Consider the following 138,638-nt stretch of genomic DNA (forward strand, 5'->3'; position numbering starts at 1 on the left):
ATGGGGAGAGGCGAGATCAGATCAGACAGCGTCGGATTAGATCAGATCACATCCGAAAAGGAGAGGAGATAATGTCGCTGTCAACTGCAGCGCCGCGCAAGCTGCGTAAACACAGCGCGGTTTGAGGAGAATCCCACAGTGGCCTGAATGCACGAGCTTCCATGTCTCAGTCACACTGAAGAAAAAACACACACATATGAGTCATCAGAGCGACACACAGCCAGTGTGATGCATGAAAAGGTATTACCTGACACGGGTGTGATACAGATATTACAGTGAAAGAGGACACAGAGATTCACTTCCCCCATTCAGGGACAGGGTGCACACACACACACACACACACACGCAGCAACAGGCAGGCGCTGAGAGAGCAAACTGAGTGCTGCATGTGAATGAAGCACTGCAGTGTTGTAGCTCGTCATCAGCCGCATGTGTCTGCGTGGTGAAGCCGCTGAGACTGAACTGAAAGCACATCACGGTCACACATTTTCCCTGAATGACAGCTTTTCACTGATTCTTTGGCTGGAAACAGGTTTATTCCTGAAGCAGCGCAGACGCCGTGGTTCTATTCACCGCTGGGATGGCTTGGCGTTCTCAGCATCGGCTTGTTCCACATTAACGCGGCTGCATACATTCGTTCTAGCATGCAGAACCAGTCTTTACAAGGCTGAGGAGAGACTGCTGACGAGCATGGATGTCTTTCCCGGGGAACTCCTCTCCTGCACAAGAGGCGACGCATTTTAACATTTAAAGAAACAGTGTTTGGGATAGAAATTAAAAGCAGGGGAAAGCGCAAGAAGCTGCAGCCTTCACTGAGCCTTATTTATTACTTTTTTGGGCCCGGTGCACTGTGCGCAAAAACATCAAAGTGATGACTAACAGCAAAATCAACAGAAGCAGGAGCCGTGCAGATGATTTAATGGTGCTGCTGAAAGGTGACTTGGAAATTTATGCTTTCATTACTCCGCTCAGGCGCCCCCAGTCTCCCAGTCATTATCTCTCTTCTCAGAGGTTTAAGCTGCTGCTTCATGTAGTCGGTGGGTCAACGTCACACGAGGCTCTCCGGCATTTAATTGCTTTGATAGGTGATTAATTCGTGCTTTGCAAAACAAGACTTTAGAGTCTGCAGCAGCCACAGTTGTAGCTCTGTGAGGCTGCAGTGCACAGCAGTGCCTTGAGCTAAATGCTAACACCAGAATGATAACCACCACTAATGCTGCAATCCACTGCACTCGTAGCTCGGGAAAACACAGACCTACAACCTGGAAAAGTGTGCCAGAACACCGACTTGCAATGGATTTCAGCATAAATTTAAGGTACAAATGAGGCCGATGGTGATGTCATTAGCCTAGCTTTGAGGGTATTTGGTCATAAAAAGTACTGGACAAAGTGATATTTGGACCTAGATGAAACGTTTGAGGAATAGTTTGACACCTATAGGCTTTCTTGCTGAGATTTCTACATGCAAGATTGATACCACTCTCATATCTGTACGATAATTGGGAAGCTACAGCCAGCAACTGGTAAGCTTATCTCCTCGCAAGGACTGAAAACATCTGGAAAAAGCCGGACTGACTTCGTCCAAAAGGTAGCAAACGCAAAATGTGGTTCATTTTATTACTTCTGATTAACTAGCCGTGTCGTTTTTACTAAGCTAAGCTAACTGGCTACTGGCTGTTTATGTTCGCTCAGATACAACATGAACTCCTTTTAACCTGCACTGGCAAATTATTGTGTCTAAATTACACATGATGCTCGGTGCATTAAGCAACATCCATTTTCAGGATTAAGATGTTTTCCAGCAACTGAAGATGCTAAAAAAAATGTGCAACTTGGGTGCATGCGCAAGGTCTGACTGAACTGAATTCATGTATTTGTTAAATTCATGATAGACTCCTGACTCAGCATGAGTGAGCAAATTAATAAGTGCACTGATTTTCATTTGGCATGAGCTAATGAGTGCCTCATGGTCGGATTAGTTTGGTGCTGCTGTGACGAATCAGCTGTGCCACAACACTCGTTTGGAACAATCAATCAATCACCAGCGCGCTTACATAACTGCAGCTGCAGCAGGGTTAGTTAAGGGCTCAGAAACAGCTTTAAAGTTGCAGGCATGGGCACCTGCTCTGCTTTAGCGCTCTTAAGCAAGAGACTCAGTATGGCTTCCTGAGCTACTGATCTCACCTATCCAAAAAAAAAAGTCCAAAGAGAACACCACACAACTACGATTAATATATCGTCTCAGGGTGTTATTAGAGGTGCTAATGCAACACGATTACCCCAATGAGAAATGCCACATGATCAGATCCAGGAGGAGTCATTTCAGCCGTGGGTTTTGTCCTCCGGTTGCCGGGGCACTGCGAGGTTATCAGTAACATAGAGAGTGTGACACTATCCGCACCGACTGTCAAAAATGCTCACCAGCGCCACCGTATCCCCCGAAGGAGGTGATACCCTCTCTAAGAAACCAGAGAGCATCAGGAGGAGGATGGCACAGAAGAGGCGAGCCGGAGAGGAAGCAACATGCCGAGATGTGAGAAAACTATAAGGAGAGCGAGCTTGCTGGTTTGCGCAGGAGAGCGAGAAGTGAGTGGGAAACCTGCAGCCACGTTTTCTTGAGAAAGACCTGCGTTTAGTTGCAGGGTTCTGTCAGAGTTCCTCGCATTGTAGCGTGAAAGAGAGAGATGATGGGGGGGTGCAACACGAGGGAGTTTAGAGTGAGAGGTGTGTGGAAGAGAACGGAGGGCTCAAGACAGGAAAAACAGTGCAGTGTGGCTTCCAGCCGAGACTCGGGTTGCAGACGAGGAGAGAAAAAACAGGAAGCAATGGAGAGAGTAAGAGACAGAGAGACAGCAAAGGAGAAGGGTATAGCTTCTATTTATAAACCTGAAAGAGAAGCTTTGGATTGGGTTGTGGAAAATAAACCAGAGAGAGAAGGAACAAAAGGGGGAGTCAAAAAGACACAGAGATGAATGCAAAAAAATGAAAAGATGGATGGATACAAAGAACAGCTGGAGAGCTAGAGCTGCCAGTGGACAGAGAAAAGAGAGGAAGGGAAAGGGGGAGGAAAAGGGGGAAGGAGGAATACATTTACCTTGACTGACACTGCGACAGGGAGAGAAAGCAGAATCCCCCACTCCAAGAAACTGTAGCTCCATAACATCATGCGACACAATCTCTGCAGTGGGTTCGCTGGAGGGGCTACACTGAATATTATAGCATGCACAGATGCATGCTCACGTGCACACACAAACGTACAGCGATATTCCAGCGCACAAAAGCACACAGTTTTACAGCAATAATAAAAACAGTAATAATAAGTTATAAGTAATAAGTAATTTTGAAGCTACTTTTAACTGTAAGTTTCCAACTAAATCTGGTGAAATGAGACCGTACAGCAACACAAGCGCTGACGGTTTCTCAATAGAAACTGAGGTAACTGAGGACATGTAAGACAATCAATAATATGCAACAGATAAAAAGAGATGCAGTGACATTTGCAGGAAGTGAGGAGGATCAATAGCATCTCGGAGACCTGGACATGTGGTCATTTTTAGAACAGAGCCCCCTCTTTAATGTCTCATTGACATCTGTGCTGTCAATATGCTGCAGAGCCAAGAAATCAATCTTTGTGAGAGTTCCGGCGGGTGGTGGATTCGAGGGTCATAATTCAAAGTTGTGGACCAGAAATAGAGGAATCATCTGTAAAATGACCCTTAAGCGCATCGTCATGTTTTCTGATTTTTCTGAAGTGTCTGATATATAATATCGACCCTGCAGTGTTTGAAGGCGCAGCAGCTTTCGCCAGAACATTGATTTCTTTAGGATGTTTAGGAGAATTTAAGCCTCTTTTATTGTTGTGCTGATATGTTGCCATGGGCGACAGCATCCGCTATAGGGTAAAAAATGCAACATGAATGTGAAAGCGTCTGCTGGCAGAAGCTGGTGTTCCCTCAGTGCTGGCCCAAGGCCGCCCACTAGTGGTGGAGATAAAGGACTGCAGCTTCTAACACATTCAGTGCTGCTGTCTGCATTAAACTGAAAACTTCTAAAAAGAATATTTAAAGGGGAATACAAATAAAGATTTCATATAATTATTATATGCAACAACTTTTATAATGGCTAAGGCCATTTCCTGTGTGTTTCCTGATATTTCAACCTTCCCTGTGTCTTCCTCGCTTCTGTCTGTCTATTTTAAAAAAGAGTTCAGGGCACTGAACCATATGAAAATACAAAAACACAACTGAAGCGCTGAAGAGGCAACAGGCTGTCGCCGTAGCAAACAAAGGACATAACAGCAAACACTTCCTCTGCCTGTGTGTCAACACTGCAAATACAGTTTGTAATTATACCTTCACCCTGCGAATGCTCTGTTTTCAGTGGCCTAAAACTGTGTTCGAGTGGACAAAAGGCCAAAACGCACAGAAAAAGCCACATTTAGAAAAATACCTGTGTAAATTTGGACTATCTCTCTGTGTGTGTGTGAATCCCTCTCTCACCCCCGCCTCCTGATCCCCGCTGATGACGCACACCTGCTGAACCTGCCCGCCTGCTGTCCAACAGCTCATCAGACCGGCAGTATTTCAACCCTGGATCAGCCCCCGTTCATCGGCTGAATCACTGTTTTTTACCAGAGTGGTAGTTATACTTCACATCAGCTCTGTTTATATTTCTAGTGGTTAACTGTCTCATTATCGATCTAATCTGTTTCTTCTGTGTGCCCCTCCCCCGCGCTTTCATTTCCCCAGTAAACCTTCTTAAACTGCATCTGGTCTCTGTAGTCTGTGTTCTGCATTTGGGTTCACTTTGCAAGACCAAGACTTTTCTTCAACATGAACATCAGGCCAAAATTTAGATGTGCCCGGAATCGTTAAATCTAACGACATCCCCGTTACCATCAGCTGTACTTAATGTTTAGTGGTGACAAATGTTATGATGCTAACAAACGCTAACAGCGCGCTAACATGCTGAATGACAACGTTAGAATTAAAAGTACCACACATCCCAATTCTAATTCTACACAGTACATAATGCACACGTCAGAAGTCCATTAAATTTAGTTTGCTTCATGTGGTTTGAGTATGTTTGTGTCACTTTTATCACAGCTGGAGCGTCACAGTGTGACACAATAAACTGCCTAAAATCAGTATGTAATATGGTTTTCTGGTCCCGCTGTCTTATTTCCCATTAAAAGTTGTTTTATGTTGAGTTTTGGGGGTTTAGGAAAGGTCTCATAGCCCACCTTGTCCAATCTGCAACACAAAATTTTCAATAAATAAACAATTGTTAGCAACATTAGCATCACTGAATAATTCACAGTGCTGTTGAGGTTGTCTTTTGAGATTCCAAAACGAAAGTGAAAGTGTTGTCGAAAGCTGGCAACCTCAGCACCTGGGAAAGTACAAGCCTCCCCCACGGCTGCGTTTCTCACATCATATCACAAGGAGGAGAACGCGCAGCTGCTTCACATGCTAATCAAAATGATGGAATACTCCAATCACAGATTTCAGCCATAAGAAACAGGAAGAGAGATCCTACCGAACACCTGTCACACCTGAGCGAGCAGCCAAGAGACACACAGGTATGTCTTGATAGCTTCTAATGTGTGTGTGGTGGGAATGATTACTTCCATACATATATTAATAGATATGGGTATTTAACTTTCTTGCTACTGTGGTTGACGATGTTCGGCTGTGACGACGCACCGCAGATTCATCCTGAATTAAACACAAAACTCAAACTGACATAAAAAGTGGGCTCACGACAATTTTAAATTCAATCGTTCACACAAGGACCAGCTAAACCCCCGGATAATCTGTTTCTGATGAGTTTAATAATTCAAAATGTGTTAATGAAGTGAGTTAATGCTTTTTATCTAACAATCTTGTGTAGACTCGCCCTTGTTATTTCCTTGTACTGCATGAGTCGTTAATGATTTGTTTCACATGTTAATTAATCTTTTACATTCCATCAAACCTGTTTGACGAAGGTTGGTTTTTTACCCATTGAAGTCAATGCGTAAGAACTAATGGACAGATTTCACATGTTTGGATTTAATTAGTTTCATGTTTTTGCTGTCGTCAGACATGGCAGGGACGCTGGACGAGCGTGGCCTTCGCTGCTCCGTGTGCCTGGAGTTTTACACTGATCCGGTCTCCACTCCATGCGGACACAACTTCTGCAAGTTCTGCATTGAAAAGCACTGGGACAGCACGGAGGCGTTTTGCTGCCCCATGTGCAAGGAGGTGTTCAACAAGAGACCTGCCCTCCGGATCAACATCTCCTTCCGAGATGTTGTCAATCACTTCAAAAACACAAATACCGGCAATGAAGGCTGCCGGGCCAAAGCCGGCGAAGTGGCGTGCGATGTCTGCACGGGCGTGAAGCTAAAAGCCGCGAAGTCCTGCCTGGCGTGTATGGCATCTTACTGCGAGAGTCACCTGCAGCATCACAAGACAGCGGCGGCCCTGAGTAGACATAAGCTGATCGAACCGGTCGGGAACCTGGAGGACAGGATGTGTGTGAAGCACGAGAAGATCCTGGAGCTGTTCTGCGAGACGGAGGGAAAGTTCGTGTGTCAGATTTGTGCTGAGGCCGACCACGACCAGCACCACGTCGTGACGGCAGAGGCCGCGGCGCAGCAAAAGATGGTGAAATTCATTTTTTTGTTTGTTATTCTGCATTTCACTTGTTCCTTTTGTCTTTTATGCAGAATAGGTCTCTTCAGTTCTACACTTTATATAGTGTTTTAACACTTACATGACCTCAGTGGAGACCTTTGTATGATTACAATAAACAAGCAAGACCATAGTCAGGAAGGCTGGTAGCCTCTGATGTTTTCATTTCCCTCCCAGATTCAGGTCAAGTGGCGAGAGAGGCAAGTGGATCTGATGATTCAGGATCGGCAAAAGAGGATCAAAGAAATCAGTGACTACCGGAAGCAAACCGAGGTGAGTTCGCGCTCAACACAAGAAATCTGGACCCCTCACTGATCAACACGGTCCAACAAACAGCACAGAACAGCTCCTGTTCATCAGCTCTTCACACCAGCCTTAACTCGTGCACAGCGCACACCTGCAGTGCATTAACGTGCCTTGATTAGTCCCCCACTCTCTAAACCTGCACAAACAAACGGTGCAACTGCTTTCGCTGATTACATTTCAACTAACGATTCGAACCCTTTCTCATCTCAGATCTTCACCTTTGAATAATACTACAAATAATAAACTTCCCTCTGCTCTTGCAACCCCTGCAAAATTTACTCCGAACCACTTTCACTGCTTACACATGATGAGCTGACACTTCACCACATCTTCTTTCAGTTTCTCCACTTCAACTGGTGCAACTTTCTCAGTTCCGACTTATGCTTTGATGACTTTAACTAAATGTCTTGAACTTCACCTAGCGCTTGCACTTAAATTCCTTGAAGCACTTCTATTTTAACTTCCGTTTCAATTGCTTTCAGGATGTTGTGTTCCGACTGCAACTTCTTCCAGTCTTTTCTAAATATATTGATGTGAGCACACAAATAGTTGCATTCTCTTAATTTTCTTTCTTCTTTTGGCTGTTTTTGTTTTTTTTGTTTGCCTCTGCTTTTTTGAAAGAAAAATTTACAAAGCGCTTAGAATGGCAAAGCGAAAAATATCTTTTCAGTCATTTTTATAAATATTATAACTTGTGTTCACTTTAGCAAGAAAATTTGCAATGGTAGATGTTTTTTGTCCACTATGGTGCATGAACAATGTGAGAGCTGGTCTAGTTTCTTATATGATATCAAGAATAAATGAACAAATCCCTCACTTTGCTTAGTTTGCACTGTATGACCATCTGTGTCACATGTCCTGATATACAGGGTACATGTTTTTCATGATCCCTTGATGATTTGCTTGGCTTTTAGGAGAACGCACAGAGCGAAATAGAGGCGAGTGTTGGGGTGTTGGTGTCCGTTCTCGAGTCGATCAAGAAGACCCAGGAAGAGTTTGTAGAGGAGATTGGGGCGAGACGTGACGCCGAACAGAAGAGGTTCGAAGAGCTCACCGTGGAGCTGAGGCAGGAAGTAGATGAACTCAAGAAGAAGAGTGTTGAGCTGAAGCAGCTCTCGCACATCGAAGACCACATCACCTTTGTGCAGGTCGGAGGGGGAATAATCTTATCTTGTCTTTTATGTGAATGAATGCACAATATGCTAACAGCAATATCTGCCTGATCTCTGCTGGACTCGTTGCTATGTTGCTACAATAGATGGTTGGTTTTATGGCATCTTTAGCATCTTGCAGCTCATTGTTTTGGTTTCATGGCTAAAACCTGTGCTGGCACACAGCTAAATGCGTCCAAAGGATAACTTTCGTTTTTTACAACCTGGACTTTATTTGTAGCATTAAATACGAGCTCCTCTGTTGTCATCGATGAACAGTTTCCACAAGAACACCACCAGTTACCGTCTACTCGTGGACGCGCAGCCGTTTGTTGTTGTTTGGCTAGCTGTTCCTCTCTCTGCCTCCGCGTCCTCCTTTCAACGAGCTCCTCGTCCATGTACTCTGGCTCAAAACGGTAAGGACGTCCATCGTAAACAAAGTCATCGTCTTCCACCTCAGAGTCGGAAAAATATTCATCCATTTTGTGAAAAATAACAGTCGCAAACTACAGCTAAACTAGCCGACCCCGATTAGTCGCATTATACGGATATACGCGCCGCTCTTCTGGGGCTAATTTCTTCAAAACGACTCCAAATGCCACCAAAGTTGTCTGGGTGTCTTAATGGTCGTATTTAATGCTACAAATAAAGTCCAGGTTGTAAAAAACGAAAGTTATCCTTTAACAACCGTTGGATGTTAAATGTACGACAATTTCAGCGGCAGCGAGCTAACGGCCAGTAACAACGCCGTTTCTGTTCCGCGCCCAACAGGCGTTCAAGCAAGCCGTCAATCTACCATCAACTAAGGACTGGCCCAGCATCCCTGTTAATGAAGTGGACTTCCTGGGTTACATGCAGACATTTCTGACCAACGCAAAAGAGCTCATCAACCTGGAAATTAGACGACAGACAGCCAACGGTAAGTCTGAACAAGTCTCGTTAGCATGGAGTGATTTTTTTGCTGAAATGAATCAAGTGATAAATTTTTCCGATTCTGTGTGATTGACAGCTCTGACGGATGGAAGGTTAGAGGAGATAAATTGAGCTATGTTTCTCTGTCATTTATCACTGATCACATCAAATGCATCATTTTTCATATTGCTAATCATGGTCTGTCCTCTCCCGCAGAGCTGAAGAGAGTGCAGAAATTTGCAGGTTTGTCATTTTTCATGTGATTTTCATTCAACTGCAGCCTCCTCTTAAACCTGAATACTGCATGTCATTCTTAGAAATACATCAACGTGTTTAATTCTTACGTCCCATCTGTTCTGACAGCGGACATCACCATTGACCCCGACACCGCAGGGCCCTGGCTCATTGTCTCTGCAGATGGGAAAGAGGTCAGGCGGTCTCCAAAGAAGCAGAAAGTGCCAGCTAGCCCTGAGAGGTTCACCAAAAACACTTTTGCTGTAGCTATACGGGGTCTGACCACAGGCAGGCACTACTGGGAGGTCGGAGTGAAGGACAAATCCAACTGGCTGCTGGGAGTAGCTTCTGGCACTTTGATGAGGAGAGAGAAGATCACCCCCTCCCCGGAGAAAGGCTTGTGGGCTGTAGGTCACAGGGATGGAGGGCAGTATTTTGCGTGCACGCAAAATCCATCCCCTTTCATGCTGTCTCCTCCTCCCCAGAGGGTGGGGGTGTTCGTGGATTACGAGGAGAGGCAGGTATTGTTCATCGACGTGGAGGCCAAGGCTCGCATCTTCGCCTTCACCGAGTGCGACTTCACAGGCAGGGTCTACCCCGTGTTTGACCCGTGTTTGGCAGCAGAAAAGAAGGAGGTAGCGCCTCTGAAAATTCTGAGATCAGAAAATGAAAAGCTAGCCTAGATTTGTGAGCCTAAGCAGAAATCAGTTATTGTGATTGCACGCTTTACGGTAGGATTGCAGTACAAAGGTATTAATTATTTAGAAGCTCTCAATTTGTGGATTTGTTTGTAAGGTCAAGCTGATGGTGGCGGCCCTGTGTGTACAGCATGTGCAATACATATCTGAGGTGATCAAGTCTGCACTCTGATCCATAACACTGTTTTAATTGTTTTTGTTGTATCTGTCAGTTCTCGTACCATTACAACGATGCATGGTGTCTGTAAACTAAAGCAGTGCGTCATTTAGTCTCACTGGATGTCTGCTTGACTGTAAAGTAAAGATATATTAAACTGCTGAGCCATTTAAAACATGATCACAACATTTTCCCTCGGAAATAAATGTCAGCAGTGATATTTCCTGTCGTTGGCTTTGTCTTATTTTGACTTGAAGGAAAAATGCAGCTTAAAACAACTGTAATACCATTGAAGCAAGTGACTATAATGAGGTTTAACTGACAGGCATTTACTGTATATTAATTTTTTTTTATACAATATAGCATTATTAGTACACTGTACAGTTCAGTACAAGTTATCATCTTCCAGGGTGTCATTAGGATGAGGAAGGTTGAGGCTACAGCAAAGACAAAGTAGGTAGATTTTATTATTTTAAAAAATCACTGCAGATACAACTGATAAGTTGCCCATAAATTAAATTTTGTTTTTATTTATTGTCGTTTTGGATATTTTTGTCATTATTTCTGCATGTTCCTTGTGTGTGTTTGTGTATTTCCTTGTATAGTTTTAGGGTTTTTTTGCCATTTCATGACATCAGTTCACCTGATTTCCGGGGTTTTGCACATTTTTCTTGTTGCATTGATTCTGTTAATATGATATATCAATATTGATATATTTATGAAGTAAAAGTGATGAAGTGATCAGCATGGTGTAGGTTTTCGTTGTTGTTGTTGTTCTTTCAACATAAGAGATCTATGCAAATGGACAAACACAGCAGGTCCTGTGGTTTTGCATAACTACGCTGCAGATGCATAGAAATCAGAGCGTGATAGTGCAGGGGGAGGGCATGTGTGGAAGTTTGGGTGTGGCGCACTGAGAGTGGGAGGGCCACCTCAGGTTTCAGGAAGCACCTGTGAGCTTGTGATTCATAGCAAAGTGCATGAAGTGAAGGACTGCAGTGCTCCACGTCAGAGGAAAACATGCAGAGTAAGTTCTCCTTTATCTCACGTGTTTTTATTGCCTCTTCTGTTGGCTGTAGGACATAAAGAATATTTTGTTAAGCGCAGTTTTCTGTACAGTTTGTGTTCAGTTGAGGTGTATAAAACTGTGAAATGATCACACTTCTTTACAGAAAAAAACCTCTTTCAGTGTCGCATACTAATAAAAACTTCCAGCTGAGGGCATTTGTTTGTCTACCTCCGATAAAACGAATCAGAAGCTGATATTTGTGAACTGCTGCTGACTTAATGTCCATGATGCTGCACTGGCTGACATGTTTCAGTCTTGTCTAGCTCAGTTCTCAGTAGCTGTTACATAATAAGAACAATTTCATTTGATTTAAACTGGTGACACGATATTGATAATTTAAAAAATGCCAGCACCAGCAGCGGCTGTTGGTTGGAGCTGGCTCGGAGTAAATTTCCAATGGGAGCTGTGTGTTTTCTTTTAAGCCTGAAGCAGCTGCTGTGACGTAGAAGGTCCTGAGTTTCTGCATTCCTCAGATAGCTTCTCAACAATCACTGGACAGAATGACACATTTACATTGGCTTCCTGCCTGTGTGCAGAGACTCTGTGTTGTCTGGGACTGAATTTGGGCTGTAAAGGTTGTTTTATCATCTAATCTTCCAGCCTCTCGTGGTGAGCATGTCGAAGTGTGTCGCGTCTTTGTGCTGTTTCTGTTTGTTCACACTCACTTGCTTATCAGCTCTCCAAGTTAGTCACCATCGCTCAGATCCCTGCCCTGAGCGACACGAAAAAGAGCGAACGAAAACACAGCAAAGTATCAGAAGTTCTCAAAGTTACTCACTTTGATTTAATCATCACGCCCGATAAGCAGCCAAAGAGCCCAACATTTCCTCCCACGTGCCTGCTGATGTTTTGATTTGTCACCTGTGAGCTGTTCTGAGCCTGAAAATTCAGCAGGGAGGCAGGAGGACGGTTGGGGAGTTGAGGGCTCTATGACGAAATCTGGAATTAGGTCTAGATTTTGAGGATTTCGCAGGTTGTCAAAGATTTTTCAAGTCATGCCATGAAACACCCTCATGACAAGAATCACCTTTTCTCCTCTCCTCTGTGGATCTTTATGACAGAACTGAAGCAACAGAGGAACAGCACCATGTTATATCTGTGCACATACTGACCTTTGTCCCTGTAGTCAAGACTGAGGGCAACACAGACACCACAGATCCTCACTCCTCTCTGTAACGTGAAGAGTCACATCAGCTGTTATGAAAACTAATATGTCTCATCATGCCATGAGTTATTAAAGCCCGTGGAGGGTGCGTGAAGGGTGTGTTGATTCATCTGGTTTAGAGGGACCTCGTCACTGTTGTGCTGAGCCAAAAATGGCTGCACAGCTCATCTGTGCAAGCAGGTTGTTACGACCCATATTTACGATTATTGTTGGGCTGCAAGCTCTAGTGGCCCCTGTAATTATGACTGACCTGAAGGAGGGAGGAGGGTGACGCGGCACGAAGAGCAAGACAGTCCACATTTGAAGGAACGTGGGGTGGGTCAAGTCAATGTTGGCTTATTGCAATTTGCATGACATACATAAGTCACTTCATGTACTCAACAGCAAAGACCAGTGACCACGTGGCTTGGTGACTAGACATAAGAAAGCTGCGACAGCTTTTCGTTAACCACGTGACCGATGAAGGTCCGGCGCGCCGGTTGCTGGAACTCTCCAATGGTCATGTAGGTCTTCTTGGCGCCATTGTTAACCGATCCCGACTGGTGGATCGTGCACACAAGAAACCGTTTTCATCAAACATGGAACCGTGTTTTTTTAAAACCTCCAAGTGAAACTGCTAAACTGCCGTCCTGAAGGCAGTTTCACAGCAGTTCACACCTCAGTTCACGTCTTGTGACTCTGACATGACTGCTGTGTGGTTTTGGGGACTCTTAACATGAAGGTGTGAACGACCCTCTTGGCCAAACAAATCCAGCAGTCTCAGTTCAGAATGTGTTGGTATGACATGTAGTTATTCTTGTGTAGAAACATACCGAAAGACTTGTGCATCTAATCCATATCGTGTCCCGTTTGGTCCCTCTTTCTTCCAGGCATAAGCTCTCCGGGAGGCCGGCTCCTCTCCGAGGAGCAGTTCAGCTGCTCCATCTGTCTGGAGGTGTTCGTGGAGCCCGTCTCCACACCCTGCGGCCACAGCTTCTGCAAGGCCTGCCTGCAGGGCTACTGGAACCACAGCAAGAAGTTCACCTGCCCCATGTGCAAGAAGAGCTACTCTAAAAAGCCCGAGATGAGCGTCAACAGGGTCCTGGCGGAAATCTCCACCCAGTTCCAGGGGCTGGTGGTAGCCGGAGGGGCTGAGGCTGCCTCGCGGGGATCCACGCTGAATCTGAGCTCGGACACAGCCCACGTGGGCCCCCCGGGGCCCGACACTGGGGAGTTTGCCCGGCCTGGGGAGGTTCCCTGTGACGCCTGCATCGGGAGGAAGTTAAAGGCGCTGAAGTCTTGTGTGAACTGTCCTGGGTCATTCTGCGACACCCACCTCAGACATCACAAAAAGGTCCGTTCTTCTTCTTCTTTACATTTATCGCAATCTGTCGTAGTTCTGCTTCTCCTGCCTCTATTTGTTCCTCTTTGTTATTATTTTATAATTTCTTATATTGGAAGATTTTTCTATTTTAATCATTGTTTTATTTATGTGCTTGAACCCCAAAGTTGTTAGTATTTCCTTATTCTAAACCATATGACAACATCGCATTCTGCATATACTCTTATATGCACTACTTATATATTTGAAATATTCAGATCAAATATGTATTACTCAGAGTATACAATTACATGAAATGTTAAATGTTGGACGTCTTGTTCATAGATAGCTAGACACTGAATGTATGCATGGTTAAGATCAGCGACAGCGGGTGGATTTCCCACCGTGTTTGAGGATCCAAACCACAGTCCCGAGTTTGCTGCTCATTGGCCGTCTTCCCCCGTGCAGGTGAAGTCTCTGATGTCTCACCGTCTGATCGAACCCACTTTCCACCTCGAGGACAAGATCTGCAAGAAACACGAGCGACTCCTGGAGGTCTACTGCCGCACGGACCACGCCTGCATCTGCACGGCCTGCGCCGAGGCCGTGCACAAGTCCCACGACACCGTCTCCACCGACCACGAGTGGAAGAAGAAGATGGTGAGCCACTGTTTGTCCAGTAATGTGGTGCTAGTGGCTAATTTTCCTATTGGACTGTAGCAGCCTTAAAACTGTCATAATCGCCTCACGGACAGTTATGAGGACTTTCGCTGTAACTTGATCTCAGTGAGCCACAATGCTGATTTTCCTCTTGCAGAGTAATCTGGGCAAGAAGAGGTCAGAGCTCAAACATTTGATCAAGGAGAGAGCCAAGAAACTGGAGGAGATCAAACAGTCCATCAAGGTCATCAAGGTGAGTCGAGAAGAACGGTTAGGAACCAGCATCTCGTCTGCATGCGTGTTGTTAGAGCCCAGCTAACACAACACAGCATGTTTGAAAGTTTCGGTGTCATTTTTCAGCTCCTCACACCATAAAAACAGCTTTTTTTCGACGATGCCTGCGGCCCCTGTTTGATCAAACCCACACAAATAGTTTCGAGGAACAATCCTATCTAAAATTGAGCAAACGCATTGTTTACAGGATAAGCCTCTTAACATGCACCGTCTCTCCAGAGTGCACAAGAGGACAAAAACACGACAAACTGTAAACAAAGTCATTCTCGTGGCGTTAATTCATAATTAGAAAACTGGACAAGAGGAACTTTATTTTAAATTAGAATAAAAACATCATGGATTAAAATGTACAGCACTGAATTATTGAGCTGGAAAACGTTTCAGCAGAGACTGAGCTGGCTCGGATGTCTTGAGAAACACACTGAGGGGAAATCTGGAGCTTCGTGCACGTTTCAATGATGGGCATGAAACTGACATTTCAAAACGAGCAAGGTTTACCTTTGCTTTGTTGGGAAACCTGCCCACATGTCTCTCATACCTCCGTGGCCTGTTAATGCAGTTTGCTTTTCTCTTGAGTAAACACACTCGTATCCACGTCTGTGGCCACCAAACCGGTGTGACCGGCGTAAACCTTTACCTTTAGTTTCCCACACCCTGTTATAAGTACGGTCTCATTGCAGTAGGGCTTAAGATAAGACGTGAAAACATGAAGGAATGCCTGCTTTTTGTTGTTTTAAAATGGCTGAAATGTTAATGAGGTTTTGAGTGGTTTCCCATAACAATGAGCAATATGAGCGTTTCAAACCCTAGAGATTAAACGCAATCAGGCTAAAATTAATCCGTATTAAATAACACAGGATCAACATGATGCTGATTTCTTCCACCCATACGAAACTAACTGCATTTCTTTCTCATTAGCAACATTTCCCAGGTTCGGTGCAGCTCATTTAGTTTCCAGCTCGGTGACATTTTCAGACTCTTACAAACACAATGAGGATTCAGTTACCGGAGGGTTGAATATCAGGACGTCCACATGTGTGTGTGTGTGTGTGTGTACGGTATAAACACACAACTGCACGTTGCTGCGTGTGGGTTCAACTGATAGACATGGAGATAAAGACAAGATAAGATGCCCCTCCGGATTCGCTTGAATTTTAAGAGGAATCGTGAACAGGAGCGAGCTAAATAAACTTTATTTTAATGAATCAGTGAAAATCCCTAATTACAGCATAATTTTGCTTGCTGTGTATAAGTTGGAGAAAGAAACATAACTGGAGATTGGAGAGGAATGTTGAAACCTATGCAGGGTATGTAAGTGAAATTAAAAGCTTGGTGGTTTCCTACGCTGTGCCGCAGGAGGACGGAACCTGTTAGTCCAGTCGTACAAGCAGCAGACACTTTGTGAGCCAGTCAGGAAACAGGCTAATTTGTCAGACATTGTAGTGAACAGACACTTTGAAGCAAGGCGAGATTATTTGTTTGACAGCCTCGACAACAAGTTGCTTTATGCTGCACGGAAGGCAAAAAGGCACTGAGCCAAGATGTAAAAGAGACATGAGGTAATAAATAAAGGCACATGTACGTTGAATTTGAAAAAGACTGAAATAAGGCGGCAGTAAAAATAACATTGTTCAAATACAGATGTTAAAATAAGACATAAACTACAAGATAGAAAAAGACTTTTCTCATGGACAGCAGACAGTAGTTTGTTCATCCTACATGTCCCATAATGCAACTAACAGAATCTGTCCATTACACCCTGCTTGATAAGCACCCTGTTTTTCAAACTCTGCGTTCTGTAATGCAGGCTTTCTGTTTTAGCCTCCAATCCCACATGAGATAACCCCGATGACATCACTGTGACATCATCTGGGTTATCTTCTCACCATAGAAAGCCCCTTCAGAGCCACAGAAGACGTTATGCAACTGTTTATACTGGCTTTGTTGCAACTTACTCGCAGTCTGACCTCTATGTGTAACAGTTATTAAGCAACCGTGCAGATCTGGTTAATTTGCTTCTTTGAACTTGGTCTCAAGGAGGACTTGATTCAGATGGAAGCACGTATTCACGTTCACCTCTACCTCATGTCCCTCCCCTGCTGCAGGCAAGTGCTCAGAAGGAGCTGGAGGACAGCTGGCAGGTGTACGCGGAGCTGCAGCGCATGGTGGAGCAGAGCCAGGCGGAGCTGGTGGAGGCGATCGCCACGAGGCAGCGGGAGGCCGAGCGTCACGCGCAGGAACTGGCCCGGGGCTTGGAGAACGAGCTCAGCCAGCTGAGGAGGAGGAGCAACGAGCTGGAGGCCCACGCACAGACCCAGGACAGAGTGGTCTTCCTGCAGGTAGTACGGGGCTTCCAGTGACACTGACACTCTTCTAGCCTCGAGAAACTGACTTTCATGTTTTCCACACGTTTCACAGCCGCCATAAGTTCTCCTACACGCTTGGAAAGGAGGGTCAGGGGTATTCACGTGTTTGCAATCTACAACCTCACCACTAGATGGCACTAAATCCTGCACACTGGACCTTTAAAGAACAAATTTTAAATATTAGAACGTCACAAATATTCATTCGTTTTCAGCAATGACTCCCAAAACTGTCATTTCACAGGAACAGCAGGAAAAGATTGAATGTGCATTTCAGCTTTTAAACTCCTACACTTCACTGTGTGTCAGCTGTTGCACCACCCTCCACAATGTCCCACTTCCACCCAGCTTTTGGCGAGGCCCTTCCGGTCCTTTCATTACTGTTGATCAATATTTTAAATCAAGACCACGCTCCAACTGTAATTTTAAAAATGCATGCTGGCATTTCAAGTATGACTTCATTAGTCATGTTCCAGCATGTAGCCTACATACACAAAACACAATTAATATGCATTTAGGACGCAGCAAGGAGGCTAATTAGGTAAAAGGCTAAAGCAGCGCAAGCTTGCAGTGAGAAGTCGACCTTAGAAGACGAACGTTACAGGAGGAGGCTGGGACGATATATTTTTAAAGACATCTCGTCATTAATTATCTGAATAATATCCACGCAGCCAATTATCCGGCGGACCTCCAGGGTAGCACCAGCTGTGGTTTCTACGAGATCTGTGACACGACATCAAAAGCCTCCATGAACAGAGCCAGCTGTTATGGACGTCCTCCCCTCGTGCATTCCTCTGTTTACGGAGATAAAATGTTGACTTTCTCTCACGAAAGTCGTCTTTGAAGTTTTAGAGTTTCTCCCAGATAGTGTGAGGAGCAACCTTTCTGTCACTGTTATGCATCTGCTGATAGGAGTTTCTTTATCTGGACGATATCCTGCACCGACTGATCGTCTGTTTTTCTGTCAGAGTGATAATGTGCAGTGCTCTGTGTTTGTCTGCATTATGAGACTCAGATTTATAGAAACAGATCTGCACACTTTCAAGATTTTGTTTTACCTAAATCAACAAGGCAGCACTGAACACAGTGAGAGTCTTTTCCAACTTGTTTGCAGCTCCACATCGGCGTCTTCTTTTCACTGCAAAGACTTTATTTCCCCAGAGGCATGGTAATTTAATCTCGCCTCTTCTATTTCCTGCAGAACCTGGCGACGCTGCCACCCCCGCCCGAGCCCGCCGACTGGTCGGCGGTCAGCATCAACACCGACATCTACCTGGGAACCATCCGCTCCTCCGTCGGCAGCCTCATCGAGAAGTTCCAGGAGGAGCTCAGAAGGCTGTACGGGAAAGGTGAGGGCAGCCGGGCGAGGTTGATTTCTCTGCGATTTGCAAAAGACGCATTTTTGATTCACCGTGTCAGGAAACAAAACGAGTGAATGAACAGAATTTATCTGTAACACATTGACAGCAACAGTCTACGTGTATGACTGATACACAGGGCTGGACAAAATAAAAGAAACACCTTGTAACAATGTTTTATGGCCTTTCAAAGCTATGGCTATAAAAAGCTGAATGAAACATTAACTGAACATCTATTAAACGTCATGAGTCTCTTATGGGTGGTGTCTGTTGGACGGCTGTTGTAGGTGTTCCTATTATTTTGTCCATCCCTGTGTAGCAAAATGTCACACATATTATAGAGCCATGATAATTTTCTAGAACATATGATCAATAGAATTAAAAGCGGTATCCTTATTTATTTTATATATTTTAACTTCTTTGGTGCTTCTTGGCGTCCCTGTCTTTTAAAAACTAGCACGTCTGTTTGGATTATATCAGTGCAAAGCTACAGTGAAATCCACCCGTACTACGCTTCCTGTGCAAAATCCACAACAGGCACATGTAGGTCACTGTACGAGCACTCTGAAATAGAAACCTGACTCATCGTTGCACCAACCACCCCGCCACACTCGCACGTTCACACATACAAGACGGTCGGACAGCTGGAGATGGTGTTGATGCCGCGGTGCATCCACTCGGAGTCAGCGGCGAGGCGGCGGCAGAGAGCTGACTGATGGCCGCACGTGGTTCGAGCGTTTACAGGCCTGGATCAGAGCTGCGTGTTCACCGCCCACACGTGCCATCTGCTTTGACTTTGACTCATTAGCTGGCTGATCTGCTGACTCGCTCTCTCTCTCTCTCTCTCTCTCTCTCTCTCTCTCTCAGAGCTCCGGAAGGTTCAGAACTATTCAAGTGAGTAAGACTTTAAACTGTCAGCCTGTTGATCCTTAGGTTTCCACTTGTTAAAAGTGACTCTTCTTATTAGAGATTTTAGAAAAGTGTTGAAGTTCTTGATCTCCCGTGCAACAAAAGCCTGACATGATGTTCAGTTCTTCATTTTGTCCAGTGGATGGCGCCACTTCTTCAGAGTTCACAGTTTTTTGAGTGTAAAGTTCAAACTTTGCAGCATGCATTTAATCAATAAACTGTACTTGAGTACAATTTTGAAGTACTTGCACTTTACTTGAGTACTTTCAATGAATGCTACTTTACATTTTTACTCCACTGTAGCATTACAAATGGAAATATTGTACTTTTTACACTACTAAATCTATTTTACAGTTACAATTAGATTGTTTTTACATGCAAAACTATAATCAAATATGAAAGATTATTACAGACTAACAGCCTCGCACACCTACACAGGCGTTTGCAGTTACTGTGACCTTCAGGTTAGAGTTGTGCAAAGCAATGTTAGGATGCCGGCGAGGCCCCCAAACTCCATGCACAAATAAAAATAATTATAACAATTCTAACAGGACAATGACAGAAGTTGGAATCAAGCTCAGTGAAAGAGAAATTTAGGGTATTTTAGTTTTGATCGTACAAATACAATTTTTTAAGCAAGACTTTTGCCTGTATTTTTACATTGAGGATCTAAGTTTTGGGTGAAATTCAGTCACACACTCCTCAGGACAGCATTTGTTTGGGTGCTAATCTTCAATTAAACAGTCTGAAATTTACCAGTGACCCATAACAGGAACAATTTTGATAATTTTTGATGAATTTGAGGGGGAATTCAGGTTACCTAAAGGCTCTTTATTATGCCAAAAGCCATCTTTAGAAGGAAGTGATTCTTATATATATGCAGTGTTCACTGCTGCATCAAGCAGACATTCAAACATAGAAAATCCATTATTATCATGATAGAAATTAAACAACTTTGAACTCTTCCTTTAGCCTCTCATTCTGCTGTGTCCTGTCCAGGTGAGGTGATTCTGGACCCTGCCACGGCCCAGAGGAACCTGGTCGTATCCGATGACGGCCGCCAGGTGAAATATGAAGAGCGAAAGGCGTCCCACTCAGAGGGCCCGAAGCGTTTCAGCCCCGCCCTCTTCGTCCTGGGCCGAGAGGGCCTCAGCTCTGGGCGACACTACTGGGAGGTGGACGTGGGGCGCAAGACGGCCTGGACGCTCGGCGTGGCCAGCGCCTCGGCCCGCCGCAAGGGCGAGATCAAGCTGAGTCCCGAAGGGGGGTACTGGTGCCTGTGGCTGAAGAACGGGGAGGTGAAGGTTTTGGCGTCGTCCCGCCTGCCTCTGATGCTGCAGTCCCAACTCAGTAAAGTGGGAATCTTCCTGGATTATGAAGGAGGACAGATTTCTTTCTACGATGTGAAGGCGCGTCTGCATCTCTACACCTTCGTCTCCAGCTTCACTGAGAGTCTGTACCCGATCTTCAGCCCCTGTCTGATCCAGGACGGCAAGAACTCTTCTGCTCTCATTATAACCCCTGTTAAACACAGCTGAGACTGAGAGCCAGTCAAAAGCCTGGAGAGTCAGCGAGGGTGAAACCTTTATATCATCTTTAGGACAAAACATATTTGGTGCAAAGTGCAGATTTTTCATTTTGAACAGGTGGTTTGAACCTTTATTTGGTCTTAAAATCTGACATTTTCTTCTCAGTGAAGCAACTTTTACGACAGTTTTACGGCACTTTACCTCAAACAGCTTCAAATCTAATGAAACAAAGCAAAGCAGACCAAAACTAGCCGCTGCTGCACTCTCATCACATGGACATGTTATTGTGTCGCTGACCTGGAGTGACTGTTTGGAAGCCATAAAATGACAGCAAGCATTGTGTGATTGGCTAAAAGGAAACCAAAATGACTGACTGCATCTTACAGAGAAATATATGCACAGTTTGGTGTGGTTCTTTTATTCTGCACACTCTTATCTCAAATTGCACATTAAATAAAAAAGACAGATATTTTGATGTAAGAACATATGAAGGACTAGAGGGGATTATTCTAGGGGCCAGATTTGACCTGTGGCTCCTTCCATTTGTACTTGTCCCACTTTCCCCACTGTCTAAGTCTTTGTTCGAAGGTGGGGAGAGTCAATCAGGAGAAAGATTAATATTCTCTGAATCTGAAATTCAGCCAGTATCTCCCCCCTCTCTGCTGGCAGATCATTCTGCGTGTGTGCTGAAAAATAATCCAGGTTTTCATCACAAACGAGGTGGCTCTGACACTCTTCCAGCCAATCAGCAGCAGGTGGCGCCCTGCAGGATGACTCAGCCCACCTTTACCTGTAACTATGAGGCTTTGGAGACTTTACAGATTAAACTTAAATAGATGTATATTTAATATGTGGAGGCTTCAGTCTGCCTGAGGGACCAAATGAGAGATTTTTGTACAAATTGTGTCCGATGTCCAAACCCAGGCTTGTTTGTGGACCGAAGCCATATCCCGTTTTGTTTTTTTTTATGTCAAATGTTTGCTTTTGTACTTTCTTTCTGGACTTCTTCAATAAAGATCAGTTAAAAAAAAGACAGTCTACTTTTCATTCCATGTACTGAGGGAGGGATTTTAGCTTGTTCCTGCTGAAGGTTTTGCTCCCAAACAGGCTCTGGAGATTAACTAAAAAAGGAATTAACTGTCCCGTTTAAAGCTGCACTAATCATAGTTTTTATAACAACAGTGGATAAAATGACTGTTTGCATCCAGCCCTATGGAGTGTTTTAGCTTCTTTCAGCTCATTGTTTTGTCGCATCTGGCTGCTGCAGGCTAGGACTTAATACCAAATCAATCAATCAGTCAGTTTAATATGTTAAATATGTAGTTCAGTGAAAACATAAACAGATCAGACAGACACTAAGATTTTCTTAGCGGAGTGATACGAGGCGGCAGAGAAGGCTTTTCACGGGCTCGCACAGGTTTTGCCTCCTGCAGCCCAAATTTAGACCCATCTGCCCCACGTGCAGGAGGTGGACAAAATAGCAGAAACCCCTCACGGTACATTAAAGTAGCTCTGCGATACCAAACTAGTGAAGCAAATCACAGATTGTGACTTTAAAGCCACAATTGTAGCCATTAAATAACCAAAAACTCAACATGACGAGGAATTTCCTGCAGTGTTGCAAAGCAGCTGTAAGGTTTAATCCTCCTAAAGGGCCATGGTCGGGGGGTATAAATTTGTATCTGGGGTAAAGAGGGAGGGAGGGGGGGTGTATTTTGGGTGTGAGGTGTGTGTGTGTGTGTCTATTAGTGGGGGGAGGTGGAGGTGGTCGCAGCCTGTCTCATGTGTCAGTGTACAGGGTGAGCCTCCAGGCAGCTGCTCTCTGGTGAGTGTCCCCATGTCTCTGCTTCTTCTGTTGCTCCTCTTCCTCTCCTGCCTTTTCCTTGTCTGTTTTTCTCTGCACCAGCAGGTCTCTTAGAGGACTGTTTGTTGTTTGTATCTTGGATTTTTTTTCTTCTTTTTAATTATTGTTTGGTCGCTTCAGAGCTGTGACCTGACCTAAGGACTTTGTTTTCTGCTGCAGCCTGCTCGGTGCAGACACAAATAGAATTCAAGAAAAGACTTTAATCCCACCTTCAAGTTCGTATGTTTTGAGGCAGATGTTTCAGCGTTGAATAGCCCAGATGACTGTTCGGAGCAGGGGAGCACGGCTCGACCCATATTTTTGGAAAGATGTTAATCTGGTCTGTGAATACCTGGGCCTCAAGCAGAGCACTCACTGTCAGCTTCAGACACTCTGCCAGCGTACAAGCTAATTAAACAAGCACGATATTTATAACTTGAAGTTCAGGTTTAAAAATTCAACATCTGAACAAACACAAAATCATTTGTAGGAGCCGATATTAGCAGCAGATATTAGTTATTAGTTGGTAGTGGTGTATTTGTCGGACAATGAGTGTGAAGAATTTGCAATAAATGCCAAAAATATGTTTGAGGCAACTTTAAAAGTGTTGCTATTACATGCTTTGCACTTTCAAGTCATATATATAAAAAAATATATATATTATATATGACTATATAAAAGCATATTGTGTGTTTATGATAAAGTGAAATATTAGTCGATAAAGTGTCAGATTTTTTAAATTCTCATGTATCGGTATCGTCTGGTATTGGTCAGGCTGGAGATACAAAAGTAAACACACAGTCTGACATCACTGCACTCACAGGGGCTCGTTTATTACAGGAAAGAAAAAGGATGAATTTGATTTAATCTTATGGTGCAAAACCTTGACTTGACAGAGCCTTTACTGTCAAATCTTTGGCTTGAATTTGCTGTGATAAATGAGCCTCCTGTCATGCTTTACCAAGCAGATCTGCATGAACATGACCCCACATGAAGTCCCGCCGTCTAACCCCAGCCACCTCGATATCACAGCAGGTTTGATGCCACGTTCAGAGCCTGGTTTCTTGCGCTGAAAATGACCCTGCCTCTCCGCCGTGCAGGAATGGCCACCACTGGGAACCTCTCCGAAGAGCAGGTGCACTGCTCCATCTGTCTCGACGTCTTCACCAACCCCGTGTCCATCCCCTGCGGACACAACTTCTGCCAGAGCTGCATCCTGGGATACTGGAAAACCAGCCCTTTGTACCAGTGTCCCATGTGTAAGAAGTCTTTCTACAAAAGGCCTGATATCAGCATCAACACCGTCCTGAGGGAGATTGCAGAGCAGTTCAAGGAGATCAGGGTTAGAGGTGTGGAAGGGAAAGTGAGCGAGACGGACGAAGACGGCGTGGAAAAGAAGTGGACGATGGAAAGAAGGAGAAAGGAGGATGAGGAGAGGCTTCTGGAGGAAGATCAGAGGCAGCAGCTTCTGCAGGAGCTGAAGCAGAAGCAAGAGGAGGACAGGAGAAAGAAGGAGAAACCAGGAGAGAGAAAGCCACTTCAAGAGGAGCTACCACCGCTGATCCCTCCTGCGTCAGCAGCCAAAACCTCTCCTCCAGCATCACCCCAGGCCACAGCTCAGGGGCCGCCGCCGCCTCCGCTGCCCCAGACATCGCCCCCGCCCTCACCTCAAATCCCACCTTCTCCAGCTCCTCCATCCTCACCTTCCTCGCTCCCACCTTGCTGGGAGGAGGTCCTCTGTGATGTCTGCCTGGGGGAAGGCAGGCCGACGGCGGTCAAATCCTGCCTCGTGTGTCTGACCTCCTACTGCGAGGAGCACCTGAAGTCTCATTCCGCCAGGTTCACCAAGCACAAGCTGATGGAGCCCGTGGCGAACATGGAGGACAGGATGTGCCCGAAGCACGAGAGGCTCCTGGAGCTGTTCTGCAAGAAGGACCAGACCTGTGTGTGCGTGCTGTGCACCGAGACGGACCACCGGGCCCACTACACCGTCCCTGTGGAGAGGGAATGGACAGAGAAGAAGGTGAGACGAGCCGCATCAGTGATCAAACATCTCACTTTTAGCTGTTTGTAGAGGTGGAGCGGCTCTCATTTGAACTCTCAAAGGGCCAAACAATCCCAGTGGAGCCTCCACTCAGTCTCTGAGAGTCTGAGACATTCAAAGTGTTGTTATATAAGGCAGCAAAACAGGTTTTCAAGCTTGCAGAAAAGGTTAAAACAAAAGTGACTTACATGCATAAACACATATTTGACCCAGATAACAGATACACAGTCTGCAGCCTCTCCGGAGATTAAACAACACGCAGTCAGAAGATGGGGAATTAACCTGCAAAGATGGCAAATAGTGAGGGATGAGATCATGTACTGTTATCTTCAGTGTATTGTGTATTGTAGCTGTGATTTTCTTGTGCTACATTCAGGAGTCTCGTAATTTCAGGATGCTAAGCGAGCTGCTGGATAGCCAGTAAATCCCATCATATTCTGCTATTTAAACAAAAACTTTTTGTTATTTTTGCTGCCTTCAACTATACTCAAGTGTACTCAAGTACGTGAGTAATAATGGAGTATACCTTAAGTGTAAATAGTTTGCTAATTTGGCTTTTTACAAAGTCCACTAGTGAAGATCCTGATTCATGACCATTCAAAACACACTTTCAGCACAATTGTATTATATCACCACTTAAATTTAAGTGAAATCAAAGTACACTTTAATTAAACATGCTGACAGTGTATTTGTATTTGTGTTAGTATACTTAAGTATAATTTATAATACACTTGCAGTAAAGTACGCATTTTATAAATACTTTGAAATACCACTTTAAGAATTACTATATTCATTTTTAATACATCTATTTAGAAGTACGCTTTTTAAGTACAAAAACTAAAAGTGTACTTATAATTACTTTTCTATACCTAAATTAGATTTCTAATACGGTTAAGTGTGCTGCCTTTCGACCCGGGTAATTGCCTGGAAAAAAAAGAATAATTGTGTTTTCATTTCCTTCGAATAGAGAGGGAGCAGGTCCTCTTCCATGTAGTCCGCCATGTTGCACCGCCATGTTTCTACAGTAGCCCAGAACGGACAAACCGCACAGACTCTAGAGAGCAACCTCACTGCTATAGATGTCACTCAGTCCATACGCATGCTTTTCAATTAGTAATTTGTAATAAGTAATTGATTGCGGTATTCAAGTTGCCCATCAGTGGTTCTGTAATGACGCCTTTTGTTCTTCTTCGTCTTCTGTTACCTTTTTTTTATCTAACTCGTCCTCCATGTTCAATTTGTTCTACGTCTGCTGCCTTGTGTCCACACTGAACTGGTGTCTTTCACACCCCAACCGTTTCTAGTCTGGTGTCATAGTTCGGACAGCAAACTCGTCCTGCGTCCTGCAATAATGGTGTTTTCATTGTTGTCAAAGAAAACAAGCGAGCCAACCTGCAGACCATGAAATTCAATCTAACTGTACTATTGGTTTGACGTCATGAAAATAATTTCCTGATGGGGCAGATGGGCAACTGTCACTTTAGTCAGCGTTCATATCAGCAAGTTATCGTGTGTTTGCCTGTCGTCAGCCTTGCTTGTGTCAAATCTTGTTGTGCAGGCGCAGCTGAAGAGGACAGAAATAGACGTCCAGCAGATGATCCAGGACAGAGTGAAGAAGGTGGAGGAGATCAAGCAATCAGTGGAACTGAACAAAGTGAGTCCCCCTGAGATTAAAGATAGGCCGCTGTCCCAAAGCTTGCTGGCGCTTTAAAATTCAGCAAACGCACTTTTAAACTAAGATTATTTCGCAACGTGGATTTGTGTATTTTGTCTGCGTTTTCAGGCCAGCGCTCAGAGAGAGGTCGAGGAAAGCATGCAGGTCTTCTCGGAGCTGGTCCGCTCCATCCAGAGGACTCAGGCCGAGCTGGTTCTGACCATAGAGGAGAAGCAGAGGCAGACGGAGAGGTGGGCCGAAGGCTTCATCGCTGAGCTGGACCAGGAAATCGCTCAGCTGAAGAGGAGGAAAACAGACCTGGAGAACGTGGCTCGGACCGACCACATTCACTTCTTAAAGGTGAGAGAGCCTTCCTTTAATGAGAAAGGTTTGGGATCACTTTAAAGGTAAATTATGTATACTGTCTTACTAAAGGGTGTTATCATTGTAAAATGAACTATTCCATGAGTGTTTCATCCACCATCCGCTCTGGCAGCACCATCAGAGAGGCCTTTGTGGTGAAACAACAGCGCCCTCTTCCTGCTCTGAACTGTAGTGCAACCCGAAAGCACATCATTTAAAATCTACTGTTGGCTGGAGGCTGTGGAAATAATCTCACAGTGTTGCCTGTGTTTGTTTAAGCAGATAAATATCTGTTGGTTTATGTGATGTTAAAATCAGAAAAGTGTGCAACAGGGACTCAATCTAAGAGAAAAAAGCTTTTTAATTCTTGTGTTTCGTGACTTGCTTCTGACTCATTGCTTGTGGTCTACCCCTCTGTAGAACTTTCCAGCCCTTTGCACTCCTCCTCCTGTCAAAGACTGGTCTGAGACCAGCGTTCCCACTGACACATGTGTTGGCATGATCAGGAGATCCATGTCCAAACTGGAGGCATCGTTAAATGAAATGGTTGACAAACTGGCTGAAAGTGGTAAGTCTCCTGTAGCATTCCAGTGCATCTGTTGTATGTTTGTGTTCATTTTGATTTTAAATTGAGAGCATCGCCGGAATAAGTTTGACACGGTTGTTCTTTTTTTACAGAGATCAAAAAGATCCTCAAGTATGGAGGTAAAATTTTCTTTTTGCATTGGTTTTGCTCTGTTCATCATCTTGAAAGTCTCCGACAGACTAACTCCTTCACTGTCTTGTGTTTGTGCAGTGGACGTCACTCTGGACCCGGACTCAGCCAACCCCTGGCTGCAGCTTTCTCAAGACAGACATCAGGTGAGGCACCTGGGTGCATGGCAGGACCTCCCAGACCACCCCGATCGCTTTGATACAGTGGTCATCGTCCTGGGCCGCGAGGGCTTCACCTCAGGGAGACACTACTGGGAAGTCCAGGTGGGGGACAAGGACGACTGGTACCTGGGCGTTGCCAGGTCCTCCGTCAACAGAAAGGGCAGGATCTCTGTCAGCACCACGCAGGGCTACTGGGCTCTGGCCATGAAGAAAGGCCAGGGGTACCGGGTGTCAACATCCCCGCCAATACTGCTCCCGCTTGACCCCAAGCCCAAGCGGGTGGGGGTGTACGTGGACTACGAGGAGGGGCAGGTGTCCTTTTATGACGTGAGGGCTCGGACCCATATTTACACCTTCAAAGACTCGTTCACAGAGCAGATCTTGCCCTTTTTCTACCTGTACTGCTGCGACAAGGCCTCTGATACCATGGTGATCTGTCCAGTGAATGAGAAAAGCCTGATCAAGCAAAGCTAATGACAAGTCTGACGGTAAAACCAGCACTGAAAAGAAATAACTGACTGTTTTGTTGTAGCTGTAACTGCTGTATTCGATGTGTTATGCATATTTATTACATGTATAGTGTAGCTCGACAAATATACTAACTGTGCACGTTATAATCATATCAGCTCAAGAAAATTCCACAAAGACTTAAAGGGGTAGTTCGGGAAATACGCTTATTCACTGTCTTGATGAGGGTTAAGATTGATGCCACTCTCTTGTCTGCACACTGAATATAAAGCTAGAGCTAGCAGGTGGTTAGCTTAGCATAGCATAAAGACTGGGAGCAGGGGGAGCACAGCTAGCCCGGCTTTATCCCACCCCCGATCTACCAGCACCCAAAAGCTCATTAATTAAAGGAGTAGTTTGAAATTGTGGGGGCGCTGTGGAATCGCACGCTTTGACTAGAATGGCTGCGAACGTGGACGGAATAACGACGGAATGTGGACGTTACGCGCCTGGTGGAATTTAGCGGTTATGCTAAATGTGCAATGTCTTCAGTTTGATAAGAAGATTGAAACCACTGTTGTGTCTATATGGTAAATATATAGCTAGAGCCAACACCTGGTTAGCTTAGCTTAGCATAAAGACTGTAAACAGATGGAAACAGCTAGCCTCTATCTGTCCAAAAACAGCAAAAACCACTTAGCTGCATTTTAAAAACTACTTAACACATTATATACATGTGTGTGTGTGTATATATATATATTTAATATGTGCAAAAACTCAAGGGAGGTTATACTCAAGGATAATTTTTGTACTGATTGAGTACAAAAGTCAATTAGAGATTTCAGAGGTGCTTTTAAGCGGATTTATGACTGAGACAGAGCCAAGCTAGTTGCTTCCCCCAGTTTCCAGTCTTTATGCTAAGCTAAGCTACATGACTGACACACACGCTTACAGTCATGACAGTGGTATTGATCTTCTCGTGAAGCTCTCAGCAAGACTGCTCTAAGATGAACTTTTCCTTAAAATGCATGACATGTCAAAAAAAAATTACAGACATGTAGTTTTTAGATCTCTGTTCATGATTGCATGTTGATTTTTAATTAAGCGTGATCACTGCTGCAAAAGGTTGTATGCCCAAGAGAAGTGTGTTCATGATTTCGAACAATAAATGTTCTCTCAAATGTCATTATTTCTGGCTGAAAGGGTTTTTTTAGGAAGCACTTTAAGTTTCATTTCAGCTGAATGGCGTCTATTGACCACACCCACTGCACTTAGTGGCGCTGCCTCAGCCTCTCAGCGCTCGTCTCGAGATGATCAGTACAGGATTGTCTGTAGTGCCGTAATTACTGCGTGTGGTCTCTCATGTGAGAGACAGTTTAGTCATTTTTAATTTACAGAAGAGCTACAGAGAGTCGGGTGAGTCATTCTCAAGCTAACTGCTTTTCTGTTGCTTTTACTTTTAAAATGTAGAACTATAAGGATGTTTTGCAGAATTAAGCTGTGAAAGCTGAATCGTGTGAATATGACTCATTGGGCGGGTCAGGATTCGTTTTGTAAACAACCTAAAAATAGACTTGTCAAACTTTTTGTCTCTTTTTTTACTGGTTTTCGTGTCACTTCAGTACAAAGCAACAGCAAGATGCTATGTCATGTTAACCATGATGTGAAAAGCTTGAAAGAAACTATATATCAAGCATATAAAGCACACTTTCTCCCACAGAGACTCATAATGTCAGCATTCAGCGTCCTCGCTTCCTTGCCGGAGAATCATTTCCAGTGTTCGATCTGTCTGAACGTCTTCACTGACCCGGTCACCACACCATGTGGCCACAACTTCTGCAAAACCTGCCTGAGCGAGGTCTGGGACAACAGCGATTCCTGCCGGTGCCCGGCGTGTAACAAAAGGTTCCACATGAGGCCCGAGACCTCCACCAACGAGGTGCTCGAGGAGATTTCGGTCCAAGTAAAGAGGAGGAAAGTGGAGGTGCCGGAAATGGCCGCCGCGCCGTGGCAGGTGAAGTGCGACCTGTGCACGGGGGTGAAGCTCCGGGCCCTGAAGTCCTGCCTCGCGTGTCTGACGTCGTACTGCGAGGCCCACCTGGAGCCTCACCAACGGGTCCCGTCCCTGATGAGGCACAAGCTGATTGAGCCGGTGGACGACCTGGAGATGAGGATGTGCGGGAAGCACGAACGGCTCCTGGAGCTTTTCTGCAGGGACGAGCAGGCGTGCATCTGCCTGCTGTGCGGCGAGACGGACCACAAACACCACGACACGGTGCCCGTTGAAGAGGAAGGGGCTCGACAGAAAGTGAGAGTTTATTTTCTTACATGAGTCGACTGAGCATGAAATGAAGGATTGAGTCGATTTTTTCTCTTCAAATTCTACATTTTAGGAAAACATTGAGTCGAAGAAAGAAAAGATCAAAATTATGATTGAGGACAGAATGGAAAAGATGAAGGAATTCACTGACTCTTCTGAAATTAGCAGAGTGAGTACTGCACATGCGCTACTTTACACTTCAACATAAATCTGCGCTAATGCAAAGATTCTGTTTTTCAGGAAAAAGCAAACAAAGAGATGGATGACAGCGACCAGCTCTTCAATGCGCTGGTGAATCGCGTACAAGACGCCCACGCTAGCCTGCGACGGAACATCGAGGAGAAGCTCCGAAAATCACAGGACAAAGACAGAGCCATGATCGAAGAGCTGCAGGGGGAAATCACCCAGCTGCAGAGGAAGCAGTCTGAGCTGGAGGAGCTCTCGCGAAGTGACGACCACCTTCACCTTCTGCAGGCCAGTCAGCACACGCCGCGCATTGCCTTGCTTCCCTTCCTTTGCATCTTTTCCTTGCTCTTTTCATATGAGATGTAAAGTTGAGTTTGATGTATTAAATGATTTTATTTCAGGGTCATGAGGGCAAAAGAAAAAAATTGTAACTGAAATTGCCAAATGTAGCGCAAATTTTAACTGAATTTCCTGAAAGCCTGCAAAACACAATTCGAGTTAATCTGTCATCTGAGCATACAAACCTTTTTTTTTTTTTTCAATATTTCGCCTTTTCTTGTCTTTCCACTATTTTTATGCATAAATTGAAAATGTGCATAAAAACAGGTGGATGGAAACACACTCATTGCTCTTTGCACACATTTGTAAGTTGAGCAAAAAGCCAGAAATATTCCTTTCCTTATGTTTTGGGAAATGTGCTAATTTGCTCTCTTGCTGAGAGTTAAATGAGAAGACTGCTTCCTCTAAAGCTCAGATGTTGTGTTTTGTTTGTTTAATCCATACAGAAACCCGAGTATATGTAGAGACTGAGCTGGATTTCTTGGCCATGCACAGAGACAGTGTGTCAAGACAAGAAAATGTCTGCTTTGGTGCAGATGGTTGGCTTCAAAAACCAGATTATATATAACTCAGCGCCACTCATGCTCATGTGTTTGTGAATCATTTCAGACTTTGCAGGCCCTGAGCCCATTTGTCACCAAGAACTGGTCCAAGATCAGGGTTTACTCAGACCTGTGTGTGCAGACGGCGAGGAGAGCCATGAATCATCTCGTGTGCACGTTTCAGGCCGAACTGAGAAATCTGACAGAAACGGGTAAATACCTTCTGCTTTCCCTCCGCCAGCGAGGATCTCTCTGTTTGATGAGTTGTACGTAACTGACGCGCTCTCACTTCTTCCAGAACTGACCAGGATGAGACAATATAAAGGTGAGATCACAGATATATTCTTATCTACATTTATTGCTGATTAAATTCACTTATCGCTGAAGAGGAGAGCTTGAACTAAACTCCATGTTCTCAGAGTCCGTCACCTTCGACCCGGCCGTGGCAGGCGGCTGCCTTGTGGTGTATGAGTCGGGGAAACGTTTGAAGTACTTCAAAAATGCAAGCTCTCCATCGTCGGACGACTTGGAGAGGTTCAAATGTCCCATGATTTTAGGGAGGAAGGCCTTCACCTCTGGGCGCCACTACTGGGAAGTCCAAGTGGGCCTGAGAACCGACTGGGATGTCGGTGTCGCCAAAGAGACGGTAAACAGAACAGGGATGGTCACCGTGAAAAAAGAAAATGGCTTCTACGCCATAGGAAAGAGTGGTTTTGATTATAAAGTTCAATGTACGCCCTACACAGCCCTCCACCTGTGTCCCAGGCCGAGAAACATAGGAGTCTATGTGGACTACATGGAAGGCAGAGTCTCTTTCTATGACGTGAACAGGAAGCTGCACATTTACTCTTTCACAGGAGAGTCTTTCACAGAGAAACTCTTCCCGTACTTCTATCTGTACAGCAGGGCCAAGAAATCCGAGCCTTTGGCTATTACCTTTGAGTGAGATCCAGCATCGTTGCTTTCTCTCATTCAGGAAAAAAGCTAAAGAGTAACTGAACAGTATGAAGGTCAAACCAAAGGTCCTCGAGAATGAAACCCTTCAAAACCAGCATATCCTGAAAGGTTCCCAAAAAGACCCCGTCGTTACTGTTGCTACGCCTGTCAACCTTCCACTTCTTGCATGTAGCGTTGCCTATTTAGCGACTTTCAGGCTACGTTTGTTGACTTTTAAGACCCTTTTAGTTACTTTTTTCGAAAAAGCATCAAGCGACAAATGTGGCCACTCTTTAGACAGACTATAAGTCCTTTTCCTTGAGCAGAGTCGCCATATTTCTCAGCAAAACTTGGAAAAAGACTTCCTCAGTTTCACAAAAAAAAGTTTTTATGCCCACTTGAGATGTTTTTTGTCATTTTTGACATGAAACAAAAGAAGAAGCCATTTCCACAGATTAAAGCGTCTCATCATCGCCTCACACAGATCTGATGTAACCTTCCTCAGATTTCTACATTCTTTTACTCATTTAATGGCATCATCTTGTTGCGCCATCTTGTACTGCAACGCTATCAAGGTTTTCTGGGAGAATTGGCGCCACCTACTGCTCATCTCAATGAACTAACTCCTGATAATGGCATAGTGGATGGAAACAAGCATTCACACTCGTTCTCTTTTCACAGTTTGTCTTGAAATTTGGTTTAACTTTGAGATGCATTTGGAGGCAAACTCAGCTACCCGCCTTCAGTGAGTTCAGTCAACCAATCAGCAACCAGATAAAAAACGGGAAACGAGGTGTGAATGTGGGGACCTGACGACCAAACCCTGACCTCCATTGTTTGTCTGCGAAACATCTCCTTTGTTTTTGTTTGAAATGATTTAAGTCGACAATTTAAGTTTCCTTTGTTTTTAGAGACAGTTTGACTTCATATTATTAAATTTTCATAACAGAGTGACGGCTGAGGTATGAACAGCGATGTGTTTACTTACAGTCGTACATACTAAACTTCCTCTGGAGGGCGATGCATTCACATACTGACATACATACAGGAGTGACTTTGCTGAGTAAAAAGCATGAATGAACATATTGACAGTGATAAATCTAATATTACACAGAGGAGAGCCACTCTCTCTTTTTATTTGATGCAACCTGTAACTCCGTCACCTAATGTAGCTATAACGTAGCTAACGATGTGCTCCTCAGCCTGTGAGCTGTAAGCTGTTTAGCTGGGACTGCAGCTGAGCTGAGAAAAGAAAAACACTGTTTAATTCATCACATCTGCTTCAACTCTTCCTCTCTGTGTGGTTTGTAGTGCCCAAAAAAAAAAAAAACAGAAGTGATTTTGCAATACTGTCATGACATGACAAAATGTCTTTCTTTTATTCAGATGCCGTTCTATGAACTTGTCTTCATTAGAATAAAGGTGAAATAAGGTGTTAACATGTGTTTGCATTTTTTATTGTACTAAAATAAACATGTAGTGGTTTTGTTGCCCGTTTTGGTGCTGCAGCTGATTTGCTGCGAGGAAACGTCACCACCTGCTTTTATCAGGTGTGTTTGCGGGTTTATGAGCATCCAGGAAATGAGTCCAACAGGGCCGCCCTCTTTCCAAGCAGTGAAAGGCGTGCCCGCTGCATATGTGTGCAGAGGAGGAACCAGCAGACAAGCATAACACAAGACGACAGGTAACTGCACTAGAAAGGTATGTGCCGTTTGTATTTTTATGCTCCATTATTTGAGGTTTTGATTAGTTCAGTGGGTTTTTAGTCAAAATTGAGTCAAGCTGAGAGCTGATCATTAAACCTTTGTTTGAAGTTATGTAAATTATGAGTGAGTCAGTTTCATTTTTAGCTCATTTAAGTCGTTAGACCAGCATGTCAAAACACAAACCCACAACCAGAAATATATATTTTACTGTGAATCTTTTTACTCTATGTACTTCTGACAAATGTAGCAATCAGCATGGCATTTTGAATGAATCATTTACCAGCATCAGACAGAATACTTGATTCTGATTGGCCAGGAAGTCACCACACGGCTCTGACACGGTATCCTCGCCACTCTCCTGAATAGAAGGCCGTCATAGCTGGAGGCTCATTCATTTCAGATGCTCCTAAGTTGTCGCTTCTACTTGCTCAAGAGGGCAAATCCTGTTTCTTTAATGTTGAGTGCTGATGGATATTTTCCCAACAATGTTCTTACTGTGTGTTAGGGCCCATAGTTAAACACAGGAGAGAAATGAATAGGGAATATTAAACATTTTCTATATTTATTGAGTCTTTATATATTTTTTTGTGCTGTATATTGCATAATATACCCTCCCTCCCTCCCCCCTCTGTTACTTCTCCTTCGCCCTCTGTAATCAGTTATGACCCACTTCACTTATCTTTGCCACCATCTTGAATGTTATGGAGCTGTGTGGGATGACTGATGGATCCCATTTCCCGAGCTGGGAAGTCGTTGTTTCGAGGCTGGCGTGTTCATGAGCTTTTAAATCCTCATGTGGAAACAACGTGGACGCTACAAAGAAGTTGCATTGTTTTTTAACTTTTCTAATTAAGCAAAAAAAATTGATACACAAAATGTGACTTAATAAAAAGTTAAGACGACTGTTGACTGTTTCTTCATATTTCACGTCAGTCATGCGTCAAAATCTTCGCTGACTTTCAGCGTTTATTTTCCTAATGGGGAACTAATTTTTCCAATTATTCCGACTCCACACGAACGTGCTTTGAGATTCAACTCGTCTTCGTTTGGGAAGAGGCGTTTCGTTTTATGTTTAGAAGTTTGGCCTTTTGAGACTGCGTTACAATAGCATTATAGTATCCTGTGCATCTTAAAGAACGCTGAGACTCCATATTCAAATCCCTGCTGGTTGCATCAGGCAGCTGTGGTGACGTTGCAGTAGGCGCCAGACACACCTGACAGAGATCTGCAATCTATTGAGTGCAGAGTTAGGAATCAGGTAAACAGTGCTCAGGTGTGAGTTCACCAGTTTCTTCCATTACCAGTCCAGGTATCCACATCCCAGTCCCCATTGAGCTCAGCTCCACATTATTTTGACAGTATTGTCTCTGGCACGGTGCAAATGACTTGTTGTGAAGTTAAATTAAACACTTTTTGGTCTTTTGATCCCACACACAGACTGAGACACAGATGTTTGTACTCAGCCTTGTTCAGCTGAGCTAAGTTTACTTAGAGGAACTGTAATTCATATGTGTGTCTTTGTTTTCTTAACAGACACACTATATTCAACAACCAGTGGAATACACCGTCATCTGTGCATGCAGCAAACAGACCACAGGTGTGTGCAGAGGCATGCAAAGACAGACGTTCAGTTATGACCTAATGTCAGGGCCTCCTAAGTGCTGCATCTGTCTGGATGAGTTCACCAGCCCTGCTTCCCTCCCCTGTGGACACTGCTTCTGCCTGGGCTGCATCGGCGAATACTGGAGGATCCATGGGGCCTGCCAGTGCCCCCTCTGCAAGGCCATTTTCCCCACCAGGCCACAGCTGAGAACGGACCAAACGCTGCGTGCCGACGCCCCCACAGAGGAAGCAGCTGCGCCTTTAAAAGCCGGAGAGGTTCCCTGTGACTTCTGCCCACGAAAGCACAGAGCAGTGAAGTCCTGCCTGGACTGCATGGCCTCATACTGTGCCGCTCACCTGGAGCCACATTACATTAAGCAGCTGAACAGGTTCTGTCGGAGCGATCAAACGTGCATTTGTGCCACATGTGCCCAGACGGACCACAGGCGCCATCACATTATTTCTATCAACAGGGAAGCCATAAAGAAGAAGGTAAAGTCTAATAAAAGCACCACAACAGGAAACATTATATTGCCTCTCATAGACAAAGATTTATTGAACTTTGGAATTTGTGACTCATTTAAAGTTGCAGGATGCAGATTTATCATTGATTATCGAACATTTAAGAGGAGACATCCTACAAATGAAAAGTTGAACCCAACACTAAAATACAGCGTTTGTTAATTTAATGCACCAAGTTATTTCGCTGCTGAAACTTTACATGGTCTGGTATGACCAGTAGCTAATGCTAGCATGCTTTCCAGACAGTTTGCGGACTCCTCTCCACTTATGCCACAGTAGCTTAGTGTTTTAGCGAAATGCTAAACATTTTAAACATACATACGTAAACATACATTTTAGCTAATTTCCAAACAGCTAAACAAAAAAATGCTTTGAAATCTGCTTGCATTCTGGATTTTTTTTAATGGTTTCATGTTTATGAGAGCGCTCAAAGCCCATGAAAGCTAAGCTAAAGCTTTCAGGGTTATCTCATCATGACATATAGTGAGAAAACAAAAGAATGTGGAGGGGGAATATAAAACTTTTTTTATGGCAGCAAGCTACAACTTTTAGAGAACATGTGGTCTTAATTGTGAGAAACAAGAGCAAAAACCACCGGTGTGATTTAAATATGTTATCGTTTTAGCACACATTTATACAAAAATACCACAAACTTGACAGTCATGGAGTCTTTGAAGAGGAAACGGATAAATCAGTATGAGAGAAACTTTCATGCTGGTGCTGTCAAAGGAACATAAGAACAAATTGAATGAGTTGTGGTCGGGATTTCCTCAGACTGAACAATGACACTGAGGATTGCTTTGTCTTTACAAAATGACGCTGTTTCTGATGTAATGTTTCCTCCGAAGGTTAAACTAAAACGGACGAGGGTGAAACTCCAACAAGCCATCCAAGAGAGACTGAGCAAAGTCGAGAAAGTCAAGCTCTCCGCAGACCTCGGCGGAGAGCATCCGAAAGAGTCACAGGTACAGAGCAAAGATCTCATCAGACAGCTGGAGGAGGAAATCTCCGAGCTGCAGAGGAGGAGCTCTGAGCTGGAGCAGCTCTCGCAGACTGAAGACGACCTCCACTTCATACAGGTCTGCAGGAAGCTCGACCGTTTCAGCATTCAGTGAAATCCGTTTTTTTGGTCTTCTCTCAGTATTTGCGACGTTTAACGCCGATCTCTCTTGTCTCGACAGAAATTTCTACACACCGCTTCAACTTAATGATTGGACGAGCATGACGACGACTGACCCTCAAGAGCGCCGGAACAACGTTTTTTATTCTTTTCTAGAAAAGCCGAGCTGGATGCCGTGTTTGCTTCAAAGGAACAACTCAGCCTTTTGGGGAATATTCTTTTTTCGCTGTCTGGTTGAGGGTTAGATGAGAAGAGTTGGCTGTTTCCCAGTTTCCAGTCTTGATGCTAAGCTAAGCTAACCAGCTGCTGGCCTTATATTGAAGACCGATATGACAGCAGTATTGACCTCATCTAACGTTTAAAAGAGCAAACACTGTATGTGCAAATGAAATATTAGTGATTTGTACAAATTTAAAGAAACAGTAAATCTCAAGAACTACAATAACTGCTTTAGACCAGTAAATCAAAATAAACTGAACTTTTGTGTTGTGGGCATTAATTGAGTATGTGTAGCATGAATGTAACTTATGCCTGGGTGGATGATGTAATTTATTTTTTTTGCACAATGTGAGCTTACATGCACTGTATTTCTGTTTTGTTTCTTGGAAGAATGAATAAAATGTCCCTAAACATTAAAAATAAACATAAATCAATATTTTTTTTTTGTTTTGTTCTAGTTGTGCTTGTGTCTCAAACACTGGAAATGAAACATGTGGATAGCAATCAGCTTGAGTGCCAGTCAAATATTAACATTGATCAAACATAAGCATTGAGCAAGTGCATTGCTGTGGACTAAAACACTATGTAGAGTAGTTAAAAGTAGAGCAAGCAGTAATATTAATGAAAAAAAAAAACATCATTAATGCTACTACTACTAATGCTTCTAATAATGACAATAAAAACTGGGACCATTTTCTGCATACTTTCTCCTTTATGTAAACTTGGCTGATAATACTTATATGCGCCACTTAGGTAAAGTTTTGCATGCATGACTTTTTACAGTGTGTTATTTATACTCTCACCAAAGGATCTGAATGCTTCGTTCACAACTGGATCTGTGTGAACTTGCTCAATGCGTAACACACCCTGCAGCTCACAAACAGATGATTTACATGCTCCTTTGCATGCTGACATGCCAGTTTCTGTAAAGGAAGTGACTCGCAGTGTTTTCTGAGCAGAAATGAAACTTAACAGAGGGAGGAAGCCCCAGAGGAAGGACTCACACTAGATGGGAGTAGAGAGAGAAAGAGACTGAAGCCTGAAGAGGTAGAAAGCGTCTCAGTCGCTGAAAGGTTATATCATACACCACATGTAAGTATTGTTTTCATCATATTAGACTTGCTTCTTGTAAAGAGAATGAACTTATTGTGGTTAAAACCAGTAATTCCTCTTTTATTGTTTTACAGTTTGTAGCACCTAATTTCATAATATGCTAAATTAGATTCCAGTGTGATCACCGGTGGTGTTGGAGACAAGGATTTTCCCTCACGAATGATTTGGGAAAGTGTGTTTGTTTGGTCCTTAAGTCTTAAGCGTGTGACTGGCAATACTTATGAGTACTGATGTTTTCTTGTTGTGCATAAAGAAATACACTTAGTCATCTTGATGTTTGAAATCTGTCCAATAAACACGTAAATAAGTAATGAGATATGGATACTACAAAAAGGGAAGCTGAAGAGCAGCTAGAATACTGAGAAGTTTCATCTGGAGTCATGACTCATTAATAATGACATCAAGCGCATCATGTTTTCTTTGGAAAGCAGGTTTTAAAAACACACATACAATGGGGAACTGCATACAGAGAAAGACAATGAGTACAATTAGCTGATAATTTACCTGATCGGCCGCTGTCAGTAATCTGTTTTGCTATTAAACCATTAATCAACTCAATAACTAACTGCAGTCAACGTCAGACAACGTTATTATACTCAAGCACTTACCTGTAGTGGTGAGAAAATGCTAAAAAAATATACATATTTGATTTTTTAATTAAACTAACGCTCGACGCACTCTTCAAGGGAAATCTGTGCCAGACTCCCTTTAAAAAATATGACATATTAGTAATTTCTTATGTGTCTGTAAAAACACATGACTCAAGAAGCACAGGACAAAGAGCGTCATATGTCGACAGTCTTCTTGTCAATTCGGCATCAATATAATCCATAAAGAAACTGTATCATACTGTCCATACTATCTTTACGTTTAACCAGCCTTGGTTAGGTGTGGAGCCATTTGAGATAACACACATCGTTTCAGAAAAACATGATGACATTCAGAGTTTACATCCTCTTTTGTATGTGATTGTTCTCAAGTCGTCATCATTCTGAAACACAATAAATGTTGAAGATGACTAATTTCCACTCCTGCCACCTAAAAAGAGGCAGAAATTGATGTTTCCCTTCAATACACTCAAGGGTTTTTGCTGCTACAACCTTACGTGGTCTGGTATGACCAGTAGCTTATGGCTATTTAGACAAACATTTGAGTACAAAACACACATCTTTGCAGTGTACTTCTTTGAAATGCCACAACATAATGATCACAGACATTACATCTCTGCTCGAGTTACCTCATGGTGCTCTCTTTAAGCAGACATGGCCTCCGATCAAGCATCACCCAGCGAGACCTGCTCACTGGAGAAGCATCTAACATGCTCCATCTGCATGGATTCCTTTGTGGACCCTGTCACTACTGGTTGTGGCCATTCCTTTTGTCAGGACTGTCTGAGCCGCAACTTTACACTGAATGACATGTCGTGCCCCCTATGCAAGAAGCATCAGAGCAAAATACCAGATGTTAACATCACCCTGAGGAGCATTGTCGAGCAGGTGAAAAAGACCCAGGAGCCAGACGATGATAAGTACACCGGGGCGCCCGGCGAGGTGGCCTGTGACATTTGCACGGAGCGAAAGCTGAAGGCGGAGAAGTCCTGCCTTTTGTGTCTTGCCTCGTATTGTTCGACCCACCTGGAGAATCACTCTTCAACCGGAAGGCTGAAGGGTCACAAGCTGGTGAAACCTGTGAAGGATTTGGATGAGAGGGCCTGTCTGCAGCACGGACGCCCCTTGGAGCTGTACAGCAGGAAGACGGAGACATGCATTTGTGTTCAGTGCATGGGTGAAGGGCACGAGGAGGTTGTTTCTACGGAAGACGAATGGAGCAAAAAGAAGGTAAATTAACATATGAAGGCTTGACAGTTTCTGTACAATTATTTGATGGAGTTGTACCAAAAAGAGGTACACAAATCATAAGATTGGTCTACAATCTTCCATTCCAAAAAAAAAAAGTGTTTTCGAGCCCATATCCTTTAAACAGTCCTGCTTCACAGGGTGGTGAACCTCGCTCCATCCTCGCTTGTGAACGACTGAGCTGTTCCAATCAATCCAATACCCAATCATGATACTATCACCTGCTACCAATCAACCTGTTTACCTGTGGAATGATCCAAACAGGTGTTTTTGGAGCGCTCCACAACTTTCCCAGTGTTTTGTTGCTCCTGTCCCAACTTGTTTGAAATATGTTGCTGCATCAGATTCAGAATGAGCAGATCTTCACAGAGCTTCAAAAATCAATTAAGCTGATGAGGTCAAATATTAAATTAATTGTCTTTATATGTTGTGCTGTTTTTACAGGCTAAGCTTGAAGGATCCATCGTGGAGTTAGAGCAGAAAATTAAGAGGAGACAAACACAGGTGGATGAGATTAATGCATCTCTAAAGACCTGCAAGGTAGGTTGCAAGAGAGAGAACATTACTGTTCCTGTACTGACATGGACTAAAAAACCAATCAGACCAGTCTGTCAGAGTCTAAACTGTCAGAGCAAGTTTTCAAAGAGCGTGGCAGTTAAATGGAGCACATGCAAAGTGTTTATAGATGTCCTTCGCAAATGATAACGCCACATCTTCCGCCAGTTGGTAATAAAATGGACTTTCCCTCGCAGTCTCAGACCAGTGGTGTAGCAGTCATGGAAATGTTGAACCCTAGTCAGAGCATTCCCTTTAGTCCCAGCCATATGTTGTGGTATATGTAGCATTTCTGCAGTGCAATGTATGCAACACTACAACGCTTGCTTTTCTACAAATTTCAGGAGCAGATTGAGAACGAGTGGTGGGAAATCGATGGCGTGTTCACAGCTGTGATTGCCATCGTGGAGAGAGCCCAGGCAACAGCGCTTCAGCCACTCGAGGACCGGAGGCAGGCCGTGGAGAAAGAGGCGGAAGACCTCAAAGGAGAGTTGGAAGCAGAGATCAGCGAGCTCGAGAAGGCCATCGCTCAGCTGAGCGATATATTTACGCTTGACGATCACATCCGTTTCCTGCAGGTGAGAGGAAACTTGTCAGGAATGGACCGCTTCTCGGCTGACATATGCTTTGCCGATGAAGAGAACGTGTCGCTTTTGAGGAGCTGCACGACAGCCCTTTGTTGAATTCCTTCTCACTCTTTTTCCCTGTGTCAGATTTACTCATCTCTCCAAAACACTGACAAGATCAAAGACAAGGAGGTGGAGTTCGACACGTCGCTGTCTTTTGGCACCATGAGAAAAACCACGACAACCCTGCTGGAGCAAATCGAACAGGAACTGGAGAAGCTGACCTCCACCGGTACGAGAAAAATCATGGTGGCAAATGTTGCAAGCTAAAATCTTGACTTGACTGATCTAAACCAGTTTCTTCACTTCACAGAACTGCAGAGAGTTCGAAAGTTTGCAGGTGTGTGACATATTTCTTCTTGAGAACATCTTTCAAAAAAAGAGACTTTCCAATTCAGATCTTGTAATTATTGTCAATTTGTAATTGGCAGTGGATGTGAGGCTCGATCCAACCAGTGCCCACCAACGCCTCATTCTTTCTGACGATGGGAAGGAAGTGAAAGATGGCGGCGAGGACAAGGAAGCGGATGAGGCTCCCGAGAGGTTTGATCTGTATGCCAGCATCCTGGGGCGCAACAGTTTGACCTCTGGGAAGTCCTACTGGGAGGTGGGGGTCAGCAACAAGACGGGGTGGGACCTGGGTGTGGCAAGAGGCGACGCAAACCGTAAAGGGATACTGTCGATGAACCCGGATAACGGTTACTGGGTTACTGTTCATTATGAAGATGACAAGTACGCAGCCCTGACAGCACCACCACTTCGTCTTTGCCCAGAAGAGAAACCGAAGAAAGTGGGCGTGTTCGTGGATTACGAGGAAGGTCTCGTGTCCTTCTACGACGTGACGGCTGAGTCTCACATTTACTCGTTTACCGAGTGTTCGTTCAATGACAAGATCTTTCCATATTTCAGTCCGCATGTAAAACAGGCTGACAAAAACACCGAACCTTTGATTATTTCTGCTGTGAATGCGTGTGAGGACATGCTTATCCCATGAAGAAAATGTGAGTTTGCCTTCCAGGTTTGCTCCAGTTGTACTTTTGCTGGGTAGTTAGAGAAGTCTGGGTGGAGCAAAAAATGATGAATACGCAACAAGGTGTGCTGATATATGAAATCAACCAGCCTCGTTGTTCTGGAGGTACAATGCTACATGCTAGCACCTTACGTTTCCCAACGGCATTGGCTCAAAATAACATGCAGAACTCGATATTCTTTCCACTAAGTAGCTAGGTGGTGCATCCAAAGGTGGTGCTGTAATTTGAATCCACAGAAAAATAATGAGTGCATTTATTAATTGTAGTGCTTAACTGTATATGTTCCTTGTTAAATAACACTGTATTTGATGGATGTAACCAATTGGAAAGAGTGTACAATGTGAGTAATGTGTAAAATAGACGGGGACTTCAGGCAAGTTAGTGCATTTTCAACATGCTGTCGTCAAATACTGCAACTCTGTCACTGCCTTAAGCTTCAAAGTATGATTCTCTGCGTACTCCACGAGCATCAGTTTTGCACATGCAGAGCTCTGAAGTCAAGTTAGCAACAATAAATGTGCGACGTCCAGTTAGACGAGAATTAAAGCTTGTTGAGAACAACACACATGGTTAACGTTGTGAAACGGTTGCAGTTAAGTTGCATGGGTAAATATCATGGTTTGATTTAAAATAAGTGCACTAGTTACGTATGTTAGTTACTTACGTTATAAGTTCTGTAACTTCCGCTGTGTATGTTACGTAACTTCTACGTACTAAGTTAAAACAGCTCCGACTCACTTTTGGTGTCGCGGGACACAAACTCTGGTTTCCCAGGTGAAACTTTGACCCATCCAACCGCCCCAGACTTGTCTCACTCTTTATACTACATCACACAACTTCATCGGCGCATGAAAACAACATGGTGGAGGGACGCCTCCAGAAATGACACTACAGGGGTACGTGCAGCTTTGGAGTTTGAAGTGTAGGGCCGCTGACCAAACTGCTGTGTTTGCTGCGTTGGGAATGAAAACAGACTGGTAGTTTCCACCTTCTATTGGTTGCTTGGCGATGGTGCAAGTCCACCCTTGGCCAAGTCCACTTCTTCTGTTTTTGAAGTCGCTTGAAAAAAATCGGTCCACAAGTTGCAGTTTTTTGGACGTGTTAAAGGATATGGCTGTTTGTTAGGAAACAGTATTTGCATTTTGATTTGTACGATGATTTGACTTTGTGAGTCATGCAACAATGACTTGTTTACATCGACTTGTTTTCGATGCTGCGGTTACTTATTTGTCCTGTGAGAGTCGACATAACTGTGATGAGGGAAAATCCACTTATTCTACTAGGCGTGAAATGTGAAGTGTGTGTATGTGCACTCTGATAAGAATGAAGCCTGATTATGAATAAATGTGCTGCAATTACATGTTCTGCTCTAAAAACCTAAATAAAGTGAACATTTTCAAATGGCACCTGGTTTCTTTTTAACTCTTGAAACATGTCTGACTTTTGTAATCCGCTCCTGGAGCAGATCTGAGTTACACCACCATGTGGCTGCAGCATGTCTGGGCTGAATTCAGGGAGAATCCCCTCAGCAGTGAGTAATTCGGGGTGGTGCTCACTTGTGGCCAGATCACGCTGAGCGAGGGCGGTTGGTGCCTTTTCAGAAATGAAACTGAAAGCAGAAAAAGTTAACCTCACAAACATCACAGTGGCATAAAGGAAATATTTCAGAGGCAGGGAGGCAGCAGAACAGAGAAGAAGACCACAAGGTAGGCAACACACTAATACGTTTTCTTAATTCTGGGTCTCTTGATCTTTTTTCTTTTCAAATTCTAATGCAAATAAGGGGAGAATGTGCAGAGGGCAAGCTTTTTCAAGTCGGCTTCAGCGTTACTGGCATTAAGTTGTTCAAAATAACAGGGATTTGTAAATCTGCGGTGGTCCAGTTTAAGCCTTACGACAGATTAAGAAGAGCACAGAGAGATTGTTGTGTTTTAATTCACTTTGATACTTTAACAGCCTTTAACTCCATCAACTCCCTGTTTACGAAGCATTCTAATAGACTCATTAACCGAAATGCATGAGATATTTTTTTATGCAAGGATACTCAAGGCATCACTCCCCTCTGAGAAGGGCAAACATTAGAAAGCTCAGTGAGGTGATTATCCAGCAATAACTGAGTCCTCTTGAGTTCAGAGCTATTCGAATGGATTTCCTTTTTCTGTTCTCAAACACTTTTTTAAGGATTTTCGTTTCGTTTTGTGGTGACTGAAACTGAGCTTGAATGTCTTCCTCATGCAGGAAACTGTTTAGCCCATTTCAACAAACCTATTCGCCTTTTCAATAAAAAACATTGTTATGCCTCGGTCTAGGGGAACCTTTGACAAAACATGATGTGGTGCTCCCCCAGTCTTCCCACTCCAGGAAAGCCAGCAACAACAAGGCAATTTCAAAAATAGGAGCAGTTTTATTCGCTTCAGAGGGAGAAATAACAAACAAAACCACTCTAGATAGCTCTAACTTACCTAACCAAAAGAAAAGGAAAACTGGGTTAAATCAAAAAGCTTCTCCCTCCTACTACTGCTCACTTTTGCTACTTTTAGTATTAATTTAACAGAGTTTGACATTCACTATGATTCACGCTAAACACGCTACAAGGGGATTCTATGATGCTGCCGATCACGATGTTGGCCTGGCATTTCCTGGTGGTGGAAAGGATGGAGAGGAGGGAGCGCGCAGTCAGCGGGCTGTTCAAATAGTGCAGGGGAGCCACCCCTTGACCAATCAGGCGAGGCAATTAGACCACACAAGGGACACACCCGCTCCTTGTTCACACATCCATGAGGACACACACACACACACACACACACACACCTAGGAGAGAGGGGAAAACCGAAACAAACAAACAAAACTAAAATATGAACCACAGGGTCAAAACAACATTAAATTATATTTCTGGAATACAAACAGTATCAATTAAATTTGTAAGGAGACAATCACCTTCACTACTGACGCTCATTATGACAATTTCTCCTCATGCCTTCATAAGGAAGGTGCTGGAAAATAGAGACAACACCTTGAACTTTGAATAAAAGTCTAAGGTGAGATAGATCCGATTCTGGCTGTGTTATATATCATTAAGTGGTTTAGTTTACTGCAATACAATACACAGTAGTTTATTTAGTCTAGTATTACATTTAAAATACTCACATGAAGTACAAAACAACTTTCCTCCTCTGCTTGCTACCTGATGCCAGTGTAACTAAGTACATTTACTCAAGTACTGTACTTAAGTGCAAATTTTAGGTGCTTGTACTTGAGTTTTTTTTCCATTTTATGCAGCTTTGTACTTTTGCTCCACTACATCTCACGGACAAATACTGTGCTTTCTACTTTACGACATTTGTCTGACAGCTTTAGTTACTAGTTACTTTTCAGATTGCAGCTTTTCACTCCCTACCCGTCCAGTGAACACCACGTATCTTGAAATTTGGTGGTCCGGAATCTTCTTAAAGATAAATTAACTATTTAAAAACCCTCTTGAATCAGCTGGAAAATGTACCATCACAAAGCAGTAATGGAGCATTTTCACCGTGTATCATTAGTACCTTTACCTCAGTCAAGGATCTGAATACTTCTTCCACCCCTGATCAACAGTAATGTATTATGATATGTTTTACACAGATAAACACCGGACATGAGCCTCCAGGTTTGCGGCTGCTGCGGTTGGTCCAAAGTGACGACCTACCATGGCCTGAGAGTTCACCAGGGGAGGATGGGGTGCACAGAGAGGGGCGTGAGGGTTGAAGAGCATGAACAGCAGAACCTGTGGGCTAATGTGGGATTTACAAACAATCAAAAGGACAGTTTCGGTATGGATCTGTACGCTTCTATCAGGATTGGTGGGTATTTCACAAATATGCCGCATTGCATTCATTCCTCACATTGCCACAAACACCAAGACGTGCTAATTAAAGCCAGATCAGCGGGATGAGAGGGATGAAGCAACAACAACAACAAAAAAAAATGCAATCGTTAATTTTATTTTCCCCTAGATGTTTAAAATCTTTCTGTCTCGAAACAGACTACTACTCAGACATGAGCCTGCGGGTTTGCCACTGTGGCTGGTCCAAAATGACGACCTACCACGGCCTGAGAACTCACCAGGGGAAGATGGGATGCACGCCGAAGGGAATAAGGATCCCAGAGAGGGAACAGTTAAACTGGAAGAGTCCGAGGGAAGAAGTGGATCAGAGGAAATATAAGCCAGCGAAGAGAACCGCTGTCAAAAAGGAGGTGAACGTTTTAGCAATTACAAGAGGCAACCAGTTAAAGCTCAGAAAAGCAGTATTTTTAGCTGTACTAGTACCGTGGCTCTGATTGGTCCACCACTTGGGTCCAGACTAAAATAGCTCACCAACTATTGGACAGATTGGTGATTTTGTGACTGCTCGCTCATGCCATCATCATCATCGTAATAATGACATTCCCATCAGCCTTAGCCCAACTTTGTGCCACAGGCTAGTTAGCCAAATGTTAGCATGCTAACACACTAAACAAAGATGATTAACATGGCATCACATCTGTTTAACATCTGCATATTAGCATTGCAGTTGTGAGTGTGTTAGCATGTTGGTGCTAGCCTGATGTCCAAAGCCCAGCTATTTGTGTTAGCTTCACAGAGCAGCTAGCATGGCTGCAGACTAATCACTAATTTGTAATTAATTTATTTTTTAATTTATTCATTCTGCAGCAGCCACACACACACACATCAAATCTGTTTCACAACTGCACACTAGCATTGCAATTGTGAGCATGTTAGCATCCTGGTGTTAGCCTGTAGTCAGTTGAACAGTTGTCATCATTATCGTGACCTTGAGATCAATTTACTTCCAATTTTCCACCTTAACCATGACAGACTGCGCCATCGCCACCAATCACCAACATGCGTACCAGCTCTGCAGCAACGACAGCCACAATCAAGGCGGAGAACAAACCATGTATGTGCAGGATTACAGTTCAGACAGTACACGATTTTGGAAAATAATCAGAAAAATAAAGCAGTTACGGTTGGTCCTCACCAATGCCTTTTATTGCAGATTTTGCAACTGAACAGTGCTCACGTCGTCAGCAGCATGATTTCTACGATGATGTGCAGGTAAAGGAGATTAATGCAATCTTTCTGACTTCGAAATAACAATATATGAAAAGAAAAATTTAAATGAAATGAACATCTTTCAGGTGAATAGACCAGTAAGAGAGCATCAAACACCAACATACCCTGCAACAGTAGTCCGACCTAAGGAGAAACAGTATCAAGCATTATCACAGGTACTTCACTGTTTACTGGAGGCAAACACTTTAGATTTAGTGATTTAATGGTATGTTTAAAGCATTTTTAATGATATCTTCATTAGCCAGCAGACAGCAGAGCGATGACTGGAATTTGGAGCATCAGCAGTCGTACCGACTCTGCAACAAGAGCAGCCAAAGTCAAGGAGGAGCCCAAATCACGTGTGCAAAGAACCCAAAGTAGAGTTTAAATCAGTTGGAAAATCAATCTTAAAATATTCAGCTAAGGCAGAAGCTGATCATCTCCTTTCATTACTGCTTTAGAAATTCCACAACGGTCTTCTCAAAGAGCCACAAAGTCACACGTTCAGCCACAGGACTTGTCCACTGGGCTGCAGGTAGAGCAGATTCTCCTTTTTTTTGCATGAATGTTTTAAGAAGTACAATGTAAAGGGAGTTTACATCTCATTCTGCTCATTTAGGGGAATAGATCGAGCAGGGAGCGTCCAAATATTCCACCCCAGGTAAGAGTGGTCCAACTTAAGGAGGATGAGATGAAGGATCAAATGTTATCACTTAACTGTTTGGTTTGAACTTCTTTTAGACATGTGTAGAGTTTCGACATGATTTTAGATATTTTATCCTCATTTTTGCCTTGTTTTTTTTCATTATTGCTGTTTTAATTGGTAGATGAATTCAATCAGCAGGTATTATTACTGAGTTCTCAACATGTTTCAGGTAAAGAGTTTGGTCAGGGAGGGTCCAGCAGCCACATACCCAGCAGCAGTAGTCCGACCTAAAGAAAAACATCATGTGGTTCAAACTTTATCAAAGGTACTAAACTCCTCTGTGTTTTAGACCCCGTGTTACATGTCTTCATGTTTTCAGGTGCAGGATGGAAAAGCTTGTTCAGCAGCTCATGTGAACCCAGTTTAGTTGCAACAGCCTATGAATGTTTCTATATTGATTTTGACATTGAAGGTTAGCTTTGAAATTATTAGTAACTAATATTAATATGTACTCTGTATAACACCTGCTAACTTTCCACTTATACCTGCCAGAATGTGTCACCAAGCATCGGCTCTGCAGCAGCAGCCAGAATCAAGGAGGCGCCCGAATCGCGTATGTACAAGACTATAATTCTGTCAGAACAAGGTTTTGCAGAAAAGTCATAAAAACATAGATTAAAAAAATAAAGCATCTGAGGCTGAGACTGATCATTTAATTTCACTGCAGCTTTTGCAACCCCACAATGGCCTTTCCAAAAATCCACAAACTCAAAAGCAAGCCTTCAGTTGCAGGACTTGTCCACTGGGCTGCAGGTAAAGCAGATTTGTATGAATTCTCTGACCAATATCATTTTCTTTCTTTTCTAAACATGCAGCCCAGTTCCTTTCTTGTTACATGTGTGGTTGTTTGGAAGAGCAATGTGTAAATTCATTGACATCCTTCAGGTGAATGGATCTAGCAGGGGGCGTCAAACAACTCTACCTCTGGCAGCAGTCCAGCCGAAGGAGAGAAACAGGGAGCATCAAACATTGTCACAGGTGTTTCTGCTATAATTCAACCATTTACTGTTTAAGACCTTTACTTATGACCCTTGACTTTAAATATAGGTACATATGACGAGTAAAATTTAAATGAAATGAACTTCTTTCAGGTGAACAGACCAGTTAGAGAGCGTCAAACACCAACATACCCTGCAACAGTAGTCCGACCTAAGGAGAAACAGTATCAAGCATTATCACAGGTACTTCACTGTTTACTGGAGGTGAAACATTTTAGATTAAGTGGTTTAATGGTATGTTTAAAGCATTTTTATTGATGTCTTCATCAGCCAGCAGACAGCAGAGCGATGACTGGAAATTGGAGCATCAGCAGTCGCACCGACTCTGCAACAAGAGCAGCCACAGTCAAGGAGGAGCCCAAATCACGTGTGCAAAGACCCCGAATTATAATTTAATTCAGTTGGAAAATCAATCAATTAAAATATTCAGCTAAGGCAGAAACTGATCATCTCCTTTCATTACAGCTTTAGAAATTCCACGACGGTCTTCTCAAAGAGCCGCGAAGTCACGCGGTCAGCCGCAGGACTTGTCCACTGGGCTGCAGGTAGAGCACATTTGTTTGAAATCTCTGACCAATATCATCATTCCCTTTCTTCTCTAAATATACAGCCCAGTTTCTTTTTTGTTCCATTTCTGGTTGTTTGGAAGAGCAATGTGTAAATTCATTGACATCCTTCAGGTGAATGGAGCTCCACCTCTCCACCAAACAACTCCACCTCCGGCAACAGCAGTCCAGCCGACGGAGAGAAACAGGGAGGATCAAACATTGTCACAGGTGTTTCTGCTAGAATTCAACCATTTACTGTTTTGACCCTTGATTATATTTTCAGTTGCTCAGCAGGGCTTTTTGTCATTGTTAACATCGCTATTATGTCCTGACTTACACCCGAAATATAGCATATAGAACATAAAGCATATCAAAATCCACTGATGAGCATTCGTAGACCTTGCTGTGACAGACACATGCGTCACTTTTTGCTTCACCTGCAGCATTTTGTCAGTTTTAAAACAAACGGCCACTTTGTGTCTGGCGCTGTTCACCGACAAGACGTTCATTGTGTCCGTGTGTGTGCACGCTCTGTGTGTGTGCTTTCATTCAAGGCGAGGCAAAGCAGAGTTAAACCTGAAATACCACCAAAACCGCAGCTGAGAGGGGAAAGAATCAGTGAGATCAGACAATTGGAGACAGTCTGCGAGGTAAACAGCAGCATTTTGTTCTTTTTCACTCGGGATTTGCAGTTTTACAAAAAAATTATAAAAGAACGATACCACACAGTTGTTGCTGCCACCTAAAGAAAATGATTTGAACATGGTTTGAAACTGAAATTAAAATGAAATTGATGTTGGTGGATATTGAAGGCATGAGATTCGTCTTTGCTGCAGGGAAAACCTTAAAAAGGAACCAGCCATAGAAATGATGAACGGTGTCAAACCACCTGGAAAAGTGCTGGAAAGTCATTTCACAAATTACGTTGTACAATATATCTGACAGAGTGTCCCAGATTCAAAAAGTACCAACACCCGAACAAATTCAGCAGCAGCGGCAGAGACCACGGCAAAGGAGGATACCAAATCATGTATGTAATAGTACAGTTTCACTCAGCACAGGAATTTGCTACATAATCAAGAACACGAAGCAGCTGTTGTATTCTTTGTCCACAGTGGGTGAAACTGCACAGCATGAATTCTCTGCCGGCATGAAGGTACCTTAACAGCCGGATCAGCAGCAAAAGCTGGTAGTGCGGCAAAGGTCATGGTGTTATCTTCTGGGTCTGGCTCGCCTTGCACTGAATGCTCGACATGTTTCAGGTGAAGGAGCTGGCCCGGATGTTTTCGGCGACCACAACCCAGGAAGCGGCAGCCCGACCAAAGAGGAAACACAGACAGGAACGAGAGCTATCAGAGGTAGCTGACTCTGTAAATCTTCTATTTGATCGCACTGTGGTGCCACATGGGAGAGGCTTTTTCTGGAATACAGAAATGTTTTCCCATTTTCTTCTTTGTGAACATGTCTCTGCTGTAATGTGCAACCTTTCATACAGTAACACATTACTATTATCTGAGATATATGAGTGTTTAATATCTTTCAGGAGATGCAGTTAGCCCAGAAGCTTTCAGCAACCACAGCCCAGGAAAGATCAGTCCAACCAAAGGAGAAAAACAAGGAGGTCCAAAAACTGTCACAGGTACAGCACTGACGGTCCACTGGTTGGTTCACCACTTTGGTCCAGGCTGATATATAGCTTTAGATGGTTGCAATGAAATTATCTGCAAACATTCATGGTCCCCAGAAGATTAATTCTACTGCCATGTTGATAAATGATGATAAATGATTAATCCAGAAAAGTTTTTTCAGATTAATCACTGATGAAAATAATCATTAGTGGGAGCCCTATAATATATAACAGCAACACAGATGTTGGTGCAGCTGAAATATATAATTCATTTTTGCAAAGCAGGGATCGGTTTTCTAGCGATGCTTCAAATATGATGAACTTCCACTTTTCTCTGACAGAACGTGCCGGTTTCAACAAGTGCCACCACCCAAATGAATCCTGCATCAGCAGAAGCCGCAACTGAGGAGGATCCTACATCATGTATGTACAGTATGATGGTTTTTAATAATCAGTAAAAGAAAGAAAATGGTGACAGTCAACATTGTGTCCTTCAACAGCGAGTGAAGCTGCACAGCTCTCAGATTCCTCCACTGGCTTGAAGGTACAGCTGATATTTCACTCGTTGTCAACGACAACTTTTTCCACACATTGAGCCTCATACACCACTTTTATACTGTTCATTTATACGTGTCTTGCATTGAGTGTTAAACATGTTTCAGGTGAAGGAACTAGCCCAGATGTTTTCAGCGACCACAACCCAGGACACAGCAGCCCGACCCGACCTATCGCAAGTACTAGACCCTCTGTAAATCAGACCAGAAAGTAAACAAACACAATGTGTTGCTATATGATTACTAAAATGTTTCCAGGTGGTTGTTGAAATGTTAGTAAGGGGTGGTTGCATGGCAATTCTAGGTGGTTACTAGGTGGTTGTTGGATATACTCATTATTTAGTTGGACACTTGGTTCTGTTATCTATCAGGCAAAGTTTATATCCGGGAAGGTGTCACCTACCACAGTCAAGGAAACTGCAGTCCACCCAAAGGAGGAAGAAAATGACGATCAAAACCGATCACAGGTACAGCACGAGTGCCTCCATGGAGCTGTTTTTAGCTGTGTCTGGGTACATTCATTTTCTAAGACATCCAGGTTTTAAACTGTTAAAAGCCTTTATTAGAATCAGTTGACTTTTGAAAGAAACAGTCAACAAGACGGGGAGCTCATCCAAACACCATTGTCCATTGAGAAGGGATACACGCAAAGAAGTCACGTGATCAGCAAATGACAGCTGAAATCATTCAGCTGCCCGAATTCATTTTTGCAAAACAGGGATAGGTTTTCTAGCAGTGCTTCAAATCTTATAAACTTCTACCTTTCTCTGACAGAACGTGCCAGTTTCAACAAGTGCCACCACCCTAATGAATCCTGCATCAGCAGAAGCCACAACTGAGGAGGCTCCTACATCATGTATGTACGGTATGATGGTTCATTAATAATCAGTAGAAAAAAGAAAATGTGGTTGACAGTCAACATCTTCTCCTTCAACAGTGAGTGAAGCTGCACAGCTCTCAGATTCCTCCACTGGCTTGAAGGTACAGCTGATTTTTCACTTGTGGGGATGTCGACATCATCTTGTTTAACACATTGAGCCTCACAGAGTACTTTTATACTGGTGGTGACTTCATGGGTCTTGCACTGAGTGTTAAACGTATTTCAGGTGAAGGAATTGGCCCGGATGTTTTCAGCAACCACAACCCAGGAAACTGCAGTCCAACCAAAGGGCAAAGACAGAGAGAAACAAAGACTATCACAGGTACATGTATAAATAGTGTGTAATAGTGTATGTAATAAACAACCTGATCTTGCCTTTGTGTTTAGACCTGGTATTTTGAAGCCATTCTTGTTGCCTCGTGGCAAATCAGCACCAGACTCCCTTTAAAAAAATCTGAGTTTTGTGAGTTTTTGTGAGTTTGGGAAACTTTATAAACTTTGTGAAATGCTGTCTACAAAAAATCTTAATTGTTTGGCTCCTCTTTTGAATTCTGCAAATTTAATACATAAGTTATTTCTTTCTTGTCATAAAACATGTTGTGTCAGTTTGTCCCAGCTTCTTGCAGTATCAGCATGAAGGCTACGCTGTGACTAGACAAATTATCGGCCTCGTTAACAGCAGATCAGCTGCACCCAGATGACCTCCAGATGTGGTCAGGCAGCTCCCATCACATGCATTTATACCTTAATTTAATGCATTTATCCTGATCCGGATAATGTATCCGGATACAGATTTCATTTTAACACCAGGTTACCTGATCATTAAGATGTTTGCAGGTGGTGGCTGAAATGTCAATAGGGTGTGGTTGCACGGCATTTTGAAGTGCTTACAAGGTAGTTGTTGGATATACTCATTAATTTTCTGGATCGTTGAGGATTTATTGTCTTTGAGGCAGAGCTTAAAGCCCACAGACCAGGACACAGCAGCCCACCATGTACTAAAAAATACACAACATTTTCGCAGCATTTTCTTGCAAATGCCTCAAATATTATAAACTTCCACCTTTCTCTGACAGAACGTGCCAGTTTCAACAAGTGCCACCACCCAAATGAATCATGCATCAGCAGAAGCCACAACGGAGGAGGTTCCTAAATCATGTATGTACAGAATTATGGTTTATTAATAATCAGTAGTATTAAGAAAACGTGGATCACGGTCAACATCTTCTCCCTCAACAGCGAGTGAAGCTGCACAGTTCTCAGACTTCTCCATGGGTTTGAAGGTACAGCTGGTTTTTGACTTGATGGGATGTCAGAAAAAACTTCTCTAACGTGACTTCATGACTTAAATGTGTCTTGCACTGAGTGTTAAACATGTTTCAGGTGAAGGAACTGGCCCAGATGTTTTCAGCGCCAACAACCCAGGAAACAGCCGTCCGACCAAAGCCCAAAGGCAAGGAGGATCAAACCCCATCATAGGCACAGCACCGGTGCCTTGATTGTGCTGTTTTTAGCCTGACCAGTCAAGATTGAAATATCTCAACAGCTAAACGATGGAAATTTTTGCAGACATTCACGGTGCCCAGATAATGAATCATAATGATTTTAGATTCCCCCCATCACCAATAAGTTTTCCCTGATCATTTTATTTAGTACTGTCATCAGGTAGAAATATTTATTTATCTACTTAAGGGAACCTTGCTCAGCTGGAGATCTGAAATGTGGTGAAATGTCATAGTTCTATATGTCTAGAGATTTAAGACCAAAATCCCAATTTACCCAGTTTGGCTCACTATAGCACTGATGCAGTAACTTTATCCTGTACCCATTGGTAGAAAACAAGTGGGTCATCAACCCAAAACATTAGTTTTTTTTACCCATTTTTTATATTATTTGTTTAACCTGAACAAAATGTTTATGATGTAGGGTGTAGTGTGGAGTGTTGTGTGTAAATATAGGCTAAATTGTACATGTTTAAGTGTTTTTCCGAACTCTGGTGCATGTAAACCACTGCACACAGATGCTTTGTATCTGCAGATGGGAAGAAAGTGAGCAACAGAGGGAAGAAGCAGGAAGCTCCGGGGAGGTCTGGTAGATCCTGGGGCTCAGCAGGCTGACCTCTGGGAAGTCTGACTGGGAGGTTGTTGACAGCTGCAAGACAGGATGGGATCTGAGTGTAACAAGAGGTGATCCAAACCGCAAGGGGAAACTCTTGCTTCCCTAATAGCAGTTACTGGGTCACTGGAAACGACGAGTGTGCAGCCCTGACAGCACCGCCGGTTTGTTCTTCCCGGAAAGGAAAAGCACAAAACGTGGGACTGTTTGTGCTTTATGAGGAAAATCTCGTCTTCTTGTACAATCTCACATCTACTCGTGTACTGAGTGTTCGTTCTCTCTCCGTTTGCACCTTAAAGGAGATGCTGAAAGTGTTGATCCTCTGATTATCCCACCTGTGAGATACCAGGAATTATGCATTAGAATGTTAATATGAGGGTGTGTGTGTATTTACTGTTTTCATTGTTAATGTCAGCATTTTATGGTTAATGTTAGCACTTTTGTTAAAGCTACATTTTGTTAAATAATAATCAAGGCTGCACAGTTGCAGGTGTTGTGTCTTAAAGCACCTTGTATGGTCGAGTTCCTACATTTCCCATAATGCAGATGCATCATGTCTGTAAAGCTCAATTAAGTTGGCCTCTTGATGAGTAAGCTGAACTGTTATTGTGCTTTAATGTTTTACTTAATGTAATGCAAAGGACTGCTCTATAGTTGATCTTACAAGATCTGCAGTTTATTTCTACATACCTAATTAAGGATATCCTTTAAAGTTTTCTGTATAATAAGGAAGTGTTTTTTTTTATTAGAATTCATACATCCTATCAAATCTGTAGTAGCTACTCCTCTAAGAGTCCACAGTCCAGGAACTAAAAGTTGGCTGCTTATCCTTAAAGCGACACTTTGCATATTCAACTTTTCATTTGTCTCTTATTACAAACAATAAAACACAGTGTTGCTCAAAAAGTTTAATTGAAAAAAAAGTATTGAAGTGTTTATATTAAATGTTTTATTAAACGTACAATGGCACTGTAGGTAAAAAATAAATGAATAAAACAGAAACCGGGGGTGGTGGGTAATATTCTGAGAAAAAAAACTCAAAATTAAAGTTGTAAATTTATGAGAAAAAAAAATGGATATTCTCTGATCTTGTAAAATCAGAAATTTGGAAGAAAAAAAACTAAGGTTCCTAAACAACAACAACAACAAAATCTCACAAATTTGTAATTTTAATCTCAGACAAATTACAATCTTTTGGGCCCACAAACTAATCTACTATAATCTCAGAGAATATTCAGGTTTTTGCTCATAAATTTAAGACTAATTGTTTTTCTCTTGGAGTATTACTCTCCTCCTCCTGCTCCATATTTTATTCATTCATTAAATACCTACTGTGGCCCTGATACTCCCTCATACAAATGGGTAGATGCACAGTCTTCTCTTGGCTGCTTGTCATGACCATGGAGTGGAAATATAACCTTATTCTTCTGTTGCTCATGTTCACATGTTGAAATGATAGATAGACTTACGCAATAGATTAGTGTTGTGTAAGAACATCACAGTAGTTAAGTGTTTGTTAGAAGTCGCGCTTTGGGGCATTTACAGAGAAAACCTCAGGATCACTGCGGCTGAAACGAAACTGAAAGAGTTCGGGATGAAACGAGAGCGACAGGAAATGAAAGCCAGATGATTCAGAGGAGCGTCGAGGTGACAGAGCGCAAGGTAAGCTGCTGCTGCTGCTCTCATTCTGTTCTTCTTCTTCATCTAAAGCTCTTTGTGATGTCTACTGGAGTCACGATGCAACATAACGCACAAAAAGCCTTCAGGTGAGACGTTCAGGGGTTTATGTTTCCCCACTTGGTAGCTTTAAAATGTTAGACTGATGGAGGAAGTAACATTAAAAAAACACTTTTACTTTGAAAGAAAGAGCTTTGATTGCTGGATTTTTTTTTTTATGTTAAGCCTGTTAGACGTCAGTTTATTTGTTTAAAGCTTATATAATAGGTGACACAATGAGCCTGAAGCCGGGGCAGGACAGCAGGGCTGCGGTGGTTCACCACAGGTATCAGGGTGTGTTCAAAACGCAGGAAACATGAAGAGGAGAGAGAGTAAAACTCCGCTGTCAGAGAGAAATAAAATCTCCTTTAATGCACGAGATTATTAGATCGTGTTCTGCTGCACACCTGAGCTCAGTCCGCAGTCCACTTGAAAATAAATAATGCTTTGTTGATTGGTTTAGAGTGATGTCATCCATTGCCAAACTTTGGACACAGACAGTTTTTTTTCCAATAGAAGAGCAAACATAAAACATTCTCGCTTTTTTATTACATCATATGACTGAACTATCATTCTATAATATGTCGTCATTCATATACTATATTTATTATACACTTGCACATTCATATATATTATGCAACCACATATACACATGCTCCTATTCATATATAATGTTATTTTGAATGTATATGTGATGCTTCATTAAATTAACAACATAAATCAATATCAATGATGACTGATATACTGTATCTGTGCCACTTTGATCTGGATTAGCACACCATTCACTGGAGTAAATAACTTTTTCAACTTACCTGCATGTCTCTCCTGGGATTAATGAAGTTTGATCTCATCTTAAAACTTACTCCTTTAATTACAGTTGTTTCAAGCCCATTTCAAGAAGATCCCTTAATTGCTCTGTTACCTTCTAGTTGTGTCTCACTGTGCGCACCTGCAGCAGGAAGTAGTCGATACTGTGTGATACACTCATTGCCAGCAGAGGGAGACTCATCGCTGTCTAAACCATAATCTGAGCTCTACAAATCCACTTTGCAAACGGCACAGTCAGTCGTCATAAATTATCATTGGAATTAAAGTAATTCAAATCTTTAAACTGTATAATTACCTCTAAAAATGTGCTTCCTTGCAAATTAAGATAGCGACAGGTGTTCCACAGGGTCAAAACAAAGCGTGTCTACACTCAAAAACATGCATTACTGTCTGTCTATGGATAAAAAGTTCAGATATGTATGCACAGGAAAAGCAATTTAGTTTGATGCAACTTATTTACCTCGAAGCCTGTTGTGGAAACTGATGAGAATCATTTCTTTCTGCTGCAAAAATGCTGATTTTATTGCTTCTACAAACGGGGAGCAGGTGAATAAAAATGTGCATTTCGACCTCTGCAGATAATCACCAGATCAGACATGAGCCTCCAGGTTTGCGGCTGCTGCGGCTGGTCCAAGGTTACCACCTACCATGGCCTCAGAACTCACCAGGGGAAGATGGGATGCACGCCGAAGGGGATGAGGATCCCTGAGAGTCAACAGTTTGGAATTAACAGCTACTCTCCGAAACTGACCTTCATCGGACCTCCAATAAAAATAAATGAGCCTTACAGGGATATCTTCACCCCTGCTATCAAGCCTGGTGAGTGACCCAACAACCTCTACTACTGATGTCTCTAATTATTCTGATGCAAACAGTCAAATGTGGCAAACAGGAGGATTAACAGAAAAAATGTGTGGTGCATTAAAAAAAAAAAAAGGCTGTCCCATAATGGTGTTAATTCAATTTTTCAATTTAACTGCACCCACCATTACTCACTACTGAATGTAACATGGTCGACAGTTGGTTTAATGCTTCAAAGACAACCTACTTTAAAAAATGAATGTTTTTTTTTCTTATTTTCAGCAGTTGAACGGGACCTCTGGACAAGACTATTGGAAGAACCCCTTCAAGTGGACACCAGACCAATCAACAGCACCCCAGTCAAGAAGGAGGTATATTCGAGCAAAAATAAGCCTAAACATGCCTTAAAAACTGCAGAATCAGTTCAGGAGATAATAAAGTTATAGGCTCATCTAATGGAAGATGTTGAAACTTCTAGTTAAATGCATGAATTACGGATAATGCAGGATACGTTAATGTATTAATGGAATGAAATGGAAATCTTTAGCGATATGGAAAAGTAAAATCTTCCACTTTTCCCTGACAGCTTTCCTTCACGCCACTGTCGCAGACCTTCGGCAGCCACATGAATCCTGCGGCGACGGAGGCAAAATCACGTAGGCTCCGTCACGAATTCAAAGCAGAACCAGAGCAGGAGCAACATGTAGATACGGGTCAAAGCTGCTGTGTTTCACCGCGACCGTCTCCTTTCTCCACAGTGTTCGAAACGCCACAGCAGTCCCATCAAACCGCCACCAAAGCTCGCCGAGCGCTCGAGTTCCCCAGCGGTCCGCCGCAGCTGCAGCAGGTTCTCGACTCGCCTGAATTGAATTTTTTAAACATGCACCGCTTTCAAATGTGTCTTATTAAATAGAGCCATTGCAGCCTGAGAAGTTCTACAGCATTCATTTAGGCTTTTACCATTTGGTGAGTTTGCACTGACTGCTTTCGTCCTTTCGATGGCGCAGCTGGTCTGGGATCTTCCAACAACTGCGGCCCAGGAAGCGGTGGTCCGACCGAAGGAGAAAGAGAGGGAGAAAGAGAGAGAGAAAGAGAGGGAGAATGAGAGGGAGGCTCAAAAACTACTGAAGGTAATAAACACCGAATGATGATCTTCAATGCAGTGTCAATCTATTGATCCACGCTGAGATATCTCATCTATCGGATCGCTTTGTCCAGACATTCGTGCCTACCAGATGTTGTATCCGTGGGACTTTGGTGATCCCCTGATGTTTCCTCTAGCGCCCCCAGCAGGTTGACGTCTGTGGCTTTAAGTGATATGTGCCAACAACTTGTATTGGTTGTCATGGCACACGTTCAGGTGCCCCCTTAGGATGCATGCTTTGGTTTATGAACCAATGGCAGTCCCATCAGCCTCAGCTGTACTTCAGCGCTAATTAGCACATGATAGCATACTAACACGCTAAACTATGAGGGTGAGCATGTTGCTATACCTGCTGCACATCAGCATGCTAGCTTTGTCGTTGTGAGCATGCTAGCATCCTGGCATTAGCGTGTAGCTCATAGCACTACTTTGCCTACATGCAGCCTCACAGAGCTGCTAGCATAGCTGACTCTATTGGGTTTTTTTGCACCTCTAATTTAGCCTTTTAGCATTTATTAGTCTTTATCAATCCGCTTTACATTCATCAATGCTTTCATTGTATATCACTACAATGTGTGCATACTAACATCAGTTCTTTTTGCCTTCACTCAAGGCAAAACAAGACCGGATGAGGGCTGATTTACAGCAGAAAATTCAGCTGAGAAAACAGAACATTGCAGAAGTGAGATCATCTGTCAAAGCCTGCAAGGTAAGCTGCAGGAGATTTTTAACCTTTTGGGTTTAGTCTTGGTTAATTTGTCTTTAACACCCTGCCTGTTCGTCGCACCTTTCAGGGCATCTTGGATGCAGAATGGCTGGAAATCAACGGCGTGTTCTCAGAGGTGATGAGAGTTGTGGAAGACGCTCGGCAGGAAGCCCTCCGGCCGCTGGAGGAGAGGTCAGTCAGATTATAACACCCCAATGGTGGCCGTGAATGCAAAATATATACTGTATGCAGTGATGGTAGTTTTAGGAAAATGAACTGATGTGAAGTGGGTTATTTGTAGGAGATACAGAGTGAAGAGAGAAGAACAAGATCTGGTTCAGAAATTGCAAAAGGAAATCGACAGACTCAAAAAGAGCATCGATGAGCTGGACGGAAACTTGCAGGTGAGCGTCACTGTGCTTCCACTCTGCATGTCGCGGTACAGCGTGGCGGCTGAGCCAGGAGGCACGGCTTTGTGGTGTAATGCAGCTTCAAGATTTACATGTACATTCATTGCAAGTTAGAGATATCATCAACCATTCGGTGCATTCGTCCACTTTTATTTCTGACTCATGAAACACACACACAGGTTTCTCCTCCAGCAGGCCTGGATGAATCTCAAGACTGGGAAAAACTTGCTGTCAGCGGTTCATTCCTCCTCGGTTCACTCAGAAGTACAACATCGAACATGACGGAGCAGATTCTCCAGACATTGGATAAACTCTCTTCCGTTGGTGAGCACGAGTTTGGATTCAGCGTCATCGAGGTCTGTTTTTAATTCATAGTCGCTTGTCATGATATAATTTCCTTTTCCACAGAACTCAAGAGGATTCCCACATTTGCAGGTGCGTGGCTCAAAACTTTTTTTAAAGATGGTAAATCCAATTATTCTTCTAAAAGTTCAAGACCCTTTTGAACTTCACCTCCACCAGGGTCCAGCTTGAAAAACTTTTTTAAAAATCAAAAAAGTTTTAGCCTGATACAGTGTGGTATCAGATGAATAAAAGAAATAAAATAAAGAATATTCGGAGTGGATATTTTCTGGCATACCAGATGCTGAAAAAAATGATTTCCAAATCAATCCACTTCACCTGAAATATTTATTATTAGTCAGAGGCAAAATCAATCACGGTCTCTCTCACACAAAGCAAAACCTTTTTTCCAAATTCCAATCCATACCAACCCTCCAACCCCACGATAGAAATAATGTAAAGGGCAGCAACATCAGGCTTTGACACATGAAGTACCCAGAATCCATTTTGCGTGGTTTCTGCATGGCTCAGCGGCACTCAGACACGTAGAGTTCTTTCGAAAAGCAAAAAGGAGAAGAGCCTGATGTAAAGTCTGGGTCGGCTCAAAAAACTGTACAGTCACAGCAGTGCGGATGTACAACATTCTCACAACACCTGTGTCGTAACCGTGACCACGATTACAACACCTGTAATCAAATGTTGCACGATACTTGACTACAACACTTGAAATTCAGCAGAGTACATGCACGCCGCTGTGACTTGCCAATTTTTTGGTACGTCCCTTTGACTGTGGACTTACCTCTGAAGAACACATGAACATCGCTGGTGACTCAGAAATGAAGCTGTTTGAAATACCTTAGTCCTGCGTTAATCAATGTATTGTTCTTGCATTAAATCAGAGATGAAATGCTGTTAATTCTTCTACATTCCTGACACTTTCATGCGTTTTCATGAATGAAGTCAAGCACGTTGGGTTTAGGCACAAAAAACACTTTTGTTTAGGTTTAGGGAAACATCGTACTTCAGGTTCAAATCACTACTTTATTGAGATTAAAGGACCTTTGTTGCCATCTGCAAGGTCTCTCTTGGCCCGTCCAAGATTCCTTACAACGCACTACAGACTCAATATGGATTCTTTCATTTAACATACGTCCGTGTAAATAAAAAGTACCATGTATCTTTTCAAATGGGCTGGTCAGAGCTGAAGTGTTGTGCACGTCCCTCTCCGAGAGCCTCCAACCAGCCTCGCCTCTCCCGGCGTTTGCAATAACCCATCATCTAGCGGTATTCATAATAATAAAGATGATCATGCAATACATCATGATGTGCATGCATTAAGAAGATTTATGAGAAATGTGAGCCACAGACGAACTCGTTTTGAATCTCACGGGCATCTTCGCCACCAAGTAATCCTTAAATTACTTAAAAATTAGTTGTACTTGCACTTGAATTGAAGCATAATTGAAGTTATGCCACAGCTGGAGCAGCCTTGGTTGCCGTCACCTCATGTACTATTTAGTTCATACTAAGGTTTCAGACATACTAAAAAAATCTCAGATGCTACTTTAGCAGACTCAGTGCTATGTTAGTATGGAGTTTGGGACTCTGTGAACTGCACCATGATTCTATTGTATTCTATTCATCTGTAGTGGATGTAAAGCTGGACCCAACCACTGCACACCAGAGCCTTCTTCTCTCCCCCGACAGGAAGAAAGTGAGAGATGGAGGACAGACCCAGAGGCTTCCTGACGCTCCAGAGAGGTTTGACATGTTTGGCAGCGTCCTGGGGCTCAACAGGTTGACCTTCGGGAAGTCCTACTGGGAGGTGGAGGTCAGCAACAAGACGGGATGGGATCTGGGCGTAGCGAGGCGCAGCGCGAACCGCAAAGGGAAACTCTCGCTGACCCCAGACAACGGATACTGGGTTACCGTTCACTATGGAGGTGAAAAGTACGCGGCCCTGACAGAACCGGCCACCAGCCTCCCCCTGACAGCGAAGCCTCAGAAGGTGGGGGTGTTCGTGGACCACAAGGAAGGTCTCGTGTCCTTCTACGACGTGACGGCCCAGGCCCACATCTACTCGTTTACCGAGTGCTCGTTCGACGGCGAGATTCTCCCGTATTTCAGTCCGCACCTCGAACGAAATGGGAGAAACTCTGCGCCTCTCGTCATCTCTGATGTGATAAAGCACAAGTAGTTACGTGAAGCGTGGCGTTGTGTTGCTGCTGCAATGAAAGTTGCGCCACTCGTTGCGAAATGTACGAGTCTGTACGGTAGCTTTACTGTGACGTGATGTTTCACGCACAGTCGGTTTATACACTACTTATACAAGTTTAGACTTTTTATTTTTTAAAATTACATTATCATGAAGATATCAGGGTTTTTGCACTTGAATTTCATGTTCTATATATTTTTAAGATGTTTTACATTGCTGGCATTTTGCAAGATGTATCTGTGTAAATGTGTATGTCTGGGCTTGCTTATGAAAGCTTGCTTTTTGCTCTTCGACCTGCCTGCTCGGGTGTCCTGCACTTACTTCTTTTTGAACAGCTATGAGCTTGACAAAAGTTTTATCATCTTCGTGGGTTTTCATCAGAAATCAGAGAAATGCTGCAACAGCTCTCTGCATGAGCTCGTGTGTTGAAATAGCTGGAGTCAACCTTTAGCCCCGATTCAAGTTGCAGCGGCAATGATGGCTAATCTTTTTTTGGACATATATACAGAATATATAATTTTTTTTTTAATTGTTCTTTCTCATCTCCTTTTTATTCTTGTTGTCTGTAGCGACTTAATTTCCCCGGCGTGGGATCAATAAAGTTTGATCTTATCTATCACATCTTGTTTTCTTGCGTGAAGAAGCCTGACAGCTTCGCGCTTAAACAAAAGAGAACTTCCTCATTTACAGAAACAGGATTGGCCACACGAATTTACTGGTGGTTAGGTATACAATGACAGGGAGGTTTGCAGAATCTTAATTGGCTGTCAGCCTCTTAGGCTTAAAATGATTGGCTGTGATCAGATGGTAGAGGTAGCATAAAAAGGGAGAAATGTTTAGGGACTTTGGACCAAACGTCCGGGCTTGTGTCGATTCCAGACGAACGCAGCAGCGACGTTTGCAGCGCAGACGCAGCTGATCAGAGCAGGTGAGAAATTTTATTTATTGCCATTTCACTATTAATGTTTTTATCTTTTTGTCTTTTTATCTTTTTAAAGTTGACAAAATCACAGTGGCAGCCGTGGTATTTGATATACGGGGGAACATAAATTTTTTTTGGGACTTATAGTAAATTAAATAACGACAAAAAATAATAATGAATAGTTTAATTAAACAGAGTGATTAGAAAAAAGAGGAATGCATTGAAAAATGCGTCGACTAATTTCTCATTATTCATTTTGATTTAGTAAGCTTTATTTCTAGATTTGCAGAATTTGATCCTCACCAGTGGCACTTAATCAATAATAAAGTAATCTCCTACTTTGTTTTCATGCTACTCTTGTTTTGAGTCAGATTGCATCCAACACAGCTCTTTACAAGTTGTGCAGGGGTAAATATAGGAAAAACTAATCACTGAAAACAGCCTTGAGCGAGAAGTACGCTCTGAAGTAATATTTATTTTCAGCTGAAATGCACAAATAACTGAGACACAGAGATTTAAAAGTAGAACAAGACAAAGTCTGTGTATGAAAAAATGAAATGCATCATTCACATTCTATCACCTTTTGATTTTGCATGTGGTGGGTGTTAATTATATGTTTTTAAACCACAAATTAACATGCAAGAACTCGTTCTGTCTCCCACCCTAGACAAGATGAACATCGTTCTACTGATCGCCGCCGTGGTCGCTCTCGCCCTCGCTGACGAACACCAACCACATCCTTGTCAGAGGAACAATCACATCCATGCATACAAAACATTCGTTTCGAGGCACATCCTGCAACAGTCCTTTAACAGAGGGCTGAAGTGTGAATGGAGAAAGTGAGTGAAGGTTAAGTCAATCAGTTCATTGTGAAATGCTCGCCAGTTAGATGGCACTGATAGCATTTGTGAAGACTGTTTCCACTCATGCACAACCATTTCCTCATTTAACACGTTTATGCTGCTTTATCGACATGTTTCAAAGACGCAAGTGTCACAGAACTCGTTTGTACTTCATCAGCGTCATTAACTGTGCACTGAAGTACTGATCTCATCACACAGGTACCTGCTGAAATACGGACTGTGCAACAGAGGCCACCACACCTTCATCGAGAGGAGGGATCAGACACGTGTCGTGCAGATCTGCAATGGCTGGGGTCGGCTGTTTTATGCTCACCGAGGCGACCTGTGCGTGAGTGACTCCCCCATGCTGGTGTATGACGTCACGGTCAGCAATAAATGGAAGTGCAAGGTTAAAAGGGTGCTGAGAAGGGTCAAGTTTGTCATTGTGGCTTGCGACAGAATCCACAACCAGTGCCTTCCTTCGCATTTTGGGGGATCCACCAACCGAAGGCCAAACAAACATACTAGAATCTGCAGACTTCACTAGAATAGACCAAGGTTTGCAGGGTCAGTAGTGGATTCAAGCTGTCAGGCTCATTATTGGCCTGACATCTAAAACCTCTGTCAAGCTTTGCTCAATGAAGCCTTTTCTTTGCTTACATAAAACACATTAATATGTGCTTTTGTTCTTGAGCTACATTATGATGTTTCTGTCACATCTTTGAGGCACGTCCTGCAACATTTTGTATTCATGCACAGAGGTGGTGACTATAAGTTACAGTTAAAGTGACAGTACAGTTCAGTTTGGATCTAAGTGTTAACCCAGGTTCAGACACAGATGAACATTTTCAGCTAAAACGTCTTTACGATCCCTACGTACGATTGTTTCCTGAATGCCAACTAACCTCACGGTCAATAGGTCACTTGTCTGTGTTCAACTTGTCCTTTTGTTAGTCAAATTCATACAATTGTGTATAATCCTCTTAGAGACAAACTAATCTTTTTTTCATTTTTGTATACTTTCTCCATTACCCGAAATTTTGTGCAGCTGCTTTGCTTTGCATGATGTCAAATAAATGCAATCAATAATCAATATTCCTGATGTTGCCATTGAGTCAAGATCTCTGTTGACTTCTAACAGTTTTTTAATGGAGTATTCATGTATGACAGAGCATCAGAAAGTAGCTGATGAATGCTGTCGTCCACTCCCTCCAGTCCAGGAACCTTCTACCACTTCCACCACCAGTCCACAGTATCATCTATTCATCCATCTATTGAGTTTTGAAATTCTGTTTGCTATAAATGATGCAAATATTGCACCATATACAGTATACATTTTACACATGTGGAAATTTAATTTGTTTCATAAACAGATAGCAAACCACGTAGCTTGTTTACCACTTCTGCATTCTCACTTTATAGTTTTAATGGAAAAAAAACACAAAAAAATATCAAAAGTCTACACAGGGACAATAAATGCATTCATTCTGAAAGTCTGGAAGGCCTCATGTTATTGTGTTTGAGAAGAAAAACAAGAGAAACTAAGCTCAAAGATGAGATGTTATCAATTCTGATGGAACTTTCCAGCCTCAGGAAGGAGCTGCAAAAAAGTCTGTTATCTATCAGTGGCGTGCACAGACTTTTTGAAGGGCAGGGGCGAAAAGCACATACAGCGCATCCTCGCCACTGAAGAGGGCACTTTAGCATGTGTTTTGGCTCCCAAGAGGGCACTTTAGCATGCGTTTCGGCTCCCAAGAGGGCACTTTAACATGCGTTTTGGCTCCCAGGGGGCACTTTAGTGCGTGTTTTGGCTCCCTAGGGGCACTTTAGCACGTGTTTTGGCATCCAAGAGGGCACTTAAGCGCGTGTTTCAGCTCCCAGGGGGCACTTTAGCACACGTTTTGGCGTCCAAGAGGGCACTTTAGAGCGCATTTTGGAGTCCAAGAGGGCACTTTAGCGCGTGTTTTGGCTCCCAGGGGGCACTTTAGCACGCGTTTTGGAGTCCAATAGGGCACTTTAGAGCATGTTTTGGCTCCCAGGGGGCACTTTAGCACGGGTTTTGGCTCCCAAGAGGGCACTTTAGCACGCGTTTTGGAGTCCAGGAGGGCACTTTGGTGCGCGTTTTTCAAAAACTGGGCCACGAGGGGGGGCGGTCGTGTCAGATCCATATGCTGTGTAATAACTAGTGGACTGGGTCAACACAATGTCACCAATTGGTTTGTGGACTTCCGTTTTCAAGTCTCAAGTTTGGCAGTAGCTAATTTTATGGAGCCAGAGATGACCATATTTGGACAAGAGGGTGGAGCTAGGGAGGGCACTGGTACGCCTCTATCCTGATTGGAGCTGAGTGAAAACCCGAGGACACGGCATATTGATGAAGGCTTGAAATTAAAACACACATGATTTTGCATTGTGTATTTTTATGTTTATATGCTGTTTTACTTTTGGAATGTTTTTAATGCAGTATGTTAACTGGACAGTGCTTCACTGCCCTAGCTTGGCCAGCAGAGATTGCTGTTTTGACCCTACAAGTTGCCTCAATAGACAGACCACGTGTCCTCTGTTTGAGGCCTCTATAATATCTATAATATAATCATGGCTGGAAACACAAATTTAGCTTTTATTTACATTGAAACAATACTCATATCCTACTTTCAGCATGTTAGTAATTGCTTGTTCCATTTCTGTACTGTATCTGAGACATTTTTTAATTCATATTGTAAATGATGCAAATACGTTGCATGAATGAAGAAATTTTATTGGTTTAATCAAAAGATAGCAACCCACATGGTCTGCACACCGCTTTTGGATTCTCATTTTTGAGATTTAATTAAAAACACACACAAAGAAAGTCAGATGAACAAAAAAATGCTTCTTTGATGAGATACAGAGTTGTAATTAATGAATTGATTTGTTTTTTTAAGACAAAATTAGATAAACAATTAGCTCAGAGATGAGGTGTTATTACTGATTCTGATGTAGCTTTCCAGTCTGAAAATCCCAAATCTATTGCATTGTACACATCCAAATTGTAAGCGGCAGTAGCTTTTAGACAGGTTGTAATAATTTGAAGAAATTAAAATCAACTCATTATAGAATTTAATATACGTAGATCATTTCAGATGAGTTAAAAGTGCAACTGTAATGAACGAATCATATCTTTATTCACTGGTTTTCAAACCTGACCGACCAGAAAACCACTGAAGGTGGTGATTTCATCATTTTCCCAAACATGTGTATGTGCGCACAAGCGCACATACACACGTTCCTTTTGCTGCAGCTGCAAGAACACGGCATTGCCTCCATTATCTGCCCCATCATAGGTTGTTCTGTGGTCGGAGGTCGCTGCAACTATCTGTTCGTTCCTCATGAGGCGTAGACACGCAGGTTGAGCTCCTCCAGCATGATAGAAGAAAGTGAAGTAGTAAATGCCTTTGACAGGTGCAGTGAAGATACCTGTGGAAACAACATTTCATTCCATGTGTTTTTGAAACTGGGTGGATTACACTGACAGTGCTCTGTCTATTTATTGCAAGATACTGCAGCAATGAAATACACACACAACCAAAAAATAAAAGCATTCCAAGTGACAAATATCTGTAACCAGTTCATTTACTGATGACCGGTTTACTGACACTATGATCGCATTCAACCTGTGCATTCAGTGGTTGTGTTTAATTTAAATTGTGTGTTTACATGTCTAGCCTTTTTTCTATAACTACTCCTCTAAATATTCAGATCACCCTTTTTGACAGAATCAGCTAATTCAAATTCTGAGTGAAAATAAAAAGATCGAATTGATTTGGTCCATTTTTTTATGGTTCTTCTTTAAAGACTAGAGGTTGTGTATATTGTGGGACGAAGCCCAGATGACTTCGCAATTGGCCTAAAATGTCTAAGACAGAAAATAAGAAAACTACTGGTAAGGCTGTCTTGACAGTTTTCGGTCATTTCCTGTATTGTGTCAGATCTTGAGGTAAAATGAAATAAGAGAAAAAGGTTTTTCCTGCACTGCACGACATATCTGGTGAAAACTGTCGGTTATTGAGATGAAGACCTCACCTGCCTGGAAATCTTGCTTTGAACTTAAAGCCTACAATATTTAATCATGTTTTGGTATGTCTCCATACATTTTACCTATTTATTTGTAAATAAATTATAGAAAATGTCAGAACTGTACTCACCTGTGGCTTGATTGTAAGCTTTGCCGATGTTGGTTTTTACTGCTCTGTAGACTACAGTTGTGTCTGTGTTGAAGGGTCCAAGGGCTCCATTTCCACCTGTTGCTGCGCTGAATACGACCTTGGTTCTTTCTATGTAAAGCAAAACATTGTAATCTCATTATTTTGTACACGTATTTCCACACTGTGCCATTTGTTAATTTAATTACCGAAAATAATTCTTCAGTGAAGTCTTTGAATCAATCAGAGCAAAAGTTTCACTTTACCTTTGTTCTGCAGTTCAAGGATCTGGTTTTCACTGTTCTTCAGCCTGGTTTCACTGTTCTTCAGCCTGGTTTCAATGTGCTTCAGCTTGGTTTCACTGTGTGCCAGCCTGGTTTCAATGTACTTCAGCTTGGTTTCACTGTGTGCCAGCCTGGTTTCACTGTTCTTCAGCCTGGTTTCCAAAACTCCCACTTTTTGTCTCAGCGCACCAAACTCATGCACGATCCCGCATATGTGAGGAAAGCAATGCAGAAATCTCTTGATTTTTGCCCTTTCAGGAGCATTAACACCATCCTGGGCCATAATCAGGCCGCAGGACAGAGATACAAACAATATGATGAAGAAATTCATCTTCCAAGTTGATTCAACGTCGTTCAGTCACCGAAACGCTGATTGGGTGGGTGCACAATCTTAATTCCTGATTTGGAACACCTGTCGGCACTGGGCGAGCGCGCCTGCTGCGCGCATTTAAGGGTTGTGGGCGCTCCCTCCTGAGAGTGAGGCGGGGCTCCCTATCAGAACAGAGTAAATTTAAAAGTCTGGTTGTACCCCGTGACATATGGTATGAGTGTCATTGTTTGCTTTTCCCTGGAATTGTGTCCAGGACATAAAGCGTGAAGAGATCAACAAAATGCTTCATTGCAAGCAGCTGTATTTATTACAGCAGGAAGCTGCTTTCCAGTGAAAACACTACAATCCACTGTTCACTACCTGTTCAGTACTAAACTGCAGACCAACACCGTGAAGCATTTAACCACTGTCAGGGTTGTGTTTCTGCTGCCTCCAAGTGGCCAAAATGTTACTGCAGTTTTGATTTAATTTTTTTTAAGTTGACAACTAGACATAAAAATTGGCATTTATGAAACTTTAGCATTTTAAAATATTGTCCAATGTAATCTGTAATCGCACGGGTCGTCTGATTTTAGCATTTGGGTGCAAATTCAGGAGGCTCATTACTCTTGTGGTTCAGGAAGTGGATGTTTTGCAGAGTTGTGACACCATGGCATCACTGCCTTATTGCCTTTGCATAAGTGATTTTTGTTGTCAACTTTTGGAGAAAGTATTTTGTTATTAAAACCAGCCTTTGCGCTCGCCCTCAGTTCGTGTCCTGTGTTCTGCTTTTGAGTCCTGAAAGCCCTGACAGCCCTACGGGCTCATCAGTACGATCTGGCCACAATGGACTCAGCGGAACCGAACCACTTCCGAAACACACTGAGCGCCCAAGGAAATCTCCTGCATCAGCACGAGAATCAACTCCGGAGCGTACAGCAAGGGGTGAGAGAATTATCTGACAGACAACAAGAACTACAACACACAGTCATGTCACGGGTAACCTCACTCACCGAACAATTGCGCCGCCTGACTAACCGTTTGGAGAGTCCTCCACAGCTCACCACCGCCGAATCGCCGGCCGGACCGACGATCGCTAATTCCCCTGACTCCGTTCCAGTCCTGGGACTTCCACGCCTCGCTCCACCCGAGAAATTCTCGGGAGACTCTGAGCAAGCCAAGGTGGCATTCATGATATCGCATCTGACAGGGAGGGCAGCTGCTTGGGCAACGGCAAAATGGGCCAGAGAATCAGTAGTTTGTCAGGATGCCAAAGTATTTTCAAAGACCTTAACGAACATTTTTGATCATGAGTCCCCAGCTCGAGAAGCTTCACGAGCCCTGCTCCGCCTGACGCAAGGACGACGCCGGGTGGTGGACTACGCGATTGACTTCCGCAGGTTGGCAGCGGACAGTGGGTGGAACGGACCAGCACTGAATGACGCCTTCGTCAATGGCCTCTCCGACTCCATCAAGGATCAGTTGGCTCCGCTGGAATTGCCCCCTGACCTTGAAATCATCATCTCTACAGCCATCCACATAGACTCCCGGCTATGCGAGAGGGAGCGAGATCGGCGGAGGGACACCTGCTTCAGCACGGAAAGCTCCACCGTCACTGCCTCGTTTACCTGCACCCACACTGCCACCTGTTGGATCTGAAGAACCGATGCAGATCGGTCGCACCAAAGTGGATCCAGAGGAAAGGCTGCGACGCGTCAAGGAAAACGCATGCTTCTATTGCGGGGAGCAGGGACACCAAGTGGCTCAGTGTCAGGTAAAGGATCAGGCTCACCATCGGAAAGGAGGGAGATGGTGAGCCCAGTCTTGTTAACTCTGAAACCTCCATTAACATTAACATTAACCAAAGCCATATTAAAGAACAATAATCAGTTGGTAGAGTTAGAGGTTCTCATAGACTCTGGGGCCAATGAAAATTTCATGGACTTGGGCTTTGCTCGAAGCTTTGCTTGAAGAAACCCCCCAAAAAACTCGAGACCCCACTCAGAGCCAATGCCCTTAACGGCTGTGCTACTTTTCAAGTGACTCATGTAACTGAACCATGTGAAATAGCAGTCGGGGATGCTCACACCGAACTTTTGCCGTTTCACCTCAGCTCAACACTGTCTTATTCTGGGGTATCCCTGGCTCCATAAAAACAATCCACAGATAGACTGGGATACAGGGAAAATTCAGGGATGGGGAAGGAATGATCAGTCTAATGTCTCTCCTTCTGAGTCTGTTCACAGTCTGCACACCAAGAATCCTGAACCTGTCCTGCCGCCAGAGGGAGAGCAAGAACGCTATCCTGACTTGGCTAAAGTGCCAAGCTGCTACTGGGATCTGAAGGAGGTGTTCAACAAAGTCAAAGCAACCTCATTACCTCCTCATCGGTCCTCCGACTGCCCCATCGATCTCCTCCCGGGGGCTCCCATCCCCAAGGGCAGGTTATACTCGCTCTCATGCCCAGAACGCAAGGCAATGGATGACTACATCCAAACTTCCCTGAAAGCGGGCATTATTCGGCCCTCTTCTTCGCCTGCCGGGGCAGGTTTTTTCTTTGTAGAAAAGAGAGACGGTTCCTTAAGACCTTGCATTGACTATAGCCCCTTGAATGATATCACTGTTAAGAACTGTTACCCCTTGCCACTAATGAACTCTGTTTTTGAACTCTTACAGCAAGCCCGCTGGTTCACTAAGCTCGATCTCCGTAATGCATATCACCTGATCCGCATCCGGGAGGGAGACGAGTGGAAGACAGGTTTCAACACCCCCAGCGGGCACTATGAGTATCTGGTCATGCCCTTCGGACTCACTAACGCACCAGCTGTTGTTCCAGGGGTATGTAAATGACGTTCTGAGAGAGTTTCTCAATAACTTTGTATTTGTCTATCTCGATGATATCCTGATCTTCTCCCTGGATTTGGACACTCACCAAAGTCACGTTCGCCAAGTCCTGTCTCATCTATTATCTCACCATCTCTATGTCAAAGCTGAGAAATGTGAATTTCACGCCAAACAAGTGGTTTTCCTTGGCTATGTGATTTCCGAAAATCATGTGCAGATGGATCCAGAGAAAGTGAGGGCTGTAGCTGATTGGCCTAATCCCAGTAACCGCAAAAAGTTACAACAATTTTTGGGATTTGCTAACTTCTATCGGGAATTCATACGCAATTTCAGTTCAGTTTCCAGTGGTCTGCAGAGGCTGATGCCACTTTCTGGAAGCTGAAAGAGGCATTCACCACAGCACCGGTTCTCATGGTTCCTGATCCCCAACGCCAGTTTGTGGTAGAGGTGGATGCATCTAATGAAGGAGTTGGAGCCATCCTGTCCCAGCGGAGCGACAAGGACAACAGGATCCATCCATGCGCCTACCTGTCGGGTAAGTTGTCCCCGGCAGAGAGGAAATATGACCTAGGTAACCGGGAACTGTTACCCATTAAAACAGCGTTAGAAGAGTGGCAACACTGGTTAGAGGGAACGGAGCACCCGTTCCTAGTTCTGACGGATCATAAGAATCTAGAATATATCAAGAAAGCAAAAAGACTGAACTCTAGATAAGCCCGGTGGGCTCTGTTTTTTAGTCGGTTCCGGTTTACCCTCTCTTTCAGACCTGGGTCCCAAAATATTGAGCCTGATGCCTTGTCTCGTTTGTTTGAACTGGAACCGGCTGCCAAGGAACCCGAGACGATCCTACCACTAAATTGTGTGGTAGGAGGAGTAACTTGGCAAATGCAAAATAATGTGCTAAAAGCCATTGAGGGATTAACATCCCCGGCAGGGTGCCCCAGCGATCGGTTGTTCGTACCGATGCAGCTGTGGTCCCAGGTAATTCAGTGGGCACACAACTCATTACTCACATGTCACCCGGGGGTTAAACGCACACTCTTCATGGTCAAACAGAGGTTTTGGTGGCCCACTCTTAGAAAAGACATACTCGACTATGTTCATGCTTGTGAAGTCTGTTGCAGAAACAAGACGTCAAAACAAAGCCCCGCCAGACTCCTGCACCCGCTGGACGTACCCCAGCGACCATGGACACACCTCACCATCGACTTCGTGACTGGGCATCCCGCCTCCAAAGGTAGCACCACCGTACTCACGGTGGTGGATCGTTTTTCTAAAATGACACACTTCATTCCATTGCCCAAGTTGCCCTCAGCCAAAGTCACAGCCGAAGTGTTGATGAAAGAAGTATTCCGCATTCATGGGTTGCCTAAGGATATTGTGTCCGATAGAGGACCCCAGTTTGTTTCCTTGTTCTGGAGGGAATTTTGCAGGATGCTCGGGGTCACAGTGAGTCTGACGTCCGGATACCACCCACAGTCCAACGGACAGACGGAGCGCATGAACCAGGAGCTCGAGACATGCCTCCGCTGCCTGATTTCACAGAATCAAACCTCCTGGAGCGATCATCTGACTTGGGTGGAATACGCGCACAACACCCTTCCCACGGCATCCACGGGTATGTCGCCTTTTCAATGCGTCTACGGCTATCAACCCCCACTCTTTCAAAATTAATGAACAGGAGGTCGCCGTTCCGTCGGCGCATGACCTGGTGAGACGCTGCCGGTGAATCTGGGCGGCTGCGCGAAGGGTGTTACTTAAGAGCCAGACACAGATGAAAGCAGCGGCGAACCGCCACAGCAGAGCAGCGCCCCACTATACCCCAGGCCAGAAGGTCTGGTTATCAACGGACCTATCTGGACCTACCCCTCCATGTGCATTCTCGAAAGGTGGCACCCAGGTTTGTGGGACCTTTTGAGGTCTCAAAAATTATTAATCCAGTGTCTGTGCGTCTGAGACTCCCCAGGTCCATGAAAGTACACCCCACATTCCATGTCTCCAAGCTCAAGCCGGTCCAAGAAAGCCCGCTGGTGCCAGCCACTACGCCACCCCCTCCTCCGCGTCTGGTCAACGGAGGCCCTGTCTACGCCGTCAAGAAGCTCCTAGCGGAGCGCAGACGTGGTCGGGGGTACCAGTACCTTGTGGACTGGGAGGGGTACGGCCCCGAGGAATGGTTATGGGTTCCAGCAAGCTTCATCGTCGATAAAACTTTAATCACTGACTTTCACAACAAGCACCGAAACGAACCTGGGGGGTCCGGTGCCGGCCCTAGAGGGGGGGGGTACTGTCATGTCTTGTCAGGTCTGTTAAGTGCTTTGTTCACGAGCATCATATCTTGTCTTACACTTCCTGTTTTATTGTGAAACCTAACTCTCCTCTCGTTTCAGGCCCATTGACATCCCGGTGTGTTTCCCGCCTGTCTGATTGTCTACCCCGCCCTGATTGTCTCCACCTGTTCATTGTTACCTCGTGTATATATAGTCCGCGTCTCCCTTTGTCCTGTGCCAGATCGTCTTGTGCGTAATGTGCCGTGTTGTCTTTGCTACCACAGCTAAAGATACCCCAGAGTCTTGTCTCCTGTTCGTCTTTGTCTGTGATCCTCAGCGTCCTAAGTTTTTTGCCCTTCTGCCTTATTGCCTTTGCATAAGTGATTTTTGTTGTCAACTTTTGGAGAAAGTATTTTGTTATTAAAACCAGCCTTTGCGCTCGCCCTCAGTTCGTGTCCTGTGTTCTGCTTTTGAGTCCTGAAAGCCCTGACAGCCCTACGGGCTTATCAGGGTATTTCTATATCACATAGGGTCAACTGGTAATACAGTACTAGTTCCATGCAAACTTTGGGCTTTAGTCATACAAGCTGTAGCAGTTCTAAGTTGCCAGACACATTTTAAAAGTTTGAGTTGACTTACACAGTGAAATGCCTTTGATTCACAGGGACCCAGCATTTGGTTTAGGTACGTGGATGACACCTGGGTCAAAATTAGAAATCAGGAAGCGCAAGCTTTCATGGATCACAAGACTCAACATCGAAGTATACAGAAAACCCACACACAGATCAATATTTGCTCTTTGATTCTTACCACCCACTGAAGAACAAGCTGGGGGTTGTCAGAACCCACCACCAGGCTCAGAATGTCCCCACAAGGACAGAAGAAGAAACATATCAGGAGAGCACTTAGAATGTGTGGTTACACAAATTGGACCTTTGGGTACACAGAAGAAAACACCTCATCCCTGTGCACCTTGAGTCCAGTAACACCCTGAGGCAGAAGCTTGTCCACCAGAAGGACAAAACACCCAGGCACAAGCAGAGCAATGTGGTGTATCCAGTGCAATGCAGCAAGGAATGCATAGACTGCTTCATAAGCGCATGGCACAACACAGGAGAGCCAACACCTCAGGTCAAGACCACCTACACCTTAAAGACAAGGGACACTCACTTTAGGACAATAATGTACATAGTTTGGCCAGGAAAAAACGATGGATTGAAAGAGGAGTGGAAAAAAAAAACATGTCAAACTGAAACACTTATCAGCCACTTGGAATGAGTCCTCCCTACGTATCTTAACAGCCATTCACCCCAGGACTCATGTGACCCGAATGACTCACATGATACCTGGGTGGGTCAACGATCCTGCAAGTGGATAAATGTGTGGGACTCTCCAACAGCCAGACAGGACTGAAGAAGCCTCTTGGATGAGATGCGAAACATCTTCTAGAACTGCAAGCAAGTCCAGTGACCTTTGGAAAGCACCTAGAAGTACACTGTAATAAATTTTCCTGTAAAAAAACAGTAAAGAACTGGCAGCTGAGTTGCCATTATGTTACTCTAAAATTAACATCTATTTACTGTCACTAAAATTTACAGTTTTGTACCGTAAATAAAAAAAACAGTGTGAACTGTAAAAAGAACTGGCAGCTGAGTTGCCATTATGTTACTGTAAAATTTACATAAATTTACTGTTACTCAATTTACAGTTTTGTCCTGTAAATAAGAAATACAGTGTAAACTGATATTTATTGTAAAATTACTTTCACTGTATTTTACAATTAAATGACTAATTAGTTTGTATTATTTATAAATTTCAATAATCTATTAAAAAATATGATTTCACACATTTAAAAAGGCAATTTTGTAAGAAAAACATGTTACAAGACTGTCACTGACTTAAAGTATCACAAAATCTCTGTTTGTACCTGGCCATAAGGTTTTTAAGCCTAGCATAAAAAGGGAGAAATGTTTAGGGACTTTGGACCAAACGTCCGGGCTTGTGTCGATTCCAGACAAATGCAGCAACGACGTTTGCAGCACAGATGCAGCTGATCAGAGCAGGTGAGAAATTTTTGTCTTTTTATCTTTTTAAAGTTGACAAAATCACAGAGGCAGCCGTGGTATCTGATAAACGGGGGAACATAAATGACTTTTTTGGGGACTTATAGTAAATTAAATAACGACAAAAAAAAAAAGGAATAGTTTAATTAAACAGAGTGATTAGAAAAAAGAGGAATGCATTGAAAAATGCGTCGACTAATTTCTCATTATTCATTTTAATTTAGTAAGCTTTATTTCTAGATTTGCAGAATTTGATCCTCACCAGTGGCACTTAATCAATAATAAAGTAATCTCCTACTTTGTTTTCATGCTACTCTTGTTTTGAGTCAGATTGCATCCAACACAGCTCTTTACAAGTTGTGCAGGGGTAAATATAGGAAAAACTAATCACTGAAAACAGCCTTGAGCGAGAAGTACGCTCTGAAGTAATATTTATTTTCAGCCGAAATGCACAAATAACTGAGACACAGAGATTTAAAAGTAGAACAAGACAAAGTCTGTGTATGAAATAATGAAATGCATCATTCACATTCTATCACCTTTTGATTTTGCATGTGGTGGGTGTTAATTATATGTTTTTAAACCACAAATTAACATGCAAGAACTCGTTCTGTCTCCCACCCTAGACAAGATGAACATCGTTCTACTGATCGCCGCCGTGGTCGCTCTCGCCCTCGCTGACGAACACCAACCACATCCTTGTCAGAGGAACAATCACATCCATGCATACAAAACATTCGTTTCGAGGCACATCCTGCAACAGTCCTTTAACAGAGGGCTGAAGTGTGAATGGAGAAAGTGAGTGAAGGTTAAGTCAATCAGTTCATTGTGAAATGCTCGCCAGTTAGATGGCACTGATAGCATTTGTGAAGACTGTTTCCACTCATGCACAACCATTTCCTCATTTAACACGTTTATGCTGCTTTATGGACATGTTTCAAAGACCCAAGTGTCACAGAACTCGTTAGTACTTCATCAACATCACTAACTGCGCACTGAAGTACTGATCTCATCACACAGGTACCTGCTGAAATACGGACTGTGCAACAGAGGCCACCACACCTTCATCGAGAGGAGGGATCAGACACGTGTCGTGCAGATCTGCAATGGCTGGGGTCGGCTGTTTTATGCTCACCGAGGCGACCTGTGCGTGAGTGACTCCCCCATGCTGGTGTATGACGTCACGGTCAGCAATAAATGGAAGTGCAAGGTTAAAAGGGTGCTGAGAAGGGTCAAGTTTGTCATTGTGGCTTGCGACAGAATCCACAACCAGTGCCTCCCTTCGCATTTTGGGGGATCCACCAACCGAAAGCCAAACAAACATACTAGAATCTGCAGACTTCACTAGAATAGACCAAGGTTTGCAGGGTCAGTAGTGGATTCAAGCTGTCAGGCTCATTATTGGCCTGACATCTAAAACCTCTGTCAAGCTTTGCTCAATGAAGCCTTTTCTTTGCTTACATAAAACACATTAATATGTGCTTTTGTTCTTGAGCTACATTATGATGTTTCTGTCACATCTTTGAGGCACGTCCTGCAACATTTTGTATTCATGCACAGAGGTGGTGACTATAAGTTACAGTTAAAGTGACAGTACAGTTCAGTTTGGATCTAAGTGTTAACCCAGGTTCAGACACAGATGAACATTTTCAGCTAAAACGTCTTTACGATCCCTACGTACGATTGTTTCCTGAACGCCAACTAACCTCACGGTCAATAGGTCACTTGTCTGTGTTCAACTTGTCCTTTTATTAGTCAAATTCATACAATTGTGTATAATCCTCTGAGAGACAAACTAATCTTTTTTTCATTTTTGTATACTTTCTCCATTACCCGAAATTTTGTGAAGCTGCTTTGCTTTGCATGATATCAAATAAATGCAATCAATAATCAATATTCCTGATGTTGCCATTGAGTCAAGATCTCTGTTGACTTCTAACAGTTTTTTAATGGAGTGATCATGTATGACAGAGCATCAGAAAGTAGCTGATGAATGCTGTCGTCCACTCCCTCCAGTCCTGTGGGAACCTTCTACCGCTTCCACCACCAGTCCACAGTATCATCTATTCATCCATCTATTGAGTTTTGAAATTCTGTATGCTATAAATGATGCAAATATTGCACCATATACAGTAAACATTTTACACATGTGGAAATTTAATTTGTTTCATAAACAGATAGCAAACCACGTAGCTTATTTACCACTTCTGCATTCTCACTTTATAGTTTTAATGGGAAAAAAACACAAAAAAATATCAAAAGTCTACACAGGGACAATAAATGCATTCATTCTGAAAGTCTGGAAGGCCTCATGTTATTGTGTTTGAGAAGAAAAACAAGAGAAACTAAGCTCAAATATGAGATGTTATCAATTCTCACTTCAGCGCGTGTTTTGGCTCCAAAGAGGGCACTTTAGCACACGTTTTGGAGTCCAAGAGGGCACTTTAGTGCGCGTTTTGGCTCCCAGGGGGCACTTTAGCACGCGTTTTGGCTCCCATGAGGGCACTTTAGCACGCGTTTTGGCTCCCAAGAGGGCACTTTAGCACGCGTTTTGGAGTCCAAGAGGGCACTTTAGCACGCGTTTTGGAGTCCAGGAGGGCACTTTGGCGCGCGTTTTTCAAAAACTGGGCCACGAGAGGGCGGTTGCCCCCCCTGCCCCCCCCCCCCAGTGCACGCCACTTTTATTTATTAAAAGCTACAACTTGTGTGCAGCCAGATTTTACTGTATGAACATTTTTTATCCTGCATTAGAACAGCTGGAATAACTGGAATGAATTAAAATGAACGATGAGGCTCAGTTTCAGATCTGCGAAAATTGTTATCCAATATTGTTATGAACCATATCTTTACTCTATGTTTGTCAACATGTCCGAGCTTCTTACAATGCCAAAGAGTCAGACACAGAGCTGTGGTGAGGCTGCATTCTGCACTGTGAACCCAAATGGTAAATGCCTGTGACAGGTACCTGTGGAAGCAACATGTTATTCCAATAACTGACACAGCTTTGTGGAAGTCCTTGAATCCACCTTGGGTAGAATTTTTAAAAGGGGATGGGTCACGCTGAAAGTGCTCCATGTATAAGGACATACTGTTGCAATTAAATCTGTACATGGCTAATTAACAAAGTACATCTGAGGCTGATGGCGATGTCACAAGTTTTGTGGGTTTGGTTGGACAAAATGAAAATTTGACCAGATGATGATGAGGAATAAAGGGTATCACAATTCATCCTCTGGGGACTTTGAATGTCTGAACCGTTTTTCATAGCAATCTATCCAATATCTGCCCAGGTCACTGAAGAAGTGACACAAGCAATACAGTTCTCTGTATTGTGTCAGATCCATATGCTGTGTAATAACTAGTGGATTGGGTCAACACAATGTCACCAATTGGTTTGTGGACTTCCGTTTTCAAGTCTCAAGTTTGGCAGTAGCTAATTTTATGGAGCCAGAGATGACCATATTTGGACAAGAGGGTGGAGCTAGGGAGGGCACTTGTACGCCTCTATCCTGATTGGATCTGAGTGAAAACCCGAGGACACGGCGTATTGATGAAGGCTTGAAATTAAAACACACATGATTTTACATTGTGTATTTTTATGTTTATATGCTGTTTTACTTTTGGAATGTTTTTAATGCAGTATGTAAACTGGACAGTGCTTCACAGCACTTGCTTGGCCAGCAGAGATTGCTGTTTCTACCCTACAAGTTGTCTCAATAGACAGACCATGTGTCCTCTGTTTGAGGCCTCTATAATATCTATAATATAATCATGGCTGGAAACACAAATTTAGCTTTTATTTACATTGAAACAATACTCATATCCTACTTTCAGCATGTTAGTAATTGCTTGTTCCATTTCTGTACTGTATCTGAGACATTTTTTAATTCATATTGTAAATGATGCAAATACGTTGCATGAATGAAGAAATTTTATTGGTTTAATCAAAAGATAGCAACCCACATGGTCTGCACACCGCTTTTGGATTCTCATTTTTGAGATTTAATTAAAAACACACACAAAGAAAGTCAGATGAACAGAGAAATGCTTCTTTGATGAGATACAGAGTTGTAATCAATTAATTGATTTGTTTAAGACAAAATTAGATAAACAATTGGCTCAGAGATGAGGTGTTATTACTGATTCTGATGTAGCTTTCCAGTCTGAAAATCCCAAATCTATTGCATTGTACACATCCAAATTGTAAGCGGCAGTAGCTTTTAGACAGGTTGTAATAATTTGAAGAAATTAAAATCAACTCATTATAGAATTTTAAAATACGTAGATCATTTCAGATGAGTTAAAAGTGCAACTGTAATGAACGAATCATATCTTTATTCACTGGTTTTCAAACCTGACCGACCAGAAAACCACTGAAGGTGGTGATTGCATCATTTTGCCAAACATGTGTATGTGCGCACAAGCGCACATACACATGGTCCCCTCGCTGCAGCTGCAAGAACACGGCATTGCCTCCATTATCAGCCCCATCATAGGATGTACTGTGGTCAGAGGTCGCTGCAACTATCTGTTTGTTCCTCATGAGGAATAGACGCGCAGGTTGAGCTCCTCCAGCATGATAGAAGAAAGTGAAGTAGTAAATGCCTTTGACAGGTGCAGTGAAGATACCTGTGGAAACAACATTTCATTCCATGTGTTTTTGAAACTGGGTGGATTACACTGACAGTGCTGTGTATTTATGGCAACATACTGTAGCAATGAAATACACACACAACCAAAAAATAAAAGCATTCCAAGTGATAAATATCTGTAACCAGTTCATTTACTGATGACCGGTTTACTGACACTATGATGGCATTCAACCTGTGCATACAGTGGTTGCATTTAATTAAAATATTTACATTTCTGGCATTTTTTCTATAATTACTCCTCTAAATATTCAGATCGCCCGTTTCGATAGAATCAGCTAATTCAAATTCTGAGTGAAAATAACGAGTCCATTTTTTATGGTTCTTCTTTAAAGACTAGAGGTTGTGTGTACTGTGGGACGAAGCCCAGATGACTTCGCAATTGGCCTCAAATGTCTAAGACAGAAAATAAGAAAACTACTGGTAAGGCTGTCTTGACAGTTTTCGGTCATTTCCTGTATTGTGTCAGATCTTGAGGTAAAATGAAATAAGAGAAAAAGGTTTTTCCTGCACTGCACGACACATCTGGTGAAAACTGTCGGTTACTGAAGATGAAGACCTCACCTGCCTGGAAATCTTGCTTTGAACTTAAAGCCTACAATATTCAATCATGCTTTGGTATGTCTGCATACATTTTACCTATTTATTTGTAAATAAATTATAGAAAATGTCAGAACTGTACTCACCTGTGGCTTGATTGTAAGCTTTGCCGATGTTGGTTTTTACTGCTCTGTAGACTAAAGTTGTGTCTGTGTTGAAGGGTCCGAGGGCTCCATTCCCACCTGTTGCTGCGCTGAATATGACCTTGGTTCTTTCTATGTAAAGCAAAACATTGTAATCTCATTATTTTGTACACATATTTCCACACTGTGCCATTTGTTAATTTAATTACCGAAAATAATTCTTCAGTGAAGTTTTTGAAGCAATCAGAGCAAAAGTTTCACTTTACCTATGTTCTGCAGTTCAAGGATCTGGTTTTCACTGTTCTTCAGCCTGGTTTCCAAAACTCCCAGTTTTTGTTTCATAGCATGAAACTCTTGCAGGACCTTGCACATGTCAGGAAAGCATTGGTGTCTTTTACTGATTTTTCCCGTTTCAGGAGCATTGACACCATCCTGGGCCAAAATCAGGCCACAGAACAGCGAAACAAACAACAAGGTGCTGAAATTCATCTTCCGAGTTGATTCAAAGTCGTTCAGTCACCGAAACGCTGATTGAGGTGATCCCTCCGACTGCTTTTATGTGGTTTAAAGATGACCTGTTAATTTTTAACATTCCATTTGACATCTGGCTTTAATTACTATTGGGTATGAGATGAGATTGTCATTGTTTGCTTTTCCCTGGAATTGTGTCCAGGACATAAACCTTAAAGAGATCAACTGTATGCTTCATTGCAAGCAGGTGTATTATTACAGCAGGAAGCTGCTTTCCAGTGAAAACACTCCAATCCATTGTTCACTACCTGTTCAGCACTAAACTGCAGACAGTTAGCCACTAGCTGGTAAACACAGTGGAGCATTTAACCACTGACAAGTCACGGTTGTGTTTCCGCTGCCTCCAAGTGGCGAAAATATGTTACTGCAGTTTTAAATTTCTTGAACCTGACAATTAGACATAAAAATTGGCATTAATGAAACTTTAGCAGTTTGAAATATTGCCTAATGTAACCTCTAGTAATTTGTAATTGCACAGGTCATCTAATTACCATTTGCGTGCACGTTCAGGAAGCTCATTACTCTTGTTGTTCAGGATGTTATGCAGAGTCGTGACACCATAGCATCATATCCCGAGAATAATGTCAGTAAATTCAAGTAAAATACAGACTTCGTTTATTCTGTGCGAATGCGTTCGAACGCAGGTGTGTGTGTGTGTGAGTGGGGGTATTTCTATAACACGTAAGGTCACCTAGTAATACAGTACTAGTCCCATGCAAACTTTGGGCTTAGTCATACAAGCTGTAGCAGTTCAGTACTTAATTATGCATGTGTTCATTTTTATTTCTGGCACTTTTAAGCAAGAACAAATGGTGTTTAGCATGCTTTGGAGAGAGTTGGTTGATTTACAGTAGCATTGCAGATGTTCCTTTTTCTGACAGTTGTGTCACATCACAATGGGATTGCAGAGTTCGAAAATGTAATCTTGTAGTTGAATTCTGTCAACGTTTCCACAAGGTATTCGTAAACTCTACTCATCTTATGGAGCTCTTTGAGATGCAGGATTTACACCGATTAAAATGGTACACAAACTCACAAACAAGCTCGTTTTAATGCTTGAACATTTTAATGATTAATTATGCATGATACATGAAAGATTGAAGAATAAAGTTGTGCTAAAAGGATTCTTTTCATTACCATTCAATCTGCTCTTATTTAAGAGGCAGCTCCTGTTTGCGTCCCTTGTTGCTAAAGCAGCGCTACAACAATAGCAAGGAAATGCACATTTGATTTGAGATATAAAGCCGGTGTCATTTTGACAGGCCCTTTGTGCTTTTGTCTTTGTCCAGGAATCACACCCTCTTTGCACAGACATATCCGTGACGGTAGACACAATACCAGTCATCCCAGCGCTTTGCACCTGTGAGTACCGAAGACACAAGAGTCAGTCAGCTGGGCACAAACCAAAACCCGACACCGTAATGAGACCTCGGTCCTAAAACTATACAGACTGATCATTTATCCAGGGACGCTTAATATTTCTCTCTTTAACAGTATAATCATGCACAGTTACAGACAAAAACTGTTAGCTGTTGTCATCACAACCGTATGGTATTTTTATATTTAATAATAATAATGATAATAACAGTATGTATATTATTCAATTATAGTATGGTATACTGTACATCAGTGATGTAATATTATGTTTTGCAAATTTTGTGATTTAAAACACATTTATGACTGAGAAAAACATTCTTTTCTCAGCAGTGTCTGTCAACTATTCTACATTAACAACAAAAAGTGCCGTTTATCATTTCTAAAAATCAATGGATATATTTTTCAATGCTTTTTTAATTTTCATCTACAACACTCACACGCTATGCTTCAAAGGTCAACACTATCTTGTCATTTACCTCCCCAGTTAATTCGTGCACAGTGCTGCTTTCTGCCGTGGTTGTCGGGCTGTCCACGACTCCAGGCTGCATAGTTGACACGTGTACCATCAATCCAGAACCAATAACGTTCCTAGAAGACAAAATATTTCAAAATATTGTGTAAGTAATGAAAAGGTATTGCTTAAATACCTCTCAGACCTTGTTTAATTTACCTGCTGTGCATCAGACAATCCAATCCATGCTATTCTGTTGCGTGCCAAGCGCCTAATCAAGTAATCCTCATTCCTGTTATGCACAGATGCAAGGTTTCCACCGTATGCCTGACAGTGTCTCTACAATGGAGATAAACAGGGTGAATGGAGTTGCCAAGGACAAAAACATAACCTGAGTAATATGAAAAATCAGAGGACGATGCGAATTACGTGTGCCAGTCAAGTCATGCAGAATAAACACAGTGAAGAAGCTGTCTGTACTCGAATCATCCTGATTACCTGAGCCAAAGCCCAAGTCTTGGCTGCTGGAAAGTAACGGAAGCAGCGTCTTCCGTACCGAGTCCAACCACAGCGGCAACCAAGGGATCTCTTGGCAACTTCATGTTTTGCTGAGGGCAAACAGAGAAGTCAGGGAAATGTTGACTCTCTATTTAAGATGAATTCCAAATAAATGTTGTAATGATCTGGAAAATAACATCTACTGACCCTGGGTCTCATTTCCACTCTCTGCATCTTGAGATGGAAAGTCACAGAGAATACATTTATTGACTGGGGATTTACATCTTGTCATTTTTGTCATATAAATGCATAGGATTTATCTCTGTGTACATAACATTCAAGGGTGTAATACAAGCAGGCATGATAACAAAGTGTATATCATCTAACGTATTCTGTTGTCTTACATTTAAATATTTAGTTTATTTACATGCAAAAATTGCTGTTAAGCTAGCTATGAGTAGCTATGGTGTGTCCTCTTGTAGTAGCTATTTGATAGCTTTCCAGCTGCATGTATGCCAGTACCATTTCTATTAGCATTTTTAAACTGGTTAACTTTTTGTGAATTATTTTGCGACATTTACAAGAACACCTATTTACGTATCACTTGAATGTGATATTTTTACGCTATAACTTCGTAGCTGTCACTCGCGTCAAGAGCATTCAACTTCCCCTTGAAGCCTGTTAGCTGTGTGTCGACAGAATAGCTTTAGCAAAAATCTGAAGAAAACTGGACTCACTTTCTTCAGCGGGTGAGTCTGATTCATCCTCGTCCTCTGAAAAATGTGACAATTTGACATATTAGTGACAGTGATGGTGAATAAACAAAAATGGAACAATAAAGGAAAAACTATGGCTATCACAGTGAATTTTGTTGCATTTGTAAACAGTGAACAGTACTATCTTACATTATACAAGCTACATTGTCAATAGCCCCCTTATCATCTGGCTCCCCTTATATATTTTTAAAGTTAGATATTTGGGGAAATTAACTTATTTGCAGTTTTTCTGGGACTTATGTGAGAAGACTGACACCACTTTTCTACTTATATGCTAGCCATGTAGTTAGAACCTGCAGGGAGTTAGCTTAGCTTAACCTGCTGGAAACAGCTAGCCTGGCAATGTCCAAAGGCTAAAAGGCCCACCTACAAGCATCTCTAAAGCTCTATATTTCACTCGCTATGTCTTCTTTGTTTAATCCATACAACAGAAGTTTAACAATGACAAAAGACACCTAGAAATCAAGAAGTCGGTCAAAGTCAATAAACTTTTTTAATTTTTTTTTTTTAATATTCTCATTTTTTTTACTGATCTTTGGAGATGCTGACAGGATGATTTTTTTAAACCTCTGGACAGAGCCAGCTGCTGTTTCCCCTTGTTTCCAGCAAGCTAAGCTAAGTTAAGCTAAGCACAAGAGCAGCATCAACCTTCTTATCCAACTCTACAAACTAAAAAAAAACTGAACACTCTCTTTTCCAAAATGTTAAATTTATTTATTCACGTGCCATGAGTTTGTGAAGGCCTACCTTGCAGTGAGTCAGTGTGGTCACGGAGGTTAAAGACAGTTAAAGCAGATGCACATTGTTCGTTTCTTTGTCTGTGTTAGTTTGTGGTGGCAGGAGAGCACAAAGTCTCTCTTTCTCGTAACGTTAATGTGTCGTTGCACTCACCTTCTGATTCGCTCCCAGGTTCCTCATCATCTGAGTCAGGATCTGGACAGTGAGTCACGAAACAGTGAGTCTTTTTTTTTTTTTAACTAATGTCAAAGTAAATGAAAAACTACAACATACATAACAAAGTGTGACGTGCTTTAATAGAAATCTGAGAAAAATTGCACCTACTAGATGCGGCTGTAGATTCTTCTTCTTCTGAAAAAAAAAAAAAAAACATTAACCACCGTCACCGTCACCGTAAGTGACTGTTTTTCATTGTTGTTCTTTCAATGTGAAGACATATTTTTTTTGTGTGCTTTGATACAAATGTGAAGAAAAAAATGCTCTTACTTTCTGCAACTGTTGGCGAAGCGGAATCTGCTTTTTGAGTAGCTGGACAGTTAAAAATAACAATAAGTGACTTTTGTTGCTTGTTTGAGCACAACAACTGGATTCAATCTCTGGCTCTCTTTCTTTGTCTTGTCTCCCTTATACACAATATTCAGAATAATCTCACACAAAACCTGCCTGAACACTCATACTCACAATTGGCCTGAGTCAGAACCATCATGGCAATGACAAGTATAGACACAGCCAACATCTTCATGGTGAAGTTCTGCAGGTGTTAAAGTCAACCTTTGATAAAAAGTAGTAGACGTAGAAACTATGAATCCTAGTGGCTGTCAGTCCATTAAAGATAGGACAGAATATAATGAAAGTTTATCACCAACCTCTTGCGGAATTATCTTCTCGTCTTCTTGCTCGGTGTCCTACCTCGAAGATGTATTTGACATGAGAAAGCGTGGCTCTTAAATACAGTTACATATTGTGCCATCCTGTCGTGTCAGAACCAGGAATTGCGGACACACGTACTGACAATACACACATAACATGCAAACCTGAATGCACATGACAGAATTTCAGAAACAATCTCATATTTGTCCAGTGAGGGTGTTTGCTGAGTCTACTGAAGCAAAAATGGATCAGATATCCATTTCCAAACAATAGTTTGCCATTCTTTTAGTTCTTTGGCACCCGGGGACCAAAAGTAGTACAAGAATTGCACACAGGGAAGAGGCAGTGCAAGTTTGTTAGCATACAACAACTGAGAACATGGCTACCCATTAAGATAGATGGCCAACAAAAAGGATTTGCTTCTTTTTTCAGCCGCTCTGGCAGAAGATCTACTAACTTCTGAGAGCATGAAATGAGGCGAGTTCTGAAGCAGAAGAATACCTGGATACCGGGATGGCAGCCGGCCCAGACAATCATCATGGATGTATCACCATAACTTCTGTGTTCACTCAACCTCTGTCTTCCTCAATTGGTTCACTATTGTCCCTGTGCTTAAGAGCACTTCCTCATCCTAGCTGCACAACTATTTCCCCAGAGCCGCAACTTCTGTGGTCATGGAGTGCTTTCTTAGGTTGATTAAGGACTATGTTCGCTCCTGTCTACCAAGCAACTTGAACAAAGAACAGTTTCTTTACCAGTAAAAAGGACACCGGAAAATGTATGTATGCAGTCTGACCTTCATCCACTAATTCTCAAGTCCTCAAGTTGCCCCTCAAGGTTGTCTTACTGCAATGCTCTACAGTTTGTTCACACATAGTTGTATGGCAAGAAACAGCTCCAGCTCCATCCAACAATGATGAGAAGGCCTATCTAGAAAAAGTGGGACTTTGTGGACTCACTGTGGTGCAAGGCTACCGACCTTTTACTGAACATTATCAAAACCAAGGAGCTGGTTCAGGATTCTGGACAGAAGCAACAGAGGAACTGCATACCCCTGAGGATCAACAGGACACGCGGGAGTAGACTCTTTTTTTGTGGGATCTTTGACTTTAGTGCTGTGGAAAACATCCTAAAAGAGAGCATCATTAACTGGTTTGGGAACTGCTCTCCCAGGGTCAAAGAAAACGTAGCGCGATTGACTGAGGGTACCATCAGATTTACATTCCCCAATCTGCAGGATTTATACACCAGTAGTGCAGAACCAGACTTGGTGAAATTATGACAGGTCCCCACCAACCTAGCAATTGACAAGTCTAGTCTCTATGCTCAGGCAAATCCTTCTGTAGCCACAAGTCCAACACAGAGACACTGTTTACACCTGACATCAGACACACATACGTCTGGGGCGTATGTGTACATATACCCAACAAGGACGTAACAGGAAGATACCACATCAATGCAGGACAGGGTGGTGGAGAGGAGCACTGATGTACATGGAGTACAAGTTCCTCTCTCGTCCTACGCTCGTCTGCAAGTCTCAAATGAGTTTGTCCTGTCAATCTCAACAATTGGAAGAGCCCATACATGTATATTAGCTCTAGACACAGTTTCGCTGTCTTGGTTAGATGTTTGCCAGTGTGAAACAAACATGGCAACATGTGATGACTGAGCCCTTTGAGCATCTGGTGGAAGTGACGTAGGCAGTAAGGAAATCTGAACACAAGCGGTGAGCTGGAGACCATGATAGGCACCAGTGTGAACACCGTTGTGTCTCCACTGTCCACTCCGCATGTTAATGTTTACACAGTGCCAGAGAAACTCAAAGAAAGATTCTTCCTATTTAGGATCAGTACGGTGAACTCTGTCCTCTGACCCTTTGCTTAGTCTAGCACATTGTCCTCTGTGAATCCTTTGCATTGTCCCACACAATTGCAAGTGTCTGCAAAACTTGATTGTTGACTATTGGACTGTTTCCTTTCTGATTTCTTTGACGAGTCTAAGAAATATGACACAGATTGTCTAAGGCCTGTTATGCATACTTTAAAGTGACAAACATCTGTTCACCAAACGAATCACGGCAAGCAAGTTGTTATACATAACAGTGGAGCGCACTTAATTCCGATTAAAGTAAGTTTGACCATTTTATATGTAATTTCACAGCAATATTTACCATTACAGGTGAACATGTCAGAATTAACCGGCACGTCAATGAGAAATGCCAACGTGTCTGCTCTGTGTTTGCGTTTGTGTCATGTTGGCACAGTAATACTGATGACCCAGGAACTTAGGAGGGGTCATCATTGTTTGGTAATAAAGACTAAGATAACTGATCCATGGTTGCTGCTCTTTACAAGCAAAGATTATCACATAGTTAAATATTGATTAAATTAAGTACATGTGTAAAAGAAGCCTGTACGGTGTGTTAGGGCCAACTGGCGTGGTGTTCTGTCTCGCCCTTCAATAGAATTTGATTAAGAATGACTGTTTTATGTCAACTTATTTTTGTCTCTGGAGACTATAAAGTTTACTTTACCTGTGCTTGTACTGGCCAGGTGTATGTAAGTGAGCCTAATCAGGGTGTCACTGAAGAGGAGCATGTGCGCTCAGCCATCACCATCACAAAATTGCAAGATTAAACAAAGATAAACCAGTTATTTGTTTTAAGTGTATCAGTTACAGGTTTATTCAAATAAAACACACTCTCTTGTTTGTCAAGTTTACTGATGTGTGTGAGCTTGCATTTCAGTGTACCTGCTTCAGTGAGTTTAAAAAGTACATCCTTTCTTTGACGGTAAATGCTGAATGACTGGGTGATAAATGATACACATAGTTCAGTGTAGCAGAGCAGCTCTTTGCGAGTCAAATAGCTGTTACTTACTTTGTAATGGGTTGCTGTAATTACTTAGGAGCACATTACACACAATACACAATACGTTGAATAAACTGGCATGTCGATGACAAAATGTGAAATTGAGAGAAAGACTTCTTAATTTCATTCCTAAAAAATTCACCACCAGTTGTTAAGCTAATTCTTTTTGCACTACCGTTTACACTTGCACTATTACATTCTCAATGTCTCATTGTTTAGATTGTACAGTTTTTTTACTTAGTTTGTACAGTTTTTACTTATTTGTACAGTTTTTATTTAGATTGTACAGTTTTTATTTATCTCTTTTTTAATATATGTCCTGTCACAAAAGGTTGAAGAGTAACACAATTTTCGATTCTCTGTTTGTCCTGTACATACTGCAGAATTGACAATAAAGCTGACTTTGACTTTGACTTTAAGAATGAAATTAAGAAGTGTGACAAAGGATCTTAGTATCTTCTAAATATCAGTGATTTGATTAAAAATAATCACTTTCATATTCGTATATGTGTAAATAAAGTCAGTAGCAAGCTGGTGTTGTGTTCTCTCTCACCTTTATAAGTATATTTTTTGTCTGATTTTGTAATACATCACTCTGTAACTATATCATTTTTAATGCAATAGTGAGATGTGATTACATTCTTTCAATGACAGGTTGTGTCAGGAATCACAGTTTGAATTTCAGTGAATTACATTGCAGTTACGATGGTTGCAGTGGGTGAGTGTTGTCTCTGTGTGCTCAGTGCTCAGGCTTTGGACGTGTTAACTTGCCACAGAGGGCGGAGGTGTGGGGAGGAGGCTATCTTGCGCGACGGGAGGCGGAGTCACATTCTGGTAAGTGCAAAGTTGTCTGATTCTGAGCAGGTTTGTTTTATTCAGAGTTGGAGGGTATGTGAATCACGCCTGTTTGAGCATGTTTGTAGTTAGCAACAGGGACCCTTATATTAAACAGTGCTGCACATTACCACTCCTGGTCAAAACTCCACGGGGTACTATAATTATTTGCTTATATCTATGCAGTTTTTTATGAGCATGACTAGTCATACGCCATACAGGCACAGTCGGCACATCAACTGTCTTGCAAGCAAGATCCCAACACAAGGTTCATATTACTGCATTCTCATATTTAAGGGCGTCTTATAATTTCTGGAGTGTTTTAATTGCACTAAGAGGTAAAAGGTTGCAGTCTGTACGACATGTAGCTCCAGCTTATCTGTGCATGAGACTCTTCATCACCCCTTCATCATCTTTTCATTGCTTTTTCCTTCTTCTTGCTTTCCATTCTTTACGACATCCGGAGAACTTTTGCATATTTCTTGCACTGACAGGAGTTTACCCTTTGAAACCAACTTGTTCTGTGGTTTCCAGTAGTGGAATGTAACAAAGTACATTTACTCAAGTACAATTTTGAGATATTTTCTTGGGCACTTTGCTTGGGTATTTTCATTTTATGGTACTTGTACTCCATTTCAAATATTGTACTTTAACTCCAAAACAATTATCTTTTCTGTTACTCATGAGTAATTAAAATTAAACCTCACCTTTTCCAGCTGTAACAATTTGGAAACTGTTTTATTTTCCCTCTACGAGTGTGTGTGACTGTGTGTGTGTGGACTTGCAAACCAGACTATTGTCACCGCTATCACAAATGTGTCTCAGTATCTTTCCTCTTCAACACCTTTTGTCAAGGAAAATCCTACGAGCATACGTTCTGCACTGGAAATACCTTAATACAAATGGGACTTTATGCAACATAGTTTGTCATAGCAAGATTTGTGTCTGTGCCAACAAAGTAGTTCATGAGTGACTGGACTCCATATGCAAGCTAATATACAAGTCTAGTCAGAGTTATTATGGCATTGCATCTTGATTAAAGTTATAAGTGAATAAAGCACGTTCTTTAAAAACATGTTCCAGAACACAGTCCTTCTACATCACCTACCAACAATTATGAGATCACAACTATACTGCACACACACACACACACACACACACACACACACCTATACACATGCAAACAGATACTAGTCTTTTTCGCATAGCAATGACAACAACAAACAACATTGGTTTTAAACAATTTTTGTCGTCGTTTTTAATATGAGAGCAGAAACAAGTTGTTTTATACATTTTTTATTATCCGGTAACTTCATAGTTTTCCAAGATTGTAATAATCTTAAGACTGTCCAGCGAGTTCAGGTTTATTCTCTTTAAAAATAGTACAAGAAAGTGTTTGTTTCTTCTCTTCATCAAGTAGAAAACATGTCATTGAAACCGGTCTGTGACATAAGGTAGAAAATGGTGGGAAGTTAGCCTCTGTTAGCCTCTTTGCTCACTTTCATTGTGAGCCTGCGAGGTGAGAGATTGGCGTTTTAATACAGTAACAAAGGTTATGTAACGCACTAACATTGTAAGCTGCAACCCTGGTCATCAACAGAGATGCAAGTCCTCTGCCTCTTTGAAAATCTCCTTCCCTGACTGACAGTAAAAGTTTCCCATAGGGTCGTTAGATTTGTCCCTTACAGGAAACCATACAGGAAGCAAACAGACACAAAGCGTGTTTGCTGCAAGGTGTTAGAAAAAATGGTGCTACTTTTGGGTTTTGCCATAACTGGCTAAATCATAGTGAAGTGAAAGATGGTAATGAGCATTTATTCATCGTCGTCATCGTCGTCATCATCGTCATCATCATCATCATCATCATCATCGTCATCATCATCGTCATCATCGTCGTCGTCATCGTCGTCATCATCGTCGTCATCATCATCATCGTCATCATCATCATCATCATCATCATCGTCATCATCATCGTCCTCCTCCTCGTCATCATCATCCGGGTCGATCTTCCCAGACAGAACGTCCTCGATCCACTGCTCGAGCTCGTCAGCTGTGGGCATGTCGTCCTGGTCATCCATCTCCATCCACACGCTGTCGGCCTGCCGAGGATCGACACACAATGTTTACCAAATGCTGAAATGAACTGACATCTCAGACTGTATAAATCACATTCAGAGTGATGAAAGGGAACTGAAGCGTAGATGAGAAACTGATGTCAGATGGATGTTTGGCAAAGACTTTTCAAAACAAGGCGGTGAGAGAACACCCCGTAGTATCAAGATCATGTCACTGGATGGAAGAACGCACATAATAATTCAGCTTAAGTGAATTTTGAAAATGCTTCCTTCTGTTTTTCATTTCAGTTTTTTTTATCAGAAAGGTTGCTTACGTCCTCAACATCAACCACACCGATCTGAGGAGAAGAGAGGTCGATGTGGAAGGTCTTCTCCCAGTATGGCACCAGCTGAAATAGAGGTACAGACAGAGGGAAGGACGTGGTTAGACTTATATATCCTGATACAGTTATGAATGACACTCAGCAGTCGCTTTGGTCACAATGCCTACCTCTTAGTCATTTTTGTACATTTTTCCTAATTTTCTGTGATCTGCCATTCCCCAACTGCCCTGTAGGTGCCCTCAGTGTGTTCCCGCTGTTCCCAGTCATCTGATCCACTCACTTACCAACACACCTGTTCCCCATTCCCTCATTAGCTCCCTTGCATATATAGCAGCCATCTTTCTTTGCCAGGTCGTCTCAGGTGCTACCCAGTCTTAGCAGTCCAGCCTTCGTTCCTGGTTCTTCCTGCTTGTCCCTTGCTTGCTTTGTTCACCCTCTCTGACTGATTACCTGTTTAACAACTCTGCCTTGAACTGACTGCTTTCGATTGTCTTGTCTCTTTCGGGTTTCGGGGATATTATAAAACGGTGTTTGTGAAGCTGCAACAATAACTAGATTGTGAATAAAATTATTCTTAAAAAGCTGTTATAGTAAACACAAAACAACAAAAGGATTAACAGCACAAATAATTTCCAAACCCAAGCAAAACTGCAATGTTAAACATAAAATGTGTCCGCTTTCATACCAGGGGGAAATTGTCAGGGTCGATCCAGATGATGCTGAGGTTGGGGTTATCAGTGTTCTCACGTGCCACCTCCTTCAGGATCTCCAGGAATTCAAAACCATCTGAGGAAAAGTTGAGAAGTCAGGTACAGCGGTGTGCCAGGTAACCTAAAGTACTGGCTTGATGTTTGATCACATCAATGCTGTGACTGTTCATAAAGAGGCACTAAGGTAGAATCTTACCTGGGTCATCTTCCTCAGCAAAGGCAACAATGTGCTCTCCGTCAATGTCATCCTCCTGTGAACACAAAAAGACGAGGACGTCTTTATATTTCCTCTGTGGATTGAAATGTGCTGGACAGAGAGAGTTAACACTGTTCAACTCATGCAAGATCGAATCTCTTACCCAGATCTCATACATGCTGTGTGGCTCAAGCTTCCTCAGAGTGGGCCTGAAACATACGGAAAACATCAAAAATCAAGTTGTCGTATTGCAGTGACTCATACGAAAAACGCACTTTGATCGTCCATTAGTGGTACGTTATGATTAGATGTTGTCCATTGTTGGAGCTGAATGGTTAAGATCCAACAATCACAATCAGCATTGGATGATGTAAATTATGCAAACCATCATACAGGGTCTCACCTGTCATGCTGTTCAATGTATTCAACAAGCTCAGACTCAATGTAGGGCTTTCCCGGAATGGTGACGGGCTCCTCCATGAATGGCTCATAGAAATCAACTTCGTTCAGCTTCAGCTTCAGCTTCTTGGCAATCTGACGTAACGTGAAAAGACGAGAGAGTCAGACAGGAAATAATGTAATCTTAACATTCTAATGAACCCAAGAACGTAAATTCACGTCTTTGTGCACGCACGCACACACAAGCACTCAAAGAATTCAAACCTTGGGGTCAAACGTGACAAAGAATTTGACGAAGGGGTGGAACTCCTCGGCAGCATCGTCATACTCAATGAAGTCTGGATGGAGACAGTCAGGAAAAACAGATTATTAAGTTCTGAGATGTCTTTAGCAATCGATCTGCTTTGCGCTCATGCCTTTAGGTCATAATCTTCAACCTACGAGGAGATTTCTCGCTCTTGAAATAGCCGACCAGCTTGATGACCTCATCGATGTTGTGGAAACCCTTCAGCTCGCGCTCGTTGTCAATGATCTCCACAGGGTCTTCAATCACCTGACAAGAGGCAGGAGGCCACATATTTGATGAATATTTAAGAGATTTAAGATTAGAGTGGACAAAATCTTACTACGACATTACAATAATTTCCATCAGTCATTTATGTCAGTACTAACATCTGACAGGAAATACTCACTGCAGAGCTGGCCCGAGAACTAAATACCTTTGTTTGCATTCACACTGCCAATAGGAACGCCTAAATAATGTGAGTCAGCTGGTGGTTGGTATAGAAACGTCACTTTAGCACAACATAGAACAACAAGATGAAGGATGCTCAACGAGCTCTGTCAGTCTATTTGTCCATGTTTTATAGGAATATTGTACATGGGCTGCTTGTGCTACTTTGATGCTAAAAAAAGTCCCTCTTGCAGTGCGGACACAATGAAAAGAGGCTAATTGTTCTTAGTACTATGAGAAAGTTCCTCCAGTCAGAAAACGCCAATAATTCCACCTGTCAGTACCTTGATAATGCTTTAATCAAGACATTTCCATTGATGTAATCCAGGTATCCTCATTATATCTATTTTGTGTACAGGTAGAAATTTGAACAAACCACTGGTGGATCCAATATTCCCCCAATGTTGGAATAAAACTCAGCAGCTTTGATGATCTTTTGTAAGATAAAAAAAATGATAAAGAGCCCTCTGCAGTGCTCTAATGTGCAACAAAATGAGATGAAGTGCCCTCGAGGGTGCCCTTCCAGTGGAGAAAAGACGATGCAGTGGCTACACAGGCTGCCCCACATGCTAGAAATGCTTAGTTGGCAACTTTGTGCCGCTAAGTGGTTAAATAGTGTGTATTTTATTACAGAGCTGCAGGAGTTTAAGTCACATAATGAGACCGGTTTAATAAAAACCAGGGAATACAACTGTTTCACCGTAAATGCATCACGACTTTCTGCCCCACAGCATTCATCTGGTGCCTTTTTTAATCGTCTTAATCTGAATTTAACCACAGCACCTGGCGCCGCCCCTCGACATTGACCATAAATGACTTACATCATAGAGGAACTCAACCAGGGTGTCGGCGGCCAGCTCTCCATCGTACTCGATGATCTCATTGTCGGCAAAGATGTAGATGCTCTCCACCTCATCCAGACCTGTGGAGAGAAAAGTGGGTTTTTTTTTTAACAGTCACTCCACCATACCAAGAAGATTAGCATTAGCATATTAACATATTCATACATTCTGTAAAACTGCAGTGATTGATGCAGTGTTGTTGATCCTATGATCCTATGATCACATTGCAAAGCAAGGCTTTGCAATGTGTTATAAACAAGCTTGCTATTGGAAAGTTAAATGTATATGTGGAATACTGTACTAGTGAACAACATCTGCTAAAGAAAAAAAGAAATCGTATGTATTTTGTCATGGTGCCTCCTCCATGACACCTGCCTGTGACACCTGCCCGTGACAGTGGAGTGTGCTTATTGTGCTTCATTTTGTCTCTCTCTCTGCACACCTGCTCATCATTGAGAATCAGCACACCTGCCTGCCATCAAGCCACCACCATCTCACTATAAGAACCCTGACTGTCCGCCCCCGCTGGATCGTTGTGCCGTCGCTGTTTTTTGATGTGTCGCACGTCTCACTCTCAACGCCAGCTAACCCTCCTGCCTGTTTAGATTCATTGTTTGTCATCGCACCTCTTGTCCCCGTCTCCAGGATTGCCTCTCTGCCAGCCTGTCCACTCTGTTAGGCCCACTAGCCAGCTCACATCACTGGGATTCCCTCTGCTACGCCTACCTCTGGATTTCCCACCGCCCCAGCTCACTGCCATCTCTACCTGCTTTAAATTAAAGCCTTGTGTTTTCATCTTACCTGCTTGTCTCTGTCTGCATTGTGGTTCACCCTGGAATTGTGACATATATTCTCGGTACACAGGGGACGGTAATGCATGCAAAGCCTAAAGCTTGCTGAATTGTTGTAAAACGTAGCAGCAGTTCATCTATGTAGCTTTAATAATATATTATAGGCTCATAAAGTTGCAGTGAACCACAGAAATAGCTTGACAGTAAAAGTACACTGTATATAGTCTCACTTCACTTCAGTACAAGTACTCTTGTACTGTCTGATGTAATATTCTGTATTTTTATAAGGTGTAAGATTTATCATAGACCTTTTAATTGCTGGCACCTATCAAAAAGGACTATATATCATAAAAAAAGGCTTTAAACATATAAGAGTTTTATTAGAAATGTTGGAAACAGCTGTAGCACCTGTTTTTACACAGAAGCTGTGACATCTTTAGTGAACACTTGAGGGCAGAGTTCTTTCATTTATTGTCTAAACTAGGCCTCAGACGTCATCCTCATGGCTTACTGCAGTTTGAATACTATGTTGAGGTTTGACATCTATTATTAACACATTTTTACCCCTATTGTTGGGTTTTTGTTCCATCCATCTGTAATTTAATTAATCAGCTGTGCATTCACACTGGAGAGGTGTAACTTTAAGTCCAAGTGTATTAAAAACCCACACATATGCAACTCTAAATTAGCAGATTAAACTCTGTTTTTTGCTTTGCTGTGTAAATTGGTGAATGAAATACAAAGCTGATTAATCAATCATAACACAAAATTGCTAAAAGTAAAAAAAAAAATGTTTGGTTTGTTAATTTATATGTTCATAATAGGATCAATCTGCAGAATTTGCTGAGTTGTGAGATGTGTAGTGAAAACACCGGGAGAGGCCATGAGAAAAGCGGTGGGGTTTGATTGAAAGAGACGATTTACACTGAGCCAAAGCTTTTCTTTCCCTTCTCTTTTCTGCTCCCGTCCTCGACAATCGGGCAATGTTTTCACCAGCAAGGTCTCTGTCAGCGACTGGCGAGCTTACCCAGCTTCTTGGCAACAGCGGGGTCCTTCTTTTCATCCACCAGGCCGAATCCAATGTCCTCGTCGTCAAGATCGTCCAGGACTTGGGCTGCAAGCTGGACGAAGCAGCACAGACAGAGACGGGAGAGACAGGGAGTACGGGAGACAAAGAGAAGGTTGCATTTAGTATCACATGAGGTCTGATTCTGTCTCTAACTGATCTTGGCGGTTCACTCCTCTGTCTCTGTCATGATACACATTTCCTAATCTCAGAATGCCATTGAAAACATACGTTCAGTTTCATTTACACGCGTAACCCCTTGGCATTTCATATTAATTTCACGGCCTTAAAAGCAAAAGCTTCGGATTGCTGCCTTGCACTTTCTAAATCTGAGTGAAACTGAAGCCAACAATTGACAGCCTTCACGGCCGGCCTGAGAGGGGCGCGGACAGCGGGCTTCCAGAAGAACAAGAGGGGCAGAACTTGAGCCAACCATGTCGAGGGGAAGAGACGCCGCAACAGGTGTGGTGGAAAGGCGAGGAGCTCACACTTTGCGAGAGTGAAGCTGCTGCAGACATGCGCCAACATATTTACACACAGTGGATACAGATTTAAGCACAGAATGGTGCTCTTCCTCTCTTTCTCTCGACAAACATTGGTTAGCCGTGTTTCTCGCAGCTGTATGCAAATGCAATTTCCTTTTTTTAAAGCTAATTTGTTCTCCATTTTATTGCTGTGTCACTCAGTTTAGCGCTCGCAGATGATGAAAGGGTGGCTGCCCCTTCAAACGTGAGACTACACTTTCTATGAAGTGAGTCGAAAGCGTTACGTAGCGGCTGGCAAAGCTGCGTTGCGAAATAGATAACATTCATAAGCGGCCAAATGCCCCAAAGCACACTCACAATTAGCTTGTACAGTATGCATAGTGTGGTATCGTATGTGCTGTGCTGCTCTTCACAGGCTCGTCTTTAAAGCCATCCCTTCTTTTGGTCTCCGGAGTCCAGGCATATTAGCTCATGATTGGACCCCGGGCCAATTTGTGTCTAATCTGGTTTGGAACATTGTCTTATTTCCCTTGAAACACTAAAGCAGGATAGTCACCATGTAACAGCAAATGGGAAAGGTTGCACTCAGGGTGAGGTTTCTTTTACTTTTCACCCAAATCACCAAAAGCAGTGGAGTTTGTCACTTCTGGCTCTGTCTAGCTGATATTTTCAGTTTAATCTTTTGATGTTTTAAAGGAATAGTTCAATATTTTTGGGATATATGCTTTATTGTCATATCTGTCCGTTTAATATTGAGTCACAGGAGCTAGTTCACCTGAAATACTGTTGCTATGATGTTGCCAGGCAACCAGCGGAGACTTTAGTGTCTGGGTAGTTTTGATGCCTAAACGTAACCAACGTGTGACCGTTTATTATTGCTCTCAGAAAGCTTTATTTTGAAAGTGCGACAGGGTGCTCTATATTTAGCACTGTTAAAATGACGGCGAATACCTGCACGTTAACAAATGATGCTATGGGGGTACCTGGGGATTTAAAATGTGACACCAAGGGGTCCTCACCGAGCATCCGTCTCTGACGAATTGGGAGTGAGACTGCGCTGGAAAATTTGCCAAACGTTGGAAAAATTAGTATTTTTCCACTACTTTTCTCACAGAGGTCATGGGGAAGTGTGTTTGCTTTATTTGTAAGGAATCCATTGTGGTAATGACAGTATAATAAACACATAACATCACAAAGTGGGTACTTTGTGATGTTATGTGTGGGCACTTAGGCCGTGCACTATATTAATGCTTAAAAGTATTGAATTAATTTAATTTAAAGAGCAGCAGGTAGAGAAGTACTTTTTTTCTGATATGTGGGCACATCAATAGAATATTGTAATTTCAAGCATTAAACAGTAGACAGGGTTTTCTGCTCTACAAACACTGCTGTCTTGCAGTGATATCCAGAAAACTACACATTTACTGTTGTTTGGCTTGTGCTCCTCATATTTTTCTGTACATGGACCACAAACAAAAAAGTCTGGCCAGCCTGCTTCGGCTATAATTACGGCAGCCAATAAATATTCCAATGCATGGCAGGTATGATTTTTGCATTTCAGTTATAAATGGATTCAGCAAACACTGTTTCGAGTCTTAGCGCTGAGGTAAGCTAACTTCTTGCTGGCTATAGCTTGTTATTGAAAGGACAGATGTGAAAGTGGTACACATTTCTCATCCAACTCTTTGCAAGAAATTGAGCGGGCACATTTCCCAAAACATCGGACAATGCCTTTAAGACATCTGTTTCTCTGGCTTATGTTCTGCCACGATTAAGTGGAAGTGAATGGAATTTCGTTTGAAACAAATTAAATACCATTCGCTTCTGTCGGACTGGTGTGATGGCAGAAATGTATCTTGACACATACGCCCAAAACTACCTACAAGGTAAGACATCGCTAGTAGTAAGTCAGAAAATATGCTTTTTGTGATTTGGGTTTCGTGACCATTTGCTGGAACCATTGACGGTTGCATGGATGAATGGGTGGGAAGATGGACTATCATGCACATGATGAATGTTAATAACAGATTAGATGGAAGCCTTCTCCAAACAATTTTCCTTCTCTCTTTCACAACTGCGTCAGCTTGCTTTGGCACATGAAGTACAGTCAAAATACAGACTCCAACTGGCCCAGGCCAAGCTGCTGTTGCTGGACTTTGAAAGCAGTTCAGTCTCTGTGATGTATGCTTGTTGCGTTCATCCGTTTTAAACTAAACTGCAGTCAAGGAGTGGAAGGGAACAATCAGCAGATCCTGCGGCAGCAGAGGGATCTTGTGCTTCGCAGCCCAGCTGTACAGACACAAACGGCAGACCTTAACATACCTGAAAGATAATGGCTGCTTGACTTGTGATCAACTGCAAGAAGAGGTAACGCTTTAGGGCAAAGCACAATAGTCACAGCCTCCAGGTTTACAACAAATGGGAGTGGCCTTCACGGGAGACAAAATAGGTCCAAACTTACACACTGAGATTGCACTTGGGTGACGAAAGCCCAATTCACACAGGACTAACGGCAACACTTTACTTGAAAGCCGAAGTTATACTTTCAGCATCCATGAGTGTGCTTGTAGGGTCTATACAAGCATCCGAGTACCTCCACTTTCTTGTTGTGCCTTCTCCTGGTGCACTCCAGAGAGTAGTACCAACAGGATTACAATGAGTCTGTGGTGTCAGCAGCTGTACACATCCGATTTGGGACTATATTCACACCTTAAATCCCTATTTATTATTTATAAGCAGTTTACATGCATTTAATAAATTAGTATAACACACTATAGTACAGAACTACAAGGACATTTTAATGTATTACATGAATAAGTAAGGGATAACTCTGCGTAGGGCGTCTATGTCATCCTGTCTGGGGTTTATTTCTCCATTGGAATCTGCTCACTGTACATTATTCCTTACATAAACACAGCTGAATTTAGGCGATTGACCAATCAGAATTAAGTATTTAAGAGCGCCGTATTCTAAATACATTTATCCGCTTACGTTTATCATATATCTGTAGACTGCTTCTAAATGCAAAATAGGGGGACTTTGAATAAAGTGTTACAGGGCTATCCTTACCTGAGGGTTCCTACACCACATGAGGTCCTGAGGTAACGCTAGCTCAGTGTGAATCGGGCTTAACACAAGAAATCAAATCATTATTGAATCATTTTGAGCGCACTGGAGATTAAATGGTTCGACGTTGCTTCATTTTTCACTGCCTGGAAGCAGAAGAGTGCCAAGTTATGTAGAAACACAACATTTTAGAAACAGCTTTTTAAATTTACAACGAGTGGCATTAAATTTTGCTGATGCACAGAGCTGGATGGGGGGACTAAACCACAGTGTAGTTTTGCATTTGTTTGACTTGTATATTGGGAGACCCAACAGCGTAGAAGACCCACTACAGAAGTGGTTTTAAAGAAGACTTGCCAGTTTGACTTTTCAAGAGTAAAAACTGTTTGTTGCCCAAAGCCCATCCCATATCCCCCTCCCCATGACCACAGGGCATGGCCATATTAGTGACACTGGGGGTATTTATAAGAGAGGCGAAGCTATGGGTGCTTGCAGTGTGGTGCAAAGCGAAGCGGGGACTCCCATAGCTATATAAGGGTGTGTAAGAAAGCATGTAGAGGAGCAGAAAAGAGGGCTGAGATCCGTTACATATAGAAATGGGTGTGGAAGGGGGAGGAGGGAAGGCAGGCAGGGTTGATGAATGGAAGAAGACACTTGACACGCAAGTTCGCACATCACCGCCATCTTCTCCTTCTAACACGCTCGACAGTTTAGTCCTCACTGAAAACATCTCTCACTTCTGATTCCAGGTGTTTTTTCTTTCCCTTTCTTTGTGCCCGTCCGGACAGTTTGTCCCAGCTTGGTCTCCTGACACCGCCTCACCCTTCCTCATCTGTTCCCATGCTGTCGCCCGACCCGTGCACAAGTCTTGCCGCACAGAGCCAAGTGAGAGGTCAGCAGTGCAATCGCTTGGCTCTGTCTCCCAGCGCCCAGTCAGTGTCAGCTTGTCACGTGACGCGGGCTGAGGGCAGGGCGCCACGGTGAGTTGTCAGAAACGTGCTCTGGTTCTCTGCTGCACTTGGCTGTGGCACCAAATGGTGAGCTAGGAGAGGGTGGAAGGTTCACAGGGCAGCAGAGGGGTCTTGTAATATAGACACCCACATGCTCACTCTAGCTAGGCTAGCTTACAGATTGGTTACTTTGGTTTAACTGGACTTGAGCGGGAGGTGCTATTGCTATGAGTAGACTAGACATGTTCTTTTAAAATGTTTTAAGCCTGCACCCCCCAGTCGTTCTCTCTCTGCTGCATCTGTTGGACTAAAGCAAAACTCCACTGAAAAGCTACTCTTGGAGTATCAAACACTCAACGATTGCTGGCTTCAACCGTGTCTTTGAAAAACCTGTACCTTGGTCCACTGGAAAGGACATTACTTGTAGCCAGCTTGGACTCTCAAAAGTTCTTTTAGCTTTACATTTATTAATTTGGCAGATGCTTTAGCTCAAAGCAACACAGGGTACAAACCAAACGACAGAAGATCAACAAGAAGCCATCGGGATTGAGTGTGCAGCACTCAGGTTCAAATTCCAGCAGATACACGTGTAAAAAGTAACAAATTCCACCTCACAAAAGTGTTAAAAGTAACAAATCCCAGCAGATACAAGTGTAAAAAGTTAAAAATGCTACCGACACAAATACAAAGTTAAAAATTCTATCTGATACAAGTGAAAACAGTTTAAAAAAGATTCCGTCAATGATCCAGTTTCATGGCAACAAACTGGATGGGGAGGTGGAAAGGTGACTGAATCACCTTTCCACCTCCCCTTTGTAAATTTGTGTGCCCAGTACATTCAAAAAACATGCAAAAATATCCAAACATGTAGCCAAATACACAGCTTCAATTTGTCACTAGCACGATGTGGTGTTTATGTCTGATGCTTGGCACCAGGATCAGCAAAGGGAAGTTACTAACGTTCAATAGTGCTCCTTTAAAGAGGCCAAATTTTCAGTTTTGATCAGCGCTGCTCTGTTTCCACGAGATGACAGCATTGTATTTGTTGGCATTTGATCTGGTTGGATCGATAAGTCCTTCAACAATTGCCAAGATTTCAAAGGTGCCAAGATTTCAGGACTTCAAAAGTCACTCTCTGGCCCCCGATCTGTCACCCGGAGTCCTTTTAAGGCGTTTCCATTCTGCTCGCACACAGTTGGCTTTTTCTGCTGCACAGATATGGGTTGTAGCGCCACAGGAAATCAGCAGGTAACACAGCAATTTGCATTCCATTCATCCATACATTCATAGCAGCTACGCAACCAGCTACCATCCATTCATCCATCCATCCCCTGTGTAATTTCTATACCCACTTATTTCTTTTCATTATTAGTCAAAGGTGATGCTCAGCCTGTGTGGACTCATTCATCATCATTCTACACTTATTATTTACACTTTACACCCATTTGAACACAGAACCAATGAAGTGATGCAATCTGAAGTGGACTTTAGTCTGGTTTGAACCATGGGCATAAACCAGGAGAGCCACAGGTCTTGACATAAGCGTGATCTTTATTTATTTATTCATCCATCCACCCAGCAGTGTCCTTCTTCACTCCCTCTGCCCTGTGTGTCATTCGCCCTTCCAGCCCTGAGACTTTGCAAAGGGCTGAATAAACCATAATGTAAGAACTTGCTTTGTTGCACCCTCGTCTCTCATTGGTCTAAATCTGAGCCTCGGACAGAGGGTGAGTCTTTTTGTTTGGTCGGTCCCATGCAGGCCTTGTGTGTCTCTTAAGTGAGCATTCAATGATGAGTCACACGTTTCTGTGTGTGCGCGTCACCTTCTGATGTAAGTCACTCAGCGAGAGCCCAGAGGACACAAACACGCTGTAAGAGCTCCCACGCCAGCTGCAGAGACACAGCTAGCTCTGCTGCTAGCCTTTCTGTCATCAATTTTTTAAGTGCATGCCCTGTACATCTGTGTATGTACACATACTGTACACAGTGTGCGTATGTGTTAAAATGGTTTTACTTACATACACCAAAAATGCAGGTAAACCAATGACCATGTATATTGCAAGTTTCATCCTTTTATCATAAATCATGCACAGCTTGCATTACTGTATTGCATTTTACAATTAATAAGGTTCTCTTGCATTGCTCATATAATGTCATTGATTTCTTTGTTTTTTATTTAGACTTTTCAGAATAATAAGATATGTTTCATTGTATTTGTTTATTTACAAAAGAAATAAACTCTACACATTGCCAATTATTTTCCAAAAGCAATCCATAACTTTTTAAATTTCTGAGTATGCTATGAATTCATGCTATGAATGGAAGTCAATGGCTACATGGAAGATCCCCAAACAGCCATTGACTTACATTCGTTTCTATATATGGCAGGGCTCGTTAAAGTCAGGACCTCGGTTAGCAAATGGCCCGAGTAGCAAGTCAATCAGGACCCAACTGATAGCTCGTGTTAGCATATTTCATTAATTGCAACATTTTCTACTTTCAAATTAATTAACCACTGATAAATAAATTCACGTTGAAGATTCAGTGTAGCTGCAAATCGTTCGCAGTGTTTCGCTAGTTAGTTCAGTTGTAGTTGTAAGAATGTCTGAGTCAGATGGACTAACTGTCTGAGCCTGCCTGCCTCAGCATCTGTGGCTGGCCAATCACAAGAGATGTGATTATTTTGGTATCGCCAATTGTTCCAGACCTCGACCTTGAATAAAAATCAGATGCAAAACTTTGAGTAATGAGTTTGTGAAGCCCTGTTAGATGGTATAAAAAATCAGCTTGCACAGACTTGAAACCTGTTTGAGATTCATCTGTTGCTTGCGTCTATTGCTGCATGGTCATGTAATTAGATTCGGATTTATATGATGCAATATTAGCTATTAACTATTAACTCCTATGATGGCGTTCTAAGCTTTCATCCTGGAAGAAAGCATTAAAAAGCTCAAAATCCGACAGAATGCTTGGAAATATATAATAGAAGTATGTGCGATGGGCTACAACATGCAAAAACTGCTATGGTGCATTAACATGTTGACTCGTAGCTCAAACACAAGAAGCCCAACAAAAAAGCATCCAAATCACACGAACAATACCTGAAAAAATGTCTGAATCTGTAAAACGAAGGAGCATTAAAAGGTTTTCAAAGCAGCAAAGTTTCCCATCATCCAGTCTGAGCAAGTGTCCTGGGATCTGTGCAGAATTAGAAGTTCAGCCAGCTCTTCCCCCCAGCCAGATAGTAAATTAATAATGGCTGCTGTAACACATCAGGACGTTCTACACCAGGCTGTTACATAACACTGCGCCGGGGTGGTCATGAAAGATTCAGATACAACAGTCAACACACACGCTGACTTGCCACCAGCTAGTGGAACTGCACTCGGGAGGAGGCGATCGAGGATTTTGCTCAGAAATAAGATGTTCAGAGCTAATGTGTTTCTGAGTGGCTGCTTCTTTAGAGACTATGAATCTAAAGGAAACTTGAGTCTATTATTTTCACTTTTTCATGGCACAACAAGCTCTCGTGGGAGATCTGATGAAACGCAGGGAAAGCTTTTAGAACTGTCACACAAGCTGATTCACTACAACAAATTGTGAGGGCCGACGTGTCTGGGACCATCTGTGAATGACTCACTTTGACAGCAATAGGCCATGTTGCAGTCATGTCACATAACCATCTCAGCACACAAACTCAGAGCCCCTCCTGTGTCTGTCAAGCTTGTTTTTGTGTTCAACGCAGCAAAGATTTACTTGACTGAAGTTATTTGGATTGGGTGAGGAGCAGTGTGATTTGTATTTCAGGGACATTTTACTCATGTGGTCGTTTATTAGTAAGTAACTCATGTGCTGTTCCTGCTACGACTAGTCAAAAGGTCTGGTTTGAAAATGGGCTGTGGACCGGAACAATCGTTAATTCAAGTTATTAATTAGTCCTGTGCTTATCTAAGACATGCTAATATCATACATGTGCAGTGAAAATAGTCTGCGAACAGTTAATTGCAGCTTCATGAATATTTCTTATGTTTTCCTGCTTATAAAAAAATTCAATGAAGTGATGTTTCTTTCTCTGGGTTTTATTCATGCTAGCAGCAAAGCTATAGGGATAGCTCCAAAGGCCACATGTTCATAGTTTGTCTGTTGGTTTATGGAAATAAGCACCACAGAATCACAATGTTTGACTAAATTAGCATCAAATTGCCAGTTTGCCACTTTCATAAAGACTAAAATAACTGATGAACTTGTATCAAATTGTGTTCATACATTCATGGTTCCCAGAGGATGAATCCCGCTGATGCTCAAACATGAGATTGAAATTTTTGGCTTTAATTGAGACATCTTGACGTCTGCTTGGTGGACTGACCCAAAATGTGGTAGATATTTTCCTGCTCCTCACAGGTGAGGTGCAACAACTGTGATCATCCAATCAATTTTCATCTAGCGCCATCATCAGGTCAAAACTTCACTTGTCCAATATTGTCATTGGTGACCAAATCCCCGCAATCAGCTTCAGCTGAACTTCATGTTTACAGACAATTGGCTAATATTAGCATGCAACGCTCAACTAAGATGGTGAACATTGTAAGCTAAAAATCAGCATATTAGCATTGTCATTGTGAGCTTGTTAACATGCTAATGTTAGCATTTAGCTAACCTCGCAGAGCTTCAATGCAACTCTATTTTTAGAACATTCAACATCTTTAAACTTCATATCTGCACCTGAAGTAGAGCATTGGCATCAGGAAACATCTCAGTATTATGTATATACAGTATATATGTATAGTAAGTTACTATCTTTGGAGGAAATAGGAAGAAAAGCATGACTACTGTGAATGGGGTCATAAAGTACCAGGAAGCAGATACAGTGAGTTCAGTTACACACTGTGATGTAAAGTACTTATGCACTGCGCTCTCAGTGCTATCTTTATTCAGGTCCATCACTTTGTGGAATGAAGATGTAAGTCAAGGTTTCAACGTCACAAAATTCACGTTTAAATTTTTCATGTTGCACCTTGATCCCCTGCATTTCCTTGACATTTTTCCCCCATGAATAAGTCATATGAAGACATTCCCTGATACAGATAAGGGTGGAGGAGGGAGGCAGAAAAGAACATTGAGTAAAAAAGGGAAAAAAAAAAGTATGTAATGCTGATGGAGTAAGTGAGCACAGCAGGATCATTTATAAATAATTATGTACAGCAACAAAGTACACATACTGTAACACACTGCATGCCACCACGTGCAGACAACAGTGGTGTGTATGGGCTGTCTCCTACAACTGTAATTGTGATTCACAATATCTAAACACAGCCATCCTTTAAAATGTTAAAATTTGCTAATTTTACATGTGAAAGTCCAGATCAGGGTTAAGTAGATAGTTATATATGAGGACATCAGAATCAGAATAGAAAATGCTTCACTGTGTAGTTCTGAAATTATTATCAGGTTTTAAAGGGTCATTCACCCAATATACAAAAAAAAAAAAAAAAAACTGCCACTGCTGCCAATATGATGTGCATGAGAAATGGTTTCAGCCGGTTCTTGAACAACCTTTGCTGGGTTTTGACGAGGACAGCCAGTCAACATTGTGGGAGGGGTGGAGATGAGGGAGGGGGGTGGCGGGGGTAAATTTAGCATGACAGAAACAGCATGCCATGCACCATGGGAACTATTTTGGACGGTTGTTGGAAGCTGCTGACAGGTCCCACACTGAGCTGCAGAGTCCCACCGCAGCTAATATTGAAGAAATGTGGACAATCTGTAGTAGCAGAGATTCTCTTTGTCAGCATTTGGTTTTAGTTGCCTGTTGCACTCACCCTGTATTTTCATTTATATTCCAGTTTTCTTTCTGTCTTTATGAGTCCACATTCTCTGTAAATGTGCTTTTTATTGATATTTGAAAACTGCTGTATAAAGTTGTTTGTGGCTCTGACAGGATTTTTCCAACATTTAAAAAAAATAACCCTGATGATGTCATCATGGTTACCTCGGCTTGGCCTTTTTACCGCATAATAATTTATAGCAGAAAGCTTTTAGAAACTGGATCTGTGTTGTTTGAATGTAGTGGGCATTAAGGAGCCACATGGGGTCTAATAAAAGATGCTAATTTGTTATCTTATGGGAAATGTAGGATGCTGTGTTTACCTAGCTTGTAGTTTGATATCTACCAATTATTTTTTTTTATTTTAATTTTTTTATTTGAGTCTTTTTTTATTGTAGTACAACACCATCTCATTTTTTCATGACTTGACTTGTGTAATGAGTTTATCTATCTGAGAAAGACGTACATCATCAGCACTAAAAACGAAAACAATCCGATTTAACCACAGCAAGGTCTTTCACAGGCAGGAGTATCACATGAAGGTTTTCATTAAAACTGCTGGTGAGACATCTGGCAGCGTAGCAAACAAACAGCTCAGGTTTATTGACTCACTTATGCAGCAGACGACAGCAGTAACACTTTAAACTTCCATATCCAGAAATCCAGAAACATGACATCAGTGAACAGCACACAATATGTTCATGTTGCACACATTGTCTAAACTCAGCCATAGACCATTTTAATAGGATTTTAACCATCTTTCACTCTCTGCGGACGCTACAGAGAGGTGTGTGTACTGATGAGCAGAATTTCATTTGAGAGTTTGTTGATATGAGCCTTTCTGTTACAGCCACACATCAGTTCCAGGCCTAGTGCAGTCAAAAGCTGCTTGATGCAGCGCTAGCAATGATAAAGCTATTAACTGTTTTTACCAAACCAGATCGCAGATGTGCAGATGTACTCTGCAGAGGCTGCTAATGAAAATTCACTATTCACAATTCATCTCCAGAGAGGGGCTTGCTTCCACTGTGATTATGCTCTAAAATAAATTGTACAAAATCATACAAAACATTTCAATTCATGTATCACGGAGAGGGTGAAGAGATGATTGCATGCCTGGTAGAGGTTTGGTACAATAAATCAACTGCAGTTCATCATAATTAATATGTACAAAACACCTTGTGGCTAGACAAAGAAGACAATATACTACTTATGTACTGTGCTGTACATCCTGCTGTATATTGCAATGTTACTTAACACACAGATGCACAGTCAGGCCAGTGATTAATGAGGTGTACATGGACCAAAAGGAAGAAAAAGACGTAGAAAGCAATCTTGGGGATAGCTTAGCCGTGCGTCAGGTAGCAAAATATATCATCAACAGCTGGGACCCAGCTAATCAAAAGGCTAAAGCTTCTAATATTAATCCTCTACAAACAACAGGTGGCTTTTGACACGGACTAAACTGGACAGGCAGGAACGGTAGTCTGGTCCGAAAACAAACATCTCTATCCATCAACACTGGCGGGATGTCATCAGTGAATTACACCAAGGGCACTTTATCTAAACATAACTCCTGTCACATTTAATGACATCACATCTGACAAATTAGGTCTTAATTTAGCACGTCTTTCACACTGTTAATTGGGGCGCGGAGTTGCAGCGAATGCGGGAGATCTACCGAGATGTGACGCTCTCACACTTGACAGCGGTGTCACATAATGCAGGGAAATGTTAAGTAGTGACAGCTGTGCTGTTTGAATCAGTAAAAGTGAAACAGGTCTTCTGACACATGCAGCTGAGGAGTGAGGGGAGCGCTTTACGATGTCGGACAGTCTCAGAGTACATCCTGCAGGAAATGAGGTGGCTGGAAGCTAAAGTACCCGATCTGGAGTTCATGAGGTAAAGGGGCCATGGAGAGTTGGCCCGTTGGCCCAGGCCCTGGTTCCAAGATAAGTTGCGGTAACGAGATCCGATCCTACTTGTGCATTCTGGATGTGGGGTGACGATGTCTGTCGCCTAAAATCAGAGTCAGTAATAGGTGTCTGGCTGGCTGTCAAGTTCGCATGCATGAAAGGGACAAGCTCCAGAGGACACGAGTTAATTCTGACCCTCATTTAAAAGAATTACACTTGACAGAATTGCAAAGCTGGCAAGTTTGTTCTCTGTTTACAGTAGCATCAGCTAATAGCTTGGTTGCTAACAACATGAGCCAACTGACCATTAAATCCTACCTCTGTTATTTACTGTTTGTATACCTGTCAGGCTTTCTGCACTAGCATAGCACATATGCATATTTGCAGCTAAAAACTGATGCAATGGATCTTTGGTTTTATCAGCTGTAACCAGCTAGCTAATTAAGCTAACCATAGGTAAGTGAGTGGGTTGAAAAATGTTGTTTTCCACTCATTTAAAAACAAGAATATCGTCAAAGGGGTCTTGAATGCACACATGATGGCTGTACACATGATATAGTGGAGTAGGAAACGGTCAAGTATAGAATTAGCAGAGGGGGAGACAGTAAAGGCGAATTAAACTTTAATTTGTAATAATTGATGTAGTTGTTTGAGACAGTTCGGTGAAAAGCTTAATTAAAACAACACAAAATCTAGACGTACTTTCTCAAATATGTAACTAATAACTAAGCAAAAGTAATTTAGATGCTTTAAGCTGTAAGTCTTTTTTGAATTTATCTGCATCTTTGTTTTTTTTTTAAATCTAATATTATGCATTTATTATATGTGTTGTAATACCGGATTTTACATTTGATTAAAGGAACATCTGACAGTGGCATAGCTCTGAGAAACTGAGCTGATTCAGTGGACTGAGGTGCATTGCCTAAAATAGCACATACAACATTAGCCCCACTCTTTCTTTCTTTCCATCAAGACTTTCCACCAGCATTAAAAATGTAAGCATGAAATTTATTGTGCCGGTGAAAGGAGGAGGGCTCCGGCAGTCAGTTTGGATAACGGTTACCACAGCGACAGTCTGACCTTTTCCCATGTCTCTAGGTAGATGGAAGGAGATTAGAAAAGACAAAGCAGAAGCCTCCTTCAAACCAAGAAGATTCCCTGCCCATTATGACACTACATGGTGGCTTGCTTTACGTGCACCTATGTCACTTCCTCAGGTATTAACATACTTTCATGTGACCTGGGGAGGTAAGGGGAGAAAAAACAGCCATCCAGCAGTCTTTTCCTTCAGCTGTTTCCTTACAGGAGTACCTTCCCTGGGACTCTAACTGCGTCTCTCTGTTCCATGGGGTGTGTTGTAGCAATATAATGATCCACGAATAAAGGCTCATTTTACTGTGAAGTGTCTGGGAGATATGAAAAATGTTGTGTCATAGAAATTCAGAATTGTCTTTGGGCGTATTCACAGCTGGCCCGTTTGGACCTTGTTGTTCCTAAATCTTGAGCTCCCAGGTTCGGTTCTTTCGGGCATGTGTGAACACGGCAATTGCACTCGAGGCAAAATAAGAGGGGCAAGATCACCTAGAGAGGGTGGTCTCTGCTCCTCCACTCAGATTCTGGAGCTGTTTGTTTGCAGTCAGAACGTGATTGGCCTTACCATCTGAAAGAGCTAACTCGAGCTAAATGCTAACAACTGCAGGCTTACATGCTCACAGTGACAATGCTAACATGCTAATGTTGAGCAGATGCAATGTTATTATTTTTGCTGTTATATTGTTGCCATGCTAGCATCTGCTAAGTAGCACCAAACACAAACTGCAGTTGAGCCTGATGGTAATTTCATGCGTTTGGTCCGAAAACGATTGGACAGAGTTTGACCTCATGGTGTCTCTAGATGAAATGTTCAATTCCCAAAGTGACAACAGTTAATCCTGAGGGTGACATATGCGTGCTCCAAATCTGATGTCAAATCCATCCAATAACTGTTGAGCTATTTCTTCCAAAACCAAAAAAGTCTACGTCATGGTGGCACTACAACAGTCCAGGGACCACCAAAGCCAGTGGGCTGCAGCCATGAACATCGATGCAGTTGCTGAGATATTTCGACCTCACACCAGCTGTCAGGTAATACATAACATTAACATTAACATACAGATGAAACCCTGCAGTGTTGGAAAATGGGTTTTTCTACTTAAAGCATGTCAGAAGTCCTCTTGAATTAGCCTTCAGTATGTGATGATTAGGCCTTTTGCCATAATTGAGCAATTATGTGGTGCTATATATTCTTTAACTTGTATCTCGGGGTAGGTTATGTGCTTTTACGTTGTTTTTTGCCCTTTTATTTCTTATTTTTCTTTAACTGTATAATCAACTTGCCAAGGACTGCGTTTGGAAGCTTTTGGCCTCATAACAACATCAACGTACAGAACATTGTCCCAAATGATTAAATAAGGTCAAATAAAGTGAAAGCTGTGAAGTATAAGCTGTTATTTAGCATGAATTGTCTTTCTCTTCTGGGTGGGTGTAAGACTTTAAGGAAAGGCTCAACAAGGTTTGGTTTCTGCTATCTAGTCATACAGTTTACTGAATGGTGCACAGGGTGACATAACATGGTGTATGTGTGTGTGAGAGAGAGACAGAGAGAGCGGTGGTATGCTGGTTAAGATGGTGGCAAGTAAAAGATCACTGCAATCTGAACTGTGTGGAGTGCAGTGATTAATGAGCATGGGCATTTACAGTATGCAGCATGCCAAAGGTCAGAGAGAGAGATGCATGCAGGGCAGAATTAGGCTGTTACCCACTGCTTTCCAGACACTAATCACGGTAAACCAATTATTAAATTATTAAAAGATGGCTGTCTGGAACGTTCAAAATAAATGTAACTGCTATCTGGCCTAAACTGGCGTCTCTCCTTACTGTTAGATACAAAGCAGAGAAGTCCAGACCACTAACAGTGGTAGGAGTCTGTGGTCACTGCAGGCAGGGATGCACTTCCTCTTATTATACATATTTATTACACATGAGGAACACACACACACACACACACACACAAACACACACATACATACAGCGCATGTTTACTGTTTTCTGACATTTTCTTGTTCTTTTTATTCATTCGGTTCATTTCACTTAACGAATTGTATTTTTCTTTTGTCTCGTCTCATTATTGAATTGTATTAACCTTGACGCTTTGGCAATATTCACCTGACATCCATGCCAATAAAGCTTATTGAATTGAATTGAATAGAGAGAGCGAGACACACACACAGAGAGAGAGAGAGAGAGAATGAATGAATATGCGGACAAGCATTCTCAAAATTAGACATTCATTTAATCACAGCCTTCGGCGCGTGGTTGCTAATTCTGCACCCTGCCTGTTAGTCTTTAATCATGTCTGCGGATGACTTCTGCTTCATAACGTTTGGTCTTTGAGTCATACTGATGGGAGATATTTTTGGCTAAAGTGCTGCAGGTGAGGTGGGCTTATCTTAAGACCGACTCATCAGGGCTGTCAAATCAACCTCACGCCTCCTGAACGTGCCTCCAGTTCATTAAACAGATTGCTGTTGTTACTTTGCACAGATTGCATGTTAGTCACCTGTGATTACTCTGCTAGATATTAAATGGAACTGAAAAATTGCACGAGGAGAGTTATGTTAAACCCTGTTGCTATGCCGCACATGAAAAGCTCCGTGGACTTCCATATCGACAGATGTTAGAGGGAAGAAGCAGCAGCAGATTGCCGGTGATACCTTTCACATTCAAAACATGATGAAAGCTCTTAAATATTCATGTATTTTTGCCTAATTTATCAATATGTGCTTCCTGTTTACAGGTTCAAGCACACTTAGTGTCTTACTGTAACAACCTGCAAGTTAGAATCTGAACTTCCATGAAGACTGACTTGCTCTAAGGGAAGTTATTCATCTATTTATTGAAAGAAACGTCATTTGATGAAGCCAAAAGTCACACAGATTAGATGAGATCATACGACTTGAAACCTGAGTGGCACAGATGTAGTCTGTTGTAGAGCTGCAATTATTAGTCAATTAATTAAGTAGGCAATTAATCAGAAATTACTTTGATAGTTGAGTTATTTTTCAAGAAAATTACCACAATTTGATGGTTCCAGCTTCTAGAATTTGAGACCTTGCTGCTTTTCTCCATCTTAAGTTAAAGTAAATTAATATATATTTGCACTCCTTTATAGACCAAACACATTCATAACTAAAATATCAAGATAGATAGACACTTTATTAATCTCCAAAGAGAAATTTACAATATTAATGTTTCAACTGTGCCATGGTTGAGAAAATGATAATGGCAATAACCTCTATTTTGTATTGATTAGTCACAGTTCATGTAAAATTCTATATCTGTTGCATTAATTCAAGTTTGTCTCTACACATGAAACATAGAATTAGTTTGAGGCAGAGCTCTGAAGTCAAGCTTCTGGTAACTGATCAGCATCAGCTGTTTCATTCATGCTCCACAATCACCGCTCATCCACCAACAGTGTGGCTGTCAGCTGACTTGTGACATCCAATCAGATTCAACCAGGTGCGCCATTATAACCTGACACTTTCATTACGCTGCGGGTAGGTTCATGCCAACTCTGTTTGCTCCTTCTGCTCCGCCAAGCACCTCCTCCTATCACCATGGCGGCCATTTTCCTCTGATGTCACGCTAACGGTGGGAAGCTCAAATGCTGTAGGCTGATATTCGCTTGCAGTCTTGGCAAAATCCTTATCATTCACCTCTTCCTGATTGGTCAGCGACTCAATAGACAAAGGACAGTGAAAACCTGGAGCCACATGAGGCCATATTTCAAGGTAAAACAACATATTTGATAACCTGTTAGCTATAGTTGGTCAAGAGCTAATGTTAGCATTCAACTGCTCTCTAGCTAACATTTCTGTTTGATAGTGTCACATGACTCGACAGAAAAAGTGAAATGTCAGCACACATCAATTACACGTTTATTTAAGCCTGGGAGTAAAAGCACTGGATGTAATCAAGCTAGCAATTTAACTTAATGTAAAGACATGAAGCTCACAGAAAACACTGACTGCTAAAGCGCTAAAGCACACGGGTGGGGGTCGCCATAGCCTATCACAGAGGATTATTTTTCACAGACTAAGACAACTCCAGCTGGGGTCAAAGGTGACATGTCGGACATATTTTAAGGGGGACAGCGTGACTCCTTCCGTCACACAACCTTTTTGAGTGGAAAATGCTGAGTTTGTTGGTGACGTGTGTCACAGTATCGTTGCACTGGGAGGTTTCGCTACCTGTCCTAAAGCTGTCAGGATTTCTGTCGTGTCCGCATTTTTGCCTCCTCGTCGCTCTCCTTAAAGCATTACTTCTGACGTCAGCAAGGCAACATGTCGACATGAGCCTATTTGCAAGCTTTTCAGCGCGCTGAAGACGCTACCGGAATTCACACAGTGCTAGCGTAACCTAGCACATTGCTGCTATCATCACATCTACATAACTTCTCAGAAAAAGAACAACCTAGCTTGACAGCTATCCACAATGCAGCAAAAAAAAAAAAAAAAAAAAACTTTACAGTCAGATTTATTTGATTGCAACAATCTGATGCTTTCGTGCATCATCGCTCATCATCAATGATCTGCTTTTGGCAGCCCCTACACGGTTATACTCCAGACTAATTTGCTAAATTTAACTTATTCTGTTTGTATTGATTTGCTGGGAGCCAAAGAGGAAGCTGTGGTTTAAAAAAGAAGAAAGGCCATTTATTTCCCTGAGTGTATAAGGGAAAACCCAAAGAAACAGCTACAGGGAGCAGATCTTCAAACTGTCAGCTCTAGAATGTCATAAGACATGTATTGTTGGTATAGACACACAACCTGAGATCAAGCATTGATTTTGCACAAATTACAGATACAACCAAATACATGTAAAAAACCTTCTTTGGTTCTGTTTTTATGAATAGCATAAATGTACTGCAACTAGAAGCGTACATAAACGACAGATCCTATCGTACATGTATGCTCCAAGCTTTAAACAAAGGCAGTTCAGATTTGATTCCCTGAGCTCTGCACTTTAATAATTCATACTTCCTGATTCATTGGCGATAATGACCAGCTATTTTAAGCATCCCCTCAGAGCACCTCTTGTGCTCTCTCCTGATTGGCTGGCTGGTCACAACTGGCAGGAAGTCAGGAACAGAGTAACAGTCTAGCAGGGACCTGCTCCGTGAAGCATCTCTTCCTCGAGCCAAGGAGCACAACTTGGCAGCACCGAGAGGGAATTGATCAGATCCAGTGTCTTGGGTGTGTAAATGATGGTTTAGGACTTCCGCCTGCGCCCAGAGGGGTGTGTAGCAACACAAAGCAGGAACAGTGTGTGTTGCCTGAGAGAACTGACAGAGCACTGGGAGCAGTAGCTGAGGTGAGATATGGCCCTAAACTCTCTGTCCATCCCAGGAGGGCTTTTAGCCTCTTGCTAAGCATGCAGGGCTGTCCTGGGCTATTTACAGAGGTGACTTATGGAGGCTAGTGTAAGGTACACTGCGTCTCTGTAAGAAGACACTGCTGCTTTGACAGGCAGAGGGTTGCTGTGGTGAATACACTGGCTGACAGTGGGGCCCAGGTGCATCGACTGTAGGCCGGCTGGTGAAGAGTCCCTTAGATGTATTTATCCCGTAAGCGCTTCAAGAACATGCAACTCTTTTTCTACTGCCAACTGATTAGTAGCATCACTGGAGCAATTTAAGCGGAAGTGTATGGCTCAGAGGCACCTCGGCAATAGCTGTTGAAAGACTCATTTACTTCCCCCAGCCCCCCTCCCTCAGTGTGATTTGCAGGCCCACTGGTCACAAGCCTCTTCTCTATTTACTAATAGAGCCTCCGGTTAACTGGCAGTTAAACAGAGCTGAAAATGTGATGCACCATAGCTGCAGGCGGAATCAACACGGAGGAAGTACACAATCTTAACGGTTGTCCTGTTCTATAACAAAGCACGACAGCACAACAATGGATCAATTGAAAATGTTATTTTCGGCCTACATGGTCTCTGATTTATATACCATGTTAATGGTGCAACAAGGTACGATGAAAGATGTGACAAATGCAGGACAGTTTCTACAGTATACAACAGTTTGGTGTGCCTTCAGAATGTATCAATAAAGCAAACACAACTTGATTGTCATGAAATGTTTGTTTGGCCTGGTCTAAGCCTGCAGCGAGATGCTGATTGAATGCCATCGGGTGAAGAACTTGCATAATAGACACTCTCAAGTGATGCAGTCTTCAATGGATGAACATGTTTGGTGTAGCTGTGGCTTTTTGTCCAATCCAACAATTTAATGGGAAGCCATAAAGCTTCTAAATAGGCTGTAAAAATGATGTGCAGGGCTCTTTGTGCTCCGGCTGTCTGTGGCTCCGTGTACTGGGCTGACCTGACCTGACTAACGTGATGTGGCTAAAGGCCGGGGAATTCCTGAGATGAGCTAGGCCGCACAAAGTGCCGTCCGACCACACCGAAGGACAAAAGTATTTATTCTGAATGGCCACACTCCAAAGCAGTGCAAAAAGCCTGCCATCGTATAGAGGGGCAGCTGTCTCTGCCCAAAGGCATTCATGGTATTGCACTCATTTGTGCACAAGAAAAGGGAAACTGTGTCACCTTTACACACCTGGCAAATCACCGCAGGAAGTGATTGTGTGATTTTGCAAAAAAAAAAAAAAAAATAGTTGGATGCAGACCCCATCCAGCATCGACTCCCTGCCCCCAAAGGTGTTGGGAGAGGGAGTTTCAGAGACTGTTCAGCCAAAATTGCCAAATTGTTTTGACATAAATACAATTGCTATGTGCAATATCCAATGATGTTTGAGAATGCATTTTTCATTTGTTATCAGACGCTGGACGGGTCATATTCTGGGTGAAGGTAACTGGCTAAATCACAACTTAGCTGATAATCAAACAGCAGGTGATTGATTCAACCATCATATAGTTCCCTGTCAGTACTTCTGTCAATCCTGTTCGCACTGTCCACTCCTTCTCCAGCCTGCCTCCTTCAGGTCAGCATCTGTCCAGTCATACTTGGCAGGATGCCACACTCGAAGGGTCCACGAATCCCTCAACTTGACCTCACCCCATCACTTCCACCTGCTCTGCTTGCCTTCCTCCTCACCTGTCAACAGCAAACCCACTCAACCCTAAAGTGCGATGGCCATGACTGCATCCAGGAATCCCCAACTGCAGCCAAATTCTCCATGTGAAACCCTTACCTTCCTTCCCCTCTTCCCACTGTGACCCTTCCCCCACATGGGCCACAGATCCATCCACTGTCATGCTTTGGCGGAGACCCACCTCCAAAGCCAGCTCCTCTATCTGAAACTGCTTCATGGCACTGCGGTTCCCATCCACATTTTTGTGGTAGTAGATCACCATCACGTCGTACTTCTTCATGATGGACTTGTAGTTCTTGGCGCTGAGGCTATGGACACGGTCTCTGCCGTCGTACTCTGGGATCTCCAAGCCCTTCTCCCCCCAGGACAGGGTTCCTAAAGATAGGAAGACCCCCAAAAACACCCAGCCCCACTTCATGGCTATTGTCACCTGGTGGTCGCAAGAACGCCTCTTCTCACAGCCTTAACTGTTGACGTGGGGTAGAAGGAGAAAAAAATACACCTTGAAGGTTTAACGTTGTCCCTAACGCAAGTTGGTGTCAAACAGGGAGAGTTAGGAACAAAGTCTGCTTCCTTTCCCCACCGGCTAGAGAGGAGCAGGTCTGACAGCGATGCCCCCCTTTTAAAAAAGACATACACGTGGTTTTGCTGACGCCACCGGCCGACGAAAAGGGGAGGGTCCCTTTTTGGGGACGCAAATCAGTATGAGAGTAAGCGAGACACCGATCCCACTCATGCAGGAGCCCTGTACAAGCCAGACGGGCTGCCAAAAAAGTAGGACTTACAGTGAGAGGGGTGGGGGGTGGGGGCCCCAGAGCAGCGGTCAGAAAAATAGCAAATGGGTTGTAACATGGGAGGAGCCATGCTTTGGTCATACGGCCACCTGTTTGAAGCCGTGGCCATGAAAAGGGACAGCGGTTGTTTAGAGAGCTACGGATACCAGCTCAGTGTCTTGGAGGACAGAAGGTATGGACGGATGTACGACGAGAGCTTGAGGAAAGAAGAGCTCCAAGATGCCATTCCCATATTAAGTTTTGCAGAGGAGTCCGACCCTCGCTAAAAATAAGGCCTCTGCGGGACAGCTCAGTGGACAAGATGGCGTCCACGCAGAGGGTCAGAGGGTAGATGTTCTCCGTGGGCGCAGATGGAGACGCAGAGTCCTGCACACACTTGTTGGTGCATCTCAAGCAAAACCAAGCATGATGCGCGTCTTGTTAAAGGAACAGTAATTCACATTATTTGCTAAGTTTTCATGCCATAATCGTACGTTATGCAAAGATAGAGAATGTAATTAAAATCTTTTTTTTGTAGCTGGACTCTGGTCATGGTGTTGGTCAGTTTTGTCATTTTCTGGAGATGTTAGTATGGACAATTATAGACATACAAAACCAAAATAGTGTTACTACAGGATATCCTTCCAGTGCAGATACAGTTTACTCAGTTGTCATGGAGATGGTTCACTTGTCATCACATTTAAACCATTAATTTTGGTGGTGTTGGAGGTGGTGGTTGGGGAAGGGGGGTTCAGCATCTCCCCTCACCTCTCCTTAGATTCAATTATTTATGCAGTTTTGAATATCTCTCTGATTTTTTCTTAACCCTGTTTTACACTTTGCAATTAAATCTGCACTATGTGTCCCTCATCAAATATAAATATAACCTGATAAAAGCACAAATCATCATCAGGATTTGAAAGAACACTCGCTGTGGGGAAAAGCGGGAAATATTTGCCTTTATCTGGTGTCAAAATAACATTACCTCAAGTTAGTGGTGCTCTAATTGGCCGCCATTCATTTAAATACACAACCTGAGGCAGCTGTTTCTCATAAACGCTGTTTTAACCTTCATCAGAGGCATCGGCAAACCACTGGCTCAATGCAAAATAGCCTGGTAATATGTTACACACGGCGGTTTTGTGGACGCTGGCTGTCATGTGGAATGGCTGACACACCAGTGTCATGCATGTCGTGTTTCCTCACGCCCGTCAGGCATGCGTGTGGAGTATATTTTGGAAGCAGTGATCTGAGCGGAGAAAAGAGATGGAAACATGGAATGGGAGGGAAAGTGCGAGAGACAGTTTGGGATCATGTCAGCTATTAGTTTACAATGAGAAAGGGGAGAGAGAGGCTATTAATAACAGCGTGTAACATGATCCGCCTTCACCTCCTGCCAACATGGTGGGTCGGACAGCGTGTGTGTGCCTGCTTGGATGCCAGTGAGGGTTCGGGAAGGCTGGACTCTGGTCGGGGGTCTGTACTACATGGATACAGTAGAGCATCATGATACTGTGAGCTATCACATATGAAATATTTGCCTCCTTGTATGAGGTTTGGAGGGTTCTGGGACTCACAACAGGAAGTTAATGAATTGAATTCAGATGTTTTGATATTTCTGAAGTGGTTAGAGTTCATGTCATCGTTTGATTGCACTAGTTTTATAAAATGCTCCCATATGTCCACATTAAAGGAGCCCTCCAGCTGTTCAGTACTGCACTTCCATAAAGTTGGAGGTCTAAAATATACATAAATAAAATATTCAAAATGCTATCTTTTGCTAGATTTGCTGTAATTCAAAATTTTTAATGCTTTCAACACTTTTTCTTCATTTTTTTATTTTATTTTATTATTCTTTGTTGGTTTGTTTTGTTTTTGCTGCCTCAGGGCTGAATGTCTAATGTTTGGTTGGTTTTTATTTGATCTTATCGTTATTTTTCATTTTTTATCTATTTATTTACTCTTTTACAAATCCAATTCATTTCTATATTTTAATATTGCATTGTATTTTTTATACATTTCATCATAATGTTTTTAATATATAGATTTTGCCTTGATGCTATAAAAATGAATTTGCTTTGCCTTAACATCATAGCCTCAATAAAAAGCTGGAACAAGCTAATACAGAATATATACTAATGGCATTGTTAAGATAATTAGGAATTAAGTGATTGAACAAACCTTAAAGCTAATAAATGGGAAAACTGAATGTGAACGACTATAAAAACAAATGAACCAGTGGTGGTGTAGCGTGATGTAGACATTTTAAAGACCTAATTGAAGCTTGTTTCATTCGTGCTGCATGCCTGCACGCCTCAAAAGAATAATTTCTTCCCTCTTCCAGCTGTCAGAAAGTGCAAGAACAGCGTGGTGACAAGCTGACTGACAGGCTTTGGGTTACACTTATCAACTCTGTATCAAATATTTTGAGAAGTGGCGGGCAGGAGCGGCTGGTGCTGCAATGGCAGAAAGCAGCAGGATTTCACTTTTTTTTTCAAAGACTCACTGCAGCACACGCTGACGGAAAGTGGAAGAGACTTGACGCAGCGATACAAGCAGACTGCACACACCCTTTTGCTGTATTCAGCTTCTAACATCTGTCATCGTGGAGAATAGCGAGACTGCGACTGAGAGCTGACGTTTCCCCCGAAATTGAATTAACAGATGTGTGGCCTGCGGGAGCAGCAGTGGCAGTTTGTGTGCATGCATGTGACCGAGTGACACCCCGACCTGTTGCACCTCTGAGGTAAACAGCTCCCTCCTCTGGCAGTTGCGCTAATGAACCTCATTACAAGTCCATTTTGTCCCTCTCATCCCTCCTTCACCGATCGACTCAAGAAAGATGAGTAACAACAAGCATCCATACGGTCTGTGCCGAGTCATTAAACTCTTTGTGTGTGTGTGTGTGTGTGTGTGCTGTTGCTACGGCGACTGGAAGGGTGTCTCAAGCCGCCTGCTTCATCAGATGAGAAAACACAACACAGACGCTGCAGCGAATGTGTCTCATGTTGAGGATTGGATGAGGGGAAACTGCAAATCGAAGTCCATCGATCAGTCCCAATGAATGTAGATTTTTTGGTTTTGGTGATGTAAAAAATCCCCAAAAATATGTCATTATTTGCCAGATGCTTAAAAAATGCTACTTTATCTATCAGAAAATGAGCATGAATAAGGTACAGGCTAGCCTTTACTACATTTTCAAGCTATTCTTTAAAAATTTATATATTATAAAGACCTAAATCCATCACTTAAGTGGTTCATGATGATTTAATTCTTTATCGCGTTGTCCCTTTATAGTAATGATTGAAGTGGTTCTGGTTCCAGACCGGCGACCTGCAGCACGTCTCCACAGGGCGATGAAAGGCCTCCGTGCTGTATGTCACCTCATCTTCCGTGGCAGGGGGTGAGAATGTGACACGTCTGAGTTGGGGCGCTAATGAGATCTAAGGGCTCTATCGCAGGGAGACGGAGGGGGTGGGAGGTGTAAAGGAAGGAGAGAAAATTAGGCAAGAGGGCGAGGGATGGAGACGAGAGGGAAAAGGAGAAGATGGGGAGAGAAATTAAATAAGGAAGTAGAATACTGGAAAATGCACCCGTGTGAGTAATAACGAGGCAGTAATTAATGTGTATAATACGTGCAGGCTCAGTGGAGATGATGGAGCCGAGCTGTAAGACTCACAGAGACACACTTCAATGAAAGTGTTCAAAAGCAGAGGTTTAAATGACTGAAGCGCCATATTCCACTTGCATTTCTTATTTATTTTTTAACTTATTTTGCTCATGTCCTGTAATACATAAAAAACACCAAATGGACAAGTTAACGAGGTTAAAAACTTGATTTTCATTGGATGAGGTCTTTAAAATAAGTGTGTAGTAACACAAGTACATTAAATTCACAAGTTGACACAGACTTTTGGTTTCAAAAAGGAAACAAACCTCAGTGTCCTGGGTCAAAGTCCTGTGTTTTACTTATCCAGTCATCCAATCTCCTCAACATGCAGCAGGCTTTTTCACTCTTCATGCTACATCATGTTGCTCTGAGCACCTGAAATTGCTGCTGATGGGTTTAGGGCCGAGTTAGTCGACAGCCCGGTGCGTCGGTCGCTAAAGGTGATCTGGTGCACCTGTGTGAGACGCCAACAGGACTGACAAAATGTCGGTATGTGACGATCTGGCAGCTTAAAACACAGTTTTTAGTTGCGGCACATAACACTTAATGGGAAACTTGGCGGGTTTGATTCAGCACCTCTTCTCGAAGCTTCAAAAAGCAAAGACAAGAAACAACGTGAACACTGAGGATTCATTCTGGTATCAAGGTGAAACAGACAAGAATAGGCACTGCAGCTAAATGTGATGCACAATCAAGCAAAATAGACTTAAAGACAGTAAAACCAGGCAGAAATATCATTGGTTAAAATACAGTGATGTCAGAATTGTGAATGTGGGGATGAGCATAAGTGATAGAGAGGATCAGAACAGCAGAAATCCACCTGCAGAAGAATAAAAGCAGAATTTCGCCAAGGCTGCATTTGGGGACTAACTGCAAAATTTTGTATTTACTGGTAGAATGTTGACACGCGTCAAAGGGATCGTACAAACAAACACACAAACAGTCGTCAGGGGAGGCGAGAGATGACGTGGGTTAGGAGTACGGGTCAACCTACAGTGACGCACGTCAAGACACCGCTGGTGTGTAGGTGTGGAAAAACAAGCATCCAGTGTCGAGCATTGCATTAGCTCACTTTGTTGTTGGCGGTGTAATTCCAGTGCAGACATATATTTTTACTTTTATTTACTCTATTTAAATGTAACAAGAAAATCAAGAAAATGCCACGACAACAAATGTGCAGCAGACGACAACCCTGTTTCCAGGGGACATTAAAAAGTGATGCACACGGCTTGGACACGCTTGTTGCCATGGTTTGTGACTCGTGAGGTTATCGCAGTATCGTTTCGTGCATTTGCGTGTGCTTCCTCGTGCTGCGGTGAGTTGAACTCTCTGGGCCGCCGTAGCTTCTCTGCTTTGCTTTCGCTTGCAGTTTTTCCGACTCACTCTCACTTCAACCTCCCAAACCCTGCCGAGTGAGTCACTGCGCACTCGTGCTTTGCAGCCAAACATTGTTCAAAGCCAGAAAACTTTTATTTTAAACTCTCTCGGAGAGCCCAAGTTTCTGTTATATTTCCATTTCATGGAAGTCACAGCCATAAAACACCATGACACTGACGGGTGTTCACATGTGATGCGAACCTGTTGCAGTCATGCTTTTTTCTGCAGATCTGAGATTTGGCATGTGGATTAAAATATCTGTTTGACTCGTAGTTTACCAAATATGAATAATCTGCCAAATCAGGCCTCACCTCACACACGCATTGCCACCTCCCACCAGGACCAGTCTGGCCCTGGTGCCCGCTCCCTCTCTGTCCCACACCCACGGTCCGTATGTTGGTATAAATGTTGCTAAGCGTCGCCGCAAGCTACCAACACGCTCTGACACACGCACTGACATGCCTGGAAGTTGACGAAAATCACGGAGTGAGGTGCACGTAAAAAAAAAGGACGGTGCAAAAGAAGGTTCGAAAAACACACGGATGCACAGACAAACATGAAAACACGCATCAAAACACCCTGAAACACACACATCTATCTCTGTTGGTAAAGTGGTGGGTTGGCACTCAGTGTGAAACACAGGCCAGCCTCTCAGCGCCGGTGTCCAAGCAACCAGAGAGGGCAGAGAAGAGTGTACTGTCTCTGTCACACACACACACACACACACACAATGGAGACACATGCAAGCAGAGCAGCAAGTACAGCTACACACTGAGATTCTTTGACATGCAGTTTTATATTATTAGCCGTTAAGGCCTTGGCATTTCCAGTATAATGGGTAAGGGGGCTTGTGCAGCAGCTGTGAGAGAGACAAATATTTTACAGTTCAGAAGTCCCAGTCTTTCAGGTGAGACACTCTGAACGGCTGTCAGACTTCAGCCGTCCTCCACGGTGCACGATGCAGTACTTCACCGCAGCGTCGAACAAGACTCGAGCACAGAAGTAGCCAACACATTGAGATATTGCATGCTGCAGGGTAAGAGGTTCATAATGAGTTTCAGCTCGCTGTTTGGCTGTTCGACCCACAACTTTACTGTTTTAGTTTACCTCACTGCTGGGTAGAGTAATGAAAATCTATACTCAAGTGAAATTTACCATTTGCGAAAAAAGTACCCGGTCAATAAGTTCAACTTACTTTCTATTAATATTTGTAGAGGTGTGTGGGCTGGTGCCAAATAATGAAAAAACAGGACTTGTGGATAAAACAAAGTAACATGAACATTGAAGTTTGGGGTGTCTGGCTTACAAAGCAGACTTTAAAAGACCAACAGACTACCATTATCACAATATCAGAGATTAAATGACAAATTAAAATAGCTAATGTTAGCAAGCAAACTATTTTTTCGGCGTGCTTGCAGAGGTTAGAAGGTAATGAATGTGTAAATCAAGCAAAACGAAGATTATTGGCTCTAAAATATACTCGAGTATCAGGTGCAGCTTTATGTGTAACACGTTATCACCCACCCCTGCTCTCATGGCGTCGTTTTCAGCCACAGCAGGCAGCTGTTTTCAGTGAAGTACCGACGTAGCACCAATCGTTAGAGAGACACAGCTAGCAAGTAGCTGGTGGAGCACCAGCCACTAAAGAGCCAGATATTTTCATTCGGTGTTGGTGGGAACCAAAAACAGAGCAAAAAAAAAAAAAAAGGACTGAGGATTGGACTGAGATTTGTCAAGGGGCCAACTTCAAATGAATGATAATGTCGTTCTGTAAATAATGTGTGTAAATAAGCAGCTATTTTCTTAGCAAGGCAACTTTAGCCTGCAGCTAACATAGTTGTGGATAAACTGTTGAATTAGTTAGCTTAGTAGCTACCTACTAACTTAGAAAGAGACTTTTATACTTGAAAGTTTGATCATTTGATGATGGAAAATCAAATTACAAACTTCAACTAGTGCTTATGTAACCTCAGTTAATTATTTAGCTAAATTTATTGAAATGCGCGATGCATCTATGGGCAAAAAGCTGTGGGATGAAGGTGCAATCCCAATACTTCAGAATAGGTTTACTGAAATTGTTAATCCATTAAAACCAGTCATGTGAACCTTCAGAAGGCTTTTTTTAAAGAGAGGTATACCCAGACCTGTTTGTGCTTTATCACTGGTTTCTAATAAGAATTAAAAACATATATATAAAAGAAATAAAAGACAGAAATTGACTTCACTGCTGTGACACAGAGCAGAAAGACATCACGTTTCTTGTTGCCTTGTATTTTTTGTTGACGCAGCGGCTTTAGCCCAGTTCTGCTGCCAACATTTCCAACTGCTTCGGGCAGCGCACTTCATTTCCAACCACTTTATTTTTCTTACCCAGAATGCACTGGAGAGAATTCCCCCAGTCACACATCGCCCATGCGGGCCTACAGGGGACAGCACATGCATCCAGTATGAACGCTTGGCAAGTTGGTGAATTCGCTGCAAACACAGCGAAACGCAGAGGCAGCGCACGATTAATCAGGAGCACTTTGAGGCCTCTGCTGCTCATTTTCGGAACATTTTAGGACATCTGCGCCTGGAGCAGAAGTCAGTTTCGGTCTCTAGCGTCTTTGCTCGTGCCAGTCCTGTGAGACCATTTAGGCTCTGTCAAGAAATGTCCATATGAAGAGACTCTTTGACAGTTGGCTGATGAGTAGAGGATGAGATGTTGCTTAGTAACTGAAAACCTGACAGACTGACTGATCAAGCCTCAGACCGAACAGTTGGCGTGTGTAGGATGGGTATACGTGCTGTAGTAAGTGTGTGTGTGTGTGTGTGAATCCGTGAACCGGTGATGTGTCGAGAGACAGTGACGGAAAACGATGTTTGACGCAGGGTCAAAGGGTTTAACCTGTCTTCAATCGGGACGCTGATAATCAAGAGACTGAAGCAGATGGTCGTTCAATCAGATACGGACTTTTACGACCTTTTAGAACAGATTCACCAGTAACATCAGGACATGATGCGATTAAATGATGGCATGTGAACTCAAGGGAAACACATAATGTGGTCATGACTTGATGTCGTCTGAATAGATAATAGAAAAAAAAAACAAGAGGAAACAAACCATCATTTGGGATTTGCAGAATCGTCCAGTATCAACATCTGGTCCACTGTGAACTGGCACCTGAAGCAGCACCGCCAAAGCAACCCCATGCATCTTTCATGAATTTAAGAATTTCTTTTTTTTTTTTTTAGTGCAAACAAACACACGAATCAGCGACCCGCCGAAGCTGTTTGCCCACATTTCACCAACTGCATGCTGGGATGAGCTCCAGCCTGAGGAAGCGCACCAAGCTGTTGCAGCAGAGTCCCTGCTACGCCAAAAGCGTTTTGTGCAGCAAGTCCTCCAAATAAAACATGTTACAAATCACAGCTGAAAAACAGATATTTCTTGGTTGAGGTTTGGTTAGGCTTAGGCACAAAAACGACTTGGGACATTGGACATCAAGACTCTTTTTTCCTCTATGAATCCCCTCAAACCACACACAGCCTGCACACATCCGCTTCTTTCAAGTCTCTTTAAGGACAAGTTGGATAAACGCGCGTCACTTTTCCGGCCGCGACCCTTTTCCCACGCGCAGCCACAAAATGCAGCAGCCATTTTTTGCGTTGCGATTAATGAGCCGGACTCTCTGGCTCTGCAGGTTTCTGAGCAACACCTAATGCGACAACCCTTTTAGGCCGTAATTGCAAATTGTAATTGTGCCCCGGCTGACAGGCCTTGTGGGGATGGTATAATTAAGAAACTGCTGGTAATGGAGGCCAGTTATCATTGTATGGATGTCTGGCCTAATGTGTCCGGCCGCAGGGAAATGGTGGAAGCAGAGACATGGATCATAAATACAAAAAATGACTTGTGGAGAAGAAAAACCTACATGTTTCTACAAAGATTTGCAGATTTGGCTAAGACAGAAGTTTACCTTCCAGCTGGGCTTAATTAGACGATCAAAGAGAAACTTCAGAAACATCCTTATTTGCATGTTAACAAAATGTGTCATACAGCGTAACGTCATGGGTGATGAGCCCGTTTTACATGCACATGCGGAAAAATGGGCTGTTCAGCCATTACTCATCGCAGCACCAGAACACGTCGTCGGCTGCGATCAACAAACCAGGCTGAGGAGTCACGACCGTCTGACACATTTAGACGAGGCTGGAGTATTTCAGGGAGAGGGCAAACAAAGCCCTGAATGACTCGAGTCATCCAGCGGAGATTTGGATCTTGACTCGTGACGAATTATTTTTATCTCAACGTTCACTCATCTCATCAGGCTCGATCTGAAAGTGGAGCTGCGCCTAAGTGTTGCTGAAAACTGCACCGTATGTTGAACAGTGTTGGAGGTTAGGCATTACAAAAATAATGCATTTTAGTAATATATTACACTACTTTCTTTACTACACTACTCAAATCATTGTATTTATTACAGCTGTATCACGTAACAGCCAACAGCTCTCAGCAATGTGATGAATTAATGACATTCAACATCAAGAAACATACAAATCAGCCACCTCATTAACAAATTTGCAGTAAATGAGGTGGCTGATTGAACTTAACAAACTACTCAGTCCAGCATGGCATGATGGGAAATGTGGGCCACTGCAGCTTTCAGCAAAACTTGGTGGAGTCGGAGGCAGTCGAATCAAAACGAGTGACTGAATGATGCCAAAGCACTCCGTGGAGCTGCGGAGTGACGCAATAGCTACAATAAATGCAGTTTAAAGGACGAATCCAATCAGCTGGAACTTCGCTTTTACTTTTGTAGTTTTAGTTATTGTTTATATCAGCAGTGATAACATCCTGCTCACGAGCATCAGTCGTTTCAGCAAGCGCTCAGAAACGGTACGTTTACAGTCACGTGACAAGCCCTCTAGTGGACATAGCGAGTATGACGGGGTAAAGTGAGGTGTGTGGAGGTGGAGGTTGTCAAACACAGGTCTTTACACTTGGACCACAGTCTTTCCCAAACCTCAACCACATATTTAGCAGCTTCGCCATGCTGTCCTCTAACCTTAACAAAGCAATCATTTAAAGCGCGACCACGACACGATGGATGGCTTAAAACTACGAGAAAACACAGATGATCCTTTAATTGAGTGCCACACGTCCTTCTGCATGAAAAGCCCTGAGCTCAAAGCAGTTAACACCTGTTGACTGGTGACTGCGAACAGCAACTGCAACAATTTGAAAGGGCATGATAATCCCTATTATTTTTTAGATGGTTCATAGCAGTATCTGGTTTCTGTGGTTTGTCATTAGCGCTCTTAGCTGCCTGCCTCCGTGTTTCTAATGGGGTCTGATGCCCCGAGCTGCTGGCCTGCACTTAGTGCTGCCGGTGATTAGAGGCCGGCCTTTAATTTCCGCTGCAGAGTCAGCGTCCTCGTGCGGAGGTGTGAGGAGAGGGGAAGCGAAAGAGAGGGCTGGATGAGCAAAGACTGGATGAAAATGCGGGCGAGCGCCTTTCATGTTTGAGGGTGTAAAGGCGAAAAAACAAGGGAGGATTTAAAAAAAGCTCAGATGGGCAGTGAATGATGGCGAGGTGGCAGAATGATACATGACAGTGACAAAGACGAAGATGAAGCAGGCGGGGAGAAAGATGCAGCTCCATACCGAGTGAACTGAAGCTGCTGCATGTTTTAACCCATTAACAACACGCCATGTTTGCTTGATATCACTGTTGTACATTTTCTTAAAGAAACTTGATGCCTGTTGCATATATAAGTTGTTCGAAGCTTTTTGTGGCTGCAGAGAGAACTGCCTCAAGTGATGTCACTTGAGTCTACTGGGTCATTTGAACAGCACAGACAGAAGTTAGCCCACCAGACCTCTGCAGCCCTCTATGTTTCAGGGTAGTGCCTCGAGGCAACTTTAGCTGCTACTAGCATAACACACTCAAATCTCTGAGCAAACGTTCTGCAGACATGTTGCATTGTGGGTAAGATAGGCTCCAGGTTTTCACAAAGACCACACCTCTGGTTTATCTTCAGTGTTAAAAAATGCATGCATGGAAGCAAAGAAAAGAAAAGTAAAGTTCATCCATAAGTGATTTAGTGATTTAGATGCTAAAGTTACACCTGGAAACAGGATTCTAACAACCCGACACCCCCAGTGGTACAGCCCTGGTTCAAGTCGCCATGACGCTATCAAGTGAATCAAGTAGCTCACAGGACGAATATATGGCGATTATTTGTCTGATATTTCCACCTGAGCCAGAGCAGAAACGGGAAAATATGGTTCTTTGCAGCTTTTTCACACTGATTAAAAGACATCAGAGCCACAGTCAGAATGAGGCGAAATGGGGAAGCATTGAGCTGAAATGTGAATGAAGCCTTCAACCGACAGAAAGGACAGAAAAAAGCAGAGGTAGAGAGAGTGAGGGGAGAGGTTGAATGAAAGGGGTGCAGTGACTCTGCATTTTCATTGTTTCTCTTTCCACTGACTCATCCCTTTCAATGAGCACATTCACACACAGTGACACAACGGCCCCCTTCTCTCCCTCCGTTGATTTCCTGTCTTTCCTCCATCTTTCCACTTTTCTCTCCATCGCTTCGTCTTTGTTTCTTCTTAAAATCTCCCTGTCTCCTGCGTCCTTCCCTCCCTCCCCCCTCCTCCTTCCTTTCTCCTTAGAGGTTTCTTTTTTTTTTTTGCTTTATTTTGGGTGAACTTCCTTTCTGTGGGTCTTTCTTCTCTCCTTCAATAAATGAGCCGGTCTTGTGATTGGAAACAAGAACTTCCCTATTTTAGTCTGCTCTGGGGAAAACACACAGGCCTAATCACACACACACACACACACACACACACACACACACACACACACACACAAACACAGAGAGAGAGGCTGGCCTTGTATCAGATCTGGATCCTGTTTGTCTGTTGGGACGGCCACTTCCACATCCCCAGGATGCAAACACATGAACTCACATGAATGCACACATGCTCTCTGCACATTTTGTGCGCAAAAATCTCATCCAGCACAGTCGCACATGCAACGATGTCCACGTAAATAATTCACAGAGTACCTGCGATTTATTTCACTAACTCTTTATCAACCCTTCACTCTGAAACAGCTGTATATTGTTACGTGAGCTGCTGACTTCTGATATGAAAACGTCTTTCTTCTGTTCTTTAATCAGGTTGCAAACATACAAATAGTTTCGTTTTAAAGAGGGCTCAGTGGTTTTCTAAACCACCTGAGAACTGTGGCAAAGAGGAGTAAACGATGCATTTGTTGGGGACTATTTTCATCTGCGGATTAATACACATTTAATGCTCTTGTGGGTATTTACAGCAGCGGGACGGTGCACGGGGGGTGGGTTGCCTCAAAATAAACTACAGCCTGTGTGTTTGTGTTGAGGGAACGAGTCACCCAGTAGAATGACGTGTTTTTAGTAAATTTAGACGACGATGAAGCGCTATGGCACAAAGGGTTTACGATAGTTCAGGTTTTAGACACACAGACAGTTTTCTTAGTAAGGTCGGTGGTCTTTTAAAGGTCCAGTGTTTAGGATTTAATGACATCTAATGGTGGCTACAAAAAATATAAAAACTACAAAAGGCCTTTTTTAGAGCCAGGGTTTGGTTTGTCCATTCTGGGCTACTGCAGAAACATGGTGGTGCAACATGGCCAATGAAACCACCATGATTCTTATTTTCAGGTGATTATACACTAATAAAAACATTAGACAGATAGATCCTCCTAAATCCTGCACACTGGACCTTTAATGGTATCTAAAGGAAGAAAAAAATATCTTGAATATTGTTAACCTCCTTCCAGCTCTTCATTGAAGCTAAATGGCGTTCACACTGAGTGAAATATTCAGTCCTGGAACTACTATGATTTAATATCTGCATCATAATATCACCTGCAAAAAATTCTGGATGTCCTGTGCATCATTTTAAGCACAATCCTGAAAAAAGAGACTAACTTCAGACCAATTTATGTGAGATGGGCTGCACGGCATGAAGTTTGCGCTGACTAGCCCAACATCTCTGAGGTTTGCGGGGTTAAAGCAGGTACAAATGAGCAGGAAGATATTTCATTTGGTTCCTTGTAAACTGACTGATCTAATGCTTCATGCTGTGTCAGTGTTTTCTTCACTGCAGTCGCACGGTGAGGTGCCCTTTTCCCACTTCACTTTTTCCACAGATCAAACTCCCCGTGAAAGCTTTTTTGCTGCCAAAGCAAGCCGGAACAAATGCTCTTATATCAGCAGTAACGTATTTGCTTATACTCGTTGAGCATTTGAAGACAATGTGAGAGCTCTGCAGCCAACTGTTGCAGAATCAGAGCGACGGAAAGCACTCTATGTAAAGTTGGTGAGTTCTTGCCTGTAACGTTCGCAGCATTTCCATAAATCCCAGCACGCTAATCAACATATGGCGCCCCAGGCAACCACAGATCATCAACTGACTCATGCATCACCCACTGAGAGCTATTTGAATATCTGACATGTGAAGTTTGAGTTTTAAAAATTAGTTGTTGATCTGTATCTCATTTTCCTTTCGGAGAGCATTACATTAAAGCCGTGAAGAAAGAAAAAGAATAATTTGCTTCAAGTTTTTGATTTGTCAGCAGGGTGAGTGTGGATGCTTGTGAGTTACTGTCCAAAGAGCATTTTCTTCTGCTCCGATGCAAACGACTGCGCGCCGATTTGCATGCATTAACAACAATATGCCCATTGTTTCGGTGAAACCAGCCGGTGAGAGGGCTCCATTTCATTCAGCCGGTCACAGGTGGAGGAAATTTAGACTGGGCGAAGAAACAGCTGCATTGACCGTTGTGTTGGGTTGGAGCTGGGTGCCATTGTTTTTGCATGTCCGCGCAGATCGGATGTTTTCGTCCGCTTCACGTGAGTCGATGTGTGGCTTCAAACAGGTGGATGGAAATGCAGCTCTAATGACTAAAAGACGGACAAGGTGATTCCACAGATGTGCACTGCTTGTACATACAATGAAAGCGATGAAACGATACTTTAGCAGGCTAACTAAGCAGGCACCTACCTGTCCAATAGAAAACAGGCCAACTCCATGTCGCTCCTCATCCCCATCCTCTCCTTCAGCACTTGCCCCGCAGGTGAGGTCATTTTGGAACCAGCTTTCTCCGCTCGCCCTGCTTTATTTGCGCTTTTTTCACCATTTTCACAACTTAACCCTTTGGATGCGCGCTGCTTCTGATCTTTCAGCTGGCTGCTACCTTTCCATAAAGTCCCGGCCTCACCCGCGTGCTGTGATGCTCTGATTGGCTGGGGGCCACACACCAGATCCCCAAAGGTTGCAGCCTAAAAAACAAGAAGGCAATAAGGAAATATAGGCATAGGGCAGGGTCTCTGCACATCAGTACATCACCTACACTTCTAGTGGCTCATAAGTGATGATTGAGAGAGATTACTTGCATCTGTGAGACTATATATTGTTTTTTAAGAGAGTAACTAAATTATAGAACTTGAAAAGAAAATCTGAATTTAACGCGATTATCAGGAATTGGATACACCAGTGGCACTAATTGTCCGGACAGGTGTCATTAAACCACTGAAGAAGAGTCTGTTTCCATTGAATTTTGCCACATTCCACTCAAATTGTTTTATGCACAAATTGAAATGTACATAAAAACAGATGGAGTGAACCCGACCAACATCACTTCCTGAATAAGAGCTTATTCAAAGTGGTGGAAACAATCAATGTGATAACTTGCCAGTACTTGGCAGCTGAGCTATTAATTATTCCAAACAGTGAACGGTGTGTGTTTGTCCTGCCTCAGGGTCACAGAACTCACAACAAAAGTCGAATTCATGTTCAGAGATTTGAAGATTGGCCTCATCATGAGTTATGGACCAACTGAAAACTCTTTTTTATGACGAGGAATGGAGCACAGTTTGAAAGGCACAAGGTCATGAGATGCACAACGGGTTTTAGGAAGTTTCCAGACCACAAATTAGTTTGCAGAGTGACTCACTGTGTGCTCCTGAACATCCCGGATGAAAATGAAAGGGAGAAAACATGTTAGAAAAGGTCAAAAAGAATTCAATTCAGTGGTTCTTTGCTTTAAAATGTCATCTTTTTTAGAAATGTATTCATGTGTTCAGAATTGTCTGACAATAGTCACACACACACACACACACACCTGAGGCATGTGAAACCATTAGAGCTCATTAGTCCTGTGTGGCTGCACATGAAGCCACTGAAAGCTTCATGTGCAGCTACTTTGGTGTCCAACACCTGTAGCCGTTCTGGGTTTGAGTTACACTGAAAGACTGTTCACAGGAACTAAAGCAGCTGTGCACTTTACACCCACATATGAGCATTTTTCAAGACTTAAGCAGATAAGGAAGAAGAAGAAGAAGAAATAGGCCTTTCCAGCAAAAAAATCTATTTAAAAATCAAGATGTTTTCCAGGAAACGATTGAAATCAATATAACTAGAAGTCGTGCTGCAGCTGTCCACACACTGTCTCAAACTGAAGCAGTGAAGTATACGTAGCAGTAAAAACACACACAAGTTGTGTTCGCTGTGCTGTGGGATGTGGTGGAAAGCTGGTAAGCGAACCTTGAGCGTAAACTATTTCGATCACAGATATGTGCTCCCGAGGTCAGAAAAGGATCTCCGACACACAAATCAATAAAAAATGTCCGATTTCTGTGTCAATAACTCAGAAACTCACACAGAGTTTTACACCGTTACACACTCATTCAGTCAGAAATCCATGAGGACTGATTTGTAATGCAGGAAACTAGAGTCTGTGTCTCTCACAGACCTCTGATCAACATTCACCTTTTCAGTAAGTGTAACCACATTCCTTCTTTCTTTTGCCATGCAGATATTACAGAAAGTGAGAATTTTAGAAACATTTGCAGGGTTTTGCAGAGTCGTCCAATATTGTCGTCCTCTCTGGCGATGGGGTTGGACATTTAGATTAAATGAGACAGGTTCTGTAGTAGATTCACCAAAAAAGTAAGGGGCTCAATGTCACGAATAATACGTCCTCATACCTTAACGACTGAATAGGTCAATTGCCATTAACTCCAAAAGCAACATATAACACTGTTGGAGAGTACCAGCGACAAGCGTACCGGACATTCATCGTACCAGACCGTCATCGTACCAGACCTTCATTGTACCTGACCTTCATCCTACCAGACCTTGATTTTAACCCACCTTCATCGTACCAGACCTTCATTGTACCAGACTGTGGTAAACATTGTGAATTGGTCAGAGTTTGCTCACATTTAGGTACTTCATTAGGTTTGGGAAAGGTCATAGTTTGGGTTAAAATAGGAAGTTAAATGTTGAGTCAACACCAGATATGAAAACTGGGTGAAATTTCTGTGTTTCTTTGATCCATCCATCCACACCAACTTCCTCCGTATGCAGACTTTCTTGCTCTTTACACTGCATCACCTGACTTCCTCTTCCTTCTGTCATAATTACGACGGCCACTAGAGGTTGCCACCTAACAATAAACGTAAACATGGGTCGTACGAGCCTGCTTGCACAGATTACTTATGAGGCTGTCTTTCTATTCATGAAACAACTAACAGATTATTCAGGTTATGGAGTTTAACCTATTAACTGAGTCAGGGTGATGGACAGTTGATTTTGTCCTTTGATTTTAAAGCCTCAAAATGGGTAACTGAGCGCTGCAGCTACCAATACAACATCAAAGTTCAGTAATTCTATTATATGTATGCCACAGACAATTTAAGAGAATATAGAATATAGACTGCCATCTGCCATCATAACTGAAATTAAAAATGCTCTTCCAATCAGGTTTGTTGGGCAAAAATCTCATGAATTTGGGGTCAGTGTGTCTTTCTGGGTGTTTTTTAACATCCATCCATCCATCCATTGTCTTCCGCTTATCCGTCGCGGGGGCAGCAGTGTAAGCAGGGATGCCCAGACTTCCCTCTCCCCAGACACTTCCTCCAGCTCTTCCGAGAGGACCCGGAGGCGTTCCCAGGCCAGCCGAGTGACATAGTCCCTCCAGCGTGTCCTGGGTCTTCCCCGGGGCCTCTTCCCGGTGGGACATGACCGGAACACTCTCCCAGGAAGGTGTCCAGGAGGCATCCGATAAAGATGCCGGAGCCACCTCAGCTGGCTCCTCTCGATGTGGAGGAGCAGCGGCTCTACTCTGAGCTCCTCCCGAGTGACAGAGCTCCTCACCCTGTCTCTAAGGGAGCGCCCCGCCACCCTGCGGAGGAAACTCATTTCAGCCGCTTGTATCCGAGATCTTGTTCTTTCGGTCGTGACCCAAAGTTCATGACCATAGGTGAGGGTAGGAACGTAGATTGACCGGTAAATCGAGAGCTTTGCCTTTCGGCTCAGCTCCTTCTTCACCACGACGGACCGGTACAACGACCGCATTACTGCAGCCGCCGCACCGATCCGCCTGTCAATCTCATGTTTTTTAACATGAAAACTGTAAAAGTTCAAAGCTATAGAGGGACAATCTACAACTGTATTCCAGAATATAGAAAGTTCTGCTCTTATTGTAGCTCCTCTCGAAGAAAAAAAGCAACATTTGCACATTTTGATCATCACGAAGACCATTTTTCGACTGCATGTTTTGGATGAGATGCTCATATAGGAGATCTTAAACTCTATTTCTGAACAAGTGCAGTCCTGTTTTCCCACTTTTATCCATTTCTATTGTACTACAGGGTAATTTTTCTTTCTGGAGGCCAGAGAAGTGAAAACTGATGGGTGATTTAGCTTCATTTGAGGGATCAGCACCCAGCAGCACAGCCCCCGTTGGCTCACGGTCACTTTTAAAAAGAATGGAGTTGGGGTTGGAGGGTGGAGGAGGGCTGGTGTTTTGGATCGTGTTGTGATGTGAGAGAAAGAAACAGGAGGAGGGATTTGCAGACCGGATAGCATGGTGACATCAGCTTTGAAAAATGTGTGTGTGTCTGAGTGTGTGTCAGTGTCTGAGAGAAAGTGGACTCAGGAGGGAGGTGAGTGGACAGAGCTCTCACTCTGCTCTTTTTTCGGAGGACCAGGCAACGAGAACAGTAAACCAAAAAACTGCTCTTGATTAAAAAGTTGGTGTTTAAAAAGTGTTGGATAAAATGTTTAGAGGGCCAATTTGTGCAAATGCGTGTTCACCCCACATTATTTGACGCGTGCATTTTAAGTGAATACACATGTTGCAAACCTGCTCAGGAAGTTTTCCTACTGTCCTGCAGATGCATGCTGGGACACCCTCAGCCCTGAATATCCAGATGTTTTGCTTTTCATTTTTCTCTTGAGCATCTCAGTAGCACCCGTATTATTTTCATACGGCGGTGACAGGTTTTTACAGTGTATTTATTATCAGCAAAAATATTTATGCCATCTGTGCATGTGGCAAATTTGCCAGAAATTATTTTCCCTTGTGCTGACTATCAATTCTTCTGCTTCCCTTTTGTCTCTGTGCTTTGGCAGTTGCAGGATAATACTCTGATTAATTTACATCTTGGCCAGCTCCATGCAGCATATACAGCTTATGGCACTGTGCACTGCTTTCGGAGGCAGTGGCTGCATCCCAGTTCTGAGCAGGTTTTGTGTGGTCAAGCTGGAAACTGGTTGAATGAAGATACTCCAAAAAGCTGCTATGCAAACCAAAGTTGATGAAATGTTGATAAAAACTGAACTATCTGAAGTCAATTATGGATCCAGACACACACAAAGAAAAACTATTGGCTGTCTGTTGGTGAAGCCTGACGGGTCTAAATGTTGCAGTTTGACTGTAGTATCTGGAGCACACAGTACTGCATGCAGTTAGTATGTCGTGCAGAACACAGAACATGTTAACACTGCGAGTCGCCACAATTAATCTAGTTTAACTGTATTTTGCAGTAGCTTGCTGGTACATTCATATTTGCATTGTGATTAAAGTAGTTAAATTACTTTTGTGTGTCCTTA

General features: G+C 42.8%; 12 protein-coding genes across 22 annotated transcripts; 8 read left to right on the plus strand and 4 right to left on the minus strand.

The window, feature by feature from the left end:
* Positions 1–5,528: 5,528 nt before the first annotated feature.
* Positions 5,529–10,295, plus strand: LOC121626386 (E3 ubiquitin-protein ligase TRIM39-like). The gene is made up of 7 exons (XM_041964867.1): positions 5,529–5,581; positions 6,085–6,650; positions 6,855–6,950; positions 7,898–8,131; positions 8,906–9,053; positions 9,263–9,289; positions 9,410–10,295. The coding sequence occupies exons 2-7, from the start codon at positions 6,087–6,089 to the stop codon at positions 9,961–9,963; spliced, it is 1,623 nt and encodes a 540-aa protein (XP_041820801.1). The 5' UTR covers positions 5,529–5,581; positions 6,085–6,086; the 3' UTR covers positions 9,964–10,295.
* An 824-nt stretch (positions 10,296–11,119) lies between these two features.
* Positions 11,120–21,785, plus strand: LOC121626383 (zinc-binding protein A33-like). The gene is made up of 8 exons (XM_041964863.1): positions 11,120–11,162; positions 13,239–13,702; positions 14,138–14,329; positions 14,487–14,582; positions 16,729–16,962; positions 18,188–18,335; positions 19,212–19,238; positions 20,253–21,785. Exons 1-8 carry the CDS (start codon positions 11,156–11,158, stop codon positions 20,789–20,791), a joined length of 1,707 nt encoding a protein of 568 aa, XP_041820797.1. The 5' UTR covers positions 11,120–11,155; the 3' UTR covers positions 20,792–21,785.
* A 1,915-nt stretch (positions 21,786–23,700) lies between these two features.
* On the plus strand, positions 23,701–28,036 carry si:dkey-46i9.6 (zinc finger protein RFP). The gene is made up of 6 exons (XM_041964862.1): positions 23,701–24,648; positions 26,228–26,323; positions 26,453–26,683; positions 27,107–27,254; positions 27,365–27,391; positions 27,483–28,036. The coding sequence occupies exons 1-6, from the start codon at positions 23,701–23,703 to the stop codon at positions 28,034–28,036; spliced, it is 2,004 nt and encodes a 667-aa protein (XP_041820796.1).
* Positions 28,037–29,329: 1,293 nt separating this feature from the next.
* LOC121626387 (E3 ubiquitin-protein ligase TRIM39-like) lies at positions 29,330–33,758 on the plus strand. Its single transcript, XM_041964868.1, has 7 exons — positions 29,330–29,425; positions 29,730–30,317; positions 30,403–30,498; positions 30,570–30,803; positions 31,464–31,608; positions 31,695–31,721; positions 31,816–33,758. The coding sequence occupies exons 2-7, from the start codon at positions 29,739–29,741 to the stop codon at positions 32,340–32,342; spliced, it is 1,608 nt and encodes a 535-aa protein (XP_041820802.1). The 5' UTR covers positions 29,330–29,425; positions 29,730–29,738; the 3' UTR covers positions 32,343–33,758.
* Positions 33,759–33,986: 228 nt separating this feature from the next.
* On the plus strand, positions 33,987–37,904 carry LOC121626849 (E3 ubiquitin-protein ligase TRIM47-like). 2 transcript variants are annotated; one of them, XM_041965562.1, is made up of 4 exons: positions 33,987–34,033; positions 35,572–36,132; positions 37,011–37,241; positions 37,344–37,904. In XM_041965562.1, the coding sequence occupies exons 2-4, from the start codon at positions 35,650–35,652 to the stop codon at positions 37,368–37,370; spliced, it is 741 nt and encodes a 246-aa protein (XP_041821496.1). In that variant the 5' UTR covers positions 33,987–34,033; positions 35,572–35,649; the 3' UTR covers positions 37,371–37,904. The 2 variants fall into 2 exon arrangements, with proteins under 2 accessions (XP_041821496.1, XP_041821495.1); XM_041965561.1 differs by lacking the exon at positions 37,344–37,904 and having other exon boundaries at positions 37,011–37,323.
* A 579-nt stretch (positions 37,905–38,483) lies between these two features.
* LOC121626848 (E3 ubiquitin-protein ligase TRIM39-like) lies at positions 38,484–44,075 on the plus strand. 2 transcript variants are annotated; one of them, XM_041965559.1, is made up of 7 exons: positions 38,484–38,593; positions 39,875–40,452; positions 40,915–41,010; positions 41,370–41,603; positions 41,739–41,883; positions 41,965–41,991; positions 42,083–44,075. In XM_041965559.1, exons 2-7 carry the CDS (start codon positions 39,877–39,879, stop codon positions 42,643–42,645), a joined length of 1,641 nt encoding a protein of 546 aa, XP_041821493.1. In that variant the 5' UTR covers positions 38,484–38,593; positions 39,875–39,876; the 3' UTR covers positions 42,646–44,075. The 2 variants fall into 2 exon arrangements, with proteins under 2 accessions (XP_041821493.1, XP_041821492.1); XM_041965558.1 differs by having other exon boundaries at positions 38,528–38,593; positions 39,872–40,452.
* Positions 44,076–44,370: 295 nt separating this feature from the next.
* On the plus strand, positions 44,371–56,123 carry LOC121626845 (mucin-17-like). 6 transcript variants are annotated; one of them, XM_041965551.1, is made up of 32 exons: positions 46,304–46,521; positions 46,704–46,915; positions 47,538–47,619; positions 47,719–47,777; positions 47,861–47,950; positions 48,037–48,151; positions 48,236–48,309; positions 48,394–48,435; positions 48,650–48,745; positions 48,973–49,033; positions 49,148–49,233; positions 49,366–49,458; positions 49,572–49,661; positions 49,749–49,845; positions 49,944–50,023; positions 50,159–50,254; positions 50,581–50,676; positions 50,972–51,056; positions 51,142–51,182; positions 51,289–51,384; positions 51,570–51,665; positions 51,995–52,076; positions 52,154–52,197; positions 52,316–52,387; positions 52,579–52,674; positions 52,982–53,063; positions 53,145–53,188; positions 53,314–53,409; positions 54,164–54,245; positions 54,327–54,370; positions 54,471–54,540; positions 55,108–56,123. In XM_041965551.1, the coding sequence occupies exons 1-32, from the start codon at positions 46,317–46,319 to the stop codon at positions 55,137–55,139; spliced, it is 2,736 nt and encodes a 911-aa protein (XP_041821485.1). In that variant the 5' UTR covers positions 46,304–46,316; the 3' UTR covers positions 55,140–56,123. The 6 variants fall into 6 exon arrangements, with proteins under 6 accessions (XP_041821488.1, XP_041821485.1, XP_041821484.1 ...); XM_041965550.1 differs by lacking the exon at positions 54,327–54,370; XM_041965552.1 differs by lacking the exon at positions 54,327–54,370 and having other exon boundaries at positions 54,471–56,123.
* Positions 56,124–56,739: 616 nt separating this feature from the next.
* Positions 56,740–66,219, plus strand: LOC121626847 (E3 ubiquitin-protein ligase TRIM21-like). 2 transcript variants are annotated; one of them, XM_041965556.1, is made up of 14 exons: positions 56,740–56,864; positions 58,325–58,565; positions 58,830–58,918; positions 59,134–59,203; positions 59,306–59,394; positions 59,555–59,677; positions 60,305–60,400; positions 60,486–60,589; positions 60,699–60,801; positions 60,987–61,131; positions 61,216–61,242; positions 62,799–64,292; positions 64,954–65,125; positions 65,348–66,219. In XM_041965556.1, the coding sequence occupies exons 1-12, from the start codon at positions 56,829–56,831 to the stop codon at positions 63,344–63,346; spliced, it is 1,671 nt and encodes a 556-aa protein (XP_041821490.1). In that variant the 5' UTR covers positions 56,740–56,828; the 3' UTR covers positions 63,347–64,292; positions 64,954–65,125; positions 65,348–66,219. The 2 variants fall into 2 exon arrangements, with proteins under 2 accessions (XP_041821490.1, XP_041821491.1); XM_041965557.1 differs by having other exon boundaries at positions 56,842–56,968.
* Positions 66,220–67,865: 1,646 nt separating this feature from the next.
* On the minus strand, positions 67,866–70,026 carry LOC121626670 (cerebellin-4-like). Its single transcript, XM_041965306.1, has 3 exons — positions 69,576–70,026; positions 69,313–69,441; positions 67,866–68,584 (listed from the first exon to the last, which is right to left on the minus strand). The coding sequence occupies exons 1-3, from the start codon at positions 69,922–69,924 to the stop codon at positions 68,304–68,306; spliced, it is 759 nt and encodes a 252-aa protein (XP_041821240.1). The 5' UTR covers positions 69,925–70,026; the 3' UTR covers positions 67,866–68,303.
* Positions 70,027–80,866: 10,840 nt separating this feature from the next.
* Positions 80,867–83,839, minus strand: LOC121626365 (complement C1q-like protein 4). Its single transcript, XM_041964835.1, has 3 exons — positions 82,676–83,839; positions 82,413–82,541; positions 80,867–81,706 (listed from the first exon to the last, which is right to left on the minus strand). The coding sequence occupies exons 1-3, from the start codon at positions 82,896–82,898 to the stop codon at positions 81,426–81,428; spliced, it is 633 nt and encodes a 210-aa protein (XP_041820769.1). The 5' UTR covers positions 82,899–83,839; the 3' UTR covers positions 80,867–81,425.
* A 148-nt stretch (positions 83,840–83,987) lies between these two features.
* Positions 83,988–87,717, minus strand: LOC121626364 (galactose-specific lectin nattectin-like). 2 transcript variants are annotated; one of them, XM_041964833.1, is made up of 11 exons: positions 87,647–87,717; positions 87,462–87,551; positions 87,267–87,308; positions 87,105–87,128; positions 86,934–86,975; positions 86,004–86,039; positions 85,474–85,500; positions 85,267–85,376; positions 84,988–85,107; positions 84,794–84,905; positions 83,988–84,300 (listed from the first exon to the last, which is right to left on the minus strand). In XM_041964833.1, exons 2-11 carry the CDS (start codon positions 87,520–87,522, stop codon positions 84,233–84,235), a joined length of 642 nt encoding a protein of 213 aa, XP_041820767.1. In that variant the 5' UTR covers positions 87,523–87,551; positions 87,647–87,717; the 3' UTR covers positions 83,988–84,232. The 2 variants fall into 2 exon arrangements, with proteins under 2 accessions (XP_041820767.1, XP_041820766.1); XM_041964832.1 differs by having other exon boundaries at positions 87,105–87,131.
* Positions 87,718–92,609: 4,892 nt separating this feature from the next.
* On the minus strand, positions 92,610–119,460 carry casq1b (calsequestrin 1b). 2 transcript variants are annotated; one of them, XM_041964985.1, is made up of 12 exons: positions 119,067–119,460; positions 101,296–101,328; positions 98,450–98,543; positions 96,611–96,711; positions 95,498–95,609; positions 95,321–95,394; positions 95,061–95,191; positions 94,821–94,866; positions 94,658–94,712; positions 94,437–94,537; positions 93,743–93,817; positions 92,610–93,452 (listed from the first exon to the last, which is right to left on the minus strand). In XM_041964985.1, exons 1-12 carry the CDS (start codon positions 119,301–119,303, stop codon positions 93,168–93,170), a joined length of 1,344 nt encoding a protein of 447 aa, XP_041820919.1. In that variant the 5' UTR covers positions 119,304–119,460; the 3' UTR covers positions 92,610–93,167. The 2 variants fall into 2 exon arrangements, with proteins under 2 accessions (XP_041820919.1, XP_041820920.1); XM_041964986.1 differs by lacking the exon at positions 101,296–101,328.
* Positions 119,461–138,638: the final 19,178 nt, after the last annotated feature.

The sequence above is a fragment of the Chelmon rostratus genome, chromosome 23, assembly GCF_017976325.1.
Source record: "Chelmon rostratus isolate fCheRos1 chromosome 23, fCheRos1.pri, whole genome shotgun sequence".
Lineage (NCBI taxonomy): Eukaryota > Metazoa > Chordata > Actinopteri > Chaetodontiformes > Chaetodontidae > Chelmon > Chelmon rostratus.

What these genes read in the sequence shown, in the direction of transcription:
- LOC121626386 (XM_041964867.1), top strand. Translation starts at nt 6,087, where the DNA reads ATGGCAGGGACGCTGGACGAGCGTGGCCTTCGCTGCTCCGTGTGCCTG. An exon ending in ACCACATCACCTTTGTGCAG is followed by an intron (nt 8,132 to 8,905) that starts GTCGGAGGGGGA and finishes CGCGCCCAACAG; the next exon opens with GCGTTCAAGCAAGCCGTCAA. An exon ending in GAGAGTGCAGAAATTTGCAG is followed by an intron (nt 9,290 to 9,409) that starts GTTTGTCATTTT and finishes CTGTTCTGACAG; the next exon opens with CGGACATCACCATTGACCCC.
- LOC121626845 (XM_041965550.1), top strand. Translation starts at nt 46,317, where the DNA reads ATGAGCCTCCAGGTTTGCGGCTGCTGCGGTTGGTCCAAAGTGACGACC. An exon ending in GTCCAAATATTCCACCCCAG is followed by an intron (nt 48,436 to 48,649) that starts GTAAGAGTGGTC and finishes AACATGTTTCAG; the next exon opens with GTAAAGAGTTTGGTCAGGGA. An exon ending in CCCGACCCGACCTATCGCAA is followed by an intron (nt 52,388 to 52,578) that starts GTACTAGACCCT and finishes GTTATCTATCAG; the next exon opens with GCAAAGTTTATATCCGGGAA.
- LOC121626849 (XM_041965561.1), top strand. Translation starts at nt 35,650, where the DNA reads ATGCAAAGACAGACGTTCAGTTATGACCTAATGTCAGGGCCTCCTAAG. An exon ending in GGGAAGCCATAAAGAAGAAG is followed by an intron (nt 36,133 to 37,010) that starts GTAAAGTCTAAT and finishes TTTCCTCCGAAG; the next exon opens with GTTAAACTAAAACGGACGAG.
- LOC121626383 (XM_041964863.1), top strand. An exon ending in ACCTCAGACATCACAAAAAG is followed by an intron (nt 13,703 to 14,137) that starts GTCCGTTCTTCT and finishes TCCCCCGTGCAG; the next exon opens with GTGAAGTCTCTGATGTCTCA. An exon ending in ACAGAGTGGTCTTCCTGCAG is followed by an intron (nt 16,963 to 18,187) that starts GTAGTACGGGGC and finishes TATTTCCTGCAG; the next exon opens with AACCTGGCGACGCTGCCACC.
- LOC121626847 (XM_041965556.1), top strand. Translation starts at nt 56,829, where the DNA reads ATGATTCAGAGGAGCGTCGAGGTGACAGAGCGCAAG. An exon ending in AGCTGGACGGAAACTTGCAG is followed by an intron (nt 60,802 to 60,986) that starts GTGAGCGTCACT and finishes ACACACACACAG; the next exon opens with GTTTCTCCTCCAGCAGGCCT. An exon ending in GGATAAACTCTCTTCCGTTG is followed by an intron (nt 61,132 to 61,215) that starts GTGAGCACGAGT and finishes CCTTTTCCACAG; the next exon opens with AACTCAAGAGGATTCCCACA.
- casq1b (XM_041964985.1), bottom strand. Translation starts at nt 119,303, where the DNA reads ATGAAGTGGGGCTGGGTGTTTTTGGGGGTCTTCCTATCTTTAGGAACC. An exon ending in TAGAGGAGCTGGCTTTGGAG is followed by an intron (nt 101,329 to 119,066) that starts GTGGGTCTCCGC and finishes CTCTTCTTGCAG; the next exon opens with TTGATCACAAGTCAAGCAGC. An exon ending in TACATTGAACAGCATGACAG is followed by an intron (nt 94,867 to 95,060) that starts GTGAGACCCTGT and finishes CGTATGTTTCAG; the next exon opens with GCCCACTCTGAGGAAGCTTG.
- LOC121626848 (XM_041965559.1), top strand. Translation starts at nt 39,877, where the DNA reads ATGGCCTCCGATCAAGCATCACCCAGCGAGACCTGCTCACTGGAGAAG. An exon ending in ATCACATCCGTTTCCTGCAG is followed by an intron (nt 41,604 to 41,738) that starts GTGAGAGGAAAC and finishes TCCCTGTGTCAG; the next exon opens with ATTTACTCATCTCTCCAAAA. An exon ending in GGAGAAGCTGACCTCCACCG is followed by an intron (nt 41,884 to 41,964) that starts GTACGAGAAAAA and finishes TTCACTTCACAG; the next exon opens with AACTGCAGAGAGTTCGAAAG.
- LOC121626387 (XM_041964868.1), top strand. Translation starts at nt 29,739, where the DNA reads ATGTCAGCATTCAGCGTCCTCGCTTCCTTGCCGGAGAATCATTTCCAG. An exon ending in AGGAAGGGGCTCGACAGAAA is followed by an intron (nt 30,318 to 30,402) that starts GTGAGAGTTTAT and finishes TCTACATTTTAG; the next exon opens with GAAAACATTGAGTCGAAGAA. An exon ending in CAGGATGAGACAATATAAAG is followed by an intron (nt 31,722 to 31,815) that starts GTGAGATCACAG and finishes CCATGTTCTCAG; the next exon opens with AGTCCGTCACCTTCGACCCG.
- si:dkey-46i9.6 (XM_041964862.1), top strand. Translation starts at nt 23,701, where the DNA reads ATGACCCTGCCTCTCCGCCGTGCAGGAATGGCCACCACTGGGAACCTC. An exon ending in AATCAGTGGAACTGAACAAA is followed by an intron (nt 26,324 to 26,452) that starts GTGAGTCCCCCT and finishes CTGCGTTTTCAG; the next exon opens with GCCAGCGCTCAGAGAGAGGT. An exon ending in ACCACATTCACTTCTTAAAG is followed by an intron (nt 26,684 to 27,106) that starts GTGAGAGAGCCT and finishes ACCCCTCTGTAG; the next exon opens with AACTTTCCAGCCCTTTGCAC.
- LOC121626670 (XM_041965306.1), bottom strand. Translation starts at nt 69,924, where the DNA reads ATGAATTTCTTCATCATATTGTTTGTATCTCTGTCCTGCGGCCTGATT. An exon ending in CCTTGAACTGCAGAACAAAG is followed by an intron (nt 69,442 to 69,575) that starts GTAAAGTGAAAC and finishes TGCTTTACATAG; the next exon opens with AAAGAACCAAGGTCGTATTC. An exon ending in AGCTTACAATCAAGCCACAG is followed by an intron (nt 68,585 to 69,312) that starts GTGAGTACAGTT and finishes TTGTTTCCACAG; the next exon opens with GTATCTTCACTGCACCTGTC.
- LOC121626365 (XM_041964835.1), bottom strand. Translation starts at nt 82,898, where the DNA reads ATGAATTTCAGCACCTTGTTGTTTGTTTCGCTGTTCTGTGGCCTGATT. An exon ending in CCTTGAACTGCAGAACATAG is followed by an intron (nt 82,542 to 82,675) that starts GTAAAGTGAAAC and finishes TGCTTTACATAG; the next exon opens with AAAGAACCAAGGTCATATTC. An exon ending in AGCTTACAATCAAGCCACAG is followed by an intron (nt 81,707 to 82,412) that starts GTGAGTACAGTT and finishes TTGTTTCCACAG; the next exon opens with GTATCTTCACTGCACCTGTC.
- LOC121626364 (XM_041964832.1), bottom strand. Translation starts at nt 87,522, where the DNA reads ATGAAGATGTTGGCTGTGTCTATACTTGTCATTGCCATGATGGTTCTG. An exon ending in AGACTCACCCGCTGAAGAAA is followed by an intron (nt 85,501 to 86,003) that starts GTGAGTCCAGTT and finishes TTCCATCTCAAG; the next exon opens with ATGCAGAGAGTGGAAATGAG. An exon ending in TGCACGAATTAACTGGGGAG is followed by an intron (nt 84,301 to 84,793) that starts GTAAATGACAAG and finishes CGGTACTCACAG; the next exon opens with GTGCAAAGCGCTGGGATGAC.